This window comes from Schistocerca piceifrons, chromosome 11 (assembly GCF_021461385.2).
Source record: "Schistocerca piceifrons isolate TAMUIC-IGC-003096 chromosome 11, iqSchPice1.1, whole genome shotgun sequence".
NCBI classification, from domain to species: domain Eukaryota; kingdom Metazoa; phylum Arthropoda; class Insecta; order Orthoptera; family Acrididae; genus Schistocerca; species Schistocerca piceifrons.
Genome location: NC_060148.1, coordinates 28,199,239 through 28,343,417, shown reverse-complemented (window position 1 = coordinate 28,343,417; position 144,179 = coordinate 28,199,239). Strand labels below are relative to the sequence as shown.

The 144,179-nt window shown below is 42.0% G+C and overlaps 1 protein-coding gene and 1 non-coding gene across 2 annotated transcripts; both read right to left on the bottom strand.

The window, feature by feature from the left end:
- Positions 1 to 29,467: 29,467 nt before the first annotated feature.
- Positions 29,468 to 141,136, bottom strand: LOC124719624 (coagulation factor IX-like). Its single transcript, XM_047244841.1, has 5 exons — positions 141,131 to 141,136; positions 124,957 to 125,137; positions 85,964 to 86,159; positions 43,733 to 43,963; positions 29,468 to 29,579 (listed from the first exon to the last, which is right to left on the bottom strand). Exons 1-5 carry the CDS (start codon positions 141,134 to 141,136, stop codon positions 29,468 to 29,470), a joined length of 726 nt encoding a protein of 241 aa, XP_047100797.1.
- On the bottom strand, positions 119,455 to 119,529 carry Trnat-ugu. The gene has a single exon. It is a non-coding gene; the product is annotated as a tRNA-Thr (tRNA).
- Positions 141,137 to 144,179: the final 3,043 nt, after the last annotated feature.

Sequence of the window (144,179 nt, the reverse complement as noted above, 5' to 3'; positions counted from 1 at the left end):
GGCAATTTGTTGTTATAAAACATTGCATAGTGTTCCTAAAGCCTTTGACACACTTTACTGTTGGCAGACTCTTGTATGAGCACTGTTTTGTTGTTGTACAGGGCGCACATTTCCTTTGAAACCTAAGTTTTTTTTTTCTTTTTTTTTCTTCTCCCGTTCATGTTTTGTTGCTGCAGTATTATTCTGCAGTAGCGGGATAGAATAATATCCTTTGTTTGAGTATTTGTTCTTACCAGTCAAAATCACAAAAATTTAACTGAAAACTAAAACAATGAAAATTTCCCGGAATTCTGAACAATTCCCGGGTTTTTCCCGGTTTTCTCCCGGATGAAAAAATTCCCGGGTTTTTCCCGGATCTCCCGGTTGTCCCGGATCGTATACACCCTGAACACGCAAATGCCTATGTCCTTTCCTGACTACTGCTAGGAAAAGACCCAGAATGCAACTCAGCAAGGAGGGCTGATCCCGTTAGATGCAACAGTCACTGAGCACCAATCCTCTGAGGAACCATCCATCTGAGAAGTACTCCATCTAGTGGACAGTGGCTGGCAGACAGATTGCAAACAATTCAACTACCCAGAACTACAAGCCTTCTGGTATTGGCACAATGAATTATCCACTCTTGAAAGCATCCTCTTATTACAGATGAACAGTGGGGGGTTGTTCTGACCGAGCAGCTAGCTATGAAACTTGTATACTGGTGTGGGATTGACAGCAACATTAGCAACACGGTAGCAGCGTGCAAAGCCTGACGGAGTAAACATGGAGTGGGTTCTCGTGTGTCACACATGTTGTCAATGTCCTCTGCTCAACCACTTCGTGCACAGGTTCTTATTTTTTTGATAGAAGGGATCCTAGAAATTGTCAGTGACTACCTAAGGCATCGCCAGGAAGTGATCTACACTACAGGCTAACTTTACCATGACCAGTTTTGTAACAACCTGCTCCGTGAAGGAGCTTTGTGTTTATGTGTTAAACCTGTTCCACATTTTTTATCTGGGCTGTTTCTCACTGCACTCCAGTGGTGTGGCGTATATCAATAGACATCTTTTGCTACAGATTTATTATATTAACCACTCTTGTGAAGTTATTGCATTAATTTTCTATGAAAATGAGGTTAATTCGCTATGAAAATGCAAGGTTTAACAATATCCAATGGCATTTTATGTACGCTGTACATGTCCAGCAAGTTGACAGTGTATAAACATTCAAAATGGTTCAAATGGCTCTGAGCACTATGGGACTTAACATCTGTAGTCATCAGTCCCCTAGAACTTAGAACTACTTAAACCTAACTAACCTAAGGACATCACACACATCCATGCCCGAGGCAGGATTTGAACCTGCGACCATAGCGCTCACGCGGTTCCAGACTGAAGCGCCTAGAACTGCACGGCCACACCGGCCGGCTGTATAATCATTATCAAATACTTCTGAGCCTTCACTAGGTTTACGTATTTTTTGTCTGTAACATACTGTCCCAGGATTAAATTAAAATTAGTTCCCATTCCCTTGTAGTAATGAGGGTTTTCAAAATGTTTCCCTGCATTGTGAGGAAAATGACTGAACTGAAATCCTCTCCCAAATATTCCCAACTGGGACTCCCTCTGCCCCACTACTTGCTTGCCTGGTATTTGGCTGAAAATGGCTGACTTGACAAGAGGTCATTACTCGCACAGCCCACACACTACCTCGAGAATGAATTAAAAAACAACATACATCAGGAAAGCTACTGCTGAAGAAGTAAAGGAATCGTGCAGACGTAGCTGCTTTTTTGTGCCCTCTAAGATTGGGGATTACACTGCTTAGTCTTCTCGTTTTCATCACAACACATAATACGGGATACTCCTGTTCAGTGTCTTGCTGTTAATTTCCGACTTCCATGTGTTGCTGAGTGTAAATCCCATCTGTCTTAAAGCTACCTGTGCTTGCTCTAACTTTCACAGTCTTTTTGATGAGAGTACCCAGCTGCTTGAAGTGTGGGCTAGAATCCGTGTCAGTCGAACAAGACCTTGTGCTTATGTATGAGGCTGTGTTCAGAAACTAACGGTTATTCTAGATTCCTGTACTCTATGTGCCACTTACGACTGTCAGAGCTCTGAGGAACAAAACATGTTTTCACATGGTGTGATATCAACTACACAGAAGGGTAGCCCACTCCTTTATGTGACGCACTGACAGAATGGTGCAAGAGACCAAAATCAGGAAAGGTGTAAAGTTGTATACTGCAGAGACAGGGCAGGAAGTGAAGGTCTATATGGGGGTTGTTTGTCATGGACAGAAATTGTCTGCTGTCTCTGACAATTATAATGTCTGTGTAATACAATAATGTTCTGTTTTGCAATGACTGAGCCCGAGTCTAATGCTATTTCCTTTATGGACCTCTGCACCTCTCCCAAACGTCTAGGTGTCAGTCAGATCGATAACAATGTTGTATATTGACACGGTATTTAGCTCCGATACAGTTTGCGCTGTTGCCCAGGATTTTGTGCATAAAGGGTAAGTAATAGGTAACATGATGCATGGAACACAGGAAAGGCATAACTGTGAGCATTTGTTGTACAGAACACCTGTGAGGAAGTTGACAGATTGTCTGCCATACCAAGGGTCCCACATACCAGCCATGGTCTTGCCAGCTTTTGCACTGTAGCACATGTGAAACTATTGTATGGGACGACATGTTCCCGACATGTACAAGACCTGTTCAGAGTTTGTAGTAATATTATTTTTGCAGTCTGCTTTCACATCATTTATTTGAAAGACAAAAAATAGGAATAGATAATACAAATATTAAAGAAGAACTAAAAGAAAAATATAGACAAAGACTAACAAAAATACTGAAAACAGAATTGACAGCAAGAACCAAGACAAAAGCTATAAATACTTATGCTATACCAATATTGACCTACTCATTTGGAGTAGTGAAATGGAGTAACACAGACCTAGAAGCACTCAATACACTTACACGATCACAATGCCACAAATAGAATACATCACATACATTCAGCAACAGATTCACATTAAGCAGAAAGGAAGGAGGAAGGGGATTTATCGAAATAAAAAACCTACATTACAGACAGGTAGACAATTTAAGAAAATTCTTTATAGAACGAGCAGAAACTAGCAAAATACACAAAGCAATCACTCATCGGCTACACCATTGCAATTTCATAACCACTTCTACAGCCCTTTAGATCACATAACATCAACAGATACGAAGAAAGTAAATTGGAACAAGAAAACACTACATGACATGCACCCGTATCATCTAACACAGCCACACATCAATCAAGACGCATCCAACAAATGGCTAAGAAAGGGCAATATATACAGTGAGACAGAAGGATTCATGATTGCAATACAGTATCAAACAATAAACACCAGATATTACAACAAGCATATTATTAAAGATCCAAATACCACAACAGATAAATGCAGACTTTGCAAACAACAAATAGAAACAGTAGATCACATCACAAGCAGATGTACAATACTAGCAAATACAGAATACACCAGAAAACATGACAATGTAGCAAAAATAATACATCAACAGCTTGCCTTACAACATAAACTTATATAACAACACGTTCCCACATACAAGTATGCACCAAAAAATGTACTGGAGAATGATGAATACAAATTATACTGCAACAGAACCATTATAACAGATAAAACAACACCACATAACAAACCTAACATAACTCACCAATAAAAAGAAGAAATTAACACAACTAATCAAAATATCCATACCCAATACAACAAATATACAAAAGAAAACAGGAGAAAAAATTGAATAATACATCCAACTGGCTGAGGAAGTCAAAGACATGTGGCATCAGGATAATGTTGACATCATACCAATTATACTATCAACTACAGGAGTCATACCACACAATATCCACCAGTACACCAACGCAATACAGCTACATCCAAACGTATATATACAACTACAGAAATCTGTAATTATTGATACATGTTCAATTACCCGAAAATTCCTAAATGCAATGTAACATATACCGCACAGTTAAAAGGAAGTCACGCTTGATCAAGGTCCGCGTCACTTTCCATTTTTAACCAGACATAATGTCTGAGAAAGGAAAGAAATAATAACAATAACAATAATAATAATAATAATCCCCGTGGAGGCCCGGGAAAAGAATAGGCCTCCGGTATGTTCTGCCAGTCGTAAAAGGCGACGAAAAGAACAAACCACTAATAGGGCTAACCCCCCTTTTAGTGTGATTAGTTGGTTCAGGACAGAACTAAAGAAGCCTCGGACAAGCGCCGTCATGGTCGGGGACGACGCTTGAACCCTATGCCCGCCCACAATGGTAACGACACTGCTAGCCAACTGGAAAATGATTTAAATCCAAATAGAGGTGTTTTGCAGGATATGCTTCCTGCAACCACCCTAGAAGGAAAACAAAGACAGAGGATGAGATGGTCAGATGAAGTTAATCGACACCTCATGTTCTGTTATTACCAAGCAACAAACCTAGGAACCAACACAACTGGATACAGATCACAAGTATACACAACATTTATTACCAGATACCCAGAATTAAAATTTTTAACAGAACAACGACTAGCTGATCAGATCCGTGTAATAATAAAAAATAACAGGATACCCCAGTCAGAATTAGAAAACATCAAACAACAAGTACAACAAATACTGGAACAAAATAATGTGCAATCAGAAGAAGAAGAAAATACAGTAATGGACTCAAACATCCCAGAGCAAACAAACAAAGGACAACACGCACCTATTAAACAATCAGAGGAAAACGAAATCTTAAGACAGCCACCAGAACAAGCACAAATAGAACACGAAGTGACACAGATGTTAGATATAGAAGAAAGATTTCAGCTAACATATATAGAATACAAAGACACAAATACAGACATTAGACCATTCTTGCATAGACCACCAAATAACCCACAAGTCGAAACAACAATAACAACTATCAACACAATCATACACAACAAAATAAATGAAAACACAACTATGGAAGAGTTACAACTACTGGTTTATATAGGAGCACTCACTACACTAAATATACACACTAGGCAGAGATCAGAACCAACCAACACACAGAAGAAACCCACAAAACCAGCATGGCAACACAGGCTAGAGATCAAAATAGAAAAACTGGGAAAAGACATCGGACAGCTAACACAATTTATAAGAAATGAAATCTCGGAAAAAAAACGAAAAAGGTTAGGTAAAATCTCACAACAAGAAGCGACAGAGCAATTAGACGAAAAGAAGCAGAAATTACAAGCATTAGCCAAACGACTCAGAAGATACAAAAAAAGTGAAAATAGAAGGAAACAAAACCAAACATTCAACACAAACCAAAAGAAATTTTACCAGACAATAGATAACACACACATTAAAATAAACAATCCACCAAACATAACAGACATGGAACACTTCTGGAGCAACATATGGTCAAACCCGGTACAACATAACAGGCATGCACGGTGGATACAAGCAGAAACAGACACATACAAGATGATACCACAAATGCCTGAAGTGATAATTTTGCAACATGAAGTCACCCAAGCAATTAATTCTACTCACAATTGGAAAGCCCCTGGAAATGATGAAATAGCAAATTTCTGGTTAAAGAAGTTCACCTCAACACATTCACATTTAACTAAATTATTTAACAGTTACATTGCAGACCCATACACATTACCTCATACACTTACACACGGAATAACATATCTGAAACCTAAAGATCAAGCAGACACAGCGAACCCAGCTAAATATCGCCCCATAACATGCCTACCAACAATATACAAAATATTAACTTCAGTCATTAAACAGAAATTAATGACACATACAACACAGAACAAAATTATAAATGAAGAACAAAAAGGCTGTTGCAAAGGAGCACGAGGATGTAAAGAGCAACTGATAATAGATGCAGAGGTGACATATCAAGCTAAAACTAAACAAAGGTCGCTACACTACGCATACATTGATTACCAAAAAGCTTTTGATAGTGTACCCCACTCATGGCTACTACAAATATTGGAAATATACAAAGTAGATCCTAAATTGATACAGTTCCTAAACATAGTAATGAAAAATTGGAAAACCACACTTAATATCCAAACAAATTCAAATAATATCACATCACAGCCAATACAGATTAAGCGTGGAATATACCAAGGAGACTCATTAAGTCCTTTCTGGTTCTGCCTTGCTCTGAACCCACTATCCAACATGCTAAATAATACAAATTATGGATACAATATTACTGGAACATACCCACGCAAAATCACACATTTGCTATACATGGATGATCTAAAACTACTGGCAGCAACAAATCAACAACTCAACCAATTACTAAAGATAACAGAAGGATTCAGCAATGATGTAAGTATGGCTTTTGGAACAGACAAATGTAAGAAATATAGCATAGTCACGGGAAAACACACTAAACAAGAAGATTACATATTGGATAACCACGGCGACTGCATAGAAGCGATGGAAAAAACGGATGCCTATAAATATCTAGGATACAGACAAAAAATAGGAATATATAATACAAATATTAAAGAAGAACTAAAAGAAAAATATAGACAAAGACTAACAAAAATACTGAAAACAGAATTGACAGCAAGAAACAAGACAAAAGCTATAAATACTTATGCCATACCAATATTGACCTACTCATTTGGAGTAGTGAAATGGAGTGACACAGACCAAGAAGCACTCAATACACTTACACGATCACAATGCCACAAATATAGAATACATCAGATACATTCAGCAACAGAAAGATTCACATTAAGCAGAAAGGAAGGAGGAAGGGGATTTATCGACATAAAAAACCTACATTATGGACAGGTAGACAATTTAAGAAAATTCTTTCTAGAACGAGCAGAAACTAGCAAAATACGCACGGCAATCACTCGTATAAATACATCGGCTACACCACTGCAATTTCATAACCAATTCTACAACCCTTTAGATCACATAACATCAACAGATACGAAGAAAGTAAATTGGAAAAAGAAAACACTTCATGGCAAGCACCCGTATCTCTAACACAGCCACACATCGATCAAGACGCATCCAACAAATGGCTAAGAAAAGGCAATATATACAGTGAGACAGAAGGATTCATGATTGCAATACAGGATCAAACAATAAACACCAGGTATTACAGCAAGCATGTTATTAAAGATCCCAATACCACAACGGATAAATGCAGACTTTGTAAATAACAAATAGAAACAGTAGATCACATCACAAGCGGATGTACAATACTAGCAAATACAGAATACCCCAGAAGACATGACAATGTCGCAAAAATAATACATCAACAGCTTGCCTTGCAACATAAACTTTTAAAACAACACGTTCCTACATACAAGTATACACCACAAAATGTACTGGAGAATGATGAATACAAATTATACTGGAACAGAACCATTATAACAGATAAAACAACGCCACATAACAAACCTGACATCATACTCACCAATAAAAAGAAGACATTAACACAACTAATCGAAATATCCATACCCAATACAACAAATATACAAAAGAAAACAGGAGAAAAAATTGAAAAATACATCCAACTGGCTGAGGAAGTCAAAGACATGTGGCATCAGGATAAAGTTGACATCATACCAATTATACTATCAACTACAGGAGCCATACCACACAATATCCACCAGTACATCAATGCAATACAGCTACATCCAAACATATATATACAACTACAGAAATCCGTAATTATTGATACATGTTCAATTACCCGAAAGTTCCTAAATGCAATGTAACACATACCGTACAGTTAAAAGGAAGTGGCGCTTGATCAAGGTCTGCGTCACTTCATTTTTAACCGGACTTAACGTCTGAGAAAGTGAAGGAAATAATAATAATAATAATAAAGAAACAGTTTCATCACATGTGGGGAAGTTTTAAAAGTAGTAATAGTACTAGTAGTAGTAACAGCAATTGCCTTCTAGATGGCAGCACTGCTGTAGATCTATAAAGTCCGAACAGTTTTGTTACATGTCGGGAACATAGTCACATGTAACAATTACACACATACTCTTCCAACAACTAGCATGACAAGGGCTTGAATCGGGTGCCCTTGGTTTGACTAATACTCTACTGCATTCCACGCTGTAGCCCCACATGACGGACACTCAGTCATTTTTTCTGAGCTCCATAGGTCAGGCAGTACTTAAACTATAAAGATGTTCCGATTGATACTTTATCAATCCGCAGTGTTTGGTATGGATCTGACTGACTGACTGACATCTGCAGGTTTGGGTGTCAAAGGCCTTCCAACAAATCTAACAAGGAGAGGTCCCCAGGGACAGCATCAAGTTTTTGAAAGCACATATACATTATCACACCCTGAAGCAATTCACCCTGGCAGACCCTTGTTTGTGAATGATCAAAAAACCATTTCTTGTGATACACTAGAAGATTAGAGCCTTAAAATAAAGACAATTACTGAAATCTCACTAAAGCATAGCACTCAAGTTATTTTGCTGATATGTTTGCTAATATGATGATGGTCATGTGCCAAGTATTTTTATTTTACGTCTTTATCAAAATAACTGTCAGCATTATTTTATTCCATTAACTGGTTTACATACAATTCCTTTGTTTCTCATCTTTTGCCAAGTCATTTTAATCATCATCTTAGCTCTTATTTGCTCTCATTTTTTCTTCCTTTATTATTTCTTTTTGTTCAGATTTTTGACCGTTATTATTTTTGTTTTTACTTCAGTTTATTTTCCCTCTTCTCATTATTTTATATTTTCACCATGTTATTGCAATCTTTATTTATATTAATCATTTTGCTTGAACTTCATTAATAAAGCCTTCCACATCTGCGTTACTTTGTCTATTGTGTGAGACAAATTTATGTTTTAAAAGTTTGTTTAATGATTGTGTAACATCACTTTGTATCACATACAAAAATGATAGACTGAATCAACAGAACAATACAATACCATCTTAAAAAACATGTATCTTGTAAAAAAATGAATTTTTGATACCGCTGTTTAGTCAATATAAATACATTATTTTGTCTTTATTCTTTAACAGTTGTATTGGTATTTTAATATGTAAAAATAATTAAAACATACTGACAAAAACTCCAAATGAAAAAGAAATAAAAGGAAGTGAAAAGTGAGAAAAATAAAAGGTTAATATGATGATTAAAAAGATGCAACAAAATGTTAGAAATTAAAAATTATATTTTTACTAATTAATTGTATAAAATCATCACAGTAATCTTTAAAGTAAAATAATAATAATAATAATGCTTGGACCCACCAAGATTTGAACCCACAATCTTCAATATATCAGCTATACATCCCATCTGCTAGGCTAAAGTGTCATATCAAATATTTGTGAGTCAGTGAATAATGCAACCAGCCACAAATACTTTTTATTTCAAGGTCATAACTGGTTTTAGGCTGTCATGCCCTTCCCCAAACGGCTAACGTTACTGATTCTATTGATATTTTGATCAGCAGCTCATCATTCATGCCTGAAATATGGTCCAATGGGTGGTGTTTTGTATTGGTACAGTCTTATTTTCCAGGACACTACAGGTCTGTTAGAAAATTATCTGACCTTTGGCTGGAGAAAAGAACTGGCTTGCCTGGAGCATTGGACTGCTAATCATCCTCAAAATAGTTTACTTGGACTCCGCACACTTCTCCTAGTGGTTCAGCCATTGTTGGAAGCATGCCGAAAAAGGCTTTTTGGGAATGGAGTTTACCTCGGCTATCATTGCTGCCACAATGTCCTCTCTTGTCTGAAATCGTATTCCTTTCTGGGGAACAGCCAGAAGTCACTGGGAGCCGTATCAGGAGAGTAAGGAGCCCGCTGAAGCACAGGAAACTGTTTTCTTGCCACAAACGTCTGAACCAAACGTGAGGAATATGCTAGTGTGTTATTGTGATGGAGGCGCCAATTTCCAGTTGACTTGCGCAACACAGCATCACGTAGGCAACGGAAGACAACCTTGTAGTACTCTTTGGTGACTGTTTGGCCCTATGGTGCTTCCTCATGGTACACTACACTGCATGAGTCAAAGAAAGCAGTCAGCATCATTTGACGTTGCTGCACACTTGGTGAGCCTTCTTTGGTTTTCATGACCACTGAGATCACTGGTATTAGGTTTCTGGGTTGTACCCGTACACCCAGGACCTGATTATGGTGTTAACTGTTTGTAGAGTCCAGCATGTCCTGTGACACTTCAATGCAAAGTTGCTTTTGCTCTGACATCAACAGCTTTGGCACAAATTTTGCCGACTCTCTTTTTGTGGCCAAATCTTCAGTCACAATGGAATCTGCTGAAAAACTGCTGATGCCCAACTCTTCCGCAACTTCTCTGATAATCACATGATGGTCCCGCATCACAAAAGTGTTCAGTTTGGCACTGACCTGGTCATTTCGGCATGTTGATGGCCAACCAGTGTGTGACTCACTGTCCATCGATGTGCAGCTGTCTTTAAATTGGTTGTACTACTTCTTAATCTATGTGTTGCTCCTAGCATCCTCACTGAAGACATCTCAATCTCTCGAATAATTTCCACCTGGCTGTTACCCAGTTTCTGGCAAAATTTGATCCAGAAGTGGTGCTCCATTAATTTCATTTCCCTTGCAATGAAAAACCAATGCGACCACTACACACTACCTTACTCAACTGCTACTTGCCAGCACAGGGTGTATGCATGGACAAGGAAGAAAAAAACAGTCCCAGATTTTTCCCAGATTTTCCGGTTAAAAATACAGTTTCTCCTGGATGAAAATACACTTTTTCCGAGTTAAGTGACAGTATAATCTTCCTTGCCACTGTAACTCTCATCAATCCTTTGATTGTTTATGGTTTCATATACCGATGTAGGATTTCCTGGCACTTTAGAAAACGAAACTCAGGGGGGAAAAAAAAGTTTTGAAAGACCTTTGATGTGCAGCAACATGTACACTGCATACGTTTGTATTACGAAGGTATAAATTCGGATACCACCAAACACCGCAAGTTACTTTCTGAAGCGTTGAAATCCAGACTCCGATGCATTTTTGTAAGCCAGTCATAGCTCATGTCACGTGATCTCGCCAGCTGATGACAGCACACGACATGTGATGTAGTCAGCAATAGCAACATCACACTTAAGTAGTGCGAACACACAAATAAGAAAAGTTAATGGTTTAAATTAATATACATAGCATTCACATGTTGGTCTCTTAAGATTAATAAGTTGCAAGAGAAGCTAAGCTTGCACATATAATGTTTATCTTCTTTGTGCGTGTTACACTTTAAGACACATCAGAGAAATGTGCCAGTAAAATTTTTAATAACGACCTAAATGTCTGATTTTCTGGGCTCGAAATTCTTTTAAACAGTAGTCCTCGAAGAGTTGATTTTTAAATGAGAGTCAAACGCTTTGCGATTTACGAGATTCATCATACATTCTCGCACATAGTTCATCTTGCGTAAAAGGAAATTTGCTTTGAGTGTAATACTTTTCAAACCACCATTCGCAATATTTTCCCACGACCGGTTAAAAATTGGTTTGTTTCAGCAGCTGCCAGAGAGTTCCAGATAAAAGGCGTCACTGCACTTGCACAGCTTGATGACGCAGGAAGCCCAATGTTCCTATGTGTAAAACATTAAAAGATCTTACATTATGTCATAAAAGAAACAAGACATCAGAGAATACTTCAAGAGCATCGGAATTTCATGCACCATACTAAAATGCATAATTTGGCTTAAAGTGCACATTCATTCGTCCAGATTCAGATGTAAATTTTTTTGGAGCACCAGTACTGTATTACCTCATGTTCAGTTCTTTATTATGGCATACTGCCAAAAATGTACTTAAAATGCAGCGTACAGTTGAAACTAGCCAATAGTGTGAAACTAAACATTTCGTTTCAAATAAATTGACTGCCTCAGCAGAAAAGATCAATAAAAGCCAAATCTCTTTAGCAAACCTTCAAAAATAACTTCACTGTTCTGCAAGGCGATTAATGCTTGACTATCAGAAATGTGTAAATAAAATATGAAACTAGTAACATATTTTAGCCTTCCGTAATTATACAAATGTATTTTAATTAATATGAAAGCTCCCGGTCACAAAAATCCGTTTTGTTTTCATTTAACGTGAGAGCAATAAATGAAGAGAAAACAATAAAATCACTGAATGTTTACACACGTCACATCGAGACGACACACCTCTCCACCACAACTCAGACTGCTCTATGCATCAGCCCCGGATTTACTGTATTTCAAAACTGGGGCAATATTATACAGTGGCGCCCGGCCACACTTCTGTAACCAGAAACGGGAGAAGGTACTACTCATACACGACTCAACTGCGCATTCGCAAGTGCCCGCCCGCAACTGCTCAAACGACTCAAATTTAAACAGTTGTCACATCAGGCTCATCGGAGGCAATTTGTTGTTATGAAGCATTGCATAGTTTTCCTAAAGCCTCTGACAAACTTTGCTGTTGGCACACGCTTATATGAACACTGTGTTTCGTTGTTGTATGTGGCGCATTTCCTTTGCGACTTAAGTTTTATTTTTGTGATTTCTCGTTCATGTTTTGTTGCTGCAGTATTATTCTGCAATAGCGGGCTACAGTAACATCCTTTGTTAGAGTATTGGTTCTTACCACTCAACATCACAAAAATTTAACTGAAAACTAAAACAATGAAAAATTCCTGGGATTCTAAACAATTCCCGGGTTTTTCCCGGTTTTCTCCCAGATCAAAAAATTCTCGGTTTTTTCCCAGATCTCCCGGTTGTCCCAGGTCGTATACACCCTGCTGAGCAACTGATTCTATCGACAGGTAGGAGAAAATTCACACATACATGCACTAGATTCAAGTCCACCTGGTGTTAAAAAAAATAAAAGGAGAGAGATAGAGAGGGGCGTTGGATACTTTTCTGACAGGTTTTATATAAGCTGCTGCAGTACAGATGTCACACAAATACTAAAACATTTGTGGCACACAAGCTCTTCATAATATTCTTCAGGTCAGTTTGAGCTTCACATATTTGCTTTGAAGCTCAAACTGACATGAAGAATATCATGAAGTGTTTGAGTATTGCTGACCAAAACATTAATGTAATCAGGAACGTTAGCCAACTGGAAAGAGGCATGATAACCTGGAACTTGTTCCTGCATTGAAATAAAGCATTTTAGAAGCAGGTGTGGCTAGCTGCGTTATTCATCAACAATCTTTAATTGATGTAGAGGTCACAGAATCCAGTTTTGACACAATAAAATGTTTGTGTTATTTTTAAAGCTGTACTGGTGACAGAGAAAATCTTTTGTCAGTTACTCACAAACAAGAGTCTCCTGTGGTGAATGCTGCAATACCTAACGTAAGTCACCTATTCCATTTCCCTGGATTTTGTGAGTTCATCCTATTTCACCATCCCGTACAGTATTATCATAAATACTTGTACAGTGTAACATGCTCTTTGTTGTTTAAAATATGTTACTAAGATTAAAACATTTAAATCAGATCAGTTCTAATAGCTGCATATAGCATGAGCCTCCTTGTGTCTTATAAATAGTTGAAATTTTTTTTTACTCATCTGACATTACCTAAGTGTTTAAAGAATAAAACAACTGACTCACAAGGAGTGAACCTGGAAATTTTCTTATATTTTCTATGTTTACTGGCAATACTGGCAAATGTGAAATAAGTCGGACAGCAATGTAAAGAATTTTACTTATGTTTTATTTTATGTAATTCCCATGCAAATTTGAAGTGTTTTTTTTTTATGTCATATACATAGTTCATATATAGGGTGCCATACAACCAATCAATGTGTTCTCCACACAGCCTACCTTCTTTATACAGTAAAGTGCGCGTCACTTACAATGGCGGCTGTGTTTAGGTTCTTTCTGCGCATCTGACGTCACAAAACGCAGTCAGCCAATGAACAGAGAACGACATTGCCAGAGCTCGACTGCAGTGCAGAGCACGGATGAGTGTCTTCAGTTTTAGAAATGTTCAGCCATAAATAGAGTAACTGAACAAAAGCAATGTCTTGAGAGCAGACTTTCTTTTATAGAAAGTTTGGAAAAAGCATTCTTTATACCAATTGCTTCATATTCTATTAAGTAATTAAACCAAACAAGCAATAAGCCTCCTCATTCAGGCGATACCAAGGAAAGGTGTTTGCATCATTCTCACTAACTGCTTTTTCACAATAAAGAACAGCGGTAATTGTTTATTTCCTATTGTACTTCGACGAAACATGAGTAATTCATAGTCATACCAACAGCGTTTGTCGGTATTTTGCGTGATATTTTAAAGTCCTCCAGAAAATCTATTGACTGACAAGCTGGGTTAGCGTAATGGTTAAAGTGTCAGGCCACTAAGCAAAAGGTTCAGAGTTCGAACCTTGTTCAGTGCTTAATATTTTCTTTGTTTAAAAACAATATTGAAGTGTCTTACTTCACGAACTTTATTCGTTTGAATGAAATTTTTTGATATTTCTAGTGGCAACTAAAATCGACCATACAGAAAGTATACACTATGGACTCTTCAAACCTCTGCAAACTCTTCAAAATTTCGTGCAAATGGTTTACTACATCTAATGCTGCACAATAACTGTGTTGAACATCGAAACAAAATTAAGTCATTTACGGAGGGAAGGTATCAGTCAAGAAGATGTGTAAAAATCAAATTTTTGGGCCAAATAGTTTTTGTGAAATCGAATGATAAAATGCGTCAAAGCAGTCGAAACATCATGTGTCTGCTCAGGCGAGCAGTGCAGTGATGACAAAATCACGCACAGTGCGGAATGCGGGGAGCAAGCCTCTGTAGCAGCGAAAGGGGTAATGCGGCCGTGGTGGCTTTACTTCATGAACTGCGCGCTCCCCCCTAAACGTAAGTTTGCGAACTATACTATACTATGGCGCTGCTTCTCTTGGCACGTGCAACTGGGAAAGCAACAATCTCCTGCGTCTGGGTGGGCATGCGCAAACCGCCAAGGTAAAAGAATTGAACTATAGTATTCAAAGAACTGTGACTGACACGCCCAAACAACAGGGAACTAACATGCATCAAGATTAAAAAATAGTGGTACGTAATCTAATACATAAGCCATATAGGTTATGCCATGAGCTGTAACTTTTTGTTGTATCACGTGACCATATACTTCTTGTATTTTTAACATTGATAACATGCAAAAAAAGAACAACTGATAGCTGCGCTCTATCGTTTATAAATTACATAACAGTCGCTGATTGCACCCACTTTTCTGATAGTGAAATATTGTTTATCGTTATGACATGATTGTTTATCTTTTATAACGATTATGGTTGCCCCCCCCCCCCCCCCCCAGTTGTAATGATGTTTCATTGCATGTTTAGCAACAAATGGATCCATATACTTCTGGGCTACCAGTAACAAGGAAATGATGTAGTACACCATTAGATGAAGAGGGACTACACTACTATTTGAAGTACTACCTAAATTAAAGTGACTCCAGTGGCTGGAGCTTCTCTCCTGAATCTGACAATGATCCACATAACAATCCCCAAGTTTCAAGGGCATCTTCAGATTTAAATGTAAGTGATGACTCCTGTTCTGATGAGGTTCAAGATACCATGTAACTCTCTGATAATGGTAATGAAAATGATATCCGAATTTGTAAACCAATTAGACTAAATGTAACAAGAATAATTTTTAATCAGGATTCAGAAATTAGTACTTCCACCTATTTTGACTTCAGATGTTTACAAAATGCTGGTAATGCAAGACATATTTAATAATATGGACTTTGAAACAAACTGATATGTTGCACAGGAACTGTCCAAAATGCCTTGCAAAAACGATCTCAACTAGCCAACTGGATTGACCCTTATGAAGAAGAAATAAGGAAGTTTATTGGCATAATGCTATTTTTTTGTCATCAGTCTTCTGACTGTTTGATGTGGCCTACCACGAATTCCTTTCCTGTGCTAACCTCTTCATCTCAAGAGTAGCGCTTGCAACCTACGTCCTCAATTATTTGCTTGACGTATTCCAATCTCTGTCTTCCTCTACAGTTTTTGCCCTCTACAGCTCCCTCTAGTACCATGGAAATCATTCCCTCATGTCTTAGCAGATGTCGTATCATCCTGTCTCTTCTCCTTATCAGTGTTTTCCACATATTCCTTTCCTCTCCGATTCTACGTATAACCTCCTCATTCCTTACCTTATCAGTCCACCTAATTTTCAACATTCGTCTATAGCACCACATCTCAAATGCTTCGATTCTCTTCTGTTCCGGTTTTCCCACAGTCCATGTTTCACTACCATACAATGCTGTACTCCAGACGTACATCCTCAGAAATTTCTTCCACAAATTAAGGCCAGTATTTGATACTAGTAGACTTCTCTTGGCCAGAAATGCCTTTTTTGCCATAGCGAGTCTGCTTTTGATGTCCTCCTTGCTCCGTCCGTCATTGGTTATTTTACTGCCTAGGTAGCAGAATTCCTTAACTTCATTGACTTCGTGACCATCAATCCTGATGTTAAGTTTCTTGCTGTTCTCATTTCTACTACTTCTCATTACCTTCGTCTTTCTCCGATTTACTCTCAAACCATACTGTGTACTCATTAGACTGTTCATTCCGTTCAGCAGATCATTTAATTCTTCTTCACTTTCACTCAGGATAGCAATGTCATCAGCGAATCGTATCATTGATATCCTTTCACCTTGTATTTTAATTCCACTCCTGAACCTTTCTTTTATTTCCATCATTGCTTCCTTGATGTACAGACTGAACAGTAGAGGCGAAAGGCTACATCCTTGTCTTACACCCTTTTTAATATGAGCACTTCATTCTTGGTCATAAACTCTTATTATTCCCTCTTCGCTGTTGTACAAATTGTATTTGACCCGTCTCTCCCTATAGCTTACCCATATTTTTCTCAGAATTTCGAACATCTTGCACCATTTTACATTGTTGAATGCTTTTTCTAGATCAACAAATCCTATGAATGTGTCTTGATTTTTCTGTAGTGTTGCTTCCATTATTAACTGCAGAGTCAGAATTGCCTCTCTTGTGCCTTTGCCTTTCCCAAAGCCAAACTGATCATCATCTAGCACATTCTCAATTTTCTTTTCCATTCTTCTGTATATTATTCTTGTAAGCAGCTTCGATGCATGAGCTGTTAAGCTGATTGTGCGATAATTCTCACACTTGTCAGCTCTTGCCGTCTTCGGAATTGTGTGGATGATGCGTTTCCAAAAGTCAGATGGTTAAGTCGCCAGACTCATACATTCCGCACACCAACGTGAATAGTCATTTTGTTGCCACTTCCCCCAATGATTTTAGAAAATTCTGATGGATTATCTATCCCTACTGCTTTATTTGATCTTAAGTCCTCCAAAGCTTTGTTGAATTCTGATTGTAATATTGGATCCCCTGTCTCTTCTAAATTGACTCCTGTTTCTTCTTCTATCACATCAGACAAATCTTCCCCATCATAAAGGCTTTGAATGTATTCTCTCCACCTATCCGCTCTCTCCTCTTCATTTAACAGTGGAATTCCCACTGCACTCTTAAATTTATCACCCTTGCTTTTAATGTCACCGAAGGCTGTTTTGGCTTTTCTGTACGCTGAGTTTGTCCTTCTGACAATCATATCTTTTTCAATGTCTTCACATTTTTCCTGCAGCCATTTCATCTTTGCTTCCCTGCACTTCCTTTTTATTTTATTCCTCAGTGAGTTGTATTTCTCTATTCCTGAGTTTCCTGGAACATTTTTGTACTTCCTCCTTTCATCAATCAATCTAAGTATTTCTTCTGTCACCCATGGTTTCTTTGCAATTACCTTCTTTGTACCTATATTTTCCTTCCCAACTTCTGTAATGGCCCTTTTTAGAGATGTCTATTTCTCTTCAACTGTACCACCTACTGAGCTATTCCTTATTTTCCTTATCCCACTTCTTCACATATTGATTCTTCCTGACTAGTATTTTAAACTTCAGCCTACTCTTCATCACTACTATATTGTGATCTGAGTCTATGTCTGCTCCTTGGTACATCTTACAATCCAGTATCTCATTTCGGAGTCTGCCTGACCATGATTTAATCTAACTGAAATGTTCCTGTATCACCCAGTCTTTTCCAAGTATACCACCTCCTCTTGTGATTCTTGAACGAGAGTATTCGCTATTACTAGCTGAAACTTGTTACAGAAATCAATTAGTCTTTCTCTTCTCTCATTACTTTTCCCAGGTCCATATTCTCCTGTAACCTTCTCTTCTGCTTCTTCCCCTACAACTGCATTCCACTCTCCCGTGACTATTAGATTTTCATATCCCTTTACATACCGTATTACCCTTTCAATACCCTCATACACTTTCTCTATCTCTTCATCTTCAGCTTGCGACATCGGCATGTATACCTGAACTATAGTTGTCGGTGTTGGTTTGCTGTCCATTCTGATAAGAACAACCCTATTGCTGAACCGTTCACAGAAACACCCTCCGCCCTACCTTTCTATTCATAACGAATCCTGCTCCCGTTATACGATATCCTGCTGCTGTTGATATTACCCGATACTCATCTGACCAGAAATCCTTGTCTTGCTTCCACTTCACTTCACTGAACCCTACTAGATCTAGATTGAGCCTTTGCTTTTCCCTTTCCAGATTTTCTAGTTTCCCTACCTCATTCAAGCTTCTGACATTCCATGCTCCGACTTGTAGAATGTTATCCTTCTGTTGATTATTCAATATTTTTCTCATGGTAACCTCCCCCTTGGCAATCCACTCCTGGAGATCTGAATGCGGGACTATTCCGGAATCTTTTGCCAATAGAGAGATCATCATGACACTTCTTCAATTACAGGCCACATGTCCTGTGGATATACATTATGTGTCTTTAATGCAGTGGTTTCCATTGCCTTCTGCATCCTCATGTCGTCGATCATTGCTAATTCTTCCACCTTTAGGGGCAATTTCCCACCCTTAGGACGAGAGAGTGCCCTGAACCTCTATCCGCTCCTCCGCCCTCTTTGACAAGGCTGTTGGCAGAATGAGGGGTGACTTCTTATGCTGGAAGTCTTCAGCCGCCAATGCTGATAATTAATCAAAATTTAAGCAGCGGCAGGATTCGAACCCGGGTCCAAAGACATTTTGATTATGAATCAAAGATGCTACCCCTAGACCGCAGGTGCAAAATAATTATGGGGTTAAATGAGGTTCTAGAAATTTCACTTTATTATTCAAAGAATCCACTGTATGAAAATAAAGTTATAAAAGCCACTAAGTCTTGTGATCAATTTCTGGCATGGTTACCTGGCTGGCCTTCTGCTGATAATAATGCATCTAAAAACATAAACGGTAGGACTTACAAAGTACAGTCTTCAGATGAACATTTGCAGACTAACTTTAAAAACGCTCGGACTCCTGGAAAATATGGAGTAATTGATGAATCTATGTTTCTTTGGAGAGGAAGATTGATTTTTGGGGTAATTGACGAATCTACGATTCCTTGGAGAGGAAGACTGATTTTTGGGCAGTACATCCCTAACAAGTCTCACAAGTATGCTCTAAAGCTGTACAAGGTTTGTGCAGAGGAAGGTAGCACTTTTGCCTTGCGTATCTATCAAGGGAAAGATGACGAACTGAAAGGCGCAGGTCACACTAATGTTATTGCTACGAAAATGCGAAAGCCTCTTTTTGGAAAATGTCGCATTCTTTACGCTAGCAATTTCCATGCAATCATTTCTCTAGTACGTAAGTTACATAAAAATATGTTTCTCTGTGGACCAATTTGTCCAAACAGAGCAGGACTTCCCAAGGATATTGATCTCAATGGCTGGATGTCTTCATATTATTCACCATTGAGAAAGGGGGTGAAATGGTGCAGAAGAGTTGCAACAGAACTTCTATTAGGTACCTCTATTGTAAATGCTTGGATTCTGCAGTGTAAATAGAGGGTTATTACGAATGATTGAAGCGATTTCACAGCTCTACAATAACTTTATTATTTGAGATATTTTCACAATGCTTTGCACACACATACAAAAACTCAAAAAAGTTTTTTTAGGCATTCACAAATGTTCGATATGTGCCCCTTTAGTGATTCGGCAGACATCAAGCCGATAATCAAGTTCCTCCCACACTCGGCGCAGCATGTCCCCATCAATGAGTTCGAAAGCATCGTTGATGCGAGCTTGCAGTTCTGGCACGTTTCTTGGTAGAGGAGGTTTAAACACTGAATCTTTGACATAACCCCACAGAAAGAAATCGCATGGGGTTAAGTCGGGAGAGCGTGGAGGCCATGACACGAATTGCTGATCATGACCTCCACCACGACCGATCCATTGGTTTTCCAATCTCCTGTTTAAGAAATGCCGAACATCATGATGGAAGTGCGGTGGAGCACCATCCTGTTGAAAGATGAAGTCGGCGCTGTCGGTCTCCAGTTGTGGAATGAGCCAATTTTCCAGCATGTCCAGATACACGTGTCCTGTAATGTTTTTTTCGCAGAAGAAAAAGGGGCCGTAAACTTTAAACCGTAAGATTGCACAAAACATGTACACTTTTGGTGAATTACGAATTTGCTGCACGAATGCGTGAGGATTCTCTACCGCCCAGATTAGCACATTGTGTCTGTTCACTTCACCATTAAGAAAAAATGTTGCTTCATCACTGAAAACAAGTTTCGCACTGAACGCATCCTCTTCCATGAGCTGTTGCAACCGCGCCGAAAATTCAAAGCATTTGACTTTGTCATCGGGTGTCAGGGCTTGTAGCAATTTTAAACGGTAAGGCTTCTGCTTTAGCCTTTTCCGTAAGATTCTCGAAACCGTCGGCTGTGGTACGTTTAGCTCCCTGCTTGCTTTATTCGTCGACATCCGCGGGCTACGCGTGAAACTTGCCCACACGTGTTCAACCGTTTCTTCGCTCACTGCAGGCCGACCCATTGATTTCCCCTTACAGAGGCATCCAGAAGCTTTAAACTGCGCATACCATCGCCGAATGGAGTTAGCAGTTGGTGGATCTTTGTTGACCTTCGTCCTGAAGTGTCGTTGCACTGTTATGACTGACTGATGTGAGTACATTTCAAGCACGACATACGCTTTCTCGGCTCCTGTCGCCGTTTTGTCTCACTGCGCTCTCAAGCGCTCTGGCGGCAGAAACCTGAAGTGCGGCTTCAGCCGAACAAAACTTTATGATTTTTTCTATGTATCTGTAGTGTGTCGTGACCATATGCCAATGAATGGAGCTACAGTGAATTTATGAAATCACTTCAATCATTTGTAATAGCCGTGTAGAGCACCTCAAGGACAAGAACATCATTTTGAATTTTCAGTCTGTTGCCTTGGATTTCTGTGGGGATGCTGCCTGTGCCAATCCTCCATCAAGAAAGAAAGTTCATGTTGTTGTCATTGTTGTGGTCTTCAGTCCTGAGACTGTTTTGATGCAGCTCCCCATGCTACTCTATCCTCTGCAAGCTTCTTCATCTCCCAGTACCTACTGCAGCCTACATCCTTCTGAATCTGCTTAGTGTATTCATCTCTTGGTCCCCCTCTACGTTTTTTACCCTCCACGCCGCCCTCCAGTACTAAACTGGTAATCCCTTGATGCCTCAGAACATTTCCTACCAACCGATCCCTTCTTCTCGTCAAGTTGTGCCACAAACTCCTCTTCCTCCCTATTCTATTCAATACCCCCCCATTATGTGATCTACCCATCTAATCTTCAGCATTCTTCTGTAGCACCACATTTCGAAAGTGTCTATTCTCTTCTTGTCTAAACTATTTATCGTCCATGTTTCACTTCCATACATGGCTACACTCCATACAAATACTTTCAGAAACGACTTCCAGACACTTAAATCTATACTCGATGTTAACAAATTTCTCTTCTTCAGAAACGCTTTTCTTGCCATTGCCAGTCTACATTTTATATCCGCTCTACTTCGACCATCATCAGTTACTTTGCTCCCCAAATAGCAAATCTCCTTTACTACTTTATGTGTCTCATTTCCTAACCTAATTCCCTCAGCATCACCCGACTTAATTCGACTACATTCCATTATCCTCGTTTTGCTTTTGTTGATGATCATCTTATACCCTCCTTTCAAGACACTGTCCATTCCGTTCAACTGCTCTTCCAAGTCCTTTGCTGTCTTTGACAGAATTACAATGTCATCGGGGAACGACACAGTTTTTATTTCTTCTCCGTGGATTTTAATACCTACTCCGAACTTTTCTTTTGTTTCCTTTACTGCTTGCTCAATATACAGATTGAATAACATTGGGAAGAGGCTACAACCCTTCCCAACCACTGCTTCCCTTTCGTGTCCCTCGACTCTGCCATCTGGTTTCTGTACAAATTGTAAATAGCCTTTCCCTCTGTGTATTTTACATGTGCCACCTTCAGAGTTTGAAAGAGAGTATTCCAGTCAACATTGTCAAAAGCTTTCTCTAAGTCTACAAATGCTAGAAATGTAGGTTTGCCTTTCCTTAATCTTTCTTCTAAGGTAAGTCGTAGGGTCAGTATTGCCTCAGATGTTCCAACATTTTTAGGAGATCGAAACTTATCTTCCCCGAGGTCGGCTTCTACCAATTTTTCCATTCGTCTGTAAAGAATTCGTGTTAGTATTTTGCAGCTGAGACTCATTAAACTCATAGTTCGGTAATTTTCATATCTGTCAACACCTACCTTCTTTGGGATTTGAATTATTCTATTCTTCTTGAAGTTTGAGGGAATTTCGCCTGTCTCATACATCTTGCTCCACCAGATGGTAGAGTTTTGTCAGGACTGGCACTCCCAAGGCTATCAGTAGTTCTAATGGAATGTTGTCTACTCCCGGGGCCTTGTTTCGACTCAGGCCTTTCAGTGCTCTGTCGAGCTCTTCACGCAGTATCGTATCTCCCATTTCATCTTCATCTACATCTACATCCTCTTCCATTTCCATAATATCGTCCTCAAGTACAGGGCTATTACAAATGATTGAAGCGATTTCATAAATTCACTGTAGCTCCATTCATTGACATATGGTCACGACAAACTACAGATACGTAGAAAAACTCAAAGTTTTGTTCGGCTGAAGCCGCACTTCAGGTTTCTGCCGCCAGAGCGCTCGAGAGCGCAGTGAGAAAAAATGGCGACAGGAGCCGAGAAGGCGTACGTCGTGCTTGAAATGCATTCACATCAGTCAGTCATAACAGTGCAATGACACTTCAGGACGAAGTTCCACAAAGATCCACCAACTGCTAACTCCATCCGGCGATGGTATGCGCAGTTTAAATCTTCTGGATGCCTCTGTAAGGGGAAATCAACGGGTCGGCCTGCAGTGAGCGAAGAAAAGGTTGAACGCGTGCGGGCAAGTTTCACGCGTAGCCCGCGGATGTCGACGAATAAAGCAAGCAGGGAGCTAAACGTACCACAGCCGACGGTTTGGAAAATCTTATGGAAAAGGCTAAAGCAGAAGCCTTACCGTTTAAAATTGCTACAAGCCCTGACACCCGATGACAAAGTCAAACGCTTTGAATTTTCGGCGTGGTTGCAACAGCTCATGGAAGAGGATGCGTTCAGTGCGAAACTTTTTTCAGTGATGAAGCAACATTTTTTTCTTAAAGGTGAAGTGAACAGACACAATGCGCAAATCTGGGCGGTAGAGAATCCTCACGCATTCGTGCAGCAAATTCGTAATTCACCAAAAGTTAACGTGTTTTGTGCAATCTCACAGTTTAAAGTTTACGGCCCCTTTTTCTTCTGCGAAAAAAAAAAAAAAAAAAAAAACGTTACAGGACACGTGTATCTGGACATGCTGGAAAATTGGCTCATGCCACAACTGGAGACCGACAGCGCCGACTTCATCTTTCAACTGGATGGTGCTCCACCACACTTCCATCATGATGTTCGGCATTTCTTAAACAGGAGATTGGAAAACCGATGGATCGGTCGTGGTGGAGATCATGATCAGCAATTCGTGTCATGGCCTCCACGCTCTCCCGACTTAACCCCATGCGATTTCTTTCTGTGGGGTTATGTGAAAGATTCAGTGTTTAAACCTCCTCTACCAAGAAACGTGCCAGAACTGCGAGCTCGCATCAACGATGCTTTCGAACTCATTGATGGGGATATGCTGTGCCGAGTGTGGGAGGAACTTGATTATCGGCTTGATGTCTGCCGAATCACTAAAGGGGCACATATCGAACATTTGTGAATGCCTAAAAAAACTTTTTTGAGTTTTTGTATGTGTGTGCAAAGCATTGTGAAAATATCTCAAATAATAAAGTTATTGTAGAGCTGTGTAATCGCTTCAATCATTTGTAATAACCCTGTACATCGCCCTTGTATTGACTCTCTATATACTCCTTCCACCTTTCTGCTTTCCCTTCTTTGCTTAGAACTGGGTTTCCATCTGAGCTCTTGATATTCATGCAAGTGGTTCTCTTTTCTCCAAAGGTCTCTTTAATTTTCCTGTAGGCAGTATCTATCTTACCCCTCGTGAGACAAGCCTCTACATCCTTACATTTGTCCTCTAGACATCCCTGCTTAGCCATTTTGCAATTCCTGTCGATCTCATTTTTGAGACGTTTGTATTCCTTTTTGCCTGCTTCACTTGGCTGCATTTTTGTATTTTCTCCTTTCATCAATTAAATTCAGTATCTCATCTGTTACCCAAGGATTTCTACTAGCCCTCGTCTTTTTACCTACTTGATCCTCTGCTGCCTTCACTATTTCATTCCCCAAAGCTACCCATTCTTCTGCTACTGTATTTCTTTCCCCCATTCCTGTCAATTGTTCCCTTATGCTCTCCATGAAACTCTGTACAACCTCTGGTTCTTCTGGTTTATCCAAGTCCCATCTCCTTAAATCTCCACCTTTTTGCAGTTTCTTCCGTTTTAATCTACAGCTCATAACCAATAGATTGTGGTCAGAGTCCATATCTAAAACCCTGGAAATGTCTTAGAATTTAAAATCTGGTTCCTAAATCTCTGTCTTACCATTATATAATCTATCTGAAACCTTCTAGTATCTCCACGGTTCTTCCATGTATACAACCTTCTTTCATGATTCTTGAACCAAGTGTTAGCTATGATTAAGTTGTGCTCTGTGCAAAATTCTACCAGGCGGGTTCCTCTTTCATTTCTTAGCCCCAATCCATATTCACGTACTATGTTTCCTTGTCTTCCTTTTCCTACTGTCGAATTCAGTCACCCATGACTATTAAATTTTCGTCTCCCTTCACTACCTGGATAATTTCTTTTATCTCATCATACTTTTCTTCAATTTCTTCATCATCTGCAGAGCTAGTTGGCATACAAACTTGTACTACTGCAGTAGGTGCGGGCTTTGTGTCTATCTTGGCCACAATAATGCGTTCACTATGCTGTTTGTAGTAGCTTACCCGCATTCCTATTTTCCTATTCATTATTAAAGCTACTCCTGCATTACCCCTATTTGATTTTGTGTTTATAACCCTGTATTCACCTGACCAAAAGTCTTGTTCCTCCTGCCACCGAACTTCACTAATTCCCACTATATCTAACTTCAACCTATCCATTTCCCTTTTTAAATTTTTTAACCTACCTGCCCGATTAAGGGATCTGACATTCCACGCTCCGATCCGTAGAACACCAGTTTTCTTTCTCCTGATAACGACGTCCTCTTGAGTAGTCCCCGCCCGGAGATCCGAATGGGGGACTATTTTACCTCCAGGATATTTTACCCAAAAGGACGCCATCATCATTTAACCATACAGTAAAGCTGGATGCCCTGGGGAAAAATTACGGCCATAGTTTCCCCTTGCTTTCAGCCGTTCGCAGTACCAGCACAGCGAGGCCATTTTGGTTAGTGTTGCAAGGCCAGACCAGTCAATCATCCAGACCCTGCAACTACTGAAAAGGCTGCTGCCCCTCTTCAGGAACCACATGCTTGTCTGGCCTCTCAACAGATACCCCTCCGTTGTGTTTGCACTTACGGCACGGCTATCTGTATCGCTGAGGCACGCAAGCCTCCCCACCAACGGCAAGGTCCATGGTTCATGGAGGGGGGGTAAGTTTATACTTTGGGAAAAATCGAGGGGCCACCAAGGAAATTTTGGCAACACTGCACATTGTGCTACAAAAGGATTTTCGCTCAGGAAGGAAAAAAAAAAAAAAAAAAAAAAAAAAAAAAAAAAAAAAAAAAAAAAACCTGAGAAAGTTACAACCTTCTGCAACGACTACCCAGGAGACAAACTAAAATGTGCATCAGTCGTTTCAGTGAAAACCACATACAGGAATGACTTTTTAGGTTTGCAGTGTTTAAACGGAGTGAAAAATCACTCGTCTTCAGGCCACGAGTGGCCTACCTGGACCATCCGACCACTGTGTCATCCTCAGTGGAGGACGCGGATAGGAGGGGCGTGGGGTCAGCACACCGTTCTCCCGGTCGTTACGATGGTATTCTTGACCGAAGCCGCTACTATTCGGTCGAGTAGCTCCTAAATTGGCATCACGAGGCTCAGTGCACCCCGAAAAATGGCAACAGTTCATGGCGGCTGGACGGTCACCCATCCGAGGGCCAACCACGTCCAACAGCGCTTAACTTCGGTGACCTCACGGGAACCGGTGTATCCACTGCGGCAAGGCCACTGCCTCCTTAAACGGTGTGAAGGTTATGTTAATAATTTTTTTGTGTGTTTGTTGTTTATGTGTTTTCCATATAAATTAGTAGGGCAAAATATCCTTCAAAAATCAAAAGGACCAAGAGATAATATAATCAAGAATTACTTTTTAAGATCGCAATTGTTAAAGAGTGCAAAGTTTACATGAAAATGATTATTTTTTGTTGTTTCTGGAAGGTAGGTATTTACCAAATAAAGCAGTATGGAAAAAAAGTAGTTTTCGGTCTAGCTATCCACTACTGCAGCAGTTTACACAGCAATAAGCTCCCTTTGTTACAGACAGGCCAGCAAGCACCTACATAGTGAAGTGATGTCCGTCACAGGTATAATTACACTCACGGCATTCGGGACACTGGTGAGCCGAGCTACATTTCAGTGGAGTTTCATCAGGTCACCAGTGGGCCGTCCGCCCCGGTAGCTGAGTGGTCAGCGTGACAGACTGTCAATCCTAGGAGCCCGGGTTCGATTCCCGGCTGGGTCGGAAATTTTCTCCGCTCAGGGACTGGGTGTTGTGTTGTCCTAATCATCATCATTTCATCCCCATCGACACGCAGGTCGCCGAAGTGGCGTCAAATCGAAAGACCTGCACCAGGCGAACGGTCTACCCGACGGGAGGCCCTAGCCACACGACATTTCCATTACCAGTGGGCCGATATGCAATACAGGCGAGACAATCTTCTTTTGCAGGGAACACACTTAACTCCTGTCGTGCAGCCATAATCACGTCGGAAACCTTTTCACGAGTCACCTGAGTACTACAAATGACAGCTCCATCAATACACTGCCCTTTTATATCTTGTGTATGAAATACTACCACCATCTGTATACATGCACATTGCTATCCCATGATTTTTTTCACCTCAGTGTATCTCAATTACTTGTCATCTGTAGAAGTTAAGACAGTCTGGGTCTACTCGTCTGATAGGAATATTTTAATCGCATGAAAAATACTTATTAGTTACAAACTACTTCAATGTTGTTTCCTATTAAATGTTTTAAGGGGCTCCGGAAAGGCTCAAAATCATGAAAAGTTCAATTTTTACTTTTTTGCGTTTTCTGAATCTGCAGACTATTACCTTTTAAACGATATATAATTTATTCAATTCCGAAGACTACAACTATTTTTAAATTTTTTTTGAAATGTGTTCTACATGGGCGTGACCCACTGTGGCGCTGTTAAACTGCTGTCAAATGGTGTTATTATTAACGTCCGTGTTCATCAGGTACATTTTAGTGATGTGAGATAAAGTATGTGTTGTGGCTAACCTGTGATGGTTCAATATATATCGCTGGTGTGATTGTCGATTGTTTCATGTTTATTTACTCTGTCGTTATCTCGAAAATATTCGTAATTAATTCTGTTTCTTGAGTCTCTGTTTTGTTGAAGTATAATAATGAGTAAAAATAAAGTTATTAGAAATCCTCTGAAGGCTTTTAAGAAAAGGAGAAATGTTGGAAAGCCAAAGGTATGTGTTATTACTGTAAACAATAAAGACGATAACCAAGTGAGTGAACCTAACCTCTCAAGTACACCTGCCCATAGCAGTCAAAGTGGGAAAGAAAATACTTCACAGAAGAAGCTTGGTTCAATGAGTGAAAACTATGATTGTTTTATGGGCAAATCGGATGTGAATGAAATATTTGATATGTCTGTTCTCAAAGGAATTGCTATTGAAATACAACTGAAATGTGATAAGTGTTCATACATGACCACCTTTTGGAACAGTGTTGCAGTAACTGCAACTGAAGAAAATGGTAGCAAAATCTATGAACACAACAACGAGCGATGCTTGCTTTAGACAAGGAACGCCTTCGGGCTGCAGACAGGGCTGTAAAGAGTCTAGAAATACAAGCAAGAGTAAACAGGAGGAGGAACAAGAGGAAGCTGGAGGAGGAGTTTGCAGAGGATGAAGATAATCCATCCTATGGACCTGGAATGCACTAAAAAGTTAATCCAATCTTTGTCGCTCGATTCCCAAAACTTTTATTTTCTCATACTAATTACATGTTTTCTAAGGATCTTCCAAACATATTTGTTTCAAACTTTCAGTAAATGTTACACAGTACCTTCTGCATAATTTAACACAGCCTTTTTCCAAAAAACTGTATATTTTTGAATATATAAATAAAAAATTGCAAAAAAATGTTGTGAATTTTCATTACAATTGAAAAAAAAAATCATCTTTAATAACTGAACAAAAATTTTGTAAAATCCCTGTGTTAAGTTGTAGCCCATATTCCAATAAATAATTTACCTACCTCAAATACTTTGTGAGGAAAGATGTAATTTATAAGCGTTATTTTAACATTGCAAGTATAGGGCATTCCGGAGCCCCTTAAGTGTTTTGGAAGTTCCAACACGGCCTGCTGTATGCACCAGTAGTATCGTGCCTTGTCAGGTGATGATCACAGTCTCTCTTAGTGTGGTAAATGCAAAGACATTTCTTTATATTACTGCGTCGCTCATACTTGAAAATTAGTTGTAGAGTTTTTGGTACATATAATAATGACAATGCAAGTAACTTCGTAATCTTGGAACACCCTTTTACATAAATCATAACTGAGATTGTAACAGAGCCCTTACTAACTTTTTTAAGCATTTACATTAAATGCTTACTCAGATTCCATGTGTGAGCTAAGGACAGTCTAGTGAAAACTACACCACACAAATTTACTCATAATAAAGTTTTATCATTCAATTTTGCCAAATAAGCCAAGGCAAGTATGATGGCCACAAGTTTCTCAACATAATGCTTGTGACTGCAGTCTGTTTGCCAAACTGTTTTCAGCATAATTAAAATTATAGGTGTACTCACGCATAAAATCCAACAAACTGAAAACCACTGGCACGACCCGGAATTTTGCAATGATCTGGCTGCTCCTCAAGTCCGCTGTACCCAACCTCTGATATTATACCATACAATCTGCAAAAAGATGCAAAAATACAAATAAATTACAATATGGCAACACAATTTTTCTATGTATTACTCACTTAGTCATCAGAATGTATGTGTGTGTGTGTGTGTGTGTGTGTGGGTGTGTGTGTGTGTGGAGTGGAATTTTGGCCAACTACTGATTTTTCCTTTTAGTATATGATAAATACTGCATTGCAGAAACAACTTCCTTTTTTTAATGCGTTTTTCTGCTGAACTCTGCTGAAATTAATCCATTAAAACTGTGGTAATGCATTTTTGTATTGGGCCAATTGGTGTTACCTCGCAACACGTTTAGGCTATGTGATGTCAGCGTCTCATCACACGACGTTTTTGGCACATTTGTCTTCACCTCTGCACTGGAGCGAAATATTAAGAGTTTGTTGGTTTAGTGAACACTGGACAGAAAAATGATCTGCACTTTGATAACACTTGTTTAAACATTGGTGTGCACTTATCTCACAGTTCTATTTTTAAGAGGCTACCCAAGAATTGGAAAATGAGAATTGCAAATCACACATTTCTAATTCTCAGTTGAAAGATTCCCATTCCGGATGTTCATTTAATTACATACACAAGTTCCTAGCATTTGGTAAGGGTCTTTTGACAGCACTTATAAAAGCAAAGAAGGCCAGTGCTGACAGGTCTGAATATTACTGAACCATCAACCACAGGTCACAGTACATGTCATTGTACAGAATGATCAAAGGACAAATAAATATTATTATTGGAATTAAAATACTAACATGTATTAGTTTCAGAAGACTAGAAAACTGATAGAAGCAAATCAGTCTCGGTTCTGGAAAATGCACGAACATGTAAGGTAATTCTGACCCTACAACTTACAATATGTGGTCAAACGTATCCGGACACCCTCAAAAACATATGTTTTTGATATTAGGTGCATTGTGCTGCCACCTACTGTCAGGTACTCCATATCAGTGACCTCCATACTAATTAGACATCATGAGACAGCAGAATGGGGCAATCCACAGAACTTACAGGCTTCGAACGTGGTCAGATTGGGTGTCACTTGTATCATATGTCTGTATGCAAGAGTTCCACACTCCTAAACATTCCTAGGTCTATTACTCTCGATGTGATAGTGAAGTGGAAACGTGAAGGGACATGTACAGCACAAAAGCGTACAGGTCAGCCTCGTCTATTGATTGACAGAGACCGCCGCCGACAGTTTAAGAGGGTCATAATGTGTAATAGCCAGACATCTATCCAGACCGTCGCACAGGAATTCCAAGCTGCATCAGGATTCAAAGCAAGTACTATGACAGTTAGGTGGAAGGTGAGAAAACTTGGATTTCTTGGTCGAGCAGCTGCTCATAAGCCACACATCATGCTGGTAAATGCCAAATGATGCCCTGCTTGGTGTAATGTGGTGATCCAATGGCAGGGTGTGGTATGGCGAATGCCCGGTGAACATAATCTGCCAGCGTGTGTAGTGTCAACAGTAAAATTCGGAGGTGGTGGTGTAAAGGTGTGGTCATGTTTTTCATAGAGGAGGCTTGCATCCCTTATTGTTTTGCATAGCACTATCACAGCACAGTCCTACATTGATGTTTTAAGCACCTTCTTGCTTCCCACTGTTGAAGAGCAATTCGGGGTTGGCGACTGCATCTTTCAACATGATTGAGCATCTGTTCATTAATGCATGGCCTGTGGCAGTGTGGCTACATGACAATAACATTCCTGTAATGGACTGGCCTGCACAGAGTCCTGACCTGAACTGTTTTGGAATGCCGGCTTCATACCAGGCCTTACCGACCGACACCAATACCTTTCCTCACTGCAGCGCTCCGTGAATAATGGGCTGCCATTCCCCGAGAAACCTTCCAGCACCTGATTGAACGTATACCTGCGAGAGGAAGCTGTAATCAAGGCTAAGGGTGGGCCAGTACCATATTGAATTCCAGCATTACCAATGGAGGGGGCCACAAACGTAAGTCATATTCAGCCAAGTGTCCGGATACTTTTGATCACATAGTGTACCTTAAAAGACAGGTTAAAGAATGACAGACCTACATTTTTAACATTTGTAGATAAAAAGTTTTTGACACTTGATTGTGATACACTTTTTGTTATTCAAAACAATGTTTCCACCTCTGTGGAAAATAATGCACACTCTAGTTCAGAAACAGCAACATACACTAAGCTACTGTGGCGATTTTTCTATACAAAATAAAAGGACTACTCTGTAAGGAAGTATTTACACTACTGGCCATTAAAATTGCTACACCAAGAAGATGACGTGCTACAGACGCGAAATTTAAATGACAGGAAGAAGATGCTGTGATATGCAAATGATTAGCTTTTCAGAGCATTCACACAAGGTTGGCAACGGTGGCGACACCTACAACGTGCTGACATGAGGAAAGTTTCCAACCTATTTCTCATACCCAAACAGCAGTTGACCGGCTTTGCCTGATGAAACATTGTTGTGATACCTCTTGTAAGGAGGAGAAATGCGTACCATCACGTTTCTGACATTGATAAAGGTCATATTGTAGCCTATCGCAATTGCTGTTTATCGTATCGCGACATTGCTGCTCGCGTTGGTCGAGATCCAATGATTGTTAGCAGAATATGGAATCGGTGGGTTCAGGAGGGTAATACGGAATGCTGTGCTGGATCCCAACGGCCTCGTATCACTAGCAGTTGAGATGACAGGCATCTTATACGCATGGCTGTAACGGATCGTGCAGCAACGTCTCGATCCCTGAGTCAACAGATGGGGACGCTTGCAAGACAACAACCATCTGCACGAACAGTTTGACAACGTTTGCAGCAGCATGGACTATCAGCTCTGAGACCATGGCTGCAGTTACCCTTGATGCTGCATCACAGACAGAAGCGCCTGTGATGGTGTACTCGACGACAAACCTGGGTGCACGAATGGCAAAACGTCATTTTTTCGGATGAAGCCAGGATCCGTTTACAGCATCGTGATTGTCGCATCTGTGTTTGGCGACAACGCGGTGAACGCACATTGGAAGCGTGTATTCGTCATTGTCATACTGGTGTATCACCTGGCGTGATGGTATGGGGTGCCATTGGTTACACATCTCGGTCATCTCTTGTTTGCATTGGCGGCACTTTGAACAGTGGACGTTACATTTCAGATGTGTTACGGCCCGTGGCTCTACCCTTTATTCGATCCCTGGGAAACCCTACATTTTAGCAGGATAATGCACGACCGCATGTTGGAGGTCCTGTACGGGCCTTTCTGGATACAGAAAACGTTTGACTGCTGCCCTGGCCAGTACATTCTTCAGATCTCTCACCAACTGAAAAGTCTGGTCAATGGTGGCCGAGCAACTGGCTCGTCACAATACGCCAGTCACTACTCTTGATGAACTGTGGTACCGAGTTGAAGCTGCATGGGCAGCTGTACCTGTACACGTCTTCCAAGCACTGTTTTACTCAATGCCCAGGCGTATCAAGGCTGTTATTATGGCCAGAGGTGGTTGTTCTGGATACTGATTTCTTAGGATCTATGCACCCAAATTGAGTAAATGTAGTCACATGTCAATTCTAATCAGTTTATCATCTGCATTTCTTCTTCGTGCAGCAATTTTAATGGCCAGTAGTGTATACAGATGTAAAAGATTGCTTCAAGAAAGCCAGACCAGATGTATAAATAAAAATGTAAATGTTTGTTTGTTCAAAATTTTAAGTCCTTGAAAGTTTTTCACCAGTTGCTTTGAAATTTTGACACAGGTTGCACTTGTAGACAAACCTGTTCCTATTTACTTTTTTTAAATACAAAAATTATATGCAAAAATATGTAATATTTAAAGGAGGAATGTTATTGTCAAAAATCTTGAAATGTTTTTGATCAATTTTCTTAAAAATTTTAATTGTTACTTTAATGAACATTCAGATGGACACACACACACACACACACACACACACACACACACACACACACATATATATCCATTCCACGTAGGAAAAATATATCTAAAACAAAGATGTAGTGACTTACCAAATGAAAGTGCTGGCAGGTCAAAAGACACACAAACAAACACAAACATACACACAAAATTCAAGCTTTCGCAACAAACTGTTGCCTCATCAGGAAAGAGGGAAGGAGAGGGAAAAACGAAAGGACGTGGGTTTTAAGGGAGGGGGTAAGGAGTCATTCCAATCCCGGGAGCGGAAAGACTTACCTTAGGGGGAAAAAAGGACAGGTATACACTCGCACACACGCACATATCCATCCACACATACAGACACAAGCAGACATATTTAAAGACAAAGAGTTTGGGCAGAGATGTCAGTCGAGGCAGAAGTGTAGAGGCAAAGAAGTTGTTGAAAGACAGGTGAGGTATGAGTGGCGGCAACTTGAAATTAGCGGAGATTGAGGCCTGGCGGATGACGAGAAGAGAGGATATACTGAAGGGCAAGTTCCCATCTCCGGAGTTCGGATAGGTTGGTGTTGGTGGGAAGTATCCAGATAACCCGGACGGTGTAACACTGTGCCAAGATGTGCTGGCTGTGCACCAAGGCATGTTTAGCCACAGGGTGATCCTCATTACCAACAAACACTGTTTGCCTGTGTCCATTCATGCGAATGGACAGTTTGTTGCTGGTCATTCCCACATAGAATGCATCACAGTGTAGGCAGGTCAGTTGGTAAATCACGTGGGTGCTTTCACACGTGGCTCTGCCTCTGATCGTGTACACCTTCCGGGTTACAGGACTGGAGTAGGTGGTGGTGGGAGGGTGCATGGGACAGGTTTTGCATCGGGTGCGGTTACAAGGATAGGAGCCAGAGGGTAGGGAAGGTGGTTTGGGCATTTCATAGGGATGAACTACCAGGTTACGAAGGTTAGGTGGACGGCGGAAAGACACTCTTGGCGGAGTGGGGAGGATTTCATGAAGGATGGATCTCATTTCAGGGCAGGATTTGAGGAAGTCATATCCCTGCTGGAGAGCCACATTCAGAGTCTGGTCCAGTCCCGGAAAGTATCCTGTAACAAGTGGGGCACTTTTGTGGTTCTTCTGTGGGGGATTCTGGGTTTGAGGGGACGAGGAAGTGGCTCTGGTTATTTGCTTCTGTACCAGGTCGGGAGGGTAGTTGCGGGATGCGAAAGCTGTTTTCAGGTTGTTGGTGTAATGATTCAGGGATTCCGGACTGGAGCAGATTCGTTTGCCACGAAGACCTAGGCTGTAGGGAAGGGACCGTTTGATGTGGAATGGGTGGCAGCTGTCATAATGGAGGTACTGTTGCTTGTTGGTGGGTTTGATGTGGACGGACGTGTGAAGTTGGCCATTGGACAGGTGGAGGTCAACGTCAAGGAAAGTGGCATGGGATTTGGAGTAGGACCAGGTGAAACTGATCGAACCAAAGGAGTTGAGGTTGGAGAGGAAATTCTGGAGTTCTTCTTCACTGTGAGTCCAGATCATGAAGATGTCATCAATAAATCTGTACCAAACTTTGGGTTGGCAGACTTGGGTAACCAAGAAGGCTTCCTCTAAGCGACCCATGAATAGGTTGGCGTACGAGGGGGCCATCCTGGTGCCCATGGCTGTTCCCTTTAATTGTTGGTATGTCTGGCCCTCAAAAGTGAAGAAGTTGTGGGTCAGGATGAAGCTGGCTAAGGTGATGAGGAAAGAGGTTTTAGGTAGGGTGGCAGGTGATCGGCGTGAAAGGAAATGCTCCATCGCAGCGAGGCCCTGGACGTGCGGAATATTTGTGTATAAGGACGTGGCATCAATGGTTACAAGGATGGTTTCCGGGGGTAACAGATTGGGTAAGGATTCCAGGCGTTCAAGGAAGTGGTTGGTGTCCTTGATGAAGGATGGGAGACTGCATGTAATGGGTTGAAGGTGTTGATCTACGTAGGCAGAGAGACGTTCTGTGGGGGCTTGGTAACCAGCTACAATGGGGCGGCCAGGATGATTGGGTTTGTGGATTTTAGGAAGAAGGTAGAAAATAGGGGTGCGGGGTGTCGGTGGGGTCAGGAGGTTGATGGAGTCAGGTGAAAGGTTTTGCAGGGGGCCTAAGGTTCTGAGGATTCCTTGAAGCTCCGCCTGGACGTCGGGAATGGGGTTACCTTGGCAAACTTTGTATGTGGTGTTGTCTGAAAGCTGACGCAGTCCCTCAGCCACATACTCCCGACGATCAAGTACCACGGTCGTGGAACCCTTGTCCGCCGGAAGAATGACGATGGATCGGTCAGCCTTCAGATCACGGATAGCCTGGGCTTCAGCAGTGGTGATGTTGGGTGTAGGATTATGGTTTTTTAAGAAGGATTGAGATGCAAGGCTGGAAGTCAGAAATTCCTGGAAGGTTTGGAGAGGGTGATTTTGAAGAAGAGGAGGTGGGTCCCGCTGTGACGGAGGACGGAACTGTTCCAGGCAGGGTTCAATTTGGATGGTGTCTTGAGGAGTCGGATCATTAGGAGTAGGATTAGGATCATTTTTCTTCGTGGCAAAGTGATACTTCCAGCAGAGAGTACGAGTGTAGGACAGTAAATCTTTGACGAGGGCTGTTTGGTTGTCCTATCCAAAGGCCTCACCTTCAGCCCCACTCCCAGATTCAAAACCTGTCCCATGCACCCTCCCACCACCACCTACTCCAGTCCTGTAACCCGGAAGGTGTACACGATCAGAGGCAGAGCCACGTGTGAAAGCACCCACGTGATTTACCAACTGACCTGCCTACACTGTGATGCATTCTATGTGGGAATGACCAGCAACAAACTGTCCATTCGCATGAATGGACACAGGCAGACAGTGTTTGTTGGTAATGAGGATCACCCTGTGGCTAAACATGCCTTGGTGCACAGCCAGCACATCTTGGCACAGTGTTACACCGTCCGGGTTATCTGGATACTTCCCACCAACACCAACCTATCCGAACTCCGGAGATGGGAACTTGCCCTTCAGTATATCCTCTCTTCTCGTCATCCGCCAGGCCTCAATCTCCGCTAATTTCAAGTTGCCGCCACGCATACCTCACCTGTCTTTCAACAACTTCTTTGCCTCTACACTTCTGCCTCGACTGACATCTCTGCCCAAACTCTTTGTCTTTAAATATGTCTGCTTGTGTCTGTATGTGTGGATGGATATGTGCGTGTGTGCGAGTGTATACCTGTCCTTTTTTCCCCCTAAGGTAAGTCTTTCCGCTCCCGGGATTGGAATGACTCCTTACCCTCTCCTTTAAAACCCACTTCCTTTCGTCTTCCCCTCTCCTTCCCTCTTTCCTGATGAGGCAACAATTTGTTGCGAAAGCTTGAATTTTGTGTGTATGTTTGTGTTTGTTTGTGTGTCTATCGACCTGCCAGCGTTTTTGTTCGGTAAGTCACCTCATCTTTGTATTTATATATATATATATATTCCATTATATATATATATATATATATAATGGAAGGAAACATTCCACGTGGGAAAAATTATATATAAAAACAAAGATGAGGTGACTTACCGAACAAAAGCGCTGGGAGGTCGATAGACACACAAACAAACACAAACATACACACAAAATTCAAGCTTTCGCAACAAACTGTTGCCTCATTCCCTCTTTTCTGATGAGGCAACAGTTTGTTGCGAAAGCTTGAATTTTGTGTGTATGTTTGTGTTTGTTTGTGTGTCTATCGACCTCCCAGCGCTTTTGTTCGGTAAGTCACCTCATCTTTGTTTTTATATATATATATATATATATATATATATATATATATATATATAAAAAACAAAGATGATGTGACTTACCAAATGAAAGCGCTGGCACGTAGATAGACACACAAACAAACACAAACATACACACAAAATTCTAGCTTTCGCAACCAACGGTTGCCTCGTCAGGAAAGAGGGAAGGAGAGGGAAAGACGAAAGGATTTGGGTTTTATGGGAGAGGGTAAGGAGTCATTCCATTTCCGGGAGTGGAAAGACTTACCTTAGGGGGAAAAAAGGACGGGTATACACTCGCGCACACACACACACACACACACACACACACACACATCCATCCACACATATACAGACACAAGCATATCTCACCTACTGACAGACGCTGTAGAGCACTGCAGAGAGTGTTTGTAAGAAAATCACAAGAAATTGCTGGAATGAATCATCTGTGAGTTCCAAAATGCCACCAGCAGTCCACGTAAAACTCTGACTGTGCACAGGGGGGTTCAAAATAATGGCATACAATGATCGAGCAGTGCCTTGTGAGCTACACATTTTTGTAATAGATGCTAAGGGACGTTCGAGATGGTATAAAGAGATGTAACTGGACAGGAGATGATGGAGTAAATGATTTGGAGTTATGGGTCACATTATACCCTGTGGCGATCTGATGGGAGAGCTCAAGTATGACAAATGTCTTGAGAATATTACCTGCCATAATGTGTAGTGCAGAGGAGGTGGTGTTACTGTATGGGGGTGTTTTCCACGGTTAGGGTGTGGTCCCCTTATTGAGGTTAAGAAAACGCTAAATGGAGATGGCTACAAACACATTTTGCAGCACTGTGTGCCGCATACAGTAGAGGAATGTTTTGGAGATGAAGATCATATAACATCAGCATGAAAATATGGCCTCCCTGCCATAAAGCAAGATATGCGAGGCACAGTTTATGGACAATAACATTCTGAAATGGACTAGTCTGCCCAGAGTCCTGATCTGAACCTAACAGAATATGTTTCAAGCGAGTTAGAATGTCAAGGTAGGTTCAGACCCCAGCGGACATCACTGCCTTCTCTGGTTTCAGATCTTGAGGAAGAACTGGTTGCCCTTCCTTCACAGACACATCACTGAAAGTGGAGCAGAGTCCAAGCGGTCAAAGGTGAAGGCTGGACACATCCTGTATTAACATCCACTAGTAGATGTCTAGATATTTTTTATCAGGGTGCATTGTGTGGGTATTGAACTGGGGACCTAGAAACGACAGAGAGGCTTCGTCTCATCGTAGCCCTCAGTGGTCCAAAACAGCCCACAGCAGTCCACCCACCCCACTGCCGCCCCGCTCCGAACCCAGGGTTATTGTGTGGTTTGGCCCCCAGTGGACCTCCCCTCCCCGGGAACGTCTCATATCAGACGAGTGTACGACAAATGTTTGCGTGGTAGAGTGATTATGACATACACGTATGTGGAGACAGTGTTTGCGCAGCAATCGCCGACATATTATAACTGAGGCGGAATAAGGGGAACCAGCCCGCATTCGCCGAGGTACGCGGAAAACAGCCTTAAAAATCATCCACAGGCTGGCCGGCACACTGGACCTCGACACAAATCCGCTGGGAGGATTCGTGCCAGGAACTGCTAGACTGCTTGGCTAGCCGGAAGGGGGGCCTTTTATCAGGGTACTCTACATTTGTAGATTTGGAAATTTTTATCATGTCGAACAGAATAAAATATTTTACTTTCTGAAATAGTGTGGTGTGAACTATAGAACGAGAGTCCACTCACTCTTTATGCGAAGCCTAAAAGCAGTCAGCATTGACAGAATAATGCCAAAGACTAAAGTCAGGAAAGGTGTGGGGCAGGGTTGTATAGGGTTATTGTAAATGATGGGCCCATTTTCAGAACTTTGCACTTATTCAAGTACAACTCTAAAATGAACAAGCTTTATATCAATGAAAAGAGGAAGTTTCAATTTTTTTTACATAATGTTTGATATCCATTTAATAAATTTAATAATTTGCAGTAATTTGTAATTAATTTGTTTTTTAATAATTATTTAACAATTATAAATGTGATAAATGTTCAATGTGGTCACCATTGGCTGCACGGCAAATGTCGATGTAGTAGCCAAACTCGTCCCACACACGCGAAAACATACCTGCTGTTATCGAGTGTGTGGCAGCAGTGATCCGGTTCCGCAGATCATTCAGAGCGGTTGTAAGAGGTGGGATGTGAACAGCTTCCTTCACATAACCCTGTAAGAAATAGTCGCAGGGTGTGAGAGTGGGAGAGCTCGGTGGCCAGACGTGTGGAGCTGTGTCCTCGAGTGCTCTGTAACCAATGTAGTGCTGAGGAAGAGAGTCATTCAAAAACTCTTGTACATCACGGTGCCAATGGGGTGGAGCTCCATCCTGTTGGAAGTCCTGCAGATCTTCCATAACTTGAGGGGACAGCCATTGTTCCAACATGTCCAGGTACAAGATTCCCATTACAACTCTTTCCACAAAGAAAAATGGCCCATAAACCTTTGTACAGGATACGCCACAGAACACATCGATCTTCGGTCAATCTCTTTTGTGTTGCAGTGGTGAATGTGGATTTTCCAAACCTCATATGCGAACACTGTGTCCGTCGACTTTTCCACTCAGTTGGAACGTCGCTTGATCGCTAAAAATTATGTGCTGTAGAAATGCATCGTCCTCCATCTTTGCTGGCACATAACCACAAAATGCGAGATGCTTCTGTTTGTCATTGGGGTCGCGAGAGCCTGCACAAGTTGTAATTGGAAGAGCTCGTACAGCAAACGCCATCTCAGAACTTTCCATACAGCTGGTTGGGGTATCCCAAGTTCTCAACTCGCTCTATTGGTATACTTACTGGGACTGTGCACAAAACTTACTCGAATCCGTCAGACATCATCCTCTGACGCACGCAGTCGGCCTGTGCTTTTTTCCTTTGCACACACTCCCGATGGCTAATGCTTTTGCGAGTTGGTAGTCGAATACTGAATTTGGTACAAAATGCTTGCTGCACTGCAATTTGCAACTCACTTTTCGTGAACTCGAGAATGCAGAAAACCTTGTACTCCACGGTCACCATCTCACTCACAAGTCACAACTGACAGTGAAATAGAATGACATCCCTATAGCCGCGCGAACTCTACCGGCCGCTTCAGAAACTGTCACCTCCCGCCAGCTGCTGTCTGCCAAAAACTTTGAAATTTCCTCTTTTCATTGGTATAAAGCTTGTTCGTTTTAGATGTGTACTTGGATACAGATGAATTTTTGAAAACGGGTCCATCATTTAGAACAACCCTGTATATTGAAGAGGCAGTCCAGGAAGTAAAGGACGAGCTTGATGTGGCAGTTGTTTGCCACAAAAGAAAATTTGCACAATAGGGCAAATTCTGGTAGCACTGAAAGATTCATGAAAAGTTAAACATTCATGTTCTGAGCTCAGCTCTCTACGGATACAAACTGTGGACAATCGAGAAGATGACATGAGCTTTTAGAATGTGGTAACTGTTTAAGATCAAGTGGTTTGATCATTTAAGTAACATATGTCTTATGCAATGAGTCACTGAAAAACAAATAGTCTAATGAAGAATATAACAATTTGAAAAGAAGAGATTGTTGGGCACACATTATGATACGAGTTGTTGCTGATAACATTAGCTGAATGGATGGCATATAGAAATAACTGCAGGAGCTGTACGAGGGGTGTTTGAAAAGTCCGAGAGATGGCACCACCAGCGCATATCCAGGCCATGTTTAGTTAGTAGTATCTTTGGAAAGAATGCATGCCTAGTTTCAGCCATATTGTCAAAAAATGGACGAAAAAGAATTTCGTGTGGTGATTAAACATTAGTTTAAGAAAGGCAAAACGCATCAGGAAACTAAAGAGAAGCTTGATGAACATTATGGTGACTCTGCACCTTTGATTAGAACAGTTTAGAAGTTGTTTCAAAATTTTCAGTGTGGCCATATGGGCACAAGTGATGCCGAACGTTCTGGACGCCCTGTGGAGGTTACGACTTCAGAAATCATTGATAAAATTCATGATACGGTGATGGATGACAAAAGAGTTAAGGTGCGGGAGATAGCTGGTGCTGTGGAAATCTTGAATGAACGGGTACATAATATTTTGCATGAACATTTGGACATGAGAAAGCTATCCGCAAGATGGGTTCCACGATTGCTCGCGCTTGACCAAAAACGGAATCGTGTGAAGTGTTGCAAGGATGGTTTGCAGCTGTTCAGGAAGAAGCTGCAGGACTTTAAGCATCGTTTCATCACTGTGTATGAAACATGGTTGCATTACTATACTCCTGAGACCAAACAACAATCTAAGCAATGGGTTACCAAGGGAGAAGCTGCACCAAAAAAGGCGAAGACCATTCCTTCGGCCGTAAAGGTTATGGTGACTGTCTTTTTGGGATTTGCAAGGGATAATCCTCATCGACTATCTGGAAAAGGGTAATACTATTACAGGTGAATATTATTCATTGTTATTGGACCATTTGAAAACCGAGCGCCAAGAAAAATGCCAGCAATTGGACCGTAAAAAAGCCCTTTTCCATCACAAAAATCCACCAGCACACTCCTCAGCAGTTGTGGTCACAAAATTAATGGAAATAGGAGAGGAGGAGGAGATTATGTCTAATGTGCCGTCGACAACGAGGTCATTAGAGACGGAGCACAAGCTCGGATTAGGGAAGGATGGGGAAGGAAATCGGCCGTGCCCTTTCTAAGGAACCATCCCAGCATTTGCCTGAAGCGATTTAGGGAAATCACGGAAAACCTAAATCAGGACGGCCGTACGCAGGATTGAACCGTCGTCCTCCCGAATGCGAGTCCAGTGTGCTAACCACTGCGCCACCTCACTTAGTAAATCCAACTCGTTTCACATCCCCCTATTCTCCAGACTTGGTTCCCTCTGACTGCTATTTGTTCCCCAATTCGAAGAAATGACTGGCGGGACAAAGATTTTATTCAAATGAGGAAGTGATTGTAGCAACTAATCGCTATTTTGCAGACTTTGACAATTCCTATTATTCGGAAGGGATCAACAAATTAGAACAGCGTCGGACGAAGTGTATAAGTCTAAACGGAGACTACCATATTTACTCGAAACTAAGCCACACTTTTTTCCGGTTTTTATAATCCAAAAAACCACCTGTGGCTTAGAATCGAGTGCAAAGTAAGCGGAAGTTCTGAAAAATGTTGGTAGGTGCCGCCACAATTAACTTATGCCGTCAAATATATGCAGCGCTACATAGGCATGCTTTGCAGGCACAAAGACAAATACTGGCGCCAAAACCTCTGTGTCAGTAAATAAATTAAAAGAAAAGGTAGAAGAATGTAAACATTATGCCGTGTATTCTTTAGTGTTTGCTGCTATATCATTTAAATCCTATCTGCCTAATATACTACGAAACTAGAGTGAGACAATAGCAGAAGAATATACATATCATATCATGTTTATACTCGTATTATTCTTATGCTGAATAGTGATACAGTCAGAAATGAAGCACGGCAACTGAATAGATTTTTAAATCTTAGGTGGCTCTAATTTCTGTGCAGAATGTAATGTACTAAAGAGGTGTCTGTAAAGATTTTCAAACGGAGAAAATTTTTCGCTAAACTCTGGTTCAGAACATCTTCTATCATACACAGTCTATTATTTGGTTCTTGTTGATCATTATCAAAGAAAGCAGCCGTGCAAGTAACAACAAATAGCAGTCTCTTGCCATTGTTTCACTTATGAGACAATTCCTCTCCTTTTTTTATTGTAAGCCGCGATAGTGCGCACAAAAGCAAGCCATGCCGCGAGCGGTGACAGGTCGTAAACACTCATTATCAGAATGCGACAAACAGTGCATGACACAGTACAATAATGCATTTTCAGCTTAAAGTGGTGTAAACACCGGTAACAAAGAGAATGGCACTTATCAATTCAAAGCAAAATAAGCAATCGATTCAAACTAGACGAAACACGTGAAAAAGGAACGGTACTCGTATAAATACGGACGGAGCGCCCTACACATAGCAGTGGCTACTCGGTAAAGCTTAACTGCTAAGCTTACGACTCGAACCAAACTTCTGTAGCTGTATCTTCATCCATGCGACCTAAATTGTGTCTCACGTAACAATGGACCTACTTTGTTTCGATTTGGAGGTGCGGCCTAAAACTTTTCTTTCACCTCGATTTCGAGTATCAATTTTCATGTGCGGCTTAGATTAGAGTGCTGTTTAGATTCGAGTAAATACGGTATGTCAAAAAATAAAAACGGTTTACCCCAAAGACGTAAGTAGTTTTTATTTTTGGGCGGACTTTTCAGATGCCCCTCTTATGTTGGTCGGTTTTATGGAGGATAAGGGACAAACCTACCTCTCATCCAGAAAACGTGCCTCAAAAGGATAGTGTCACTCGAGCGACTCGCAGCTCATCTCGGCCACAGAGGGAGGAAGATGTGACTGCGGCAACGAGCAGTAGCACTTACTTGTCCTCGGGCTCGGTGTCGCAGAGTACGGAGCCGCCGAGGTCGCCGACACAAGGCGCGCGCAAGTCCTGGTCGAAGGTGCACATGCGGTGCTCCTGGGCCGAGCTCAGGCACACTCGCCAGTTGCCCATCCACATGTCGGTCGAGCGCACCACCTTGCTGTCCTCCCCCAGGCTGCTGCCGTACCCCAGGCCCGACACGTTGCAGTACGGTGTGAAATACATTGGCAGCCTGCAGAGGGGCACAGTTTTATAATCACAAGAAGGCAGAGTCACAAGCAAAACTGATTAAAATTATTTTGGAAATTAGTAAGCTACTACAAACACAGAGAAAAAAATTTAAAACAGTACTATGGCCCTGAAAAAACACACACGTTTTTAAAAGATTTTTCTAAAATTAAAAGATTTTGTTTTCTGCAGTTTTAAATTTGTCCAGATGTTTTGGTTTATGTTTTTATTAGACGGAACAACAGAAGCTGCTTACTACTTCTGTTATTCTGCAGCTTCTCTTTGGGTATTGTTACTATCAATACTCTTCAATCTGTTTTTGAATTATAATGTTTTGCATTATAATCTTTCCATGTTTATTGTTTTTAAATGTAGATACAGCATTTTCAACTACAGTGTTAGAGTAAGTCAATAAAAAACAAACTAGTATTTTTCTTCAAATGTCAATGGAATTGTTTGTGGCAGCTGATGAGCAACTGAAATCAAAAACGAAATCTCCAAGAAGCTTGATATTACCTTCTGTGCATTATACAGGGTGTTACAAAAAGGTACGGCCAAACTTTCAGGGAACATTCCTCACACACAAAGAAAGAAAATATGTTATGTGGACATGTGTCCAGAAACGCTTACTTTCCATGTTAGAGCTCATTTTATTACTTCTCTTCAAATCACATTAATCACGGAATGGAAACACACAGCAACAGAACATACCAGCGTGACTTCAAACACTTTGTTACAGGAAATGTTCAAAATGTCCTCCGTTAGCGAGGATACGTGCATCCACCCTCCGTCGCACGGAATCCCTGATGCACTGATGCAACCCTGGAGAATGTCGTATTGTATCACAGCCGTCCACGATACGAGCACAAAGAGTCTCTACATTTGGTACCGGGGTTGCGTAGACAAGAGCTTTCGAATGCCGCCATAAATGAAAGTCAAGAGGGTTGAGGTCAGGAGAGTGTGGAGGCCACAGAATTGGTCCGCCTATACCAATCCGTCGGTCGCCGAATCTGTTGTCGAGAAGCGTACGAACACTTGGACTGAAATGTGCAGGAGTTCCATCGTGCATGAACCACATGTTGTGTCGTACTTGTAAAGGCACATGTTCTAGCAGCACAGGTAGAGTATCCCGTATGAAATCGTGATAACGTGCTCCATTGAGCGTAGGAGGAAGAACATGGGGCCCAATCGAGACATCACCAACAATGCCTGCCCAAACGTTCACAGAAAATCTGTGTCGATGACGTGATTGCACAATTGCGTGCGGGTTCTCGTCAGCCCACACGTGTCGATTGTCAAAATTTACAATTTGATCATGTCGGAATGAAGCCTCATCCGTAAAGAGAACTTTTGCACTGAAATGAGGATTGACACATTGTCAGATGAACCATTCGCAGAAGTGTACCCGTGGAGGCCAATCAGCTGCTGATAGTGCCTGCACATGCTGTGCACGGTACGGAAACAACTGCTTCTCCCGTAGCACTCTCCATACAGTGACATGGTCAACGTTACCTTGTACAGCAGCAACTTCTCTGACGCTGACATTAGGGTTATCGTCAACTGCACGAAGAATTGCCTCGTCTGTTGCAGGTGTCCTTGTCGTTCTAGGTCTTCCCCAGTCGCGAGTCATAGGCTGGAATGTTCCATGCTCCCTAAGACGCCGACCAATTGCTTCGAACGTCTTCCTGTCAGGACACCTTCGTTCTGTAAATCTGTCTCGATACAAACGTACCGCGCCACGGCTATTGCCCTGTGCTAATACACTGGACTCGCATTCACGAAGATGACGGTTCAATCCCGTCTCCGGCCATCCGGATTTAGGTTTTCCGTGATTTCCCTAAATCGCTTCAGGCAAATGCCGGGATGGTTCCTTTGAAAGGGCATGGCCGATTTCCTTCCCCATCCTTCTCTCACCTGAGGTTGTGCTCCGTCTCTAATGACCTCGTCGTCGACGGTACGTTAAACACTAATCTCCTCCTCCTCCCGTGCTAATCCATACATCAAATGGGCATCTGCCAACTCCGCATTTGTAAACATTGCACTGACTGCAAAACCACGTTCGTGATGAACACTAACCTGTTGATGCTACGTACTGATGTGCTTGATTCTAGTACTGTAGAGCAATGAGTCGCATGTCAAAACAAGCACCGAAGTCAACATTACCTTCCTTCAATTGGGCCAACTGGCGGTGAATCGAGGAAGTACAGTACATACTGACGAAACTAAAATGAGCTCTAACATGGAAAGTAAGCGTTTCCGGACACATGTCCACATAACATCTTTTCTTTATTTGTGTGTGAGGAATGTTTCCTGAAAGTTTGGCCATACCTTTTTGTAACACCCTGTATATGATGATTCAAAACACACACACACACACACACACCACTGTCCCCAGGCACTGGAGCCCGACTGAATCTGCATCCAATGTGGGTAACAAGTGGAGCTGGAGAGCTAGCAGAGTAGGGGTGGGGAGATGCTGTGCAGTCTGTGGGCGCACGCAACTCCCCAGCGCTACCCACCTATCCCTTCCCACCCCATCCCACCTCTTACTCAACCCAACCACCCACCCCAGCAGACTGCTGCCCATATCAGATGCATACACAGTCAGGCTCCGACACCCGGAAATAGTGGCCACGTGGGAGCTGCATTTGTGTGTATTTCGGAAGAAGGGCTCTGTCTGAAAGCTCGAGGGGGGTAGGACGTCAAACGGGCCGACTTGGAGCGGGAGAGGCACCACGGGACATTTTATTTTCTACTGTCCGTGCTTTTACAAATAAATTCGTAAAACTTTGTCAGCGTGACCAGGAAGGATTCAGGATTCACACTCATAGCAGTGGAAGTGCAAAAACATAACAAAATAATTTTTTTTTTAGATATGAAATTTCATCATTTTTTTACTTACTGTTGGCTGCATTTGTTGCTATAGGTACATTTTTCTTCACAAGTAAGAGAGATTCTTGGATGAATTTTGCACAGCATACAAACCATACTTACAGGTGTATGAGAGACTAGAATTTTCCAACTCTATTAAAAACTGTGGTAAAAATTGAGGTAATTAACTACAAAATTTGATTTTTTTCTAAACATAAAGTTTAAAACGCAACAGCTCATTAATTTTTTCATAAATTAAATAGATTATAGAGTTTCAGACACCTGTAAGTACGGTTTGTGTGCTGTGAAAAAATTCATCAAACAGTCTCTCTTACTCATGAAGAAAAGTGTACCGATAGCAATAAATGCAGTCAATAGTAAGTGAAAAAGTCATGAAATTTCACATGTAAAAAAAAATTATTTTGTTACGTTTTTGAACTTCCGCTGCTACGAGTGTGAATCCTGAATCCTTCCTGGTCATGCTGACAAAGTTTTATGGATTTACTTGTAAAAGTATAGACAGTAGAAATTAAAATGTCCTATGGTGCCTCTCCTGCTCCAAGTCAGCTCGTTTGATGTCCTACCCCCCTTAAGTATTTTCACGGTCTTTTCAATGTGCCTGTCTGCAATGTAACACCTCAATTTGCTGAGTGACAATCCTTCCCATATGGCTACAATTCAAATTAGAGATTTTAAAGAAATTCCTGAGGGTAGTAAATCTGAGACTGAGAGGAAACTTCTCAGCATGTACAAACATGCAATTGAAGAGTCTGTATTACTCATTGGTTCAAACAAATCATGTCTCAGAATGCTGACACATCAGAACCTTTAGTGCTGGGAAGAGCTGACGAGCTTGAAAAACAAATGGCTACTCAATTTTTACAAATGAAAATTGGGTGGAACATGTTGAGAAATGGTATGGAATAATGTTGGACGATTGTTTACCATTGAGCTAACCAAGAATTACCAACACTGACTACAAACTGGTTGCAGTCTATGCTGCTTTCAATTTTCTAACAATGTGACATGAAAGATGCTTTCCAACACTGGTGAAACTGACATTTTACTGCTGCATATCCAATAAAACTATGTTTTAAGGAACAATCATGTTCAGAGGGGAAAATCTAGGAACAGTTTAAAACAGCAGTATTTTAAGAATGCAAGAAGATTACTAGTTTGAGTATATGGCGAAGAGAAAAGCATGGATGATGGCCACTATGTTCACTGACTGGATTCTCAATTTAAACAAGCAATAATTGATTCCACCCCCTTAAAACAATAATATACAATATACAGACTTTAGGTATATGATATGTACCTAGAAGAGTAAATTTTAGTATTGTATTGTATTGTACTCTAACAAAATATGATAAGATTAAAACTACAGTAGTTTTCTTTTCTTTATTCTTTTCTTTTTGCTTCTTTTGGAACAAAGTTCTTTGACGTAACATATTTTGGCCTCTTCAGTTTTGTTGTTATTTCTGTAGATCCATTTGTGTGTGTGTGTGTGTGTGTGTGTGTGTGTGTGTGTGTGTGTGTGTGTGTGTGTGCGTGCGCGCGCGCGTGTGTGTGCGTGCGTGTCAATACAAAAATGTGTAATGATTTGACACAATATTAGCTACATAATTTATATTCAGATACAGAGATACAAGGAAACGTAATTCAGACATTTTCCAGTGATAAAATGAACACTGTTTTGGTCATTACAAGTTCAAAGAAACTTCCTTATGAATTGTACAACATAGAAAAATATTATTAATCTTGTACAAATAAAATGGAAAAACAAATTAAAACTCAAACAGCAAAATTAGAGAATGTTGGGGAAAAGCCTCTTGTCTGTTCCTGAGGGTAGTAAGTCTGAACCTGAGACAAAACTTCTCAGCATGTACAAACATGCAATTGAAGAGCCTGTATCGCTCATTGGTTCAAACAGGTCATATCTCCAAATGCTCTGATATTAGAACCTAGGTGCTGCGAAGAGCTGATAAACTTTAAAAACAAATGGCTACTCAATTTTTACCAATGCAGGTTGGGTGGAACATATTGAGAAATGGTATGGAATTGTGTTGGAAGACTGAAGAATAACTAGTTTTTTTCCATACAAAAAATTCCTTTAGCTTACTTTTCAATAATTTTTTATTACGTAGCAGGGATAAATGTTATTTGTAAATGTGATTCAGATTTTGATGCTATTGAATTTCCTGAGTCTTTGTGCAAGACACAAATTTTTCAGGTCACAGTGTATATCACTTCCTTTTCTATTATGTTTAATTTGTTCCACAGTGAGTAGGATTGTGAATTATCAGTCACACAGGGTGTCTGTGTCTGTGTGTGTGTGTCTGTGTGTGTGTGTGTGTGTGTGTGTGTGAGAGAGAGAGAGAGAGAGAGAGAGAGAGAGAGAGAGAGAGAGAGAGAGAGAGAGAGAGAGAGGGGGGGGGGGGATATAGGTGAAAGGGAGGAGGAAAATTAGCAACCTTCCAGTAACATTTAAAACTTTTCAGTAAAAATATGGAGAAATAGAACCCAAAATCCTTTATAATCCATACTAATATTATAAATACAAAAGTAACTGTCTGTTATGCTTTCATGACTAAACTGTCTTGTGACAGCCAGAGCGAGAGCACCAGCAGCAGCGAGTACTGTTTGTATAAAGCGTTTATTATGCATTTTGTTTACGACCTTCCACTAAGGAAGGGATTCTATTTGTGTTTATCTGCTCTGCATAGTAACTAACAGTTCTTGATAAAACTTTACGTAGTTTTCGTGTTAGATTTCTTAGTGTTTTCTTGATCGTTTAGAACAGAAAGCGCCCTAAAACCGTCTTTTGTTTGTTTCGCGGCCGTTAGCCACTAGTCACTTGAATCAGCAGTTGTCTTGTGACAGCCAGAGCGAGAGCACCAGCAGCAGCGAGTACTGTTTGTATAAAGCGTTTTTGTACTTATTTGCTGCGCTTAGCTTTTAAATAGTTTTTCTGGGAAAACCTAGCGTAGTTTTCGCGTCTCGTATTTCAGTGAGTGTTTCTTGATTATCAGAGTAGCTCATCAGAAGATTATCTTGGGAATTTGTCACCGTATAGAGTAGGGTAAACATAGTCATGTGTAGGGACTGTGGTTGTTGTGAGCGGACGCAAGAAGAATTGGCCACTCTTCGGGGGCAGGTGGAGGCTTTGTCTGTTAGGCTCATCGAGCTCGAGGCGCAGGCGTCGGCTCGTAGTGGCGTTGGGGCAACTGTGGTGAGACCTATGCCTACTTCGGTGGCCTTAGAATCACATGGAACCCCTGATGTCGCTGCGTCTTCCGGCAGTGAGCATCTTACCGGTCAGCCATCACTCCAGGGTGAATGGCGGACAGTGGTGGGCTCGCGCGTGCCTGGCCGAAAGGCGAAGGTGGGATCTGGCCGCGTGGCGGCTGCCTTACCCCTTTCCAACAGGTACGGGGTGCTTCCTAGTGGTGATGACATCGTTTCCGAGCCACCACAGGATGCCTCGCCTGTTGGGCCAGTGGCCGATTCTCCGGCAAGGTCCCGACAGTCACAGAGGGCAGGCCTATTAGTTATAGGGAGCTCCAACGTTAGGCAGGTTATGGAGCCCCTCAGGAAAATAGCGGGTAGGTCGGGGAAGAATGCCAGTGTGCACTCGGTGTGCTTGCCGGGGGGTCTCGTCCGTAATGTGGAGGAGGCCCTTCCGGCAGCTATTGAACGCACTGGGTGTGACCGGCTGCAGATAGTAGCACATGTCGGAACGAATGACGCCTGCCGCTTGGGTTCTGAGGCCATCCTTGGTTCCTTCCGGCGGCTGGCTGATTTGGTGAAGACAACCAGCATCGCACGCGGAGTGCAAGCTGAGCTTAATATCTGCAGCATAGTGCCCAGAGTCGATCGCGGTCCTCTGGTTTGGAGCCGTGTGGAGGGTCTAAACCAGAGGCTCAGACGACTCTGCGACTATAATGGTTGCAAATTCATCGACCTCCGTTATTGGCTGGAGAACTGTAGGGCCCCCTAGACAGGTCAGGCGTGCACTACACACCGGAAGCAAGCAGCTACTAGGGTAGCAGAGTACGTGTGGCGTGCACACGGGGGTTTTTTAGGTTAGAGGGACCCCCCCTTGGGCGAAACGATAAAATACCTGACGGCTTACCAGAGAGGACATTATCATCGTTGATAAAGAACGTCCGTCCTCAGAGACCAAAAACAGGAAAAGTCAACGTAATATTGGTAAACTGCAGGAGTATCCAGGGCAAGGTTCCTGAATTAGTATCTCTTATTGAAGGAAATAGTGCGCATATAGTATTAGGAACGGAAAGTTGGTTAAAACCGGAAGTGAACAGTAACGAAATCCTAGACACAGAATGGAATATATACCGCAAGGATAGGATAAACGCCAATGGTGGAGGAGTATTTATAGCAGTAAAGAATTCAATAATATCCAGTGAAGTTATTAGCGAATGCTAATGTGAAATAATCTGGGTTAAGTTAAGTATCAAAGGTGGGTCAGATATGATAGTCTGATGCTTCTATAGACCACCTGCATCAGCAACCGTAGTAGTTGAGCGCCTCAGAGAGAACCTGCAGAACGTCGTGAAGAAGTTTCGTGATCATACTATTGCAATAGGGGGAGACTTCAATCTACCAGGTATAGAATGGGATAGTCACACAATCAGAACTGGAGCCAGGGACAGAGACTCTTGTGACATTATCCTGACTGCCTTGTCCGAGAATTACTTCGAGCAGATAGTTAGAGAACCAACTCGTGAAGCTAACGTCTTAGACCTCATAGCAACAAATAGACCGGAACTTTTCGACTCCGTGAATGTAGAAGAGGGTATCAGTGATCATAAGTCAGTGGTTGCATCAATGACTACAAGTGTAATAAGAAATGCCAAGAAAGGAAGGAAAATATATTTGCTTAACAAGAGTGATAGGGCACAAATCGCAGAATATCTGAGTGACCACCATCAAACGTTCATTTCTGAGGAAGAGGATGTGGAACAAAAATGGAAAAAATTCAGAAACATCGTCCAGTACGCCTTAGATAAGTTCGTACCGACTAAGGTCCAAAGCGAGGGGAAAGATCCACCGTGGTATAACAATCATGTACGAAAGGTACTACGGAAACAAAGAAAGCTTCATCATAGGTTTAAGAGTAGTCGAATCATAGCTGATAAGGAAAAGCTGAACGAAGCGAAAAAGAGCGTAAAGAGAGCAATGAGAGAAGCATTCAACGAATTCGAACATAAAACATTGGCAAACAATCTAAACAAGAACCCTAAAAAGTTTTGGTCATATGTAAAATCGGTAAGCGGATCTAAATCCCCTATTCAGTCACTCGTTGACCACGATGGCACCGAAACAGAGGACGACCGAAGAAAGGCAGAAATACTGAATTCAGTGTTCCGAAACTGTTTCACTGCGGAAAATCGTAACACGGTCCCTGACTTCAGCCGTCGCACGGACGCCAAAATGGAAAATATTGAAATAAACGATATCGGAATTGAAAAACAACTGCTATCACTTAGTAGCGGAAAAGCATCCGGACCAGACGAGATACCCTTAAGATTCTACAGTGATTATGCTAAAGAACTTGCCCCCTTTCTATCAGCAATTTATCGTAGATCGCTGGAAGAACGTAAAGTACCTAGCGACTGGAAGAAAGCGCAGGTCGTTCCCATTTTCAAGAAGGGTCATAAATCAGATGCGAATAATTATAGGCCTATTTCGCTTACGTCAATCTGTTGTAGAATAATGGAACATGTTTTGTGTTCTCGTATTATGACGTTCTTAGATAATACAAATCTCCTTCATCATAACCAACATGGATTCCGCAAACAGAGATCATGTGAAACTCAGCTCGCCCTATTTGCCCAAGAAATTCACAGTGCCGTAGACACTGGCGAGCAGATTGATGCCGTATTCCTGGACTTCAGGAAGGAATTTGATACGGTTCCGCACTTACGTTTAGTGAAAAAAATACGAGCTTACGGAATATCGGACCAGGTTTGTGATTGGATTCAGGATTTCCTAGAAGAAAGAACACAACATGTCATTCTTAACGGTTCAAAATCTGCAGATGTAGAGGTAATTTCGGGAGTACCGCAGGGAAGCGTGATAGGACCTTTATTGTTTACAATATACATAAATGACTTAGTTGACAACATCGGTAGCTCCGTGAGGCTATTTGCAGATGACACGGTTGTCTACAAGAAAGTAGCAACATCAGAAGACTCGTACGTACTCCAGGAGGACCTGCAGAGGATTAATGCATGGTGCGACAGCTGGCAGCTTTCCCTAAACGTAGATAAATGTAATATAATGCGCATACATAGGGGCAGAAATCCATTCCAGTACGATTATACCATAGGTGGTAAATCATTGGAAGCGGTAACGACCGTAAAATACTTAGGAGTTACTATCCGGAGCGATCTGAAGTGGAATGATCACATAAAACAAATAGTGGGAAAAGCAGGCGCCAGGTTGAGATTCATAGGAAGAATTCTAAGAAAATGTGACTCATCGACGAAAGAAGTAGCTTACAAAACGCTTGTTCGTCCGATTCTTGAGTATTGCTCATCAGTATGGGACCCTTACCAGGTTGGATTAATAGAAGAGATAGACATGATCCAGCGAAAAGCAGCGCGATTCGTCATGGGGACATTTAGTCAGCGCGAGAGCGTTACGGAGATGCTGAACAAGCTCCAGTGGCGGACACTTCAAGAAAGGCGTTACGCAATACGGAGAGGTTTATTATCGAAATTACGAGAGAGCACATTCCGGGAAGAGATGGGCAACATATTACTACCGCCCACATATATCTCGCGTAATGATCACAACGAAAAGATCCGAGAAATTAGAGCAAATACGGAGACTTACAAGCAGTCGTTCTTCCCACGCACAATTCGTGAATGGAACAGGGAAGGGGGAATCAGATAGTGGTACAATAAGTACCCTCCGCCACACACCGTAAGGTGGCTCGCGGAGTATAGATGTAGATGTAGATGTAGATGTAGAACTGCTGCACTGATTGTAATAAAATCTGGTGTGGAGATAGCTTGAATGCTGCGGAAGAACAAATGCTATTTTAAAAAGTGTGTAGTACTACATATTTATTTATTTATTTGAGAAATATAATTTGAAATATGGAACAATAATTACTCTTCCATGGAGAAGAAATAGAAGAAATAAAAACCTTGAGGTTTGCCGATGACATTGTAATTCTGTCAGAGACAGCAAAGGACTTGGAAGAGCAGTTGAACGGAATGGATAGCGTCTTGAAAGGAGGATATAAGATGAACATCAACAAAAGCAAAACGAGGATAATGGAATGTAGTCGAACTAAGTCGGGAGATGCTGAAGGTATTAGATTAGGAAATGAGACACTTAAAGTAGTAAAGGAGATTTGCTATTTGGGGAGCAAAATAACTGATGATGGTTGAAGTAGAGAGGATATAAAATGTAGACTGGCATAGCAAGAAAAGCGTTTCTGAAGAAGAGAAATTTGTTAACATCGAGTATAGATTTAAGTGTCAGGAAGTCTTTTCTGAAAGTATTTGTATGGAGAGTAGCTATGCATGGAAGTGAAACGTGGACGATAAATAGTTTAGACAATAAGAGAATAGAAGCTTTCGAAATGTGGTGCTACAGAAGAATGCTGAAGATTAGATGGGTAGATCACATAACTAATGAGAAGGTATTGAATAGAATTGGGGAGAAGAGGAGCTTGTGGCACAACTTGACTAGAAGAAGGGATTGATTGGTAGGACACGTTCTGAGGCATCAAGGGATCACCAATTTAGCATTAGAGGGCAGCGTGGAGGGTAAAAATCATAGAGGGAGACCAAGAGATGAATACACCAAGCAATTCAGAAGGATGTAGGTTGCAGTAGGTACTGGGAGATGAAGAAGGTCGCACAGGATAGAGTAGCATGGAGAGCTGTATCAAACCAGTCTCAGGACTGAAGACCACAACAACAACAACAACAACAATTACTCTTCAAAATAGCTACTTACTCTTTGACTTTTGAACTTTTATCATATTTACGAAAATGTTTTTATTGTTTGATATGTTCCACATAATGCAACAAATACAATGTTTATACAATTCTCTGTGTGTTTAATCCATATTTTCAAACTAATATCAGTCCCAAACCCATCACATTTTAGTCCTGAGTTTCATGCATCTCTTGTAACTTCTTTATTGTATTTAAATTTGCATGGACAGCTTGTCGTCATGTGGTTAGCACTGCTGTTACACGATCATGAGTTCTTGGATCAATTCCCACCCGGGTTGCTTTACTTTCCTGCTCAAGTCTGGCCTGTGTGCATTGTTGGTTGTTGGTTGGTTGGTTTGGTGAAGGAGACCAGACAGCGTGGTCATCGGTCTCATCGGATTAGGGAAGGATTGGGAAGGAAGGCGGCCGTGCCCTTTCAGAGGAACCATCCCGGCATTTGACTGGAGTGATTTAGGGAAATCATGGAAAACCTAAATCAGGATGGCCGGACGCGGGACTGAACCGTCGTCCTCCTGAATGCGAGTCTAGTGTCTAACCACTGCACCACCCCGCTCGGTGTGTGCATTGTCCTCACCATTATTTTACCATCATCGACATGTAAGCCACCAAAGTGGTGTCAAGTAACAAGACTTGCATCAAGCTCTTAAACATCACAGCTGGGTTCTCTTGGCCAATAAAGCCATACACGTTTCACTTCAGTGATATGTGAGTGCAGTCATAGATAACAGCTAGAATACAATGCTTATACATCCTCAATGTGTTTAATCCATGCCAATCCATACTCCCACACTAATATCATGAATGTGAAAGTAGCTGTTACATTTTTACGACTAAATAGGTGAACCGATATCATGGAATTTTGTGTGAGATATTTCAGACCTGAGAAGAACCATAGACTACTTCAGAAAATTGAATCTTTTTGAGTTCACATTTTTAATCATGGTATTTGTGAATGGCATGCAGACAATGCTGGTGCAATCGTTGGCGACTCTAAAGTGTCTATAGACTATTCCGTGACCGTGTTGGTCAGTTTGGCGGATTAAAGGAACCAGACTGCTACGGTCATCGGTCCCTTTCTCCAAAACTTAAAAACACCCACACAGAATAAAAGCGAACAAGGAAAAGATGACAGGCGACACAGGACAAGAGAAACTTAGACAAAGACCAGACAAAACTAACTAAAATCACACAGTGTGTGACGGTGGTTGGCCGACCATAGAGAAAAAAAAGGAAAAGCCAACCACCAAGAAACACAGTAAAAACTCAATCTAAAATCGTAGACCAAAGGCCAGACTCAACATAAAAAAACATAACACTCAGATTAAGTGATAAAAACCCCCTGCCCGAATAAAAGGCAAAACTAAGCCTGACATGGCAGTGTCATTTGTTAAAGGGGCAGGGGGGGTGTCAGGCAGTGCGAACGACTTCCCGAGCACAGCTAAAAGTGGACACTCCAACAAAATGTGGACCACCATCAAAACGGATCCGCAGCGACATAAAGGTGGGTCCTCACGTCGCAATAAGTGGCCGTGCGTTATCCGCATATGCCCGATGCGCAACCGGCAGAGGACAACAGACTCCTCGCGAGAGACCCGCAAGGAGCAGCACCACACACCGGTATCCTCCTCGATGGCCCGAAGTTTGTTTGGTGAAAGCAGGGCATGCCATTCAGTGTCCCAAAGTTCGGAAACTTTGTGGCGCAAGACAGCTCGCAAATCAGTCTCCGGGAGGCCAATGTCCAAAGTCGGTTCACTGGTGGCCTGTTTGGCCAGGCGGTCAACACGTTCATTGCCCGGGATGCCCACACGACCAGCGGTCCACACAGAGACCACAGAGCGGCCGCAATGGGCAGAGTACGGAGGGACTCCTGGACAGCCATCACCAGACGAGAGCGAGGGAAGCACTGGTGGACAGCTCGTAAACTGCTCAGGGAGTCGCTACAGATAACGAAGGACTCACCTGAGCAGGAGCGGATATACTCTAGGGCACGAAAGATGGCGACTAGCTCAGCAGTGAAAACGCTGCAGCCAGCCGGCAAGGAATGTCATTCGTTGTGGTCCCCTAGCGTTAGAGCATAACCGACACGACCGGCAACCGTCGAACCGTCAGTATAAACAACGCCAGAGTCCCAATACGTGGCAAGGATCGATAGAAAGCGGCGGCAGAAGGCCTTCGGAGGGACCGAGTCCTTCGGTCCGTGTGCCAATCCGAACCGAAGGCAAGGGCGGGGCACGCACTACGGGGGTGCATGCAGAGGGGCCCAGAAAGGAGGTGGAAGAGGGCAAACCTCAAGCCCTGAGAGAAGCTCTCCGACTCGGACCGCGATCGGACAACCCGACCGGGGCCGACGTTCTGGTAGATGGACGACCGACTGTGGGAACAGAAGACGATAATTTGGATGCCCGGGCAAGGTAAAAATGTGGGCAGCATAAGTGGCCAGTAAACGGTGCCACCGTAACTGCAGTGGAGGGACACCTGCCTCCACAAGTAAACTGTTCACAGGGCTGGTCTGGAAAGCACCAGTGGCGAGGTGTATCCCGCTCTGAAGGACTGGGTCCAGCACCCGCAATGCAGATGGGGATGCCGATCCGTAAGCCAGGCTCCCATAATCCAGACGCGACTGGATTAATGCCCGGTAGAGCCGTAAGAGGGAAGATCGGTCGGCACCCCAGCCGGTGTGGCTCGAGCGTAGCAGAGCATTTAGATGCCGCCAACACATCTGTTTAAGCTGCCGAACATGAGGCAGCCGAGTCAACCGGGCATAAAAATCCACACCCAAAAACCTACGTGTCTCCACCACAGCAAGAAGTTCGCCGTCGAGATAAAGCTGCGGCTCCGGGTGAACAGTGCATCGCTGGCAGAAATGCATAACGCAGGTCTCGGCAGCCGAAAACTGGAAGCCGTCGCTACAGCCCAGGACCGTGCCTTGTGGATAGCGCCCTGCAGCTGACACTCAGCAGCGGCAATGACAATGGAGCTATATTAGAGGCAGAAGTCGTCAGCATACAAGGAATCGGAGACAGACGTTCCCACCGCTGCAGCGAGCCTGTTAATTGCAATTAAAAACAGGCAGACACTTAAGACTGATCCCTGTGGTACCCTGTTCTCCTGAACTTGGGAGGAACTACGGGAGGCCGCGACTTGCACGCGGAAGGTACGATGCGACAGAAAATTGCGTACGAAAATCGGCAGCGGACCCCGAAGACCCCAATCGTGAAGTGTAGAGAGGATGTGATGGCGCCATGTCGTATCGTACACCTTCCGCATGTCAAAAAAGACAGCGACGAGGTGCTGATGGTGGGCAAAGGCCGTACAGATGGCGGACTCCGGGTCCACCAGATTGTCGGCACCAGAGCGGCCTTTACGGAACCCACCCCGAGACGGAGCCAGGAGGCCCCGAGACTCTAGTACCCAACTCAATCGCTGGCTCACCATCTGTTCGAGCAACTTGCAAAGAACGTTGGCGAGGCTAATGGGGCGGTAGCTGTCCAACTCCAAAGGGTTCTTGCCAGGTTTCAAAACAGGGAGGACAATGCTTTCCCGCCATTGCGACGGAAACTCACCCTCGACCCAGAGACGGTTGTAAAGGTTGAGGAGGTGTCGCTTGCAGTCCACTGAAAGACAGCGACGACAGTGGATGTGGTCTGGCCCGGGAGCGGTATCAGGGCAAGCGGCTAGGCCACTGTGAAATTCCCACTCACTGAATGGAACATTGTACGATTCTGGATGGTGGGTGCGAAACGAAAGGCTCCGATGTTCCATCCACTCTTTAATGGAGCGGAAGGCCAGTGGGTAATTCGCAGAAGCGGAACTCAGAGCAAAATGCTCTGCCAAGCGGTTGTCAATTACGTCGGAGTCAGTACAAACTGCTCCAATCAGTGAGAGCGTAGGGACGCTGACAGGGGTCCGATAACCATAGAGGCGTTGGATCTCGGCCCAGACCTGCGATGGAGAGACATGGAGGCCAATGGTGGACACATACCGCTTCCAGCACTCCTGCTTGCTTTGGTGGATAAGGCGGCGGGCCGGCGCACGCAGCCGTTTGAAGATGATGAGGTGTTCAATGCAGGGATGTCGCTTGTGACGCTGTAGCGCCCGCCGGCGATCTGTAATCGCTGCAGTGGTCTCAGGCGACCACCAAGGCACAGTCTGCCGCCGAGGGGACCCAGAGGAACGGGGAATGGCAGACTCGGCGGCAGTAACGATGCCGGTGGTGACCGATTGAACCACCGCATCAATGCCATCATTAGGGAGAGGATCAATAGCGGCAGTGGAGGAGAACAAGTCCCAGTCAGCCTTATTCATAGCCCACCTGCTAGGGCGCCCAGAAGAGTGACGCTGTGGCAGTGACGGAAAGATCGGAAAGTGGTCACTACCGCACAGGTCGTCATGCACACTCCATTGGACAGAAGGTAAGAGTCTAGGGCTGCAGATGGAATGGTCGATGGCAGAGTACATGCCGTGCGCCACACTGTAATGTGTGAAGGCACCGTCATTTAAAATGGAAAGACCGAGCTGTGCCAATATGTGCTTAATGGTGGTGCCTCGATCTGTTGCCACTGTCCCACCCCACAGAGGGTTACGGGCGTTGAATTCGCCCAGTAATAAGAAAGGTGGCGGCAATTGGGCTATCAGCGCAGCCAGGACATGCTGCGCAACATCACCATCTGGTGGAAGGTAAAGACTGCAGACGGTAACAGCCTGTGACGGCCATACCCAAACTGCGACAGCCTCTAAAGGTGTTTGTAGAGGGACAGACTTGCTGTGAAGTGAGTGAAGGACATAGATGCAGACGCCACCAGACACCCTTTCATAAGCTGCCCAGTTCTTATAATAACCCCTATAGCCACGGAGGGTGGGGGTTCGCATTGCTGGAAACAAGAGTTTCCTGAAGAGCAATGCAGAAGAAATGGTGAAGGCTGATAAGTTGTCGGAGCTCAGCTAGATGGTGGAAGAAACGGCTGCAGTTCCACTGGAGGATGATATTGTCCGTGGCTGAGAAAGGCGTGAAGGGACTGGGAAGGCAGATTACGCCGCTGGGCCACCTGCTGCCTCCGATTGAGCACCTGTGCTAGTGCTATCCACGGCGTCTGAGGGACTGACGAGATCAAGGTCCTCAGCGGACACCAGAAGCACTACCTCGTCCTCAGACACAGAGCTGGAAGGTTGCGTTGGGATGGGTGCCCCCGCGAGTTCCTTGGGCTTAGAGCTCCTCTTCTTGGATTTCTCCACCAGTACTTCCCTCGCTCTCGTCGGGTGACAGCTGTCCAGGAGTCCCTCCGTACTCTTGCCCGTTGCGGCCGCTCTGTGGTCTCTGTGTGGACCCCTGGTCGTGTGGGCATCCCGGGCAATGAACGTGTTGACCGCCGGGCCAAACAGGCCACCAGTGAACCGACTTTGGACATTGGCTCCTTGGGTTTCACTAGCTGGGAGGGCTTCACCGATTCAGTCTCCAGGACGGAGGAGGATCGCGAAGCCCTACGACCGGCTGATTGTGGGCACTTACGCCGCTGTCGGTCGTCAGCCTTCCCGCTTGTGGAAACCTGGGAAGGGAGGGACCCAAGCGACCCCTTGCAAGCATGAGAAGCTGAAGAAGTTTGAAACTTCTCCAGCTTAGAAGCGGGGACGGATGAACCCGGTGTGTGTGTGTGTGTGTGTGTGTTGTGTGTGGGGGGGGGGGGGGGGGGGGTGTTGCTCCCGAAGTAGATGGCGCAGGAGCAACAGGGGGGATAGTGCCCCCCACAGGCAAGAGGGCATGTGGAGTTGTACGGCTCTGTGATTTGGTTGGAATATGCTGAACTGATGGGGCTAACACTGTTGTCATTGCAGCAGCATAGGTGGAAGTCATTCGTACCGGATGTAGTCGTTCATATTTCCGCTTGGCCTCAGTATAGGTCAGTCGGTCCATGGTCTTATATTCCACGATTTTGCGTTCTTTCTGTAAGATCCTGCAGTCTGGTGAGCAAGGTGAACGGTGCTCTCCGCAGTTGACACAGATGGGAGGCGGGGCACACGGAGTATCGGGATGTGACAGGCGTCCACAATCGTGACGTGAAGCTGGAAGTGCAGTGGGAAGACATGTGGCCAAACTTCCAGCACTTAAAGCACCGCATCAGGGGAGGGATATAGGGCTTGACGTCACATCGGTAGACCATCACCTTGACCTTCTCCGGTAATGCATCACCCTCGAAGGCCAAGATGAAGCCACCGGTAGCTACCTGATTGTCCCTCCAACCCCGACGAATGCGCCAGACGAAATGGACACCTCGACGCTCGAAGTTGACGTGCAGCTCGTCATCAGACTGCAAAAGTAGGTCCCTATGGAAAATAATACCCTGGACCATATTTAAACTCTTATGTGGTGTGATGGTAACGTTAACATCCCCCAACTTGTCACAAGCAAGTAACCTGCGTGACTGGGCAGAGGATGCCGTTTTTATCAAAACTGACCCAGAGCGCATTTTGGACAAGCCCTCCACCTCCCCAAACTTGTCCTCTAAATGCTCTACAACGAACTGTGGCTTCACGGATACAAAGGATTCCCCATCAGCTCTGGTACAGACGAGATACCTGGGCAAATACATCTCACTTTCATTCATTGCCTTTCGTTCCTCCCACGGTGTGGCCAGGGAGGGGAACAATTTGCGGTCATAAACGTTAGATTTAAAATGAGCCCTCGAACACTTAGAGACTGCTGGTGGCTGGCCACCAGCAAGAGATGATGTGCCACGCTTCATTGCGTGTCATCCACCCTGATGCCACCTACTCCGACCAAGGGCCCTCCCCACGGACGCCACCCAGCCACAGTAAAGGCCACCTGGCAGGATGGCCGTTGCCGGGAGTCCTGATGCCCCAGAGAGATGGACATCTACTCCTCGGCATACGTGGGGAGTTAATGGCGCAAGTATCAGTAGAGCGATCCCTGTGTTGTCAGGGGGCTACAGCCAACAGGGTACATAGCGGCCCCACCACAACGGACTGGCTACCGTGCTGGATTTTAGGTGACATGTAGTCCGCGGTCACCGTCAGTGCAGAAAGTGGCACTGCACATTGCATGGCGGAAAGTGCACGCAGGAACGTATCCATGCCCAAGAGATGGAGAGCAGGCAGGACTGCAATTCAACGACGAGTAAGCTGGCGAAAGTTCTCAATGCGAGATGGACACAATGCACCAAGTAAGGCCCCCTTCCCCAATCGGCTCGCTCTTCAGAAAAATTTTGAGATACGGAGGTCGAACCCAACAGGGGACCATCACATAAGGCCGAAACGGTTGAGACTCCTTTTAGTCGCCTCTTACGACAGGCAGGAATACCGCGGGCCTATTCTTACCCCCGAACCCACAGGGGGTTTCCGTGACCGTGTAAATCCAATGTTAATGTATGCGTGGTTTATGACACTGAGTTCCTACACCACCTGGCATAGCTGGAGAGTTTTGGTGGAGATGCAATAATAAAATCGGGTGGTAAGCCGAGAACAATATTTCAAACTATTACTGTAAGCCTTGCATATGTTAAGTCTGCCTTAGTGCATAGTTCTAAGAGCTCAAGCTGCAGAAGTAACTCACACCCAACAAACCTCAGACCAATCTCATATCTGCCAGAACTTGGATGTGGAATGTCAGGTGGCCTTAAGAGCTACAGAGACATTAGAACAGTCACAAGCTCGTCGCATTTTCGATGCTGAGCATCACGCATACCTTGTAGCTGCCAAGATCCTTGAAGACTCACGACAGAAAGTCATACCTTTACGCGTAGAACTTGCGAGGCTTTCGGTGAGGCTGCATTTGATTATTATCTATTAATCGACTACAATTAGTCATCACGGAAGGAAGGATCAAAAACGCAGGCATCGTAATGCATTAAAATGGTAGGGAGAAATGGTTGGTATGTGTTAGAGAACCCACTAAAATCTCTACTTCTGCATGGATTTAATGAACTGAGGCATTTTTTAAGATAATTAGAAAATATAATGCATGGCTTTCAGATTCGACATACAGCAAAATAATAGAAACACATTCATTATGTATATACATACTGGCACTGAACGCATTTTTATACATATATCTCTACACCACTATATCCATAGCCATCATAAATTTACTTACTTACACGCCATCATTCACCATAACAAAACTGCTGATATGTGAGAGAAGCAGCGGGTAACAGCCAGTAAGTAATACAGTAGTGACACAAAGTGATGGTTTATCTCCCTTCCAATTATTTTCAACTGTGTTCTGGAAAAAATCTCAGCAATATGGAATACAAAATTGCTGGAACATATTTGATCAATGATACTGGGGAGAAAGAATAGAAGTGTTCAAGTAAATGTTATAGCAAATGACGAGTTTGCTCTATTTTCACTGTCTGAAAAATATCAATTGGATGGAGGGGGTAGCCAAGAAAAGCTGCTTACTAATCCTTGTAGGGGAAGGGGGCGACTTTCCACATATACGAAATAGATATTGGTCATATGGACAGAAAAGTCAAGTACTTGAGAGAAATAATCCAAGAGAATGGTTTACAATAATATGCTATGAAGGAAAGAATACAAAAGATGGAAACATCTAATGATATCAAGAAGAATGTTTACAATGGATGCTGCTTACCTAGGATCTTAAAGTGAAGCACTGCAACACAATGCTGAAACTAATATGCCTATATGCCAAGTGAAAGGTTAATATGTCAGTCCCCTAGGTCTGACAGTGTACCTTTCCTTTGGACAAAAATCAATGCATGAGAATAGAAGTAACAAGATTAAGACACAAATGTTTATTAAAACATTCAATACAAAGATAGGGATCAATATTCAATACAAAGATAGGGTTTTGATTTGAACATATAACAAAAGGTAACCATCTGTTTAGGGAATTTTCTAGCTGCACTGAATCTGTGTTTTTAATGATGACTAACTGAAAACCTCAGCTGCTGACAGGTGTTGTTGATATACCTCGATGTGGACAGCTGAAAATGTGTACCCCGACCGGGACTCGAACCCGGGATCTCCTGCTTACATGGCAGACGCTCTACCCATGTGAGCCACCGAGGACACAGATGAATAGCGCGACTGCAGGGACTTATCCCTTGCACGCTTCCCGTGAGACTCACATTCCCAACTGACCACAATTCTACATATGTAATGTACCTTATAGACATTTGCCCAACCACTCCTTACTCGCGCACGCTTTGGCAATTCCCATAAGAGTTTTCAGTTAGTCATCATTTACTCCAGGGAAAAGCTGCACGGTCATCAACAGTAAATGTTTTTTCGAGAACAAGTTACTGTCTTCATATGTATAGTTAAAAGCTACCCAGCCATTGACCTTCGTCTGTGTGAATGCGTACAGGTTGCCCAAACTCTTACGGGAATCGCCAAAGCGTGCGCGAGTAATGAGTGGTTGGGCAAATGTCTATAAGGTACAATACATATGTAGAATTGTGGACAGTTGAGAATGTGAGTCTCACGGGAAGCGTGCAAGGGATAAGTCCCTGCAGTTGCGCTATTCATCTGTGTCCTCGGTGGCTCACATGGATAGAGCATCTGCCATGTAAGCAGATCCCGGGTTCGAGTCCCGGTCGGGGTACACATTTTCAGCTGTCCATATTGAGCTATATCAACAACGCCTGTCAGCAGCTGAGGTTTTCAGTTAGTCATCATTTACTCCAGGGAAAAGCTGCACGGTCATCAACAGTAACTGTTCTTTCGAGAACAAGTTACTGTCTTCGTATATGTGTTTTTAATTGTGTTTGTCTTTTGACAGTTAGAACAATATCTATGCACTTTTTGCATCTTTCCTTCCTTTTTGTCCAGCTGGTATTTGCATCTTCTTCTGTTGAGACCGACTGAAGTTTCTTCATGAATGCCATGTGGGAGCATCTGCCAACTGTTCCCAAATTACTACGATTGACACTTTCTGTTCTGACTCATCTCGGAGTACTTACAACAACACACACAACTGTGCCATTGAAAAGGAAATCGAATGCTAACTTTTGATACCATTTTACTGTCTTTCTCAATGGACTTCTATATGCTCTCATCTGATGAGAAGGTCGGTACCAGTTTTTCCGTTATAGTATTCAGTAACAAATTTTGGTTTTTGACAAACCCCTCTTCCGGTTGTCGCATTTTCCATTTCACTCGAATGCACATGTCAGTTGGTTGCTGGCACATGGGACTGCTGCATTTGTGGAAAGCCCAGTAAAATCAGCTTCATGCTCAATGTGTTAATAATACTGCATTACAAGTGGGAAAAACTAGAAACATTTCGATGAAGAATTATATTGAGGCCACTAAAAATGAAAATAATCTGGAAAATTATGAGGCAATGCTGCAATATATCACTGTAGGAAATGTAACGAATAATAAGAAAGAGGAGACTGATATTTTATGGTGATTTATATGGAATGGATGCTAGCACATTAACTAAAAATATCCTCAAATACCTCTGGCAAGAGAAATTAGATTCAAGAACTCTAAGATTTACAAAGATATATACAAGTAGAAGGAACAACAGATAGTAATTTTAGAACAAATGGAAGGATGATTTTTTTCCCCTTTTTGTTTTTGTATGGATAAGGAACAAACAAAATGGCAAAAGTCAGTTCTTCATTCCTTAGTGCACAAGCTGACTATGTCTCTTTCACATAGTCATTGGGAGCACTGTTTTAGGTAACCAATGAGAGACAACATGAAGAGAGGTAATGCATTACAAAAAACAAATCTGAAGTCACTGGCTGTACTTAGTTTATTCGTGACCCCAACAGGACAAGGTATGTTGCCTTCAACCACTGACGCCACAGTTTCCATAAATGAATGAAGGTAGTGTGGATACACCAATTTTCATTGTAACTCGAAATCTAGTTAGACTGGAAGATGAGAGTTTGGTTGTAAGTTGGAGAAGCCAAGTAATCAATGACCTTAAAAAAAGTTTGAACACAGTGATCTCTTGGAACAAGTAATTTTCTCCATCATTGCATCATAACTGAAAGCAAGGGGAAAATAACTTCATTTACTTCTCAAGGAAGTACCGTTGTACCATATGGTTTTTTGATTATGACATCCACTGTGGTAAAATATCCGAGATATATTAATAGTCCCCTCTTGTCGGATGAAGGATGATGCTGTTATACAGAAAAAGCAAATCTGGTGTATGTTGATGCGTGGTATATTAGACCCCTTAATTGGGTAAGTAGGTTAGAGAATTTAAAACAAGAAATGGCTAGGATGAAGTTATATATGGTGGGAATTAAGACAAATGCAGTGGCGGAAGAATAGGACTTTTGGTGATGTGAGAACACAGATAGCAACACAAAATGAAGGAAAATGGTAATGCTGGTGAACTACAATGAGCAACATGACAAATACATTACTGTAGCCAAGATGGGACACGAGGTCAACACTCATCACAGTGGTACAAGTGTATGAAACTCTGCAGATGAATGGACTGAAACAACGTATGATGGGGCAACAGCAATTATTCTGATTTAACAGTAGGAAAAGGAAGAAATGGAAAAATAGTGGCACATGGACTGGGAGAAAGAAATGAAAATGAAGGCAGCAGAGGAACATCAAGGCAGAAAAAAGAATATGCAATAGGAACCTCTGAATGACAAATGTATTATAGAATTTAACTGATGGAAGGAGAAAATGTAGACATGCAGCAAATGAAGAAGATAAAAAGAAATACCAACTTATAAAAAAATGGCTTATAGAGTGCAAAATGACAAAGGAGGAATGGCCAGTGCATTAATGCAAAACTGTAGAAGCATGCATATTTATGGGAAAGATGGATTACACGTATAAGAACATGCAGATGAGATGGGAGATGTGCTACCAGGAAAACATGTTAACAGAACACTGAAAGTTATAAGTCAAAACAAAGCATCTGGAGCAAAGGATATTCCCTTGGAATTATTAACATATTTATGAGAAACAAACATGACAAAAAGTATTCCACCTGGTATGCAAATGGTTGGCAAAATACCAAAAGACAGGTAAAATATTGTCGAATTTCAAGAATGTAACAATTCCATCGCTAACAAAGGCATGTCTGACAATTATGAAACAAACTGCTTTATACGTCATGCTTGCAAAACACTGACAGGAACTATTTAGAGAAGAATGGAAAAATAACTGGTAAAGCAGATCTCAAGGAAGTTTAGAAGAAATGCGGAATATGTGAGGTAATTAACTGACCTGCTAAATTAGACCAATCTCTAACACTAGTTTGCTGCAGAATTTTTGAACATATTCTCAGTTTGAATACAATAAATTTCCTTGAGACAAGCTTCCACCCACAAAAATAGGTGAGTGTCTTGAAGAGTTCTAACAAGAGAACCTCCCCATCACAACCCCCTCAGATTTAGTTATAAGTCTGCACAGCGGATAGGCCTTGAAAAACTGAACACAGATCAATCGAGAAAACAGGAAGAAGTTGTGTGGAACTATGAAAAAAATAAGCAAAATATACAAACTGAGTAGTCCATGCGCAAGATAGGCAACATCAAGGACAGTCTGAACTTGGCAGCGCCGTGGTCCTGTGGTTAGCGTGAGCAGCTGCGGAACAAGAGGTCCTCGGTTCAAGTCATCCCTCAAGTGAAAACTTTAGTTTTTTATTTTCAGACAATTATCAAAGTTCAGGCACTCACACATAATCAACTTCGCTCTCCAAAATTCCATGACATGTTCACATTTGCTTGGACATATGTAGGATTTGACGGTCTACACACGGAAAAATTTGAAAACGTTAAAAACGTATGTTTTGACAGAGCACAGGGAAAACTGTGCGACTGTGAACTGTTGCGTTCATTTGTTGCAGTTTATGTGACAAAATCTTATGTTTTCATCACTTTTTTGGGAGTGATTATCACATCCACAAGAAAACCTAAATCGGGCAAGGTAGAATAATCTTTTTACCCATTCGCCAAGTGTACAAGTTAGGTGGGTTGACAACATATTCGTGTCACGTGACGCACATGCCGTCACCAGTGTCATATAGAATATATCAGACGTGTTTTCCTGTGGAGGACTCGGTTGACCTATGACCCTGCGATCAAATGTTATCGGTTCCCATAGGAGAGGCACGTCCTTTCGTCTACTAATCGCACGGTTTTGCGGTGCGGTCGCAAAACACAGGCACTAAACTTATTACAGTGAACAAAGACGTCAATGAACGAACGGACAGATCATAACTTTGCAAAAATAAAGAAAGTAAACTTTTCACTCGAGGGAAGACTTGAACCAAGGACCTCTCGTTCCGCAGCTGCTCACGCTAACCACGAGATCACAGCGCTCCTGAGCTCACACTGTCCTTCTTGCCTATCTTGCTAATGGACTATTCAGTTTGTTTATTCTGCTTGTTTTTTTCATAGTTCCATACAACTTCTTCCTGTTTTCTCGATTGATCTGTGTTCAGTTTTTCAAGGCCTATCCACTGTGCCAACTTATAACTAAATCTGTGGGGGGTGCGATGGGGAGGTTCCCTTGTAAGTAATACGACCCAGTGCGTTCATCAGAGACAAAGTTAGCATCAGGACTGCACCAGGGAAGTGTAATAGGACTGCTATTATTCTCAATATACATAAATGATATGACTGACAGGGTGAGCAGCAAACTGCAACTGTTTGCTGCTGATGCTGTGTTGTACAAGAAGGTGTCATTGTTGGGTGACTGTAAGGGAATGTGATGAATGGCAGCCATTAGTAATGTGCTACTTGACACAGTCAGGTCAATTAAGTATCCAGGAGTAATGCTGCAAAATGAAATGGAACGAGTGTGTAAGGACTGTAGTGGGAAAGGCAAACAGTCACGGTTTATTGGGAAGAGTTTTAGGAAAGTGTTGTTCATCTGTAAAGTAGTAGTTCTTCTGGTCTTCAGTCCTGAGACTGGTTTGATGCAGCTCTCCATGCTACTCTATCCTGTGCAAGCTTCTTCATCTCCCAGTACCTACTGCAGCCTACATCCTTCTGAATCTGCTTATTGTATTCATCTCTTGGTCTCCCTCTACGATTTTTACCCTCCACACTGCCCTCCAGTACTAAATTGGTGATCTCTTGATGCCTCAGAACATGTCCTACCAACCGATCCCTTCTTCTAGTCAAGTTGTGCTACAAACTTCTCTTCTCCCCAATTCTATTCAATACCACCTCATTAGTTATGTGATCTACCCATCTAATCTTCAGCATTCTTCTGCAGCACCACATTTCAAAAGCTTCTATTCTCTTCTTGTCCAAACTATTTATCGTCCATGTGGCTACACTCCATACAAATACTTTCAGAAACGACTTCCTTGCACTTAAATCAATACTCGATGTTAACAAATTTCTCTTCTTCAGAAACGCTTTCCTTGCCATTGCCAGTCTACATTTTATATCCTCTCTACTTCGACCATCATCAGTTATTTTGCTCACCAAATAGCAAAACTCATTTACTACTTTAAGCGTCTCATTTCCTAATCTAATTCCCTCGGTATCACCCGACTTAATTCGATTACATTCCATTATCTTCGTTTTGTTTTTGTTGATGTTCATCTTATATCCTCCTTTCAAGACACTGTCCATTCTGTTCAACTGCTCTTCCGAGTCCTTCGCTGTCTCTGACAGAATTACGTTGTCATCAGCAAACGTCAAGGCTTTTATTTCTTCTCCATGAATTTTAATACCTACTTCATTTGTTTCCTTCACTGCTTGCTCAATATAGAGATTGAATAACATCAGGGAGAGGCTACAACCCTGTCTCACTCCCTTCCCAACCACTGCTTCCCTTTGAAACCTCTCGCCTCTTATAACTGCCATCTGGTTTCTGTACAAACTGTAAATAGCTTTTTGCTCCCTGTACCTTACCCCTGTCACCTTCAGAATTTGAAAGAGAGTACTCCAGTCAACATTGTCAAAAGCTTTCTCTAAGTCTACAAATGCTAGAAAAGTAAGTTTGCCTTTCCTTAATCTAGCTTCTAAGATAAGTCGTAGGGTCAGTATTGCCTCACGTGTTCCGATATTTCTACGGAATCCAAACTGATCTTTCCCGAGGTCAGCTTCTACCAGTTTTTCCATTTGTCTGTAAAGAATTCGCGTTAGTATTTTGCAGCCATGACTTATTAAACTGATAGTTCGGTAATTTTCACATCTGTCGACACCAGCTTTCTGTGTGATTGGAATTATTATATTCTTCTTGAAGTCTGAGGGTATTTCACCTGTCTCATACATCTTGCTCACCTGATGGTAGAGTTTTGTCAGGACTGGCTCTCCCAAGGATGTCAGTAGTTCTAATGGATGTTGTCTACTCCCGGAGCTTTGTTTTGACTCAGGTCTTTCAGTGCTCTGTCAAACTCTTCACGCAGTATCATATCTCCCACTTCATCTTCATCTACATCCTCTTCCATTTCCATAATATTGTCCTCAAGTACATCACCCTTGTATAAACCCTCTATATACTCCTTCCACCTTTCTGCTTTCCCTTCTTTGCTTAGAACTGGGTTTCCATCTGAGCTCTTGATATTCATACAAGTGGTTCTCTTTTCTCCAATGGTCTCTTTAATTTTCCTGTATGCAGTATCTATCTTAACCCTAGTGAGATAAGCCTCTACATCCTTACTTTTGTCCTCTAGCCATCCCTGCTTAGCATTTTGCACTTCCTGTTGATATCATTTTTGAGACGTTTGTATTCCTTTTTACCTGCTTCATTTACTGCATTTTCATATTTTCTCCTTTCATCAATTAAATTTAATATTTCTTCTGTTACCCAAGGGTTTCTACTGGCCCTCTTCTTTTTACCTACTTGATCCTCTGCTGCCTTCACTACTTCATCCCTCAAAGCTACCCATTCTTCTTCTACTGTATCTCTTTCCTCCATTCTTGTCAATTGTTCCCCTATTCTCTCCCTGAAACTCTGTACAACCTCTGGTTTAGTCAGTTTATCCAGGTCCCATCTCCTGAAATTCCCACCTTTTTGCAGTTTCTTCAGTTTTAATCTACAGTTCATAACCAACACATTGTGAGAAAACACCATATATGGGACACTAGGGCGAGCCATTCTTGGTTAGTACTGAAGTGTTTGCGATCTCCTCCTGTTCGGATTAAATGGTTCAAATGGCTCTGAGCACTATGGGACTTAACTGCTGAGGTCATCAGTCTCCCAGAACTTAGAACTACTTAAACCTAACCAACCTAAGGACATCACACACATCCGTGCTCGAGGCAGGATTCAAACCTGCGACCGTAGTGGTCAGTTCGGATTAACGAAAGACATTGAAGCAATCCAGAGGCAGGCTCTAGGGCTTGTTACCAATAGATTCAATCAACATACAAGTATTACAGCAAAGCTTAGCAAAGTAACTGGGAATCCCTGAAGGTCAGGTGACATTCTTTTCGAGGAATGCTATTGAGAAAATTAAGAAAACCAGTATTTGAAGCTGACTCCGAACAATTCTACTTTCACCAACATACATTTCATGTAGAGTCCACGAAAATAAGATAAAAGAAATTATGGCCCAAACAGAAATGAATAGCTGAGTGGAATGGGAAGGGAAATCATTAGTAGTGGTTCAAGGTACCCTCCACCATGCACCGTACGGTGGCTTGCGGAGTTAAGTATATAGATGTAAATGTAATACTGGGCTTACAACTTACGTTAGAAGATTAACTGAAAAGACCCAAACCTATACTCATGGAATTTGTAGATTCAGAAAAAGCTTCTGACAATGCTGACTGGAAATTTTGTATTTATCAGGGATGAAATGCAGAGAGCAATTAACGTGTGCAGAAACCAGGCTGCACCTAAAGAGTCAAAAGGACCAGGACCCACAAATGAGGCAGTATTTGAGAAGGGAATGATTAGTTGTAGCCTAGCCCACCATGTTATTCAATCTGTACATAGAGCAAGCAGTGAAGGAAACCTAAGAGAAATTTGGAAAAGGAACTGAAGTTCAGGGAGAAATAATAAAAACTAATGAAATTATAATTAAATCAAGACCCTACACTGCCAACGGGCGTCTAAGGTTTGTTGTTGACTTCATCTCTGACAGAATTACAAACAACAGATAGCGTCTTGAGAAGAGGTTGTAAGATGAACAGCAATGAATATACAAGATCGGTGACAGAATACGGTTCAAAGCCACTTCAGTTGTCTATAAGAAGGTAGTAATGCCTGAAGACAGAAGTGAATTGCAGGAAGACCTGCAGAATGTCGATGTTTGGTACAGGGAGAGGCAGTTGACCTGAACGTACTTAAAGATAATGAACTGCCCATAAACAGACAATAAAATACACTACTGCACAGCTCCTCTACTGACGACAAATTACTGTAAGCAGTAACTACCATAAAATGCCTAGGAGTAACAAAATGGAGCGACCTAAAATGGAATGACCACATAGGATGAACTGTAAGCAAAGCAGATGTCAGGCTGCCATTCATTATAAGAATACTAAGAAAGTGTAATTCATGCATGACAGTGTCTTGCAAAATATTTGTTCAATCACTTCTTGAGTATTAGCTATTTAGGAGACAATCTGAGCAGTTCTCTCAAATTTTTTGCAGATGATGCCATCACTTACTCTCCTGTAATGCCATCAGATGATCAGTACGAATAAGATATCTGTATGGTGCAAAAAGTGACAATCGACTCTTAATTCATGAAAAGTATGAAGTCATCCACATGAGTGCTAAAAAAAGAATTAACTAAATTTCAATCACACCGTGGATCATTAGAGATGGGCAAAACTGTTCTTTTCAGAGATTGGATCAGAACTGTTCACTCCCTGAAATGAATTAGCTCTTTTTCATGACTCACCACTCATTTACAATAGAAAATAAATGGAAGGCACATTGTCCTTTAAACTTGGTTTATTCCAGTACTACACCTGTATTTTGATCTTATTTGATCCTATTTTTAAGTAACACAGATAATGAGTAAGAATTTTGTATTGTTTATTGAAATTTCCACGATATGACAAAGTTTTTGATTATTGATTTATTTTGCACTATCGTGGTTTTTTGGGTGATCGGAAAATGTTGTAACTTGAGATTTACATTAACAATATATTTGGCTATAATGTATTAAAATTTCATTAACCTCATACAAATTCATCGCAAGCCATATATTTTTAAAGTGAACGTTTCCTTCCGAAGACGCCTAAAATCGCAAAATCCGTACCAGAATAAGAAAAAAAATATATAAATTTGACTGTAAAACGAAAGTGCTGCATATAGCCTTACGCAGAATAAAACAAGGAAAATATTGGTGTATCACATTTTGCGATACGTTTATCGGTTCGCTCGTAATTAAAGCGTAAATTCGAGTGTCCATAATAAAAATCCTATAGTAAGAGGAGTCATCAGGAACCTAATCTAATCAGTTTAAACAAACAAAAATAAAATAAAAACAATTGATGTATACATAACATAATAATGTAATATACATAGCGGTATTACTACGAAGAACAATATCCAGTAGGGACGAACTCCGATGCAGAGGCGCTGAGTCAAGCAGGTCGAGCCGCGAGCTGTATTACTGCGTGAGCCGAGACCGCAGAGACCAGAGTGACACCTGAGTCGCTTTGCTCAACGCTCTGGCTAGAGTCGAGGACGGTGGGGTGAGCGTTGAGCGGGCGAGTTCCGAGGGTGGGGGGAGAGGTGAACTCACCCGCTCCGAAACAAATCGTCCGTTCCCTTGCGAGCAGGTTGTTGCCAGTAGTTCCTATGTTATCCGCTAAGTGGCTCTCTGTCCTGCTGCTCGCATCAACTGCCCAGAGGGCAGGACGTGCGACTGAAACGATCGCCGACAGAGTGCGATGCGAAGTTAAGCTGCGCCAGACACTGCGCGCGGCAGACGACGCACATGGGCGGCACGGCATATGTGAAACACAAAATCCAATGGGGCACTGCACAATGCAGGCAGCCAAGGTAGAAGCAGGGCAGAGGCCGGCGCTGGCTGTGTTGTGTGGCGTGCACTGTGCTCTGACCAGCAGAGGCGCTGCTGATATGCTCCGTCTCTCTCTCTCTCTCTCTGCCGTGGGAAACGTTTGGAGCTACCGTTCTTTTTTTCTGAATCACTGATTGTTCACTCCTTTGAAAGATTCAACTCTATGAATTAGTTCAAGAGCGTATCCCCCATCTCTATGGATCATACAAACCTAAAGGCTGCAAACTCAACTAAATACAATTACGAATAACTTACATAGGAATGATCACATCTGTAAACTCAACTAAATACTTAGGGATTACAATTATGAAAACTGAAATTGGAACAATCACTTATGTAATGTTGTGGGAAAGCAAATCAATCGCAATCTTTAGTTTGCTCTACCCACAATATTATCTATGTGATTGTTCCAATTTAGGTTATTTGTAACTGTAATCCCTAAGTATTTAGTTGAATTTACAGCCTTCAGATTTGTGTGACTTATCGCGTAATCGAAATTTAGCTGATTTCTTTTAGTACTCGTGTGAATAACTTCGCACTTTTCTTTATTCAGGGTCAATTGCCACTTTTCACACCATACATATATCTTGTCTAAATCATTCTGGAAGTCGTTTTGATCATCTGATGACTTTACAAGACGGTAAATGACAGCATCATCTGCAAACAATGTAAGACGGCTACTCAGATTGTCTCCTACGTCGTTAATATAGATCAGGAACAATAGAGGGCCTATAACACTTCCTTGGGGAACGCCAGATATTACTTCTGTTTTACTCGATGATTTTCAGTCTATTACTACGAACTGTGACCTTTCTGACAGGAAATCACAAACCCAGTCACACAACTGAGGCGATACTCCATAGGCACGCAGTTTGGTTAGAAGACACTTATGAGGAACCGTGTCGAAAGCCTTCTGGAAATCTAAAAATATGGAATCAATTTGACATCCCCTGTCAATAGCACTTATTACTTCATGAGTATAAAGAGCTAGTTGTGTTTCACAAGAATGATATTTTCTCAAACTGTACTGACTATGTGTCAATAAATTGTTTTCTTCAAGATACCTCAAAATGTTTGAATACAGTATATATTCCAAAACCCTATTGCAAATCGACATTAGTGATATAGGCCTGTAATTCAGCGGATTACTCCTACTTCCCTTTTTGGGTATTGGTGTGACTTGAGCAATTTTCCAGTCTTTAGGTACGGGTCTTTCTGTGAGCAAGTGGTTGTATATAATTGTTAAATATGGAGCTATTTTATCAGCATACTCAGAGAAACCTGGCTGGTATACAATCTGGACTGGAGGCCTAGCTTTTATTAAGTGATTTAAGGTGCTTCATTACTCTGAGGATATCCCTTTTCTATGAAACTTCCTGGCACATTAAAACTGTGTGCAGGACTGAGACTTGAACTCGGGACCTTTGCCTTTCGCGGGCAAGTGCTCTACCAACTGAGCTACCCAAGCACGACTCACGCCCCGTCCACACTCCGCTGCAGAGTGAAAATCTCTTTCTGGAAACATCCCCCACACTGTGGCTAAGCCATGTCTCCGCAATATCCTTTCTTTCAGGAGTGCTAGTTCTGCAAGGTTCGCAGGAGAGTTTCTGCAAAGTTTGGATGGTAGGAGACGAGGTACTGGCAGGAGTAAAGCTGTGAGGATGGGGCGTGAGTTGTGCTTGGGTAGCTCAGTTGGTAGAGCACTTGCCCGCGAAAGGCAAAGGTCCCGAGATCGAGTCTCGGTCCGGCACACAGTTTTAATCTGCCAGGAAGTTTCATATCAGCGCACACTCCACTGCAGAGTGAAAATCTCATTCTGGATCCCTTTTCTATGTTTGTCATCTTGGCAGTTGTTCTTGATTGGAATTATGGAATATTTACGTCATCTTCTTTGGTGAAGGAGTTTTGGAAAAGTGTGTCAAGTGAAATTTTGACTGGACTGAGGAGGAGGAGGTGGACATTAATGTTTAGCGTTCCGTCGACAATTAGGTCATCAGAGGTGCAGCACAAGCTCAGAGTTGGGAAGGACAGAGAAGAAAATCGGCTCTGCCTTTTCAAAGGACCCATCCCGGCATTAGCCGAAGGCAGTTTAGGAAAGTCACAGAAAACCTAAATTTGATTTGGACGGATGGAGAGGGTTTTAAGGGCGCACGACGGCAAGATCTTCAGCGCCCGCTCAGTAACAGATTGAGATGAGTGTCAAGAAAAGACTCAGAACAATAAGGTAAAACAGAACGTAAGACACAGGAAACTAGCTCGGAAAAATATGTGCCTACCCACACCGAAGCGTGGGACGAAGCATGCCGCCAGCAGTAAAACGTGGACAACACGGGAAGAAAGTGGTAGAGGGAGCTAAAACAATATAGCAGATGGCAGTGGCTGGCTGACCACAAGGAAAAAGGGAGGAGCCAGTCACTTTGCAATACACTAAAACCTCCAGCCTAAAAGTTTAGGCCAGAGTCCAGACACATTACAAAACTTTAAAACCCTAGACACACACGTCTCAACATTAGCTAAAACACAGGGCAGATCCCCATCAACTTGTGCTTCTGCCCTCGCATCACGGTATAAAATGGAGTCTGTTAAAATGTGTCGGACAGAGATGTTCACACCACAAGCATCACAAATCAGGGGATCCTCCCGCCGTAATAGAAAGCTGTGTGTGAGAGGACAGTGCCCGATCCGAAGACGCATGAGGGTCACTTCTTCCCGCCTGAGCACCCGGCAGGAGGTACGCCACGGCCGAGTTGTTGACTTCACCGACCGCAGTTTATTGGCCGTCACTGCCAGCCATTCTTTCTCTCACAACTCCGTGCACTTCTTGTGGAATGCAGAAATGACAGACTGCAAGGGAATAGGACACTGGACCACATCCTGCTCTCTGCAGGACTCCTCGGCAGCTCGATCGGCCTGTTCATTGCCTCATATTCCTACACGACCAGGCACCCAGCAGAAGGACACTTCCTTACCCTCCCGTTGGAGCAAGTACAGCTGGTCATACTGGGTGGTCAAAAAGTCAGTATAAATTTGAAAACTGAATAAATCACGGAATAATGTAGACAGAGAGGTACAAATTGACACACATGCTTGGAATGACATGGGGTTTTATTAGAACCAAAAAAATACAAAGGTTCAAAAATGTCCGACAGATTGCACTTCATCTGATCAGAATAGCAATAATTAGCATAACAAAGTAAGACAAAGCAAAGATGATGATGTTTACAGGAAATGCTCAATATGTACACCATCATTCCTCAACAATAGCTGTAGTCGAGGAATAATGTTGTGAACAGCACTGTAAAGCATGTCCGGAGTTACGGAGAGGCATTGGCGTCGGATGTTGTCTTTCAGCATCCCTAGAGATGTCAGTCGATCACGATACACTTGCGACTCTTCAGGTAACCCCAAAGCCAATAACCGCACGGACTGAGGTCTGGGGACCTGGGAGGCCAAGCGTGATGAAAGCTGAGCACACGAGCATCAGCAAACGAAGTGCGCAAGAGATCTTTCTCGTGTCTAGCAATATCGGGTGGAGCGCCATCCTGCATAAACATCGTACGTTCCAGCAGGTATTTATCAGCCAGGGTGGGGATGATGCGATTCTCTAACATATCGGTGAACCTCTCGCCCGTCACGGTAGCAGTTACTTACGTTTTGCTGTCCAGCGCCTCTGTCGAGCATTTAGTGAACTTTGTGGTTTTTTTTTGTTCTAATAAAACCCCATGTCATTCCAGGGATGTGTGTCAAGTTTTACCTCTCCGTGGTTTATTAAGTTTTCAAATTTATACAGACTTTTTGATCACCCGATATATCAGCTGGACCATCTCCTCAGTCGGGTACAGATTCTGCAATGATTGTAAGGCACTAAGAGAATCGGAGCAGAGGAGAAATCTATTGCCCTGAACACGATTCATCCGCTCCAGTGCCTTCAGGATCACGTGGAGCTCTGCTGCGAAAACGGTATATTCATCAAGAGGCGAATCCAGGTAACACGATCAGGGAACACTACGGAACAGCCAAGGAAATTCTCCTGTTTGGAGCCATCAGTGTAAACGACGGTAAAACCGTGATGCACACCTAAAATGTTAAAAAACTAAGATTGGAATGTAAAATCTGGCGTACTATCTTTCTTTAAATTAATCAAATCTAAAATAATTCTGGGTCTCCAGAGGAGCCAAGGTGGAAATCTGCTCCAACCGCGACAGAAAACATGAAGACCAGCCATATCCATCGCAGAAAGGCAATCATGTGCACGAATCCCATAGGGCCACGTCGTTCATTTCCGGTTATGAAATAGCCATGCCAGAGGAAGCTGAGCAACGGTATAGTATGCAGGTGTGTACGGTGTGGACAAAGTTTTATACACCTAGCGCACCGTAAGTAGCCGTCGCCGCATATGAAGTGGCAGTTCACCAGCCTCTGCACAGAGGCTCGGTATGGGGCTAGTTCTGAATGCCCCAGTGGCCAACCGAAGCCTTTCACGGTGCATAACATCCAACATCTTTAAGTAAGAAGGCCTCGCAGACCCATACACCGTGCACCTATAATCGAGCCGAGGTCGCACAAACGCCCTCTAAAACTGGAGCAGACAAGTCCTGTCGGCTCCCCGTGTACTGCGGCTAAGACACTTTAAAATACTTAAAGCCTTAAGTGACCATCATTTCAGGTCTCTAAGATGAGGTAACCACGTAAGCTTCGAATAAAGAATGAGCCCCAGAAATCTCACCATGTCTTTAAAAGCGAGGACAGTGTCCCTCATCATCAACTCAGGAAATGTTAAAATCGAATGAGAACGGTGAAAAAGAACACACACGGACTTCTCGGTGGAAAACTTAAAACCACTCTTCTGTGCCCAGTCATCTAAACGTCTAAGAGTATGTTGCAACTGACGCATTGTCGTCGCAAGGCTTGAAGAAGAGCAAAACAAAGAGAAATCATCCACAAACAAGGAACACTGGACAGGACTTTTCACTATGGAGGTAATGCTATTAATAGTGATGGCAAAGACAGTCACACTTCAAATGCTACCCTGAGGGACACCTTCTCCTGCTCAAAGCGGTCAGACATGATGTCACCAATTCGGTATCTAAAATATCGTGGCGAGAGGAAAGACTGAATAAAAAGAGGAAGACAACCACGAAAACCCCATTCGTGAAGCTGCTCCAGGATGAGATGCCTCCAAGTGGTATCGTGGGCCTTCTCGATGTCAAAAAATACACCTAGAAGGTGATGACGGTGTAGGAAAGCTTGTTGTATAGCCGCCTCCAGGAGGGAAAGATTATCGAAGGTGGAGCGAGATCTCATGAACCCACACTGAAAGCGACTAAGGAGTTGCCGGGATTCTAACATCCAGACAAGGTGGCGGTTGACCATCCGCTCCAAAATCTTTCCCACGCAACTAGTGAGGGCAACACTACGGTAGCTACTTGGGCTCGTCAGGTCTTTAACAGGTTTTAAAAAAGAAATTAAAACTGCCTCACGCCACGAGTCAGGAAAGTGACCTGATGTCCAAATGGCATTAAAAAGTGTGAGGAGGATTTCTGTGTTGGGCCTTGTTAAGTGTCCTAGCACACTGTAATGGATACTGTTGTGACCACAGGATGTGTCAAGAGCTACAGACAATGCAGAATCCATCTCCCACATAGAAAATGGGCAGTTGTAAACATCATGAGAGGTGGGCTGGAAGTCCAGACTACACCTCTCAACAACCGCTCTATGGTGCTGGAAACCCGGATCCTGACTGGCTGTTGCAGTAATCGTGGCAAAATACGCTGCCACAGTCTGGGCAATGTCTCGCGGATCCGTGTGGAGAGTACCGTTAGCCATTACAGAAGCCGTGGGGCACCTCACTCCTCTCCCAGAAATTCTCCTGATGGTCTCCCACACAATCGAACTTTTGGTGGAATGATTAATGGTGTTCAGGAACTGTTGCCACGACCTCTTCTTGCTCTCTCGAATAATGCGGCAACATTTCGCACTCGCCACCCTAAAGGCTGCAAGATTCTCAGCAGTCGGCCAACACTGGAACCGACTCAGAGTCGCACGCCTGGTCCTGATTGCAGAATGGCATTCGGCACTCCACCAAGGGACAGGCTGCCTCTTCCAGTGGCCTGTGGAATGGATGTTTCAGCGGCGCGGTGGACCATTTTGGTAATATGATCCACCCGTGCCTCAACATTCGCACAGTGTTCAAACTGGGCCAACTGGCTATAAAGTGTCCAGTCGGCCCCACTGAGCACCCACCTTGGTGGTCTCCTTTCGGGGCCCACGCCATCTAGCAGGTGAATCCAGATTGGGAAGTGATCACTGCCGTGCAAGTCGGCAACCACTTCCCATTGAGCACTGGCGGCAAGGGCTGGAGAGCGAGGTGAGAGATCAATGGCTGGATGCGGGTTTGAACTATTGTCCTCCCGAGAGCGAATCCAGTACACTAACCACTGTGCTACCCTACTTGCTGCGCTGGATTGAGGGCTTTTTTTCATCTTGGATGGAGAGTCATCACCAGATGTAGAAGTAACTTCGAGTAAGCCCCAGGAAAGCGTGTTGGGACCTTTGCAGTTATTGTTGTATATTAATAACCTTCCTGACAATATTAACAATAACCCTCAACTTTTTGCACATGATGCAGTTATCTATAATAAAGTACTGTCTGAAAGAAGCTTCGTAAATATTCAGTCAGATCTTGATAAGGTTTCAAAGTGGTGCAGAGATTGGAAACTTGATTTAAATGTTCAAAAATGTAAAATTGTGCACTTGCAACGACAAAACGTAGCACCCTATGACTATAACACCGATGAGTCACATCTGGAACTGGCCCACTCGTACAAATACCTGGGTGCAACACTTTGTAGGGATACAAAATGGAATGATCTTACTGACTCAGTCATGGGTAAAGCAGGTGGTGGACTTTGTTTTATTGGTAGAATACTGGGGAAGTGCAATCAGTCTACAACAGAGATTGCTTACAAGTCACTTATGAGACCAGTTCTAGACTATTGCTCAAGTGTGTGGGACCTGTAACATATATGGCTGACAGGGGATATTGAACATATACAGAGAAAGACATTGTAATTCTGTCAGAGGCAGCAAAGGACTTGGAAGAGCAGTTGAACGGAATGGACAGTGTCTTGAAAGGAGGATATAAGATGAACATCAACAAAAGCAAAACGAGGATAATGGAATGTAGTCGAATTAAGTGGGTGATGCTGAGGGAATTAGATTAGGAAATAAGACGCTTAAAGTAGTAAAGGAGTTTTGCTATTTGGGAAGCAAAATAACTGATGACGGTCGAAGTAGAGAGGATATAAAATGTTGACTGGCAATGGCAAGGAAAGCTTTTCTGAAGAGAAACTTGTTAGCATGGAGTATAGATTTAAGTGTAAGGAAGTCGTTTCTGAAAGTATTTGTATGGAGTGTAGCCATGTATGGAAGTGAAATATGGACACTAAATAGTTTAGACAAGTAAACAGAAGCTTTCGAAATGTGGTGCTACAGAAGAATGCTGAAGATTAGATAGGTAGATCACATAACTAATCAGGAGGTATTGAACAGAATTGGGGAGAAGAGGAGTTTGTGGCACAACTTGACTAGAAGAAGGGATCGGTTGGTAGGACATGTTCTGATGCATCAAGGGATCACCAATTTAGAAATGGAGGGCAGCGTGGAGGGTAAAAATCATAGAGGGAGACCGAGAGATGAATACACTAAGCAGATTCAGAAGGATGTAGGCTGCAGTAGGTACTGGGAGATGAAGAAGCTTGCACAGGATAGAGTAGCACGGAGAGCTGCATCAAACCAGTCTCAGGACTGAAGACCACAACAACAACAACGGCAGAGAAAGGCAGCGTGAGTGGTTACAGGTTTGTTTAATCTGTGGGAGGGTGTCACACAGATACTGATCTGGAAGACAGATGTAAACTATCCCTAGGAAGTCTATTAACAAAGCTTCAAGAAACGGCTTTAAATGAGGAATATATTACAACCCCCTATGTATCGCTCACGTAGGGATTGCGAGGGAAAGATTAGAATACTTATAGCACGCACAGAGGCATTCAAACAATCATTATTCCTGCACTTCATGTGTGAATGAAACAGGAAGAACCCTAATAACTGGTACAATGGGATGTACTTTCTGCCCTTCACAGTGATTTTGCAGAGTATGGCTGTAGATGTACCTGTAAGTGAGAAAAAGTTTAAGAAAGTTTTTATGCTTAAAGTTTGTTGGAAGACAGTAAGTGCTCTCATTATGAAAGAACGGACGAATATCGTATGGGTAATTTGCACCGAATTTTAAGCATAAGCAAGTTTTTCACTCAAATGTCTATGATGTCATATATTCTGAACTGGGTGTCATAGAATGATATAATTGTGTAGGTATATTCAGTGGTGAACGTGGATACTATCTGCAAACTGTGCTGTGAATAGAAGTGGTAGTAAAGAAGTAATAAATTAAAACATCATGCCTGATGCTGAAATTTGACTGCGTGGGCAGCAAAAATGAAGTAAATGACAATCCTTTTCCTTCCATCATTTTGTGCTGGATGACAGCAATAAAAATTTATTAAAGGTTTGAAATTACATGGAACATTTGTTTGAAGTCACTAAGTGCTCCCATTCTCAAACACTGGCCAAATAAAACCCAGGTTTTTGCTCAGCGTTAGTTACACTGCCCCTTGGTGGGTTCAGGAGGGTAATACGGAACACCGTGCTGGATCCCAACGGCCTCGTATCACTAGCAGTCGAGATAACAGGCATCTTATTCGCACGGCTGTAACGGATCGTGCAGAGTCAACAGATGGGGACATTTGCAACACAACAACCATCTGCACGAACAGTTCGACGACGTTTGCAGCAGCACGGACTATCAGCTCGGAGACCACAGCTGCAGTTACCCTTGCCGCTGCATCACAGACAGGAGCACCTGTGATGGTGTACTCGACAACGAACCTGGGTGCTCGAATGGCAAAACATCATTTTTTGGATGAATCCAGGTTCTGTTTACAGCATCATGATGGTTGCATCTGTGTTTGGCGACAACACGGTGAATGCAAATTGGAAGCGTGTATTCGTCATCACCATACTGGCGTGATGGTATGGGGTGCCATTGGTTACACGTCTCGGTCACCTCTTGTTCGCACTGACGGCACTTTGGACAGTGGACGTTACGACCCGTGGCTCTACCCTTCATTTGATCCCTGTGAAACCCTACATTTCAGCAGGATAATGCACGACCGCATGTTGCAGGTCCTGTACGGGCCTTTCTGGATACAGAAAATGTTCAACTGCTGCACTGGCCAGCACATTCTCCAGATCTCTCACCAATTGAAAACGTCTGGTCAATGGTGGCCGAGCAAGTGGCTCGTCACAATACGCCAGTCACTACTCTTGATGAACTGTGGTATTGTGTTGAAGCTGCATGGGCAGGGGGCAGAGGTGGTTGTTCTGGGGACTGATTTCTCAGGATCTATGCAACCAAACTGCGTGAAAATGTAATCGCATGTCAGTTCTAGTATAACATATTTGTCCAATGAATACCCGTTTATCATGTGTATTTCTTCTTGGTGTAGCAATTTTAATGGCCAGTGTATTTGTCTTAAAAGGGTCAAACCTTCCAAATAAGATAACTCTTAATGAGTAATTATGACTGAATTTAAAATTTTTAAATTCAGTCAATAATCATGCGTAATATTTATAATCAAATTTTTATTTCCCCTGGAGGCCGTTACATAGGCAATCTGCAGTCATTACAGAGTTCCCAGAAAGTTGTTTAGTAATATGGATTTTTGTAAACATAGGTGTGAAATGGTCTTGAAACTGGAGTTCACTTCTGAAATGGATTAGCACTGAGACTGGCCATCACTAAGAACAGTTACTACGAGCTTAAGCAATTGCTAAAAAGTGTAGGTAGTGTATGTTAATAAAGAAATAATGGCTTCCAGTAGTTAGTACCTCGTGCCAAACTACTGAGTTTAGGATCACCTACTATCTGTGCAAGATGCACCCTAAGGGACACTCAATACATAAGCTAACAACTACAGTGAAATGAGGTCACATCATCAAACTTTTCAGTAGCAACCCTGACAAGTTTTTCATGCAAAATATGTAAAAATATATAAGCACCTTATTTTAGATAACTTAGGTGTCCTAGCTAGGACATGGATGGATTACAAATATGTTTCTTCACTTCAAAAATACCCAACAGTAAATAATATTATGAATTAACTTGCACTGTTATCATAGTTATGAAGTATTGAAATAACACTGTGTTACTCTTTTGCAGAATACAATTGTCATTTCCTGAATAAAAAACTTTTGTTAGTAAGTATGGTAATAAAAGCAAAATGAAATAATAAAATCTTAAATCTTCACAAGATAAGAAGGCAAGCTTCTTAGGCAATCCTCAAAGCAATCTCCAATTAGTCAACATAATTTTATCGAAAGGAAAGTTCTCTTCAAAAATCTAAAAAATTATGAGACAGTACTCCTGGTCAATACTTACCTTCATGAGAAATGTCAGGATTGCTAGTAGACACATCTACATACACTATCCTAGCTTTTAAAACTAGTAGCTTCTCCTTGGGGGAAGCGACAGAGAGATTCGTTTGTATTGCTATCTGGTGTCCAGCTGGGTGCAGTCGTTCACAAAACATGACATTCTGACGATGTACCATCTTCTTGATACTGTCACCCCCACTCCACCTGACACGGCATGTATGAAAGAGATGTACTTTAGCAAGGACGGTCATTCTACGGGTATGAGCTGAAGATGACAGCAAGCTAAGCTATCGAAATATTGTATTTCGTAAATGACCACACCTAGCTGAGCACCCAAGAGAAAACAATGAGTTGACTTGCTGGGAAAGATTAAGATCACACGAAGAGGGATATGCCAGGGAGTGTTAAAAAGGAAGTGGAGGCAACTCACAGCCTACAATACGAGAGATGCAGCTGTAGTGGGGACGAGGGGAGATCATTTCTGCCTGGAATTTTAAGGATGGATTGGCAGAAGAACGGGTTGCAGCCAGAGATTGGAGAGCTCTAATGTGAGGACTTCAGGAGCAACACTGAACGTTACATAGGGCTGGCAGAATAGTATGTGGGACTGTTGTTTGATTATGATAGAGCATGTTTGCAGAAATAACGTAGATATTGATGTACAGGTTAGCAAACTGTGGTAAGATTGGTGGAAAAATGACTGACTCTCTGAGAGAGAGAGAGAGAGAGAGAGAGAGAGAGAGAGAGAGAGAGAGAGAGAGAGAGCCATTGGTGGTGGTGGTGTGTGTGTGTGTGTGTGTGTGTGTGTGTGGGAGGGGGGGGGGGGGCAGGGCAGAAGCACGGTAGAGCAAGCTGAAGGGATCCTACAAAGGTACAGAGAATGCTTAAATGATGTAAATAAAATCATGTGAAAGTCATTAAATATATTGCGAAGTTTGCTCAAAAGAAAATAAGATGGCAAGAAAATTAGTGAAAACATACATAAAGAAAATCAGTAGTGAGATAAGAAAACAGAACACGAACAATTGCCAAACAGGGAAGAAAGATCGCAAAACAAAAATAAAATATTACTGGAAAAAAAGTGTCACCATCTAATTTAAAAGGTCATTAAAATAATAAAAGGAAAGATGTTACCAAACAAAGACAGAGGACATTGCCAATTAAAGAGAGTAATCTCCCGTCATCGTCGCTACAGGCGGGTCCCCCTCATCTTGGGCTCTGGGTGACCTGGTTTCTTTTTTAACCTTCCCAACCTAGTTTCAAAAACTAGGTTTGTGTACTAACTTTTGTGTTTGTCTATCAGCAGTACTGAGTCGGACATAGTGGTTTACTGGTAAAGCACGTGTGACTGGGAAACCAGATATCATGGCATCAAATCCCGGCCAGACCACAGAAATTTTCTGTCTGCCTTTAATGTAACCTTCACCTCTCAAAGGTATGAGAAGTCTCCAAGAACAATACATTGTACTGTAGGTCCCCTTTCCTCAGGTGGTTAACAGGGGTAGATTAGGGGAACACAGGTTGCCTAAGTGACATGCAATTGAGCCACAATGCTTTATTATTATTTTTGTTATTATTAAGTACTAGCAGTTTTCCCGAAGTACTGGCCAGAAATTCTGCCTCGTAATTTTACAGTCAGTGTTATTTACATTATAATCTACAGTAAGATCCATGCACAGAAACTGTGAGTTTTAAGAAGATGAATAAATGAATGCAAACATACCTTTCCTGTTCAATGATGCCTATCGGTTGAACACTTCGTGACCAAGTCCACTTCGGATCAATTTTCACCAACATAAAATTGTAGATTAAGGGATTATTCTCATCATACAAGTGATACTCCACTATAGACCGCTTTTGCGTTGGAGGTTCAAAATCTACAGGCGTCGTGTACTCGACATTACCAGCATATGCCACTCCTGTCAGGTCAAAAGTCAATTTAAGCTCTGTGTCAGTAATACATCTGTATTAATTGAACATAGTGTTGTACTGGTTCTAATTTAAAACTTAACACATTTCAGATGAAATGTTCAAAATTCCATGAAGTTAAAATAGATAATAAAGTCGTGGAAGAAGTTGATGTAATCAAATTCCATGGATTAAATTTAACATAGACAATAATTTAAGCTGGAACACAGTTATATCGCTAACAAATAAACTGAACGGTTATGCATTTGCAATGCAAATACTGGGAAACGCTAATTACATCAACACATGAAAAGTAGACATAAGTGATTCTGCATTTGTCAGTATATGGATGTGGGGAATTTAAAATGGCATACCACAAATACTGAAGTTCCAGAGAAAACTGTTCTATACATGGTTTTCTTGTCAGAGAATGACTGATTTATTTGTTAACACCTATTTTTATTTGCACAATTACAAAGAACTTCAGAACATTTACTGGAATCAGCGTACACTGGCCATCATAATACCCGTAACATGAATGTAGTAAAAAATAAACAGTGACAGTGTCAACTTTTGGTACTTTCCTTTTATGATTAATGTGACTGCCTGAATGGTGTTCCACCCAGAAGTTTGCACTGCTTGTGGGGTACGGTTTACTTATTACTTTTGTTATTTTTGTTGTAATGTTTACAAATGTCTCAGTTAGCATGCAACCATCCCATAAGCATGTGATATATTCTGCCTAACAAACAACAAGGCATAGGCAGAAATAGTGAAACAATATCCCTAACCAGAAAATCCACGCTTGTACTAAAAATAGTAGATCAGGATGTGGATAATTGTGTACGATTGTAATTGGAAAGTTTATTTGTAATCTTTAGCTGAGACTGTTGTAGTAAAACATTCAGTTCTTACTCAGAATAACTCAATACAAAGCTATCAAAATGCCCATCAGCTGAATGGAGACTGGTAAAAGCTCATAAAATGTTTGCTCAACGACCATACCTGAAATACAAAATTGTTAAGGCTTTCGTGGCTACTTGTTTACAAACTGCCTATTGGCTTCTGTCTCGGGTTCTTCGGCCGACGTTCGTCTAATGATTTTACTGACGTTCACCACTGGCAATGGAGGGCGAAGCTTTGACAATGCCAGCCACTCATGCTGGCGAAACGTCAGTAAAATCATTAGATGAACGTCAGCCGAAGAACCCGAGACAGAAGCCAATAGGCAGTTTGTCATACCTGAAATGCTGTTACACAGTTTTTATAGCAAGGAATATAATTCATATGAAAATGGTTTGAGTGCCACACATAAATACACCTATCAAAATTATTTAATATCAAGACTCTATGTGACTGTAGAAAAATAAATCGAAAGTCCAATGAGCTCACGAAAGTTTAAATTTACTGCCATAGTTTGCATGACAAATTACTGAATGTCCATAATATGGTGCAATTTTCCAAAAATAATCTGAAATAAAATGTATTCCGTTCATTCAGTCTTTGTGGCAGATATGGCAACTGGTGTAAGATTTGAGATAAAAGTTCAATCTTTGTTGCAGAGTTTTTCGTTTTCAAGTTTCAGTGAAGCATTTCACCTGTGGTAGGCATTTTTAGATTATCTGCAATACAAAAATTACAGAAGTAGGGATAAGGAAATATCTATGGGGAAAGGTTTTATGCAATTTGCAGAAAGTGGTCATGGTGCACACCGTCCATAAAAATGAGTACACAATATGAATATATCGGCAAAATGCAATTAGTGTATCAAAAAGTTGAAAATCCCCAATGCTTATCAAGTAAGTTCCTGAAAAGAACTGGAGTGATAAAAGATTGCAGAGAAAAAAAATTAAGGTTTGATAAACTGGAATTAATTAGATTTGAAGAGAGAGGCTAAGTAGACTGCAAAAATAAATACTGAAAAATACTTTAATTACCTTACTTGTTACCATGCATGAAGGATGCCACACAAATTAGGAACAGATGCACAGTGAAGTTTCGTAGAATGGAGGCACAGTATGTATAAGTGGCCTGGTGACAAACATAGAATGCAGAAAGGTATGGTAATTGGGCCTTGAGTGCAAATAGGCAGTAGAACCAGACATATGGTGGTTGGCTAGTCTACAGATTATCCACTGCACAGGACCATGTTCATATACAGAACATGAAGTAACCTGGAAATGAAGTCTCATGCTTCTTGACAGAGCATGGGGGGATAATGCGGGAGACCCACACCGTCAAAATAGGCAAGGCCCTAGTAAAGGTGGTTTGCCGTTGCCTTCCTCTGAATGAAGTAACCTCATAAATCAAAATGTATCTTAATTCTAAAATGACAGCTCTAAAGGTTGTCATAAATACAAAACAACAAGAATTAAATTATGCCTTAAAAATAAGGGAGTTAAACAAATAACAAAAGATATACCAGCATCCTTTACAGCAACAAGACTGAACTTCTTTAACCCACTTACTAATGTTTTTCCTCATATTCAACACTACATTTACTATTTAAATTTATGAAAAATCAGCATATTTTGTCTTATGCACTCTTCTCAAAATTATCTATATACACGCCACGTGACCGACAGTGGCTCCCTCTGTACTGTCTATATAATCAGCGCTTCCTCAAGTTCTCTTCGCAGTTCGCCGCTTGACCTCCAAGGATGTCTCCCGCAGTCAGAGACGAAACGTCAGGAGAGAGTTTTATACTTCGACCACGGCCTATCAGCCCGGAAGTTTTAAGTGAAGACAATACTGGCCGTGAAACCTTACATTGTATTATCTATATACACTCTTTGTCTTTAAATATGTCTGCTTGCGTCTGTATATGTGTGGATGGATATGTGTGTGTGTGTGTGTGTGTGTGTGGCGCGCGCGCGCGAGTGTATACCCGTCCTTTTTTCCACCCCAAGGTAAGTCTTTCCGCTCCCGGGATTGAAATGACTCCTTACCCTCTCCCTTAAAACCCACATCCTTTCGTCTTTCCCTCTCCTTCCCTCTTTCCTGATGAGGCAACAGTTTGTTGCGAAAGCTTGAATTTTGTGTGTGTGTTTGTGTTTGTGTTTGTTTGTGTGTCTATCGACCTGCCAGCGCTTTCGTTTGGTAAGTCACATCATCTTTGTTTTTAGATATATTTTTCCCACGTGGAATGTTTCCCTCTATTAATTTATACAAATATATTTTGATAGGAATGCTAACAAAACCTGAACACTATATCTTGTAACTCTCAAAATATTGAAGGAAATCAAGTTTGCTGTACACCACTAAATAGATCAATTTCCCACCTTTCTAATTGGATACAACATGTCATACCATTTGTTGATAGAAGCGCTGGCAAGTCGATAGACACACAAACAAACACAAACATACACACAAAATTCAAGCTTTCGCAACAAACTGTTGCCTCATCAGGAAAGAGGGAAGGAGAGGGGAAGACGAAAGGAAGTGGGTTTTAAGGGAGAGGGTAAGGAGTCATTCCAATCCCGGGAGCGGAAAGACTTACCTTAGGGGGGAAAAAGGACAGGTATACACTCGCACACACGCACATATCCATCCACACATACAGACACAAGCAGACATATTTAAAGACAAAGAGTTTGGGCAGAGATGTCAGTCGAGGCAGAAGTGTAGAGGCAAAGAAGTTGTTGAAAGACAGGTGAGGTATGAGTGGTGGCAACTTGAAATTAGCGGAGATTGAGGCCTGGCGGATGACGAGAAGAGAGGATATACTGAAGGGCAAGTTCCCATCTCCGGAGTTCGGATAGGTTGGTGTTGGTGGGAAGTATCCAGATAACCCGGACGGTGTAACACTGTGCCAAGAAGTGCTGGCTGTGCACCGAGGCAAGTTTAGCCACAGGGTGATCCTCATTACCAACAAACACTGTCTGCCTGTGTCCATTCATGCGAATGGACAGTTTGTTGCTGGTCATTCCCACATAGAATGCATCACAGTGTAGGCAGATCAGTTGGTAAATCACGTGGGTGCTTTCACACGTGGCTCTGCCTTTGATCGTGTACACCTTCCGGGTTACAGGACTGGAGTAGGTGGTGGTGGGAGGGTGCATGGGACAGGTTTTGCATTGGGGGCGGTTACAAGGATAGGAGCCAGAGGGTAGGGAAGGTGGTTTGGGGATTTCATAGGGATGAACTAACAGGTTACGAAGGTTAGGTGGACGGCGGAAAGACACTCTTGGTGGAGTGGGGAGGATTTCATGTAGGATGGATCTCATTTCAGGGCAGGATTTGAGGAAGTCGTATCCCTGCTGGAGAGCCACATTCAGAGTCTGGTCCAGTCCCGGAAAGTATCCTGTCACAAGTGGGGCACTTTTGTGGTTCTTCTGTGGGGGATTCTGGGTTTGAGGGGACGAGGAAGTGGCTCTGGTTATTTGCTTCTGTACCAGGTCGGGAGGGTAGTTGCGGGATGCGAAAGCTGTTTTCAGGTTGTTGGTGTAATGATTCAGGGATTCCGGACTGGAGCAGATTCGTTTGCCACGAAGACCTAGGCTGTAGGGAAGGGACCGTTTGATGTGGAATGGGTGGCAGCTGTCATAATGGAGGTACTGTTGCTTGTTGGTGGGTTTGATGTGGACGGACGTGTGAAGTTGGCCATTGGACAGGTGGAGGTCAACGTCAAGGAAAGTGGCATGGGATTTGGAGTAGGACCAGATGAATCTGATGGAACCAAAGGAGTTGAGGTTGGAGAGGAAATTCTGGAGTTCTTCTTCACTGTGAGTCCAGATCATGAAGATGTCATCAATAAATCTGTACCAAACTTTGGGTTGGCAGACTTGGGTAACCAAGAAGGCTTCCTCTAAGCGACCCATGAATAGGTTGGCGTACGAGGGGGCCATCCTGGTACCCATGGCTGTTCCCTTTAATTGTTGGTATGTCTGGCCTTCAAAAGTGAAGAAGTTGTGGGTCAGGATGAAGCTGGCTAAGGTAATGAGGAAAGAGGTTTTAGGTAGGGTGGCAGGTGATCGGCGTGAAAGGAAATGCTCCATCGCAGCGAGGCCCTGGACGTGCGGAATATTTGTGTATAAGGACGTGGCATCAATGGTTACAAGGATGGTTTCCGGGGGTAACAGATTGGGTAAGGATTCCAGGCGTTCAAGGAAGTGGTTGGTGTCTTTGATGAAGGATGGGAGACTGCATGTAATGGGTTGAAGGTGTTGATCTACGTAGGCAGAGATACGTTCTGTGGGGGCTTGGTAACCAGCTACAATGGGGCGGCCGGGATGATTGGGTTTGTGGATTTTAGGAAGAAGGTAGAAGATAAGGGTGCGGGGTGTCGGTGGGATCAGGAGGTTGATGGAGTCAGGTGAAAGGTTTTGCAGGGGGCCTAAGGTTCTGAGGATTCCTTGAAGCTCCGCCTGGACATCGGGAATGGGGTTACCTTGGCAAACTTTGTATGTGGTGTTGTCTGAAAGCTGACGCAGTCCCTCAGCCACATACTCCCGACGATCAAGTACTACTGTCGTGGAACCCTTGTCCGCCGGAAGAATGACGATGGATCGGTCAGCCTTCAGATCACGGATAGCCTGGGCTTCAGCAGTGGTGATGTTGGGTGTAGGATAAGGTTTTTTAAGAAGGATTGAGATGCAAGGCTGGAAGTCAGAAATTCCTGGAAGGTTTGGAGAGGGTGATTTTGAGGAAGAGGAGGTGGGTCCCGCTGTGACGGAGGACGGAACTGTTCCAGGCAGGGTTCAATTTGGATGGTGTCTTGAGGAGTCGGATCAGTAGGAGTAGGATTAGGATCATTTTTCTTCGTGGCAAAGTGATACTTCCAGCAGAGAGTACGAGTGTAGGACAGTAAATCTTTGACGAGGGCTGTTTGGTTGAATCTGGGAGTGGGGCTGAAGGTGAGGCCTTTGGATAGGACAGAGGTTTCGGATTGGGAGAGAGGTTTGGAGGAAAGGTTAACTACTGAATTAGGGTGTTGTGGTTCCAGATTGTGTTGATTGGAATTTTGAGGTTTTGGAGGGAGTGGAGCTGGAAGTGGGAGATTGAGTAGATGGGAGAGACTGGGTTTGTGTGCAATGAGAGGAGGTTGAGGTTTGCTGGAAAGGTTGTGAAGGGTGAGTGAGTTGCCTTTCCGGAGGTGGGAAACCTGGAGATTGGATAGTTTTTTGAGGTGGAGGGTGGCATGCTGTTCTAATTTACGGTTGGCCTGTAGGAGGATGCTCTGAACAGCCGGTGTGGATGTGGGAGAGGAAAGATTAAGGACTTTTATTAAGGATAGGAGTTGATAGGTGTGTTCATTGGCTGAGTTGATGTGTAGGTTTTTCCCATATCACTGATCATTTCCCACATCACTGATCATTTTTAGCCGCTTCCCACAGGTTTTAACGCCATTATTTCTTCGTCTCAGACAGTTGTTAGCCTCATTTTCATAATCTGCCACCACAATACCACTCCTTTTAATATACTACACGCAGTTTTTTCGAAATATTCCCGAATTTCTCCGTCCTTTAACGTGTTTTGGCGGCAACACAACCACCTAACCTTTATGCACATCGTTGTCTACCAACCCAAGTCCAACATAGCCCAGCTGTAACCAACACCTTTTCGCCTTTTTTCATTCCAGATCTCCAGTTACTTTCCGGTTCACCTTTATCTCTCCCCATATATTTTTATTTTCATTTTCATTTCACCTCATGTTACACTTTCCACCTTCTAATACCATGTCACCCTCACAACACCCCCACAACGACCCCATTAAGTTTTATTTACATTCCCTCCGCAAACATGCCTTAGCCCTAGCCAGATTATGCTCCCATATTCTATTTTCTCAGGCTTGTCTGACATTTGGCATCACCCCCAAAGGCCTCACACTTAAAGTTTCCATCTCTGGCTGCAACCCTTCCTTCCATCAGTCCCTATACCAGTTCCAAACTGAACAATCCTTTGCCCTCACCCACCTAATCCTTCACCTACACATCAACTCAGCCAATGAACACACCCGTCAACTCCTATCCTTAATAAAAGTCCTTAATCTTTCCTCTCCCACATCCACACCGGCTGTTCAGAGCATCCTCCTACAGGCCAACCGTAAATTAAAACAGCATGCCACCCTCCACCTCAAAAAACTATCCAATCTCCTGGTTTCCCACCTCCGGAAAGGCAACTCACTCACCCTTCACAACCTTTCCAGCAAACCTCAACCTCCTCTCATTGCACACAAACCCAGTCTCTCCCATCTACTCAATCTCCCACTTCCAGCTCCACTCCCTCCAAAACCTCAAAATTCCGATCAACACAATCTGGAACCACAACACCCTAATTCAGTAGTTAACCTTTCCTCCAAACCTCTCTCCCAATCCGAAACCTCTGTCCTATCCAAAGGCCTCACCTTCAGCCCCATTCCCAGATTCAACCAAACAGCCCTCGTCAAAGATTTACTGTCCTACACTCGTACTCTCTGCTGGAAGTATCACTTTGCCACGAAGAAAAATGATCCTAATCCTACTCCTAATGATCCGACTCCTCAAGACACCATCCAAATTGAACCCTGCCTGGAACAGTTCCGTCCTCCGTCACAGTGGGACCCACCTCCTCTTCATCAAAATCACCCTCTCCAAACCTTCCAGGAATTTCTGACTTCCAGCCTTGCATCTCAATCCTTCTTAAAAAACCATAATCCTACACCCAACATCACCACTGCTGAAGCCCAGGCTATCCGTGATCTGAAGGCTGACCGATCCATCGTCATTCTTCCGGCGGACAAGGGTTCCACGACAGTAGTACTTGATCGTCGGGAGTACGTGGCTGAGGGACTGCGTCAGCTTTCAGACAACACCACATACAAAGTTTGCCAAGGTAACCCCATTCCCGATGTCCAGGCGGAGCTTCAAGGAATCCTCAGAACCTTAGGCCCCCTGCAAAACCTTTCACCTGACTCCATCAACCTCCTGATCCCACCGACACCTCGCACCCCTACCTTCTACCTTCTTCCTAAAATCCACAAACCCAATCATCCCGGCCGCCCCATTGTAGCTGGTTACCAAGCCCCCACAGAACGTATCTCTGCCTATGTAGATCAACACCTTCAACCCATTACATGCAGTCTCCCATCCTTCATCAAAGACACCAACCACTTCCTTGAACGCCTGGAATCCTTACCCAATCTGTTACCCCCGGAAACCATCCTTGTAACCATTGATGCCACGTCCTTATACACAAATATTCCGCACGTCCAGGGCCTCGCTGCGATGGAGCATTTCCTTTCACGCCGATCACCTGCCACCCTACCTAAAACCTCTTTCCTCATTACCTTAGCCAGCTTCATCCTGACCCACAACTTCTTCACTTTTGAAGGCCAGACATACCAACAATTAAAGGGAACAGCCATGGGTACCAGGATGGCCCCCTCGTACGCCAACCTATTCATGGGTCGCTTAGAGGAAGCCTTCTTGGTTACCCAAGTCTGCCAACCCAAAGTTTGGTACAGATTTATTGATGACATCTTCATGATCTGGACTCACAGTGAAGAACAACTCCAGAATTTCCTCTCCAACCTCAACTCCTTTGGTTCCATCAGATTCATCTGGTCCTACTCCAAATCCCATGCCACTTTCCTTGACGTTGACCTCCACCTGTCCAATGGCCAACTTCACACGTCCGTCCACATCAAACCCACCAACAAGCAACAGTACCTCCATTATGACAGCTGCCACCCATTCCACATCAAACGGTCCCTTCCCTACAGCCTAGGTCTTCGTGGCAAACGAATCTGCTCCAGTCCGGAATCCCTGAATCATTACACCAACAACCTGAAAACAGCTTTCGCATCCCGCAACTACCCTCCCGACCTGGTACAGAAGCAAATAACCAGAGCCACTTCCTCGTCCCCTCAAACCCAGAATCCCCCACAGAAGAACCACAAAAGTGCCCCACTTGTGACAGGATACTTTCCGGGACTGGACCAGACTCTGAATGTGGCTCTCCAGCAGGGATACGACTTCCTCAAATCCTGCCCTGAAATGAGATCCATCCTACATGAAATCCTCCCCACTCCGCCAAGAGTGTCTTTCCGCCGTCCACCTAACCTTCGTAACCTGTTAGTTCATCCCTATGAAATCCCCAAACCACCTTTCCTACCCTCTGGCTCCTATCCTTGTAACCGCCCCCAATGCAAAACCTGTCCCATGCACCCTCCCACCACCACCTACTCCAGTCCTGTAACCCGGAAGGTGTACACAATCAAAGGCAGAGCCACGTGTGAAAGCACCCACGTGATTTACCAACTGATCTGCCTACACTGTGATGCATTCTATGTGGGAATGACCAGCAACAAACTGTCCATTCGCATGAATGGACACAGGCAGACAGTGTTTGTTGGTAATGAGGATCACCCTGTGGCTAAACTTGCCTCGGTGCACAGCCAGCACTTCTTGGCACAGTGTTACACCGTCCGGGTTATCTGGATACTTCCCACCAACACCAACCTATCCGAACTCCGGAGATGGGAACTTGCCCTTCAGTATATCCTCTCTTCTCGTCATCCGCCAGGCCTCAATCTCCGCTAATTTCAAGTTGCTGCCACTCATACCTCACCTGTCTTTCAACAACTTCTTTGCCTCTACACTTCTGCCTCGACTGACATCTCTGCCCAAACTCTTTGTCTTTAAATATGTCTGCTTGTGTCTGTATGTGTGGATGGATATGTGCGTGTGTGCGAGTGTATACCTGTCCTTTTTTCCCCCTAAGGCAAGTCTTTCCGCTCCTGGGATTGGAATGACTCTTTACCCTCTCCCTTAAAACCCACTTCCTTTCGTCTTCCCTTCTCCTTCCCTCTTTCCTGATGAGGCAACAGTTTGTTGCGAAAGCTTGAATTTTGTGTGTATGTTTGTGTTTGTTTGTGTGTCTATCGACCTGCCAGCGCTTTCGTTCGGTAAGTCACCTCATCTTTGTTTTTATATATAATTTTTCCCACGTGGAATGTTTCCTTCTATTATATTGATATCATTTGTTAATAGAGATGAAGAAACACTACGCTGCTATACTAGTAGCTGCTTGGCCCATCCCGCAGCTGGCGATGTAATAACGGACTTGAAATCTGTGACCATCTGCAAGTGTGTTGTATAAACCAGTGGTTTAAAAAGGGATATCATTACATCAAAAAATGATTGATTTTTGCTGACAATCTGATCACTGAGGTGGCCATCAACAAAAAAAAAAAAAAAAAAAAAAAAAAAAAAAAAAAAAAAAAAAAAAAAAAAAAAAAAAAAAAAAAAAACCCACACGTTTAGCAATCTCAAATTTCTCAAGTAAATAGAGTTTCTGTCCCTTAAGGCCGAAATGCAAGATATACATAGCATTGATAGTAGGTGGGCAATGGCAGGATGCTTATAGATGTTACGCAAATGGCAAGTGCTATTTTATCTGCCCTCTTCTCGGGAGCAGGTGCTCCTGAAACCTGCTTTTAAACATTCTTCCTGTTTGTCCAATGTACTGAGCACTGAGTTGGGTACATTGTAATCTGCAAACCCCTGACTTATTAATACAGCAACATGTCAATGTATTTAATTAACTGTACCAAAAATGTCATTTGCATTGAAGTCATGGATGGTCCAGGCAAACAAAATTAGATTACAATTACAGTTGTTTAATAATCAGTTATTTTTTTATATCTACAGAAAGCCAACCACTAGCCATTCATACACATTTCATCCTGTCATCTACACTGTTATAAATTTAGTTTTTTTCTGCTCTACAATTGATTGCATCCTTGGATTACCACTCAGGGAAGATGCTGTCAGTAAAGAACTGAATAACTTAGAATTTATAGCACGTAGAAATGGCTACAAAATTTCTTTAGTTCAAAAGCTGTGTAAGGAACAGAAATTGAAATTAAAAGCTTAGTCTATAATCAAAAACCCTAAAACAGAAGTAAAGATGGTCCCTCTCCCTTTCCTAGGCAATTTTTCTTGTGACCCAGCCAAGCATTTTCAGCACATAAACACACTTATAACCTCCACTAGTGGTATCAATATATGACAAATTTCTTCTTAATGAACAGGCACAGAGAAGTATTTATGATAAGCCAGGGGTTTACAGATTAAAACATATCAAATGCAATGGTGAATATGTTAGATGATGTTTAAAACCACACCTGCTCCCATAAAGAGAGCAGATGAAACAACACTCACCGTTAACAAAACATCTAAAGGCATCTGGCCATTGCCCACCTACTATTAATAATATGCAAATTTTGCATTTTGCCCATAAGGGATGAAAACTCAATTTACTTCGGGAATTTGAGATTATTAAATGCACATTTTTTGGTGTTGATGGCCTCGTCAGTGATCAGCTTATCGGCAAAAATCCCTCATTTTTTCGATGTAATGGTGTTCCTTTTTAAAGAAGTTTAGTCTTGTTGCTGTGAAGTATGCTAGTACCTCTTTTTTTATTTGTTTAACTCCCTCATCTTTAATGTATAATTTAATTTTTGTTCTTTTATATTTATGATGACCTTTTCATAAGGTATATTTATCTTATTGGATAGATGCAAGTTAACTTTTATTTATAGGCTGTCATTTTAGAAATTATGTACATTTTCATTTATAAGGCTACTTCATGTTCTGTGCATGAATACGGTCCTGCACAATGGGTAACATATAGACTATCCGACACCATCAGACTGATTCTATTGCACTACTGTCACTAGAGGCCTGATTCAGTATTCTAGGTTTGTCAATAGGGCTGCTATTACATGTTGTGCCCCCACACCAGACAGTTCTGCTGTGCTTACGTTCCTAATTTATGCGGCATCCTTTGTGAATGACGAATAAGGTAATTAAAGGATTTTTTGGTGTTTATTTTCACAGTCCACTTAGCCACCGTTTTCAAACCTAAAATTCCCTTTTATCTAACCTTAAAATTTTTTTGCTGCAATTTTTCATTATTCCAGTTCTTTTCAGGAAAACACTTGACAAGTATTGGGGATTTTCAGCTTTTTGATACCCTAAACAAAATTTTCCAATGTATTCACACTGTGGAATAACTTTTATGCACAACGTGCGAAATGACCAGTTTCTGTAAGTTTGGATGAAAACTTTTCCTGTAGAGTACGTTCTTGCACAAGATGGGATCGGGACATTTCCTTATACCTATTTTTGTAATTCTGCATTGTAGATAATCTGAAGATGACTAGCAGAGATGAAACACATCACTTAAATTTGAAAATAGAAACCACAAATCTCAGTCTGAAAGACCTTGATGCATGTTCTCAAGGTGGGACAATGACAGCATTAACTTTCCAAGAGGGAGCACCTTTGGGGGCATTTGAGCACACTCCAATGATCATCTGGAAATAAAAGTAATATTGTGTCACTATGTTGAAGTGTTATTAGGAAGAGTCACATGCACTGTTCTCTAAGACTATAAAGTGTCTCTGAAGAAACTCTCCTTTAAATAGCAGTACATGAAGACATAGTCCTTACAGCTCTACATCCACAGTCCAGAATAAATAAAAAGCTGAGGTAAAGAATATCAACCAGTTACAGCTCATGAGAAAATTAGTCAAACATAAATGGAACATTACAAGTCTTGCTTGAACATTCATCCTCAAAAAAGGTGAAACAATTCTGAACCAATGACGAAGCTTTTGCCTGATAAAGTATCTCGTGTAGATCACAGGTTTCCACTGAGAGTGGGGCCATGTAACACTTGCCTCAGAGGGACTAATTTTGGCAGGGTGTGGCATTAGCTTCCAGGTGGCCATTCAAATGGCTGTAACCATAGCATAAAAAACTCTTATTTAATTTATTAACTCCACAGTTATTTTACCAGACCCATACAATATAAAAAGGGAGAGTGGTGTACAATACAGATCTGGTATTCTGCTGCCCAAAAAGAATGTTAATGTCCAAATCTCAGCAACTGGCAAAGATGCTAAATGTGTTGTTTCCTTACGATGATGATGTCGGATGATGATTTTAGGTGAGGGGCACTCAATATCATGGGCATTAAGTGCCCTGACGAAAAGTCACCTTCCCAATCTCACGGGTGGGGATGAAAGCTATCCCCAAATGTGGAGCAGTTTATAATGCATTAAAGTCTGCCTTCCTTCCTTACCAATTGAGGGATGAAGCCTGACAGTTCACAAAATTTCATCACTCCTGTAACACTGGAATCAGTATCGGTGAGGACAGTCGGCAAATCTCCAGCAAGAATGAGGGCTGCCCTGATATCAGCATATACACTACCGGCCATTAAAATTGCTACACCACGAAGATGACGTTCTACAGACACGAAATTTAACCAACAGAAAGAAGATGCTGTGATATGCAAACGATTAGCTTTTCAGAGCATTCACACAAGGCGCTGACATGAGGAAAGTTTCCAACCGATTTCTCATACGCAAACAGTAGTTGACCGGCATTGCCTGGTTAAACGTTGTTGTGATGAATCGTGTAAGGAGGAGAAATGCGTACCATCACATTTCCGACATTGATAAAGGTCGGATTGTAGCCTATCGCGATTGCGGTTTATCGTATCGCGACATTGCTGCTGGCGTCGGTCAAGATCCAATGACTGTTAGCAGAATATGGAATTGGTGGGTTCAGGAGGGTAATACGGAACGCCGTGCTGGATCCCAACGGCCTCGTATCACTAGCAGTCGAGATGACAGACATCTTATCCGCACTGCTGTAATGGATCATGTAGCCATGTCTCGATCCCTGAGTCAACAGATGGGGACGTTTGCAAGACAACAACCATCTGCACAAACAGTTCGACGACGTTTGCAGCAGCACGGACTATCAGCTCGGAGATCGTGCCTGCAGTTACCCTCGACGCTGCATCACAGACAGGAGTGCCTGCGATGGTGTACTCGATGATGAACCTGGGTGCACGAATGGCAAAACGCCATTTTTTCAGATGAATCCCGGTTCTGTTTACAGCATCATGATGGTCGCATCCGTGTTTGGCGACATCGCGGTGAACGCACATTGGAAGCGTGTATTCGTCATCGCCATACTGGAGTATCACCAGACGTGATGGTATGGTGTGCCATTGGTTACACGTCTCGGTCACCTCTTGATCGCACTGGCGGCACTTTGAACAGTGGACGTTACATTTCAGATGTGTTACAACCCGTGCCCCTACCCTTCATTTGATCCCTGCGAAACCCTACATTTCAGCAGGATAATGCACGGCTGCGCGTTGCAGGGCCTGTACGGGCCTTTCTGGATGCATAAAATGTTTGACTGCTGCCCTGGCCAGCACATTCTCCAGATCTCTCACCAATTGAAAACATCTGGTCAATGGTGGCCGAGCAACTGGCTCGTCACAATACGCCGGTCACTACTGTTGATGAACTGTGGTATCGTGTTGAATCTGCACGGACAGCTGTACCTGTACACACCATCCGAGCTCTGTTTGACTCAATGCCCAGGTGTATCAAAGACGTTATTACGGCCAGAGGTGGTTGTTCTGGGTGCCGATTTCTCAGGATCTATGCACCCAATTTGCATGAAAATGTAATCACATGTCAGTTCTAGTATAATATATTTGCTCGATAAATACCTGTTTATTATCTGCATTTCTTCTTGGTGTAGCAATTTTAATGGTCAGTAGTGTAAGACACACTTTGCCAAAATATGCTGAACTGAATGTGGCACACCACAAACCTCACAGAGTGGTGGATCCTCCCGCTGGACGAGGAAGCCGTGTGTTAAAGGCCTATGTCCGATGTGCAGCCTGGTAAGCAGAACCTGCTTCAGGTCCGGCTGCGACGCTGACACGAAGGCCGCCCTGCCTATGTGGCCGATTTGAAAGACCGCAGTTTGTTTTCCGTCACCTGCAATCGCTGACAGATGATGTGCCTGTCACAAAATGAGATGACGGTGCACAACAGGATGAGACATTGACGGACAACACCTTCCTGACATGCTTCCTAGACTTCCTTGTCAGCCGTGTAATTTTCGTGTGTCCCAATGTGGCCGGGTACCCAGCAAATGACTACCTCCTTGCCACAGTGTTGGAGGCACTGTAAGAAGTCACGGATGAGCTGAATCAAATGGTCTAATGGATACATTTGGCGAAGTACTTGTAGTGCAGTAAGTGAATCGGAACACAATAAACCGGGTGATGTATGTGAATTCTCTCCAGTACCATCGTAATGCCATATAACTCTGCATCATAATTTATAAACTGTTCCTAAAGACACACTTTGAAAACCCTACCACAGAAAACTGCAGAACTGAGAACATTCTCTTGCTGAAAGTCAACTGTATAAATAGCAATAAAACTGTGGAATATACTTAAAACGGAAGCAAAGTTGTAAAAATGTAATCTAACAAAGAGATAGAGGGGCTGGCCAGTACTTACCTCAGCTCAGTACAGCCGATAGATACACAAAACAGAAGAGAAAATTTACATTCCTATCTTTCGGAACTTTGTTCCTTCATCAGGGAGGACAGAGGGGAAAAAAGGGAAGAAGATATAGATGACATCTTTGTGGTCTGGACTCATGGTGAAGAAACACTCCTTAATTTCCTCCATAACCTCAACTGCTTTTCGAATCTGAATTTCACCTGGTCCTTCTCCTAAACCCGAGCCAGCTTCCTGGATGTTGACCATCTTGTTGAAGCTCACACCCACACCTCTGTCCACATCAAACCCACAAACAAACAACAGTACCGTCACTTTGATAGCTGCCATCCATTCTACATCAAACGCTCCCTTCCCTACAGCCTAGGTATTCGTGGCAAACGTATCTGCTCCAGTGACGAATCCCTCAACAGTTACACCAATAACCTGACCAGTGCTTTCCTCTCCCGCAGCTATCCTGCAGACCTTTACCTGAATAGTGTAAATTCGCGTAGTCTCCTTTCGCCGCCGAGCAGTGTGTCAGCAGTGCGCAAGTAGCAGCATTACTGCATTTACTAAGCAATCTTGTACTTTAATAACCGTTTAAATTTTGTCGATCTGTTTGCGCTCTCTGTAGATTAGTTCAGACGTTCTTTGCAAAACAGTTTTTAGCATGGATAGGGACTGCAACTGCTGTGTTCGGATGCAGGCTGAGTTGGCATCCCTTCGCTCACAGCTTCAGGCAGTGTTGGCTTCGGTCACACAGCTTGAGGCTGTTGCCAATGGGCATCACTGTGGGGGTCCGGATGGGGGTTTGTCGGGGACGGCCAGCTCGTCCCACGCATCCTCCGATCGGACTACGACTGTGGTTGCCCGGGATACTGCCCGCATTGAGGCTGATCCCTCACCTGTGGTAGAGTGGGAGGTCGTCTCAAGGTGTGGCAGGGGGCGAAAGACATTCTGAAGTGCTGGACGGAAGGCCTCTCCAGTTTGTCTGACGACCCGGTTCCAGGCTCTGTCTCAGACTGATACTGATCTTCGGCCTGACATGGCTGCTTGTCCTGTTCCAGAGGTTGCCCCTCAGTCTGCAAGATCCGGGAGGTCACAGAGGGTGGGCTTACTGGTAGTTGGGAGCTCCAACGTCAGGCGAGTAATGGGGCCCCTTAGGGAAATGGCAGCAAGAGAGGGGAAGAAAACCAATGTGCACTCCGTGTACATACCGGGGGGAGTCATTCCAGATGTGGAAAGGGTCCTTCCGGATGCCATGAAGGGTACAGGGTGCACCCATCTGCAGGTGGTCGCTCATGTCGGCACCAATGATGTGTGTCGCTATGGATCGGAGGAAATCCTCTCTGGCTTCCGGCGGCTATCTGATTTGGTGAAGACTGCCAGTCTCGCTAGCGGGATGAAAGCAGAGCTCACCATCTGCAGCATCGTCGACAGGACTGACTGCGGACCTTTGGTACAGAGCCGAGTTGAGGGTCTGAATCAGAGGCTGAGACGGTTCTGCGACTGTGTGGGCTGCAGATTCCTCGACTTGCGCCATAGGGTGGTGGGGTTTCGGGTTCCGCTGGATAGGTCAGGAGTCCACTACACGCAACAAGCGGCTACACGGTGTAACGTCTAGAGAAACAAAAACAATATATTATGCAGTAATTAGAGAATTAGATGTATCATATTGTGTCATTGTATAAAATTCTGTATTTTTTTTTTATTATTTATTTCTGAAAACGTCTGCGTCGGCGAGTAATAAAACCGACACAGAAGATAAATGTTAAACAGAGATTAAAAAAGGAACTAGTATATAATACGTGTTGAATATGAATGTCTTTGTCGTCTTAATTTGGAAGTTGTGCGAGTAAGATCTCCTGTTGTTGTCGTAGAGAACGCTAGTGTAGCATTCTTTTGTCGAGACTAAGCAATGTACGCCATTACGTGTGAATTCACAAAGGTCTGTAATCACTCAGATATTTAAAGGTTTTAATAGAGTTGTTTAAATGAAAACTTGTATTATTTATTGTTAAGCTTGCTTGCATATTATCCCATCCTGTTGAGACATTTTTCAGTTATATAAATATTATCTGTGGTGCTGAGCGGCGTGGAGAACGAAGAGCCGCTGCCGCGGCGTATTTAAACGACTTACAATATAGTCGAGCATACCGCAAGGAAGCGGTAAAATAATAGTAAAATAATATTATTTCTTTTAGCTCCCAGACTGGCAGTGAAGATCAGCAGATTTTATGATGTGTTGCAGATTGACGCGGGCTGCTGATAGGATATAATTTACAGTGCAAATAATTTAATGTACCTTCAGAATCTGATAGGAATCTTGCTGTGCTCCGTTCTGATCTGGCAAACTTTATAGTGACAACGTATTTTTTAATGAGAGTCTCATGTTCTTGGGCTAGTCGTGGTATGAAATAGCATTTTAACGAGAAATAAAGTCCACTGCGAACTTGTGTTTTTGAACGATCACACGGACTGTAACATCAGTGCTCATAACAAAGTAATTTCAACTTTTAATCACTATGAAGTAGGGAAGATATATTGATTCTTAGCATGAGTTGCAGTTACGAAAAATCTTTCCTTAAATTGTAGGCCAGATACAGAACAATAAGACTTCCATATATACATTTTATTCCGCTAAAGGGTAATGATGATAAAGAAAAGCAAAGCACAGCATTGCTAAAAGTATTTCACGTAACTCTTTTCGTAAATGTGTTGTTACAAAGAGAATAAATAAACCAAAGAGCAACAATTTTACAATCCGCGAGAGAGTTGGACGTGAAAACGGGTAGCAGGGGTTGTGTGGCGTGGGCTGGCCGGTTTTTTAGGTTAGATGGCCTTGGGCAAGTACAGAAAGGGCAACAGCCTCAACGGGTGCGGGGCAAAGTCAGGACATGCGGGGACCAAGCAGCAATCGGTATTGTAATTGTCAACTGTCGAAGCTGCGTTGGTAAAGTACCGGAACTTCAAGCGCTGATAGAAAGCACCGAAGCTGAAATCGTTATAGGTACAGAAAGCTGGCTTAAGCCAGAGATAAATTCTGCCGAAATTTTTACAAAGGTACAGACGGTGTTTAGAAAGGATAGATTGCATGCAACCGGTGGTGGAGTGTTCGTCGCTGTTAGTAGTAGTTTATCCTGTTGTGAAGTAGAAGTGCATAGTTCCTGTGAATTATTATGGGTGGAGGTTACACTCGACAACTGAGCTAGGTTAATAATTGGCTCCTTTTACAGACCTCCGACTCAGCAGCATTAGTGGCAGAACAACTGAGAGAAAATTTGGAATACATTTCACATAAATTTTCTCAGCATATTATAGTCTTAGGTGGAGATTTCAATTTACCAGATATAGACTGGGACACTCAGATGTTTAGGACGGGTGGTAGGGACAGAGCATCGAGTGACATTATACTGAGTGCACTATCCGAAAATTACCTCGAGCAATTAAACAGAGAACCGACTCGTGGAGATAACATCTTGGACCTACTGATAACAAACAGACCCGAACTTTTCGACTCTTTAAGTGCAGAACAGGAAATCAGTGATCATAAGGCCGTTGCAGCATCCCTGAATATGGAAGTTAATAGGAATATAAAAAAAGGGAGGAAGGTTTATCTGTTTAGCAAGAGTAACAGAAGGCAGATTTCAGACTACCTAAAAGATCAAAACGAAAATTTCTGTTCCGACACTGACAATGTTGAGTGTTTATGGAAAAAGTTCAAGGCAATCATAAAATGCGTTTTAGACAGGTACGTGCCGAGTAAAACTGTGAGGGACGGAAAAAACCCACCGTGGTTCAACAACGAAGTTAGGAAACTACTGCGAAAGCAAAGAGGGCTTCACTCCCAAGTTTAAGCGCAGCCAAAACCTCTCAGACAAACAGAAGCTAAACGATGTCAAAGTTAGCGTAAGGAGGGCTATGCGTGAAGCGTTCAGTGAATTCCAAAGTAAAATTCTATGTACCGACTTGACAGAAAATCCTAGGAAGTTCTGGTCTTACGTTAAATCAGTAAGTGGCTCGAAACAGCATATCCAGACACTCCGGGATGATGATGGCATTGAAACAGAGGATGACACGCGTAAAGCTGAAATACTAAACACCTTTTTCCAAAGCTGTTTCACAGAGGAAGACCGCACTGCAGTTCCTTCTCTAAATCCTCGCACAAACGAAAAAATGGCTGACATCGAAATAAATGTCCAAGGAATAGAAAAGCAACTGGAATCACTCAATAGAGGAAAGTCCACTGGACCTGACGGGATACCAATTCGATTCTACACAGAGTACGCGAAAGAACTTGCCCCCCTTCTAACAGCCGTGTACCGCAAGTCTCTAGAGGAACAAAGGGTTCCAAATGATTGGAAAAGAGCACAGGTAGTCCCAGTCTTCAAGAAGGGTCGTCGAGCAGATGCGCAAAACTATAGACCTATATCTCTGACGTCGATCTGTTGTAGATTTTTAGAACATGTTTTTTGCTTGAGTATCATATCGTTTTTGGAAACCCAGAATCTACTATGTAGGAATCAACATGGATTCTGGAAACAGCGATCGTGTGAGACCCAACTCGCTTTATTTGTTCATGAGACCCAGAAAATATTAGATACAGGCTCCCAGGTAGATGCTATTTTCCTTGACTTCCGGAAGGCGTTCGATACAGTTCCGTACTGTCGCCTGATAAACAAAGTAAGAGATTACGGAATATCAGACCAGCTGTGCGGCTGAATTGAAGAGTTTTTAGCAAACAGAACACAGCATGTTGTTATCAATGGAGAGACGTCTACAGACGTTAAAGTAACTTCTGGCATGCCACAGGGGAGTGTTATGGGACCATTGCTTTTCACAGTATATATAAATGACATAGTAGATAGTGTCGGAAGTTCCATGCGGCTTTTCGCGGATGATGCTGTAGTATACATAGAAGTTGGAGCATTAGAAAATTGTAGAGAAATGCAGGAAGATCCGCAGCGGATAGGCACTTGGTGCATGGAGTGGCAACTGACCCTTAACATAGACAAATGTAATGTATTCCGAATACACAAAAAGAGGGATCCTTTATTGTACGATTATATGGTAGCAGAACAAATACTGGTAGCAGTTACTTCTGTAAAATATCTGGGAGTATGCGTGCGTAACGATTTGAAGTGGAATGATCATATAAAATTAACTGTTGGTAAGGCGGGTACCAGGTTGAGATTCATTGGGAGAGTCCTTAGAAAATGTAGTCCATCAACAAAGGAGGTGGCTTACAAAACACTCGTTCGACCTATACTTGAGTATTGCTCATCAGTGTGGGATCCGTACCAGATCGGTTTGACGGAGGAGATAGAGAAGATCCAAAGAAGAGCGGCGCGTTTCTTCACAGGGTTATAAGATCCAAAGAAGAGCGGCGCGTTTCTTCACAGGGTTATTTGGTAACCGTGATAGCGTTACGGAGATGTTTAATAAACTCAAGTGGCAGACTCTGCAAGAGAGGCGCTCTGCATCGTGGTGTAGCTTGCTCGCCAGGTTTCAAGAGGGTGCGTTTCTGGATGAGGTATCGAATATATTGCTTCCCCCTACTTATACCTCCCGAGGAGATCACGAATGTAAAATTAGAGAGATTAGAGCGCGCACGGAGGCTTTCAGACAGTCGTTCTTCCCGCGAACCATACGCGACTGGAACAGGAAAGGGAGGTAATGACAGTGGCACGTAAAGTGCCCTCCGCCACACACCGTTGGGTGGCTTGCGGAGTATAAATGTAGATGTAGATCTCCCGAGCAATACATTCCTCCCCGTCCAACAACGATGTTCCTACACCCAGACCACACAGAAGCATCCCCCTCGTCACCCAATATTATCCTGGCCTCAAATACGTCAACAAATTACTCTGCCAGGGATATGACTTTCTCAAGTCAAGCCTTGAAATGAGATCATCCCTTGACAATATTCTCCCCACACCACCCAGAGTTGCCTTTCATGCACACCTAACCTCGGTAACATCCTTGTCAAACCCTACAATTTTCGCAGACCACCTTGTCTACCCAGCAGTTCCCACCCCTGTAACCGACCCCGCTGCAAAACCTGCCACACGCATTCCCCCACAACCACCTACTCCAGCCCCACTACTGGTAAAACATACACAATTCAAGGCAGGGTCACATGTGAAACAACACGTCATTTATCAGCTGCACTGCACAGCCTTTTACATTGGTATGATGACAACTAAACTGGCTGAGTACACGAACAGGCACAGACGAACTGTCCGCCTAGGACATGTCCAGTACCCAGTAGCAGAGCATGCCCTCCAGCATAATTCGAGGGACCTAGGAACCTGCTACACAGTACGTGCCATTTGGCTTCTCCCACCCAACACCAGTCCCTCAGAACTGCGGAGATGGGAACTTGCACTCCAACACATCCTTTCATCCCGCCATCCCCCTGGACTGAACCTACGTTAACCAACCTCACTCCCATTTACTCTTCTGTCTTCTCTTTTTTCCCCTCTCCTCTTTAGCCATTCACGCATCTTTTCTTCCTACAGAGTTGTGTTTATCTTTATACTATATACCTCTTTACTTCTGTATGCATCCTCTTTGGTTTGAAGCTGGCACATTACTTACAGCAGAATATCTTTGGCTTCCCTCTGACGACCATGCCTCCATCCTTACTACCCTCCCCGTTTACCTTTCCCTGTTGCTTCATAACCTGGGTTGTAACTGAATCCACTTTCCCTTCTTCTCTTTTTTCCCCCTCTCTCCTCCCTGATGAAGGAACAAAGTTCCGAAAGCTAGGAATGTAAATTTTCTGTTCTGTTTTGTGTGTCTGTCGGCTGTACTGAGCTGAGGTAAGTACTGGCCAGCCTGTCTATCTCGTTGTTAGTATTTGTTTCACATCTTTATATGAGATTTTCCATTAATCATTTAAAAATGTAATCTGGAGTACAAGTTTTCTTTACCACATCAAGCTTAAAATCACTTTGGGCCTCTGAAGACACCAAGGTGGCAACACGTTCCATCCCTGGCTGTGTATTCAGGAGTCTGATAGATCCAGATCCTTGAGACAGTCAAATAGCACATATCCCAAATGGCTTGGTTGCATGGGGTCGATTTCTGAACAGCCATTCGAAGTTGGTTTGGACCACTGCACCAAATGACAAAGATTAAGGTGACACTGATCTTTTTAGTGTCTGTTGACCCAAAAGGAGTGTGTGTGTGTGTGTGTGTGTGTGTGTGTGTGTGTGTGTGTGTGTGCGTGTGTGTGTGTGTGTGTTGGGGCTTATGGGTGCTCAACGTCGAGGTCATCAGCGCCCTGACACACATTAAAGGGAACGAATGTGGACAGACCTAATAAAACTGAAACACACAGGCAAAGAAAGCAGGAAAAGAAGGAAAATGCGACATAACAAAGTAGAACGTAAGGAAAGGGAAAACGTAGCAACAAGAATGCCACAGTAAATTGTCATTGGTTGGCCACTTACATAAAATATGGGCGAGCTTGTCACACAGTGAGCAAATTAAGATCCTCTCCCTAAAATCTTTGTAAAAACATTTGACATGGCACAGAACTTTAAAACTTTAACCGTAAGTCGCTGGTTCCGGAGTGGTGGTTCACCAGCCTCTGCACACAGGCCGTTCCGAAAGGCTCCAGTCAATATCTGAATGCCCTCATGGGACAACATCTAACATCTTGAGGTAGGAAATATGGGCCGATCCATAGACCAAGCTGCCACAATCTAAACATGATCGAGCAAATGACCAATGAAGCTGCAGGAAGTGGGATCTGTCAGCTCCCTATGCTTTTTTGCTATGGCATTCCAAAATATTCGACGACTGGGAGCCCTCGTTTTGTAGGTCTTTCAGGTGTGGGAGCCAAGTTAATTTTGAGTCAAATAATAAACCCAAAAAGTGCACATTTTCCGGAAAATGTAGAATACTGTCCTCCACTGTGCTCAGTGCTCAGTTAAAACTTCGACGAGCACAGTTAAAATTGACACACAGTCGTGAGAACTGAAAACCAGTTGTCTTGGCCCAGGTTTCCAGCCTCCTAAGGGTCAGCTCTAGCTGCCTTGTCATTATTGGAAGATCAGACGAAGAGTAGAAGGTTGAAAAGTCATCCACAAATGAACTTTTGAGAGGGCTCCTGACTGTAGAGGAAATGTCACTGATAGTAATGGCAATGATGCTGGATTTAGGGTACTCAACAGCATAACAAACAGCACATTTGAGGTCTGTTCTCACATGCAAAGTAATTTTGCTGCATCAGTTTCTGAAGGACCCATATTAGCAGTTTTCCCAATGTACAAAACAGGAGAAACAAAATGTTATAATTATAGACCTATCTGCAGTCTCTCTGGCATGTCAAAAATATTGGAAAAAAGATGTACAACCATGTAACAGCAGTCTCTGATAAAAATACCTTGCTCGCAAAGTGCCAGCTTGGGTTTCGCAAAAACAAATCCCTCAGAAAAGCACTTTTTCCATTTATTGAGCAAATCCTTAGGACTTTTAATAATAAATATCATCTTTCTGGTCTGTTCACTGATCTTACGAAGTTTTTTGAGTCAATCACCCATGTCCACTACAAAACAGGAGCCATTTCGTATTACAGGTACCCAGAATCAGTTTCAGTCTTCCCACAAATATGACGGAGGTGCTCAAAATTTCTAGTAAAGATGCTGATAAAGTTCAGTCCCTCGAAACTGTGATTTGGTCTGGTGTACATCAAGGCTCAGCTCTGAAGTCCCTTCTTTTCCTCTTCTGTTTATCAATGATCTGCCTCTGAATTTACCTAAAGCCTTACTTGTACTGTTTGCAGATGACACAAACCTGTTTCAAAATCTGTTGATTTAAATAATGAGGGATGAATTAACTGATTCCATTAATTTTTGCATTGTACAATAAAAGACTGTTATTAAATACAAGCAAAACTGCGCGTATGCTATTCAGTACATCAAAAAGTCACACGTGTGGACAGCACCAACACATTTGAAAAAGTCATACATGAAAATGCAGTTTTTTCAGGGAGTCATCTTAGGTTCTACTGATCAGAGATTATAGGTCAAGTATTTTGAATAGCCCTTGACCTAGCGACCATTTGCGTACCTATTGGAAGAACATGTCTACTATAACAATCCTACGGTACAGTTTTAAATTTTGAACATTACACACTTCCTGCAGACCAAGCAAAATGAGCAAATTGGTTGCTTCTTTTGCATTAGGTGTGGTCTAGGATGGATCTTAGGTGGCTTTCAAACAACTATTTGTCCATGTGTGGTTAGTGAGAAAACTCAAAGCCATGACATTTGACTACGAAAAGTACCAATTGCAGCTACAGCCAAGTCTATAATATCTGTTCACGGCAAATTGTAAAATTTTTTACCACATATTCTTAAGATAATGATCTCAGTGAACCTCGAAACTTTTTCTGATAGCATTATCCGTTACCGAGATCCAGACGTCCAAAGTTACCATGTTTAGGAATATAATATCCAGTGTGACGTGTAACTGTAGTTTTAACTGACTTGAACACATGGCAAGGGTTCTACTAGGGATCATCACAAGGGTTCTATGGCCACCAAACTACATTTTTAGGCAGCATCTGTTCACCAATAAAACTCTATGATGCGCTGTCCCCGAATAACAGGCACTTCATGCTCATACAAATATACCTAAAGTATTACTACAGTGAGAAAACATAGGCTAAAGTGTCTTAACACTCTTGAAAAGCTCATAAAATGACTGTCAAAATTTATTTAAAGCTAGAAAGACTGCAAACTCAATAAAATACATCTAGTGACATTTTTACTCTTTAGAGACACAGATTATAAGCTGGGCATTCTGGATGAATTGTAACTCACGAGCAAAGCATTAGAAACATATAAAGCAAACAGTTTTGTGTTAACTTTATATTAAGCATACTTATTTTTTGTTTGTATGTGTCAAAGTATACAAACAAACTGTCAAAACTTTACTGGCCTGTAGAATTTGTTTTATATAAGCAGCAGACCCTGCTGTACCATGTTAAGAAGGGAACTAGAGGAAAAATGCTCCTGTTAGAGCACAAAAATGTCGAATATGTTCCACTTTAAAAAGTCACTGATAGAAAAGTGGTGAACTGGCTGCTTCAATCCTCATTCTACCTTCCTCAACAAAAATTTTGTCATGCAAACTTATTTGTGTGTTTTTGTACTGAAAGAGTGTAGCAGAGAGACAGGGAGAGAGAGAAAGAGGAGACAGTGATGATAGCAGAGAGAAAGTGGCAGCGAAAGAGAAAGAGAAACGGATTAAGACAATAGCAGTGAGAGCTAAATGAGGAGGTGGTGATGGTGGTCAGTGAGAGACAGTGACAGCAAAACATGGAGACAGAAGCAGTGGGAGCAAAAGAGAGAGGAGGAAGTGGAAATGAAAAGTAGAGGTGAGTGGAGACTAAATATGCTTGTGTGGTCTGGACCATTCCATTCTGGCAAAATTTAACATGTTAGGTATAAGGGAGGGCAAATATTGGACTGAAAATTTAGGGCCCCGAGTGTAGGCGAAAGAATTAAGTGGGATCCCTGGAATTTTTGAGCTGCCAAGACATGGTGGAAGCAGTGGCAGCGGGAAAGGACAAAAGGAGACAGTGTGATTGAGAGGACACAGTGGCACTGGGATACACTGTAAATCAATGGAGAAAAAGGAGACAGAGGGAGAGACATACATAGACAGTAGCAGTGAGAAGATGCTGAATACGTAGGCTCAACTACAGAGAGAGTGGGTAAAATGATTTACAATGTTGAAAGAGCACAAATGTTTGCAAGCCAAAATTCTTGGTGAGGAAAGCAGAATGAGGCACCTGGTTCCTCACTTTTCTATCGGAGTCTTAGGAGAAACATATTTTGTCTTTTTGTGCTGCAACAGCAACATTTTTCTACTGATAAGTTACGAGGGTGGTTCGAAAAGTTCTCAGAATGAAAAAAAAAAAAAAAAATTTACATCACCGAAACTTTTTTATTTTTCAATGTAGTCTCCTTATAGATTAATGCACTTGGTCCGACAATATTTCAGTGCCTTGATCCCATCTCAAAAATGAGTTTCCTCCAGGCCTGCAAAATAGTTAACTTCGGCTATCAATTCTTTGTTTGAAGTGAATCTTCATCAACCGTGAAAAATTTTCAGTTTCGGTAAGAGACGGAAGGTTAAAGGAGCCATACCAACTGAATAAGGCAGGTGTGGCAACAATTCATACCTTAGTTGGTGTAATTTTGCCACAGGGACAGCACATGTATGTGGGCGCGCATTGTTTTGATGGAAGATAACTTTCTTCCTTGCTATACCTGGCCTTTTCCACATATCTTTTGTTGCAATTTGTCCAGGAGGTTAGCATAGTATTCTCTAGTAATTGTTTGTCCAGTGGGGAGATAATCTACAAACCGACTCACACAGATCTGTATCTCCAGGCGTCAAGCTGCCATCTCCCAGCACAAACAACTGGTGTTCTCAGTACTTTAATACATCGAGCGCATGTAATATCGGATGGTAAAAATCTCAGATCACAAAATATGCCCACAGGCAATGTCTTTTTGTTGAGGCATTCCAAAGCATTATTCATAAACAAAAATATTGCTTAGGTTGTGGAGATACCTCCTCTGAATACAAACTGGTTTTTACTAATCATTGCATGTTTTTCTAGGTGACTGACTATTCTGGCATATATTAGCTTTTTGAGAACTTTAGAAAATGTAGTCAAAAGAGAGACAGGCTGATAGTTTGTAACATTTGAAGCATTGCCTCATTTGTAGAGGGGCTTTACAATATCATATTTCATCCTTTCAGGGAAGATACCTTGTTTGAGAGAGGCATTGAACATATGAGCTAGGACTTCACTGAACTCATTGCAGTAGGCTTTTAGTAATTTGCTAGAGATGTTTTCAACACCAGTTGAATTTTTTGCTTTTAAAGAAATAATGGCGATTCTTACTTCCTGTACTGCCATAAGGGCTATAAGCTATCTGCTCTATGGAGTTTGGGAAATGACCTTTCAGTATTTTTAATGCTTCTTCTAAGGAGCCATTGTGTCCTGCTTTCTCAGCAACACTTACAAAATGCTCTTTAAAAATTTGGAGAGAGAGAGATAATGCAAGGATTTTTCTTCTTCTTAAAAGAAAATAAATAAATAAAAAAGGCTGTAGAATTTTGGATACAAATGTAATAGCCGTCAGAGAATGGTTGAAAGTTTTTGTGTTCAGTTGATTTGAGTTTTGGTTTAAACGTTTTGTGGGATTGATGGACAAAAGAGTGGAAAAGAGCATTGGATGGTATTATTGTTATTATTATGATAAAAGTCCTCTGTTGCAGTGTTACTCTGTTATTTTATCTATTAGTGTAAACAATGAGTTGTTTTGTATATGTACTTGATCATGCAACAGGTTTTTTTTTTTTTGCTGCTTTGATTTCCTGTATGTGGCGACATAAAATGTTCTGCCTGTTTGTCCTACGTATCTGCTATCACAAGTGTTACACTGTAATAAGATATATACCTGCTTTCTTTTATATCTGTTTTATATCAGTTTTGTAGTTTATTTTTGGATAGAATTATCTGTTGTGTATGCCATGTTTATTACCTGTGTTTTGAAAAAATCGGTGATTTTATGTGACTTTTTGTTTGCATGTTATTGTATGCCATCTTCTATTTCCTCTTATATTTTCCTGACTATTCTGTGTAGTTGTTATGGTACTGAGAGTTTATGTTTGGTTCTGTTGTGATGGTGTCAATGGTTTTGCATTTTCTGCTTTATTTTACTTTTAATTTTGTTGTTTAGTTTTGTGACTGTTACTATTGTACCCAACATATTGGGCTATCTGGATTATTATGTCCAGTTCTTTTCGGTAGTTTTCTTCATTGGGTGAGGCTGTATTGAGTCTACGGAGTATGTGTCAAAGTGCTGCTTCCTTTTGTTAGTTGTGGGTGATTCAAGGATTAGGGGTTGGTAATGTCAGTTGCTGTGAATTTACAGTAAATTTACTGTTTTTCATTTTGATTGTTATATCCAGAAAGCTAATTTGGTTATTCTGTTCTCTTTCCATTTAAATATTATTATTTTTATGTATCGTGTTGATGTCAGTATGCAATTTTTCAATTTGAATCAATATATACACACATCAAAAAAAGTTTTGCATCTCCTCAGTTCTGAGAGTTCCGGAACCTGTACAGAAAATTGGAATAGAGATCATCATGAACATCATTTCAGCCCTTTTTATTGCTCATGAAAACCACACATTGCATGTTGTACCACCATACAGCGCGACCTTCAGATGTGGTGGTCAAGATTGCTGTACACAACGGTACCTGTAATACCCAGTAGCACATTCTCTAGCACTGATGCATGCCTGTATTCTTCGTGTCATATGGTTCACAAGTTCATCAAGGCACTGTTGGTCCAGATTGTCCCACTCCGGTGTACATTCCTCAGAGTGGTTGGAGGGTCACGTCGTCCATAAACAACCCTTTCCAATGTATCCCAGGCATGTTCGATAGATAGGGTTAATGTCTGGACAACATGCTGGCCACTGTAGTCGAGCGATGTCATTATCCTGAAGGAAGTTGTTCACAAGATGTGGACTATGGGGGTGCCAATTGTCGCCCATGAAGGCAAATGCCTTGCCAATATGCTGCCAATATGGTTGCACTACCGATTGGAGGATGGCATTCATGTATTGCACAGCTGTTACGGCACTTTCCACGACCACCAGCGGCATACATTGGCCCCACATAATGCCACCCTAAAACAGCAGTGAAGCTCCACCTAGCTGCACTCACTGCACAGTGTGTCTGAGGTGTTCAGCTTGACCAGGTTGCCTCCAAACACCTCTCTGGCGATTGTCTGGTTGAAGGCATATGTGACGCTCATCGGTGAAGAGAATGTGATGCCAATCCTGAGTGGTCCATCCGGCAAGTTGGGCCCGTCTGTATCTAGCTGCACGGTGTTGTGGTTGCGAAGATGGACCTCGCCATGGATGTCGGGAGTGAAGTTGCGCATCATGCAGCCTATTGCGCACAGTTTGAATTGTAACACAACGTCCTGTGGCTGCACGAAAAGCATTATTCAACATGGTGGCATTGCTGTCAGGGTTCCTCCGAAGCATAATCCGTAGGTAGCGGTCATCCACTGCAGTAGTAGTCCTCGAGCGGCCTGAGCGAGGCATGTCATCGACAGTTCCTGTCTCTCCTCCATGTCTGAACAACATCGCTTTGGTTCACTCTGAGACGCCTGTACACTTCCCTTGTTGAGAGCCCTTCGTAGCACAAAGTAACAATGCGGACGTGAACGAAGTGCGGTATTGACCGTCAAGGCATGGTTGAAGTACAGGCAACAAGAACTGTGTACCTTCTTCCTGGTGGAAAGACTGGAACTGATTGGTTGTCAGACCCCCTCCATCTAATAGGCACTGCTCCTGCATGGTTGTTTATATATTTGGGTGGGTTTAGTGACATCTCTGAACAGTCAAAGGGACGGGACTGTGTCTGTGATATAGTATCTACAGTCAACGTCTATCTGAGATGCTGAAGGAATTAGATTAGAAAATGAGACACTTAAAGTAGTAAAGGAGTTTTGCTATTTGGGGGGAGCAAAATAACTGATGATGGTCGAAGTCGAGAGGATATAAAATGTAGACTGGCAATGGCAAGGAAAGAGTTTCTGAAGAAGAGAAATTTGTTAACATCAAGTATATATTTAAGTGTCAGGAAGTCGTTTCTGAAAGTATTTGTATGGAGCGTAGCGATGTATGGAAGTGAAACATGGACAATAACTAGTTTGGACAAGAAGCGAATAGAAGCTTTCGAAATGTGGTGCTACTATGCTGAAGATAAGGTGGGTAGATCACATAACTAATGAGGAAGTATTGAATAGGATTGGGGAGAAGAGAAGTTTGTGGCACAACCTGACTAGAAGAAGGGACCGGTTAGTAGGACATGTTCTGAGGCATCAAGGGATCACCAATTTAGCATTGGAGGGAGGCATGGATGGTAAAAATCGTAGAGGGAGACCAAGAGATGAATACACTAAGCAGATTCAGAAGGATGTAGGCTGCAGTAGGTACTGGGAGATGAAGCTTGCACAGATAGAGTAGCATGGAGAGCTGCATCAAACCAGTCTCAGGACTGAAGACCGCAACAACAACGTCTATCTTCAGGAATTCTGCGTGCCGGGAAGATGCAAAACTTTTTTTGATGTGTGTAGTATGTTATATTCGTTTGCTACTATTTTTGTGAAAATGATCTGTTCAATGTAGTTTATAAAAACATTTGCTAAGGCCCCTGACAATTGGGACCCCATTGGTAATCTATCTTCATGTAAATAAAATTCATTACTGAACTGGAAGTATTAATTTTGTTCTGTGTGTGTGTGTGTGTGTGTGTGTGTGTGTTGGGGCTTATGAGCGCTCAACATCGAGGTCATCAGCGACACACATTAAAAGGAACGAATGTGGACAGACCTAATAAAACTGAAGCACACACTCAAAGAATTTTGTTCTGTTAGAAGCTTTATTTATGTATCTCCTTAATCTGTTCATCAGGGAGTTGACTACATGTTTTCAGGTTCTTATCTACGATTTCTACTGTTTCTGGTACTGATTTGCTGGAATACACGTTTTCTGTATCAAATGGGGGGAGTGGTGCTGTGTCTGCCATTTTTATATTTTTTATTTGTTGTAGTGTAGTGTTTTTAATGGTTCTGTCTTCTTGTACTTTTAAATTTTCAGACAGTAATTTTAATGTGTATCCTGCAAGCTTGTAAGTGGGGGATTTTCTAAAATCCAGTACTGATATTACTGGAAGATTCAGTTTGTGGATCTTGAGTTGGCTTTGGAGAAGAGGAGCAGTGGGCTTTCAGTTATCTGGGATCTGTTTGTTGGGTCTGATTTTAATTTTGTGATGCCATTTTGTGAGATGAACTATTGTGTTTTTTCAATGTCTTGTACTTTGTCTATAAGTACACCTGTGTTCCCCTTGTCTGCTTGTCAAATGACGACGTTTTGATTTTGAAGATTTTTCTAAGTTTTTTGAGTGTCATAGATTCTGTGTGTGTTGCCGTGTTTTCATACTGGTTATTATATTATGGATTTATTTTTTACTATTTCTCCAGTTAATCCACTGTTGACACCATTGTTTTCTCTCCCATCTCGGTAATTTCCAAGTATTATTGCCTATTGAAGTCACGAGGTCCAAACGATGACATATCGAACAAGCGATCCTAAATTGATCCTGCAACTCTGGTAGCGGGCGTTATGAGTATGTATACGGTGGTCACTGTAGCAATGACAGAAGAAGGGTGTTACAAAAATACTTCTAATTACAAAGGAGATGACTTACCTTACTTGTCGTTGGTGTTGTCATCATGTGAAAGTCCATGTGATGTGTAAGCTATAGGAACAATTCCCGTTTTGCCATAGTCTGGGTAAACTCTGCCAATATCGTGCAAGAATATGGGTAGAGCTTCACATGCGTTAACTTCTTCCTGCAAACACAAGTTGTGGAAACAGTGGTACTGAAACAAGTAAAGTTCATCTCTCTATCCTGGACGCCCTTCTCTTTTAATGGAAAATTTCACAGATTTCCATAGCCGCTCGATGTTTTGTGTGTGCACACTAGGGTCATCCAAAGACATGAACTCTACAGAGCTGCTGACGAACTCTTGGTCAAATCCTTCTGCTTTGAGTGTCTTGTAGGACTGAAACCCGTCTGTAATGACTTTACTACCAGGCAGTATTAAGTACATAATTGGACGCACTAAAGTGACCTTGTCTCTGGGTAATACTCTGACAACAACACTTCCAGGACTCTTGTTCTATTCCACCAAATACCCAAATATGATAGATTTCACTCTTTGGAGGTTGTCCTTTCTGGTTCTTTCTTCTTGCTATGTGAGATTTGTCCACTTCAACAACTCTACGCGGTCCACCAACTGGTACACTGTTTGTCACTACCACATAACACACTTCCTTGCAAAATCCGAAATAGTCGCACACGGTATTAGCAGATAAGTCAGTTTCTGATGCTGTCGCTTGCAAGGTGTAGCCTTGAATCCAGCAAGATAGAAGAATTACGCTGGTCTGGATGGATAATGTGGAAGAGTCGGACCATGTGTTCTTCCTACCACTCCATTTTCCGCAATGATATTGTAACGGTATGTCAGCATCGAAACTCTTCTAACAAAGTTTTACCACCACAGTCTACACAGTCCCTCATTTCCTCATCTGGTAGTACTCCATATTTGTGACAAAAGTCAAACAATTTTCTATGCTGGATAAGCATGGAATTAGATTTTTCTATGTGAGAGAATCCGCCGAATAAACATACATAAAAAACACCAGACATACCACTCTCTACCGACATAAATCGTCTGGGTTTTCCTAGAAAATCACAAGTAATTCGCAGGGGTATGTACTTTAGAGCAACTAAGGGAACGACGGAAAGCAGACAAAAATGACAATCACAAATAATTGATCATAACACCTGCCACCTGAGTCGCATGATCGATTTAGGATTGCACGTTCGATACGAATCGTTTGGACCCCGCAACTTCGATACGCAACCATTCTTGAAAATTACCCCCACCTCCCCTTGTCAATATACTTTATGCTCTTATAATTAGATTTTCTATATAATCTTCATCTATTTCTGACTTTACATTGTATTTTAATCCTTTCTCTGTCTTTATTTACTGTTTATTTGTGTCTGCAAGGTTAACTGATCTTGGGTAGAATTTGTGTGTGTGTGTTTTTGTTGATTGTGTGTAGAGATATTGTGTTGTGATTGGAGTTTTGAGTTGACTAATCTTTCTTCTATGAACTGTTGCATTCTTAATATAGCAGTTTTTACTTGACTTTGTACCTTGTTGACCAGATGGGAGCAAGCCGCTAGTTTATAAATGGTATTTGTAAGCTGCAAATGTGTCTTATATAAATGGGAATGGGATCACTGCTGTCAGCTGCAGTGGGACATTAAGCAGAATCAGCAGCGATGAGCAAAAATATGTACCGGACCGGGATTTGAACCCGGGTTCTCCTGCTTACAAGACAGGTGTGGTAACCACTGCACTATCCAGGGCACAGCGTTATGGTAACTGTGCGAACATCTCGGTATACCTCAGGGCAGATTCACACTCCCACTGTGTGCCACCTATAACTCTTAATTTAGCTCTTATTTTGTAGCGTATAGGGATTTTATTTCAAATTTTAAACACATGTTCTGAGCAGCATGCCTTGCTTTTTGAGCATTGGGTGAACTGTTTGTAATCATTACATTGATGTATTTATGTACAAGATCATTTAATTTCCATATGGTGTTGGATTTAATGTATTGTATGGTTCATGAACGTTCAGTTGAAGTCTTTTCTATTTCTGGTATAGACCACATGGAAATACCTGGCTTGGTGCGCACACACACACGCCCCCCCCCCCCCCCCCCCCCCCCCCGCCCACACACGAGAGAGAGAGAGAGAGATAAACATAAGAGAAATGAACAGACATTTCAGTTTATGTTTTGTTAGGTTGGCAATGTGTATGTAAACAAACCACACAGGATGAGATACACAGTGAACTCAAAATCAGAATAAAAATGTTCAAAATATAAAGACATGCTTATGTTTTGTAAACCGAGAGATAGTGCAATGTCCAGCAGGTGACTAGAGGAGAGAAAATGAAGAGGCCATTACAAATGCGAAGAATTGTGTAAGTAATCACTTATTTCCATAAAAAGCGAGAAGTGGACTGTTTTATAATCTACGAGTAATATATCAAAACAAAAGTGTGCCATTCCTATTATTATATGTCCCACTGAAGATGCCTTAAAGTGAAAAAAGGTGAACCGCGTCCGGGAGAACAAAGTACAGTGCAGCAAGAGAATGTGTTTTTATTTACAAAACATTGATTTGACAGATGTTTGACATTATCTAGTTTATCATGTATATGATGGACTATATATGAATTGTATACATACATTGTACTACCAGTGCAAAAATATTCTTGCCAGAGCACAAAAAAATGTTAATATGTTCCTCTTACAAACACTGACAGAAAAGCAGAGAACCAGCTGCCTCAATCCTCATTCCACCTCCCTCACCAAAAATTTTGGCAAGCAAAAATATTCACACTCGTAACATAAACATTCTAAATCTTTTTACCCAGTCTCTTTTTGTTGTTAACCCTTCATGCTCAGCATATCCCTCACACTGTTGGTGTCTATAGATGTGTGTGTCTCTCCCACCGTCGCCTCTCACTTACATCGATTCTTTTGTTTTTCCCACTGCCACTGTCTCCACCATACCTTGGCAGCTCAAAAATTCTGGGGGAGGTACAACTTACTATTTTGCCTATACACATGTTTAAAATTTTGGTCAAAAATGCTTCCTCCCCTATATCAACATGTTAAAACTGGGAGGGTCCAGACCTCAAGCCTACGTACTGTCTCCGCTCATCTGTATTTTTCATTTTCACTGTCTCCTCTCTCTTTCGTTCTCACTGCTTTTATCTCCATCCACCACTCTTTCTCATTTACTGCCACTGTCTCACTGACCAATATTTCACCTCTCTTTGTTTCCAATTGCTATTGTCTTCATCCATCTCTCACCCTCTTCCACTGCCAGTTTCCTTGTTCCACTGCCAGCGTCTCCTCTCTCTTTCTCCCCCACCATCACCTTCCCTCTGCTACTCCCTTTCAGCACAAAAATGCGTGAATACGTTCACATACCAAAATTTTTGGTGAGGGAGGCAATATGAGGATTGAGACAGCTGGTTCCCCACTTTCCTGTCAGTGTCTTTTGAATGTAGAACATATTCACCTTTTTTGTTTTCTGACAGGAGCATTTTTCTACTGGTTCCATTCTTTTCCTTGTTGCAGCAGTGTATAAAATGAATTCTCTAGGTCACTACAGTTTTGACAACTTATTTATAAGCTTCAACTCCTGTATATACTTTAACACATATAAACAACGAGTAAGTATGCATAATACAAAGTTAATTCAGAACTGTTTGCTTAACATTTTTTCTGGATTCTTTGCTCACCAATAGCCAAGTCACTGAAAATGCCCGGCTTAATTTTTTTGACGATTTGTCATGAATAGAAATTAGTTAAGTGGCCATCCCCACAATTACTACTTTTGGTACCCAAAAATAATGGTTTTTTTGAGTGTATCTTGAAAATGGATACAAATTTTTGAGAACAGGAAAATGGTGTTTCTAGATAAATGTTTAAACAATGCACAGTTAAAATTTGAGCCATTTGCTATGGTTAATTATTGACATATATGTGGCCCACAGGGCAAAAATCACCCAAACACTGTTTTTGTGATTTCTACGTAAGTCCATTCTGCGTAAGTACAGTAACTCAAACTCTGGCTCTTGGTAATCGATAATTATATTGAAAAAAAGTTTTAAAGTTCCCCAAGAAAATCATCTGAAGATCATATAGTAAAAATGTCAATGATCTGTCACAAATATAACAAAGGAAAATCCAGGATGGAATGTAACAATATTACAAAAAGGATAGCTGCTACTCACGGTATAGCAGCGATGCTGAGTCGCAGATAGGCACAAGAAAAAGACTGTCAGACAGTGAGCTTTCGGTCAACAAGGCCTTCATGGAAAATAGACATACCCACACACACTCATGCAAACACAACTCACTCGAGACTGGTCTCAGTGGCCAGTTGCCATGTGTGTGAGAGTTTGCATGAATGTGTGTGTGTGTGTGTGTGTGTGTGTGTGTGTGTGTGTGTGTGTGTGTGTGTGGTCTATTTTCAACAAAGGCCCTGTTGGCCAAAAGCTCACCTTCTGACAATCTTTTTGTTGTGCCTATGTGTGACTCATCATGTCCACTATGTCATGAGTAGCACTATACTTTTCATAATATTGCCATGAATCTAATTGTGGAAGTGACCATCCCCACGACTAATACTTTTTGTAACCAAAAATTATGGTTTTTTGGGTCTTCTCAGGAACCATGAATAAATGGTGCTTTCATAAGCTGCCTGAAGTCCATCCTAGACCACATCTAATGCAAGGAACCAACCAATTTGGCCAGTTTGCCTGGGCTGCACGAGACGTGTAATGTTCAAATTTTGATGCTGTACTGCAGGATAGCTACAGTATGTCTGTTCTTCCAACAGGTACATAAATGGTCGCTAGGCCCCAAGGTCTATCTAAAACATTCGGCCACTTATCTCTGTAACCAAAATAACCTGAGATAGGACCCCTGAAAAATCGTATTTTTGTGTGCACGTTTTGGAATATATTGGTATTGTTTAGTATTGTGCACAGAAAGTGGAGTATTACGTTTCTTTACAGCCGTAATTGAGCAAGGAGACGAAGCCTTCCGTAGCCATAGTTGAGGCAATGATCAGGTAACTAAGAGGTACAGAAGGACAATATTAAATACTCAGTGAATAAATCATGACCAACTAAGAATGAGATTTTCACTCTGCAGCAGAGTGTGCACCGATATGAAACGTTCCTGGCAGATTAAAACTGTGTGCCCGACCGAGACTCGAACTCGGGACCTTTGCCTTTCGCGGGCAAGTGCTCTACCATCTGAGCTACCGAAGCACGACTCACGCCCGGTCCTCACAGCTTTACTTCTGCCAGTATCTCGTCTCCTACCTTCCAAACTTTACGGAAGCTCTCCTGCGAAACTTGCAGAACTGGCACTCCTGAAAGAAAGGATACTGCGGAGACATGGCTTAGCCACAGCCTAGGGGATGTTTCCAGAATGAGATGATAGAGCACTTGCCGGTGAAAGGCAAAGGTCCCAAGTTCGAGTCACGGTCCGGCGCACAGTTTTAATCTGCCAGGAAGTTCCGTGACCAACCAAACTGGAACCCTACAATGTCCAGCTTGCAAGGCATGTCCGTAATGTTCACACAGAGATTCGAATGCAGTCCCTGGCCCCTCCACCACTGCACTCCCACACCCTCTCTGCCTGCCAGCCACATAGGACCAGTCCCCCACAGCCAAGTGGAGAGTGTGCACCACTAGTGAAAATACTGGGACATCCAGGATGTCAACACTTCACCAGAAGATGACAAGTAAAGTGTGTTTCAAAAGTCTGGGAAGACATTCAAAAATTTATTGCAGCTGAACAAATAGCATTACAAAATAACAATATACATAACTGAAAGAGCAAACTTGTAAATTTTTTTTCTCATTGCAGGTGTAACACACAATTTCAGGTATGGTCACTAGTAGGTATTGTAATCAAGATGGTGCTTTCTGGAGCTCAGAAGACTTTCTGCATGCTAGAATTTGACAAAACAAAGACTGCAACGGGTGTCTAACAAAAATAAAGGATGAAGTATGAGAAAAAAATCATCAACCAGAAAGGCAATCTACAATTGGGATTGAAACTGGGTGTTTGTGTGTCAAGAAGAGAAGTGGTCAGCCAGGTGTGAATGCACAAGGAGTCCAGCAAAATCTCTATGCAGAACTCCAAATGAATCAGAAATGTCAACAGTGACTGTGTGGCATGTTTTGCAGTTAGTGCAAAAGTTATATCCCAAAACAAAGACAAGTGATTCGAGTTTTGCTGTGCACTGCTGGTCGAAGACGATTGTTTAGTGGATTCGATAACTTTTTTGGACGGGGCAACATTTTGTATAAATGGGAAAGTAAACAGGCACAATTGTAGTATTTGTGGAACAGAAAACCACATAACATTGTTGAGCAAGAGCAAGATTCTCTGAAGATGAATGATTATTGTGCCGTACCTTGCAAGAAATTTCATGGGCCTTTCTTCTATGGAGAACATACTGTTACTGGCGTCCTTCATTCAGATGTTGCAGAACTGGTTAATGCCATTGTTGCAAACAGACTCAGAGAACTTTGTCCTTCAGTTAGTTGATGCACTCCCATATTTTCACCAAGACGTAAGGGCATATCTGAACACCGTGCTACCCAATCGCTTGGTCACGGTGGAGCAGCAGACCGATGGGAGCTAAAATGGTCTCTTAGGTCCTTAGACATTACTCCTCGTGAGTTCTTTTTACGGGGTTATATAAAGGACCTTGTTTAAGTTCTTCCTCTCTCAGGTGGTGATGTGCGATTGAAAAGGCGAATTGAACAAGCAACAGCCACAGTCTGGGAAGATATGTTGGTCTGCTTGTGGCCCGAGTTCACTTATCACACTGACGTCTGTAGACTCACAAATGGTTCCCATATGGAACAAAAGTGTTCCCAAACTTTTGAAAAACACTGCACGATGTTTGCTGAAACTTCGCGCTATCTTAACACTGTCACTTGGACGGAAACCTCAGAGCTTCTTACGATTAGAGGGATAATCGTACAAAAACAGTTCTAAGTAATCTTTGTAGGAAATAGATTTTAAAGAGATTTTCTATCACAAAGAGAGAGGTGTCCCTCGGTGGATGCCTGCAGACACAATTCGTGGCAACCTCATCGCAGCTTTTGACTTTAAACGTCAGATGACAGACTACAGTGTCAGTTACAGTCCTTAATTACAAAGTCACAGGATGTACTTTAACTCACCATGCCCCGGATTTCTGGCACCATTCAGGCAAAGTGCAGCTGACAGAATGGCCGTGGGTGACACGATGGTGCCAGTGCAGTACACTCGATCCGGGATCTCGAGCAATGCGAGCCAGGGCAACTGGCCTGGATCCGCCTCGACAGCTGGGCTGCGCTCCATATGCTGCTTTGCGATGATTGCCTGTCGAATGGGAAGACTTAATTATACTTATTTCCTTACCGAGCTAGTTAAAGTATAAAAGACAATCAATCGTAGTAAAAATAAATAAATAAATAATGTAAAAGTGAGACACTGAAAAGAAAATTGTGCACACTAACAATGAAGCCATAAAATCAGTTAATGGGGTTTTGTATTTAGAATACAACTGAATGTACAGCAAAGGAAGAAATAGAAGGGAAAAAATTGATTTTGGTAAATTATAAGTACATATACAAAGTGTTACAGGAGGAAAAGTAAATATTTTAGGAAGTTATAATGCAGACTAATCCAAATAAAAGACTCCATATAAGGTGTACAACTTTTATGAGGGCACGGCTTTCCATAGCCCTAACGATCAAATTCATTGTTTATTTTTGTTTGTGGACTTGACCTTTTGGCAATTGCCACAGGCAAAATTAAATCTTCTGGTGAATATTACACTTAGATAATGTACCACCTGATGATAGGATGTGTAGGTGCCTGTCATGCTGTTAGAACTTGCTCATCATTATAGCCTCTTCGAATAAGCTTGTTTTCAAGAAAGCCTAGATAAAGGCTCCCCTGTAAGATGTCCGTGATTGTTACGCCACAACGTATCCAGTATTTTTTGAAAATGTGTCTCCAAAAAGGCATCTGAGTTTTCATCTACTGCCGATGTGAGTTGTGGGTGCTGTTGCTACCCTCATAAGTGAAAGTGACTTCATCAGCAAATTGTATTGACGAGATAAACAAAAATGATCATATTTCTTGGTCATGTAGATCCCTGGAACTGCCCCCTTCAGATTTTTGACTGCGTGTATGAAAGGAAAAGTCTACAAATAACAGGTAAACACAGAGATGAATTGATTGCTCAAACTATTAATACTGCTGCCATCATAAACAAAAACCAAGAAGAGCTCAAAAGGGCTACATGTGGTTTAGTCATGAGAATTTGCACTGAAGTAAGAGATTGAATTTATGAAACTTCGCTTCTGACTTAATTTCCATTTTGTGACATCTGAACTATTTGTCTGTCTTGCAGGCTGACAGCCATACTTTTGTAAGAAATAAATTAAAAAGATATTGTATGGAATATTTTATTTGAATTAATCTGTACCACCACATCTGAAAATATAGCCTATTGTTGTTGTTGTTGTTGTTGTTGTTGTTTTCTTCAGTCCAGAGACTGATTTGATGCAGCTATCCTTGCTACTCTATCCTGTACAAGCTGCTTCATCTCCCAGTACCTACTGCAGCCTACATCCTTCTGAATCTGCTTACTGTATTCATTTCTTGGTCTCCCTCTACGATTTTTTCCCTCCACGCTGCCCTCTAGCGCTAAATTGGTGATCGCTTGATGCCTCAGAACATGTCCTACCAACCGATCCCTTCTTCTAGTCAAGTTGTGCCACAAACTCCTCTTCTCCTCAATCCTATTCAATACCTCCTCATTAGTTACGTGATCTACCCACCTTACCTTCAGCATTCTTCTGTAGCACCACATTTCAAAAGCTTCTATTCTCTTCTTGTCTAAACTATTTATAGTCCATGTTTCAGTTCCATAGATGGCTACATTCCATACAAATACTTTCAGAAACGACTTCCTGACACTAAAATCAGTACTCGATGTTAAATTTCTCTTCTTCGGAAACGCTTTCCTTGCCATTGCCAGTCTACATTTTATATCCTCTCTACTTCGACCATTGTCAGTTATTTTGCTCCCCAAATAGCAAAACTCCTTTACTACTTTAAGTGTCTCATTTCCTAATCTAATTCCCTCAGCATCACCCGATTTAATTCGACTACATTCCATTATCCTTGTTTTGCTTTTGTTGATGTTCATCTTATATCCTCCTTTCAAGACACTGTCCATTCTGTTCAACTGCTCTATTAAGTCCTTTGCTGTCTCTGACAGAATTACAATGTCATCGGCGAACCTCAAAGTTTTTGTTTCTTCTCCATGGATTTTAATACCTAGTCCGAATTTTTCTTTGTTTCCTTTACTGCTTGCTCAATATACAGATTGAATAACATCGGGGAGAGGCTACAACCCTGTCTCACTCCACTCCCAACCCCTGCTTCCCTTTCATACCCCTCGACTCTTATTACTGCCATCTGGTTTCTGTACAAATTGTAAATAGCATTTTGCTCCCTGTATTTTATCCCTGTCACCTTCAGGATTTGAAAGAGAGTATTCCAGTCCAAAGCTATCTCTAAGTCTACAAATGCTAGAAACGTAGGTTTACTTTTCCTTACTCTTTCTTCTAAGATAAGTCTTAGGGTCAGTATTGCCTCATGTGTTCCAACATTTCTAAGAATTCTTTACAGATGAATGGAAAAACTGGTAGAAGCCGACCTCGGGGAAGATGAGTCTGGATTCTGTAGAAATGTTGAAACATGTGAGGCAATACTGACTCTACGATTGGGGATATGAAAGGGAAGCAGTGGTTGGGAAGGGAGTGAGACAGGGTTGTAGCCTCTTTCCGATGTTATTCAATCTGTATATTGAGCAAGCAATCCATGGAGAGGAAATATAAGGTTAAGGTTTGCCGATGACATTGTAATTCTGTCAGAGACAGCAAAGGACCTGGAAGAGCAGTTGAACGGAATGAACAGTGTCTTGAAAGGAGGATATAAGATGAACATCAACAAAAGCAAAACGAGGATAATGGAATGTAGTCAATTAAATCAGGCGATGCTGAGGATATTAGATTAGAAAATGAGAAGCTTAAAGTAGTAAATGAGTTTTGGTATTTGGGGAGCAAAATAACTGATGATGGTTGAAGTAGAGAGGATATAAAATGAGAATGGCAATAGCAAGGAAAGTGTTTCTGAAGAAGAGAAATTTGTTAACATCGAGTATAGATGTAAGTGTCAGGAAGTCTTTTCTGAAAGTATTTGTATGGAGTGTAGCTATGTATGGAAGCGAAACGTGGATGATAAATAGTTTAGACAAAAAAAGAATAGAAGCTTTTGAAATGTGGTGCTACAGAAGAATGCTGAAGAGTAGATGGGTAGATCACATAACTAATGAGGAGGTACTGAATAGAATTGGGAGGAAGAGAAGTTTGTGGCACAACTTGACTAGAAGAAGGGATCGGTTGGTAGGACATGTTCTGAGGCATCAAGGGATCACGAATTTAGTATTTGAGGGCAGCGCAATGGGTACAAATCGTAGAGGGAGACCAAGAGATGAATACACTAAACAATTTCAGATGGATGTAGGTTGCAGTAGGTGCAGGGAGACGAAGAAGCTTGCACAGGATAGAGTATCATGGAGAGCTGCATCAAACCAGTCTCTGGACTGAAGGCCACAACAACAACATGTGTTAGGGGATGAAAGTTTCTATGGAGTATCACTAAAAGAATGCAAAAGGCTTGATTAACAAAAACTTGGACTCCAGCTACCACAATTGCTTTTTGGTCAGAAGTACATTCAGAAGAGACAATGCTTTTGTGGCCTAATTGTCATGAAAAGCTTAGAAGTTGTTGCAGTCTGTGAACAATATAAAATTCGTTTAAAGAGAAACAAAAAATCTATGCAGAGTATACAGTCTGCACAAGTGAAGCAGCGAGCACTTACAATGTGGGGTACTATAATCTGCACGCCACAAGCATCACTCATTGGAGGGTTCTCTCACAGTAGCTACAGGCCACATGTCGTAAGATTGTGCTTTATTTTCAGGAGAGTGAGAAGGACTTCTTTATACCTGAGCGGCCAGAAAGAGGCATGTCACTGCCTCATAATAGGTTTCACCAATGACAACTTATTATCTATCGCTTTCAGCGACTCATCTTCTCACCGCTGCATGACCTTGAACCTCAAAAGTGAGGACATAGCACATAGGGAGACATGCTTATACAGCTGCTATGCCCACTAATTCATTTGCCTAATTCCCTTGATTGTTTCAAGTGCACAAGAAGTCGGTGGCCTACGCCAAAAAAAATAAACAACCAAAGACATTAAGTGCCAAAACTGAAACCCTTTTACAACAGAGGAGAGAAATGATAATCCAAGCCGATCGTGACATGGTAGCGTATTCCGAACTATGTATGGCAGTGCAAAGAGAAATGAAAACTGACATACAGAAATTCACTGAAGACACCTTACGAGCAAGCTTGGAGAACAATACAAGTTTAAAGTCAGCCAAAAGCAAACTCACAGTCGGTAAAAAGCAGGTTATCGCACTCGATGGAAATGTCAGTCGAATCACTGAAAAGGGAGGAGGTTTTGAAGTTCATCAGAGACTTTTTATAGCAATTTGTATAGCAATCCACAGGAAAATTTGAGTGTATCTAAATTAAATGATGTACCTAGTGTTCCAGATATACTCCCATCAGAAGTCGTGTGTGCTCTAGATAGCATGAAGAAGGGAACAGTGCCGGGTCAGGATGAGCTCAGTGTTGACGTCCTCAAACTGGCAGGAGAGGTAACAATAAATCACTTGGCAAAAGTATTTACTTCCTGCCTGCACTATGCTTCAGTCCCACTATTGTGGAACAAGGCTAAGATTATTTTGATACACAAGAAAGGAAGTATTCACAATATTAAAAACCACCGTCCTATCAGCTTGCTCTCAATTTTGTACAAAATTTTCACAAAGGTCTTGTTAAACCAAATTAGTTCCACCCTAGACTCAGCCCAACCTATAGAACAAGCAGGATTCCGGAGCAATTTTAGCACTATTGACCACATTCTGACCATTAGTGAAGTGATAAGCAGAGCGAATGAATACCAACTGCCTCCTTGTATTGCCTTTGTTGACTTTGAAAAGGCATTTGACTCCATTAGCCATGTAGCTGTCCTCCAAGCTTTGAGGGAGCAAGGAGTGGGAGCAGCATACATTGAAGTGCTCAGGAAAATCTACGAGAATTCTTCAGCTTATGTTAACATTGGCGAATCAACTCAAGAATTCCGCATCATGAGGGGTGTCAAGCAAGGCGATCCCATCTCCCCAAAACTGTTCTCTGCTGTATTGGAAATGGCTATGTCAAAGCTGAGCTCGGAAGGTAAGGGAATTAGAATTAATGGGCGCTAAATGACCATTCTGCTGTTGCTCTCATGATGGAACTACTTGGAGAAGCTTTATTCACTTCACTTCTTCACATGACATTTCTCCAACTGCAGGCTCTTGTGTAATGTACTGTCTTACATCACGCATGTTTTTTTAAGACCAGTTGTTTTTTAATAGCGATATCAGCTAACATATTCAAGCGTAAGCACAGTCTCTAAATGTCTAGCTCATTTCTGAAAAACTCAGTTGATTTTTTCAAATTTCTTTCAGCTCTGTTTACTAGAAGCAAGCACTCTGGTTCAACTGCAATGACTTGTGAGAGTCCAGTTGAAGCAAACCACTCAGTGCAAGATTTCGCTGTTTCACAAACTTCAATGTAAATAGCTTTGTAATATTCCTTAGGGGTTTTGAAAGTGTGCGGTAAGCTGGGTTCATTGTTTTCATACTTCCTTGGTATACTTCGATTCTGAGGAAGTGAAGGATCATCAACTTGTGAAGGTTTTTCTTTTAAATACAATTCCCAAAAGTGTTCAAAACTATCACGCCTTCCATATGATATACAAATCAAGCCCTCATATATTTTTTCCAGATCAGCAACACTTATATGAGGGCATTAAATTTTTTCACTGATATCATCTACTGGGTTCATTGCATGGCAATAAAGATGTAAAAAGAAATAAGTCTTGAATTGTAACATTGACTCAAGATAGCCTGCACATTTGTAACATGCATCTGTTTTGTTCTCTGCAGAAAATGTTTCAAAAACTCTAGAAGTTCTTCAAAGTTTTTCAGTACTCTCAAGATACTAGAAGCTCGCATAGTCCATCGAGTTGGGCAAAGGGGTCATAGACTAGCTTGGTCGTTGGCACTCTCACAGCGTATGCTTCTGAAAAGTCCCATCCTTTTGTTGGATTCCCTTACGGTGTTTATTAAGTAGTTGGCTAAAGCCATAATATCGCTCATAGACGTAATGTGGCAGAGACTGTCTACAACTGCCAACTCTAAACTGTGAGCAATGCAGTGCACATGACATGCTTTTGGTTGTACATCCAAAACTAACTCTTTTTAGTCCTTTGAACTTGCCTCTCATATTCGAGGCACCATCATGGCGCTGTCCACTTAAGTTATCCATTGACAAATCAAGACGAGCAAAAACGTCTTTTAAAATATTAAACAAGAGTTTGCAATTCAGTGTTAGGGGTCTCGTATAAGCCAATAAAGTCTTTGTTGATGATTAAGGAATCATCAACAGTATGACTACAAAATGACACTTGTTCATGAATCTAAGAACCACTAGTTTCATCAACCATAATAGAAAAATGTTCAGTCTTCTTGACTGAAGCCAATACCATCCTCAACACAAGACTTTCCTAATAGATCAATGATCTCGTTTTGAATATTGTGGGACATCCACTTACACCCAGCATGCCCTAACCAATCTTTAAACTCAGGTATGTCTTTCTTTCGGAGTTCCAACAATTGAAAACAATTTCAGTTTACATCTTCATCCCCTCTAATTGCTAGTCCTTATTGGCATAGAAATTGCACGATAGTATAAAGAGCTAATGGCCTTTCTTCATATCACTATCTAACTGTTCATTCAATTGGGAGGCCACACTTGGGTTAGTGATAGAATTAGTTTCAGAACACCTTCTTCATGCATAAACGTATTTTCATGAAGACGGAATTTTTCCAAAGCCTTTTTCCAGTTAGAAAAACATATGGAAGAAAATGCATCTTCTTGTTTTGAAGAAAATTGTAATAGATTTTTAGCATCTGCCTCTTTTTCGGTAGATGCTTCATATTCTAGCCATGTATATTTGATCAACCAAAACTTCTGAAATGATCTTCCCTTACTGGATTGTCCAGGTTTCGGCTGTAAACGGTTCTCGCCTGAAGATGACGAAGCAACTGGCAACAATAATTGTTGGAGGTTGACTTGCAGTATCATCAACTTCCAAGCTTGTCTTTTTGGTAGCAAATTTATCCATTGCAAACTTAATTCACAATACACTAACAGACTAAAGTAAACAAACAAAATATAGTCATATAAAATAGTCCACTAAAGTCGGAACACTAAACACGTCTGCAGCATGCACTTAACGAAACTATCCACGCTGAATGACCACGACAACAGGGTGGGCTTTATATAGCTGCAGCGTTGTAATGTCTTGAAGTGTCAGGCGATGCGAGGAGGAGGGTTCCAGGCACTTCTGCTCCAGTCCTTTTGATGTCACCAAGGTCACATCGCTGGCCCGCCGGCGCCAGACTTTACCCAAAGGTTCACGCACTGGGACAAATGCTAAATGTGCCCACAGCACCGTAACACTATCATGATTCACACCACTTTCAATTAACCTGCTTACTACCATAATAATTATTTGTCTTAACTCATTACTGAATGTATTTTAAAAGGTATCTATCGTTGAACAAGGAAAATAAAAAATTCCAACATAATTTTGTGATTTTACAAAGCATAATATAACTAATCCTTCCCCCCATGAATCATGGACCTTGCCATTGGTGGGGAGGCTTGTGTGCCTCAGCGACACAGATAGCAATACGGTAGGTGCAACCACAACGGAGGGGTATCTGTTGAGAGGCCAGACAAACATGTGGTTCCTTAAGAGGGGCAGCAACCTTTTCAGTAGTTGCAGGGGCAACAGTCTGGATGATTGACTCATCTGGCGTTGTAACACTAACCAAAATGGTCTTGCTGTGCTGGTATTGCGAATGGCTGAAAGCAAGGGGAAACTACGGCCGTAATTTTTCCCGAGGGCACTTAGTTTTATTCTATGGTTAAATGATGATGGCGTCCTCTTGGGTAAAATATTCCGGAGATAAAATAGCCCCCCATTCGCATCTCCGGGCGGGGACTACCAAGGAAGACGTCATTATCAGGAGAAAGAAAACTGGCGTTCTACGGATCGGAGCGTGGGATGTCAGATCCCTTAATCGGGCAGGTAGGTTAGAAAATTTAAAAAGGGAAATGGATAGGTTGAAGTTAGATATAATGGGAATTAGAGAAGTTCGGTGGCAGGAGGAACAAGACTTTTGGTTAGGTGAATACAGGGTTATAAATACAAAATCAAATAGGGGTAATGTATGATGAGATAAAAGAAATTATTCAGACAGTGAAGGGAGATGAAAATTTAATAGTCATGGGTGACTGGAATTCGATAGTAGGAAAAGGAAGAGAAGGAAATTTAGTACGTGAATATGGAATGGGGGTAAGGAATGAAAGAGGAAGCCGCCTGGTAGAAGTTTGCACAGAGCATAACTTAATCATAGCTGACACTTGGTTCAAGAATCATAAAAGAAGGTTGTATACATGGAAGAAGCCTGAAGGTACTGAAAGTTTCAGATAGATTATATAATCGTAAGACAGAGATTTAGGAACCAAGTTTTAAATTTTAAAACCTTTCCAGGGGAAGATGTGGACTCCAACCACAATCTACTGGTTATGAACTGTAGATTAAAACTGAAGAAACTGCAAAAAAGTGGGAATTTAAGGAGATGGGACCTGGATAAACTGACAGAACCAGAGGTTGCAGATAGTTTCAGGGGGAGCATTAAGGAACTATTGACAAGAATGAGGGAAAGAGATATAGAAGAATGGGTAGCTCTGAGGGATGAAGTAGTGAAGGCAGCAGAGGAGCAAAAAGGTAAAAAGAAGAGGGCTAATAAGAATCCTTGCATTACAGAACAGATACTGAATTTAACTGATGAAAGGAGAAAAATCAGAAATTCGTAAACGAAGCAGGCAAAAAGGAATACAAACGTCTCAAAAATGAGATCGACAGGAAGTGCAAAATGGCTAAGCAGGGATAGCTAGAGGACAAATGTAAGGATGTAGAGGCTTATCTCGCTAGGGGTAAGATAGATACAGCCTACAGGAAAATTAAAGAGACCTTTGGAGAAAAGAGAGCCACTTGCATGAATATCAAGAGCTCAGATGGAAACCCAGTTCAAAGTAAAGAAGAGAAAGCAGAAAGGTGGAAGGAGTATATAGAGGGGCTATACAAGAGCGATGTTCTTGAGGACAATATTATGGAAATAGAAGAGGATATAGATGAAGATGAAATGGGAGATATAATACTGTGTGAAGAGTTGGACAGAGCACTGAAAGACCTGAGTCGAAACAAGGCCCCCGGAGTAGACAACATTCCATTAGAACTACTGACAGCCTTGGGAGAACCAGTCCTGACAAAACTCTACCATCTGCTGAGCAAGATGTAGGAGACAGAAGAAATACCCTCAGACTTCAAGAAGAATATAATAATTCCAATCCCAATGAAAGCAGGTGTTAACAGATCTGAAAATTACTGAACTAGCAGTTTAATAAGCCACAGCTGCAAAATATTAACACGTGTACTTTACAGACGAATGGAAAAACTGGTGGAAGCCGACCTCGGGGAATCAGTTTGGATTCCGTAGAAATGTTGAACACGTGAGGCAATACTGACCCTATGACTTATCTTAGAAAATGGATTAAGGAAAGGCACACCTACATTCCTAGCATTTGTAGACTTAGAGAAAGCTTTTGACAATGTTGACTGGAATACTCTCTTTCAAATTCTGAAGGTGGCAGGGGTAAAATACAGGAAGCGAAAGGCTATTTACTATTTGTATAGAAACCAGATGGCAGTTATGACTCGGGGGGCACGAAAGGGAAGCAGTGATTGGGAAGAGAGTGAGACAAGGTTGTAGCCTATCCCTGATGTTATTCAGTCTCTATATTGAGCAAGCTGTAAAGGAAACAAAAGAAAAGTTTGGAGTAGGCATGAAAATCCACGGAGAAGAAATAAAAACTTTGCAGTTCGCCAAAGACATTGTAATTCTGTCAGAGACGGCAAAGGACTTGGAAGAGCAGTTGAATGGAATGGACAGTGGCTTGAAAGGAGGATATAAGATGAACGTCAACAAAAGCAAAACGAGGATAATGGAATGTAGTCTAATTAAATCGGGTGATGCTGTGGGTATTAGATAAGGAAATAAGACACTTAAAGTAGTAAAGGAGTTTTGCTATTTGGGGAGCAAAATAAATGATGATGGTCGAAGTAGAGAGGATATAAAATGTATACTGGCAATTGCAAGGAAAGTGTTTCTGAAGAATAGAAATTTGGTAACATCGAGTATAGATTTAAGTGCCGGAAGTCGTTTCTGAAAGTATCTGTATGGAGTGTAGCCATGTATGGAAGTGAAACATGGACAATAAATAGCTTAGACATGAAGAGAATAGAAGCTTTCGAAATGTGGTGCTACAGAAGAATGTTGAAGATTAGGTGGATAGATCACGTAACTAATGAGGAGGCATTGAATAGGATTGGGGATAAGAGATGTTTGTGGCACAATTTGACTAGAAGAAGGGATCAGTTGGTAGGACATTCTGAGTCATAAAGGGATCACCACTTTAATACTGGAGGGCAGCGTGGAGGGTAAAAATAGTAGAGGGGGACCAAGAGATGAATACACTAAGCAGAATCAGAAGGATGTAGGCTGCAGTAGGTACTGGGAGATGAAGCTTGCACAGGATAGAGTAGCACGGAGAGCTGCATCAAACCAGTCTCTGGACTGAAGACAACAACAACAATATAACTAATAATTTCCTTAAATTATTGGGGTGTTCTGTCCCGGGAAAGTTGGGTGTGGGGGGATACATGTCTTGGATTAAGTTATGAGACAGCCACCCCCACTGCCAAGAACATTTTACTCTGTGTTTACATTCAAGCAGTTTAAAAATGGCAAGGCATTCTAGTAAATAACCAGCAATTTTTAATGCAGGATACTTTTCAGTTGCTCACTTAAGGATCTGCCCACAAAGATGCAACTGCTGACTGATCGGCTGCAGTGAACATTCAAGCCATATCAAAAATGACAATGCACTGACCTACAATATCTCCAGCCAAGAATAAATCCGACCAACAGATGTGCAACCCCCACCCCCTCCTCTCTGTCTCTTCTTTTTCTGTCCCTCCGGGCACGTGATTCCTGCCCGTAGGTGGGAACAACTGAAAGAAACTTCATTCACACTTATTTAAATGCTCACAAAGCCATAGTTTACAAAACTGTGTTCATAGTCATAGAGCTAAGTGAAATAGTAAGTGCATGTTATGATTTCATGTCATGTAAACTACTATTCTTTTGCCTTATGCTAACGTGATGTACGAAACATTAATGCAAGCAAATTATTATTATTATTGTTAAATTCTAGGCATGTTGTTGTTGTGGTCTTCAGTCCTGAGACTGGTTTGATGCAGCTCTCCATGCTACTCTATCCTGTACAAGCTGCTTCATCTCCCAGTACCTACTGCAGCCTACATCCTTCTGAATCTGTTTAGTGTATTCATCTCTTGGTCTCCCTCTATGATTTTTACCCTCCACGCTGCCCTCCAATACTAAATTGGTGATCCCTTGATGCCTCAGAACATGTCCTACCAACCGATCATTCTAGGCATAGGGATTTATTTAAAATTTAAAGTTACAACGTATTTTATTTGGGGCAAGGTGGGGAGGGGAGACAGCGAGAAACCATCCATTATCTCAAAAACCCAGTCTTGGATCTGTGCCTGATGTCAAGAAGACCATGTCTTATTTTGTACCTCCAGCCACGCAGTCTCTGAACACCCAATAAATCCCTGTCTGCAATGTGTTTCAGTAAATAGACGATAATAGGTTTCAAAGTTCAGTTACTGGGAGATGGAGGAGGAAACAAACAACATTCAACCATTATAAATGTAGTTGGGGGGGGGGGGAAAAATCAGGTTGAGATTTGCTACAGGTGAACGTAGCAGGGATTAGTCTTACCCTACAGCTCCCTATAGCACCAAGGAAGTTATTTCCTGATGTGTTTAATCCATTTTATCGTCCTGTCCTTTTTTGTTCAGTGTTTCATCCATATTCCTTCCCTGACCAATGCTGCAAAGAACCTCATTTCTTACCTTTCCAATCCACTGAATTCTTACAATCTCTCTGTAGCACCACATCGCAAATGTTTTGATTCTCTTCTTTCCCAGTTCTTCCATAGCCCACAACTCATTCCAAACAATGCCATACTCTACAACGCATTCTCAGAAATTTCTTCCCCCAATTACGCTCTACATCTGATACTAGACTGATTAAAATTACTTGATACTTCCAATTTCTTGTCTGGTTTTATCCCGAATCCTGAATCTGGTCTTTTTATTTCCTATTTCATCACACATGATAACTACACCATCACACACACACACACACACACACACACACACACACACACACACACACACACACACAATGCTAACAAAATGCACTCATTTCATACAGGGCACTAACCAAACACTACTGGATTCTTCCACAAGATATGGTTCAGGGTCATATGTAGTTATCTCTGATACCGGCTTACATTAGATAAGCTTTGCACAATATTGCATGAAGCCAAATTTCAGAAGGCTACAACTAATCATTACATCTAGGTAATTAGATTCATAAATATAACACCTGTGCCACAATGTGATGGTTTAAGGCGGTGGTTAGTGTACAAACCTGATGTATGGAAGATTGTAGGAGCGAATCTCGAAAAATGCACTAATCAAAAACTTTGACATCATTTTTATTCAAATAACTGGTTTAAATGTAATTTTTGTTATTTCTAACACTTTTCTTTATTATTTTCATCATTGTATTGACTGTTTTATTTCCTCTTTATTTTTCTTGCTATATTTGTTTTTGTTGGAATCCGCTTGTGTAACCTATAACCCGCAACCAAGTGCCAACCAGGGCTGCTCATCAGTTGGTAACGTGGCAGACCATATAGCCAGTGCGAGGGTAGTTTCAGGTAACTAACGACAGCGAGGAATTACAGTTTGCTTTTATTGTTGAAACTGAAGTTTTGCTGTCTTGAGTTTGTTCATAGAGGTTAGCCTTAAACACAATGAACAAAGTGATCACGATTTTAGTTCTGCCACAGATTGCCGTTTTCTCAGATACACTCAACATCACAAGGCGGTGGTTAGGTTAGGACACAAGTTTAAATTGAAGGCTACAAAACACGTCATCTGTTGCAGTTCAATCACTGGTCACTTAAAATCAGCTACTAACAGTGCATCTCCCATTTCCATCATCCCTCACAGCAGCTGCTTCTAACATTGCTCTGCATTACACATTAACAGCATTTGTGAAGTGACCCACTGGGTTTGTGTGATGCCTAGAACACGGTGGTAGCCGGCAGCAGATGTGGCAACACTGATGTGACAAGTAACAGATCTCAACAATCAAATAATTTTAATCAGATTATAGTAGCTTTTTTCTTTTTTTCCTTCTTTAACTAAGTAATGCCCTCTCTGACTCTACTAGTTTACTTCTTTACAGGCTCCTTGCTTTGATCATTGTTCATTATTTTGCTTCTCAAATAGCAATATCTTCACTTCAGCCACTAATGTGATCCCCAGTTCTGACGTTAAGCTTGTTGCGTAACTCATTTCTGTTACCTCTCCTCATTATTTTTAATCTTTCTTTGGATTACTCTATGTTCACTGGGTTGTTCATTCCATTCAACAGGTCTTGCAATCTTCTGCACTTTTATGTTTCAACAGAAATTATGAAAGCTGGAGGGAAAAGTGATACAATATGAACATGCAAGAATGTTTACAGATGGCCTGCAGAGAAAGGCAATCCCCCAAAAGCTCTAAAATACACTCTAGATTTTCCTTCATAAAAGTGGGGACATGACAAATTATATACTTACCAGTCTCCTTAAAATACTGTACAAATATTGGAGAAAAAAGATTTATTTCAATGGGGCAAAACAATGAGCTGGTTATCAGAAGTTTATATAAACAATGGCTCATTTGAAGGTTTTGAATGGAGCACTTTATCTGAAACTGATGGAGTTCCATAAAGCTTCTGACTCCATTTCAACAATATCTGCAATGACAGTCTTTGAAAACAAGGGACTGACTCAGCAACATTAATATACTGATGCTGATCAATCAAAATACTGGTCACTTTGAGATTGAATGCCACCTTGCGGGATTGTGAGCACACAACACAGTAATGAAAGTATACAAACGGAAAAGAAACAAATGGAGAATATGTCTAGTAATGATATGAGCTCCAAAGGGGAAACACAATGACATAAGCAATTCTGACAAAGGGCAGGTTCTTGCATCCCCACGCAAGGGGATGAGCATCTTGGAAACAGCAGACAGTAGAATTTGAAGGGACCGTTACAGTTGTGGAGTTTGTCAACATTACACTGGAAACCACCTGCATTCCTCGATGGCTTCTCTGACAGTGAAGGCACCTTCCAGCAAGACAATTTGGCAAAACTAGAATCATGCTACAGCTGCTTGATAAGCATGACAGTGAACTCAAGTTGATGTCTTGCAACCAAATTCAACTGGTCTGAACTCAATCTGGGACACAAACAAGCCCATAATTTGCAGGAATGGTGTGACCTGCCTGTTGATATCTGATGCCACATACCTCCAAAAACCTACCAATGGCTTGTCAAATACATGCTATGCAGAATCACTGCTATACTGCATTCTAAAAGTGAACGAATATGCTATTAAGAAGTTGGACACAATGTACTGGCTAATTAATGTGTAAGCACATCAGATTTCACCAAGACAGTGAGAAATTAAGAATGGAAACAAATTTGAAACAAGGAGATTCCATATTGTGAAAACTGTTCTCAGCAATTCTATAAAAAAGTTTCAGATTTTCAAACTGGGAAAATTAAGGAGGACTAGGGTAAGTCAATTATTGTCCACAACTGAGTTATTGTTTTTTGTTCATTTTGGTAGTACTGTTGTTTTACATTGATGACACATGCTTTGTTTATTTGTTGTTATATCTCTGCAATTTTCAAGCTGCTAGGTTAGTTTTGTTATTGCTGTCGTGCTGTTAATCATGGCTGCTCTGCTGCCTATTTGCACCAAAGAAGAGCAGCGTTCAGTGATCCGTTTTTGTGGTCGGAAGGCATATCACGGGCTGAAATTCATCGAAGACTTTTGGTACAGTATGGGAACAGTGTTTTGGCACAACGGAGTGGCTACAAATGCATTGAAAAATTTCAAAATGGTTGCACAAGTGTTAAGCATGAAGGAGCCGGACTACCGTTTACCACAACAAATTAAGAAACCATTGAACATTCATGTGAAATGATTCTCTTAGACAGACTATTAACTATTGATGAAGTGGCACATCATCTCCAAATTAGTCGCAGTTCTGCCTACAAAATCATCCACAACAGGCTTGGGTTTAATAAAGTCTGTGTAAGATGTGTCCCAAAACAACTCACACAGTTGCATAAACAAACGTGCTTGGATATCCACAAAAAACATTTTGATCACTATTGCAACAAAGGGAACAACTTCTTGGACAGGATCATTACTAGTGACAAAACGTGGATCCATCATTACGAGCCGGAGAGCAAACAGCAGGGTATGGAATGGAAACATCCAAATTCGCTGTGCATGAAAAAGTTCAAGACCCAATCATCTGCAGGAAAACTGATACAGCTTTTGGGGTGCACAAGGTCCAGTACTGGAACATTATGGGGAAAAGGGTGCAACAATAAACATTGTACGTTACAGTGAGGTGTTTACTGCCAGGCTAAAGCCTGCAATTTGAAGCAAACACTGAGGATTGCTGTCAAAAGGTGTTGTGTTGTTGCACGACAATGCCCGTCCGCATTGAAGTACTGGATCATCTTCCATGTAGTCCCGAACTTGCCCCTTCTGACTATCACTCGTTTGGTCCACTCAAAGTGGTATTAATGGGGCCATCGATTTGCCTCAGACGAAGCAGTGAAGAAACAATGCATTCCTGGCTCGCGGCTCAACCGAGACCCTTCTTTTATGAGGGCATCAGGAAGCTTGTACGATGGACCAAGTGCGTTGAAATGCGAGGAATATCAAAAAATGATGTTCTTGTGAGTTTCCTATTTGATTACAATTAAATTTTATAAGAACTTTGTGGATAATAATTGACTTACCTTCATATTAATGGAACATATTTGAAAGTTTGTTGGTGATATTCAACAACAAGTAGATGAACATAACAAAAGTAGGCCTGAAAATCAGTTATTGTCAGACTAAAACACTGGTTAAGCAACACAATGAAAGGAATATTACAGAAATAAACAATGAAGTCACATAAGTTGTTGATGAGCTTTTATGCTGAGGACAGTTGAAATCAATGACTTGAGGAGAGCAAAGGAAGGAAACAGAAGGGTGGAAACGGACTTATGCAGTTTTCCAAACTAAGACTCACATGTGTCTGAAAAAGAAGACTTACAATCAGTTTGTATTAATACATTTTACTCGTGTCAGTAAGTAAGAGAGAAATGTGAGAAAAACATCACGTAACTGGGATTGCCAGATGAACAACAAAGACAGAGAGAAATCCATGCTGGTAATTACGGTGAGAGACAGGAAGATAACAGATGGGCCAGGGAATCAGAGATGTATTGCAAATGAAAAGGTTGTGGGCGGTCATTTTGCCAGGAGAATGGATGTTAGTTGGAGTGAAGGAGTTCTCTGTTAGATTCTAAGAGATGAGGAAACCCCAAGACGATGGTTGATTGGAGGTGGGGCAGTGATATCAGGAAACATGAAAGACAGATGGGTACTGCGTATCTAGAGGTTGAAATGCATGGAGAAGTCTGGAGAGGGCCTTTATCCAACAGTGTAGGTCAGATGACTAATGATGATGAATATTTTAGGTGTTGCTTTTCATAACCATCATATAGGTACAATAACTACTCCAGATGTGCAGGATGCGAGAACAAAAGTTGATTCATAGACTGGAAACTTTAATAATTAAGCAACAAAATTGGAATCCATACCAATTCAAAAGAAAATTAATAACTTACTGTATTAGTAATTCATCCCACAAATTATCTCTATTTCTTCATTTAAGGGGTGAAACTTTCTGTTAATTACATGGCAAGGAGCATCTTAACAAATAGTCATGTTCTGTAAGTAACTCATTATTTACTAATAAAAGACAATATTTTCCTTGAAAAATATTGTAATCAAGTATAAGCTACTAATAATAGTTAACCTGCAGCTACATAGTATTATTAGTAACACAGTATGCAGATTATGTTTACATGAAGTCCCTGTCTTACGTTAATGTATACCTTGACTACTTCAACATCCCCGAAAATTCTTCTTATTGGTGGGATCTATGGAAGACGGTGAATGAATGAATAAAAATCACTGTGTACCAAAAAATGAGTGGCATGTAGAATATACAAGACTGTTAACATGACAGCAGAGTTGCAATGTATCATCACATAAATTTTAAATATTTTTTCAATAGTTCATAGATTCACACAATGTGACCACAAATCCCAGCCACTGCCAGTATAGTACTACTGCACTCACAATGATCACTTTTAAATTACTTTTTGTTGAGGGTGCTCAATCTCATGATTACTTGCACCCTTACACACATTACGTGTGTGTTTGTTAGGGCTTTAGTGCATAAAACATCCAAGGTCATAAGCATCCAAATCATGACCTAAAACTGGACATTTTCTATAGAGTACACTTTGTGGTCCTTGAAGTTGAGCATAGTCAGCATTTAGATGGATAAAACTATACTGAATAATGACAGTGAACGTGGAATGCGGGCTAAAAGCAAAGTAACAAACAAAGTTGAAAGTTAAAATGAACTATTACAACAAATATCCCTTTTAAAAGTGGATATCTGGAAGAGTTTCTAGGACAACTAGTGTGTACAGCTGATATGTTTCTACACAGGTTAGAAAGAAAAACTGATTCTACAAACTGTGCTGTAGCTGATAAAATCTCTTCTAGTTTAGTGGATAAATACACATTACAGTATAAGATGTTAAAAACTGACACTGGGTTAGAGTGTGGCACACCATTCATTACAGAGCCACTCCATGCCAAGTGGTCTAATTTCCGCAAAGATCCCACGAAATCATCACGAATTTTTCTGCAACTTGATGCAAACCATTTGCCCAAGTCCCAGTGAACATTGGCAAAGTTTTACTTTCACAAATTTATTACTAGTAAGGATATAGCCATTTGTATGACATGTTGCAACTTTCAACAATGAATCCCAGAGTTTTCAGCAGGTTTGAGACGTAGTATCTACCGCAATGTTTTCTTGAAAGAAACAAACCTATGCCATCTCATTTTGCGCTCTTAAGTAAACAAATTTTTAGAAAAAGATATGAGCGGCTACCATATAGATAATTTGAAACAAAACTGCCTGAAAAAATGAAAGGTAGGCGGGAGGGGGGGGGGGGGGGGGGAAAGAAGAAGAAGAACCATGTGAAGTGAAGTTTAGCTTTTTACCTCCGGAAGTAATTGAGGTAAACCTGAAACTTTGCACGTAATATCTTACCAGTACAAGTTTTAGAATTTAAAAATTTTATTCTACTGCTTTTCAACGGTTTACAGATTGAGGGCAAAGTAGATTCCTTCTGTAAAAACACGGTAAATGGTATTTTAGTCCACTTTTACAAAAAAGAGATCACTACACACATTTTTAAACAGTTTTCATTAGACATGAACATGTTCCAAACCACACAAAAAACTAGACTTGGTTCAGCAATGCGAGCATGTAAGGCCCTAAAAAATGCCAGGATGGAGCTGCATTAAAAATAAACCTATATACCACTTGCTGGTACTCATATTAAATTATTAAATTTCTTGTTTCATTATGGTCGATAATTGTTTAGGGCTCTCCAGGGGAGGTAGTATAAGTCCTGATGATTAGGAAGTGAGATCCAGTCAGAAAAACTGTGAAAACTTCTTTTATATAAAAAAGAAAAGAGGAGGGGCTCTTGACATGATTCCCCACAATATATTTCAGCCTGTTTTTCTCCTATAATAACTACAGAATCAAACTGGTTATAAACTTGTAAATTTCCTTGCGCATTACCAAGACACTGGAGATCACGGTAGCAAAACAGTCATGTAACAGCTACAACACACATTGTATGAACTGCCTTCATGTTTTACACCACTGTCATAAAGTGTAAATTTTTGTGACATTCATAGCAC

Coding starts and splice junctions, on each gene's coding strand:
- LOC124719624 (XM_047244841.1), bottom strand. Junction 86,160..124,956: donor TGCCAGAAATCCGGGGCATG/GTGAGTTAAAGT, acceptor TTGACCTGACAG/GAGTGGCATATGCTGGTAAT. Junction 29,580..43,732: donor GACACCGAGCCCGAGGACAA/GTAAGTGCTACT, acceptor ATCTTTTTGCAG/ATTGTATGGTATAATATCAG.